At 46.4% G+C, this 116,165-nt stretch overlaps 3 protein-coding genes across 7 annotated transcripts; all 3 read left to right on the top strand.

Moving 5' to 3' along the window:
• The first annotated feature begins 11,635 nt into the window (after nt 1–11,635).
• Nucleotides 11,636–14,211, top strand: Ankrd33 (ankyrin repeat domain 33). The gene is made up of 4 exons (XM_074081744.1): nt 11,636–11,800; nt 12,048–12,177; nt 12,330–12,446; nt 13,440–14,211. Exons 1-4 carry the CDS (start codon nt 11,636–11,638, stop codon nt 14,153–14,155), a joined length of 1,128 nt encoding a protein of 375 aa, XP_073937845.1. The 3' UTR covers nt 14,156–14,211.
• Nucleotides 14,212–24,050: 9,839 nt separating this feature from the next.
• Nucleotides 24,051–40,790, top strand: Acvrl1 (activin A receptor like type 1). 3 transcript variants are annotated; one of them, XM_020185493.2, is made up of 12 exons: nt 24,051–24,065; nt 24,490–24,684; nt 26,920–27,029; nt 30,166–30,234; nt 30,889–31,140; nt 31,338–31,549; nt 31,753–31,852; nt 32,130–32,276; nt 32,580–32,855; nt 33,423–33,620; nt 36,599–36,729; nt 38,573–40,790. In XM_020185493.2, the coding sequence occupies exons 4-12, from the start codon at nt 30,171–30,173 to the stop codon at nt 38,705–38,707; spliced, it is 1,515 nt and encodes a 504-aa protein (XP_020041082.1). In that variant the 5' UTR covers nt 24,051–24,065; nt 24,490–24,684; nt 26,920–27,029; nt 30,166–30,170; the 3' UTR covers nt 38,708–40,790. The 3 variants fall into 3 exon arrangements, with proteins under 3 accessions (XP_020041082.1, XP_020041080.1, XP_073939527.1); XM_020185491.2 differs by lacking the exon at nt 26,920–27,029; XM_074083426.1 differs by lacking the exons at nt 24,051–24,065; nt 24,490–24,684; nt 26,920–27,029 and adding an exon at nt 27,562–27,672.
• A 7,089-nt stretch (nt 40,791–47,879) lies between these two features.
• On the top strand, nt 47,880–107,909 carry Acvr1b (activin A receptor type 1B). Of its 3 annotated transcripts, XM_074083424.1 has the most exons (10): nt 47,917–48,034; nt 58,945–59,029; nt 88,738–88,977; nt 89,708–89,956; nt 92,887–93,117; nt 95,792–95,959; nt 97,295–97,451; nt 98,859–98,983; nt 102,672–102,802; nt 104,871–107,909. In XM_074083424.1, exons 1-10 carry the CDS (start codon nt 47,966–47,968, stop codon nt 104,994–104,996), a joined length of 1,581 nt encoding a protein of 526 aa, XP_073939525.1. In that variant the 5' UTR covers nt 47,917–47,965; the 3' UTR covers nt 104,997–107,909. The 3 variants fall into 3 exon arrangements, with proteins under 3 accessions (XP_073939526.1, XP_073939525.1, XP_020017994.1); XM_074083425.1 differs by lacking the exon at nt 58,945–59,029 and having other exon boundaries at nt 47,880–48,034; XM_020162405.2 differs by lacking the exons at nt 47,917–48,034; nt 58,945–59,029 and adding an exon at nt 68,077–68,231.
• The last annotated feature ends 8,256 nt before the right edge of the window (nt 107,910–116,165 follow it).

The following is a 116,165-nucleotide window of genomic DNA, read 5'->3' on the forward strand; positions in this document are numbered from 1 at the left end:
TTTTTCTTGCAATAGAAAGGTCAGAAAACATTACAGTGCAGCACAAGGTTTTATAAACGTTTGTGTTTAGTTATACGTGTGTCCACGTGTCCTGGATCCCGATGGGAACGTATTTATTGTAGATGCTGGTCAAAAAGTTGGAAGCCCTCAGAGTAGGGAAAGTCTTCAGGGTGTTTCCAGATGAGAATGGTGGGTGGATGGAAGGCAACAGGAGATATGTCAGGGCAAGAATGTGGGGAGCCTAGGTGAGCAGCTTTTTGTAACTGAGGTTGATGGTGATGGGTGGAACGGCTTACTTAGGATTTAACTGACTGTGCTCTTTCTTGGAGGGTAATGAGGCTCTCTTTGCTTTGTAAGATTCCTTAAACTGGAATCCTGAGGACGCTGTCCCTAAACGCCCACTAGGCCCCAGCATGGCCCTCAGCTGAGTAGAGAGAATGGCTAGTTAATAAGAACCTTGAACTTGTGCACCTGGACCTGCAGCCCTAATCCACAAAGAGGGCAGAAGGATTTGCCACAGGTTCAATGTAGTACTAGTCAGGATCCTCTTGCCTGAACTTCATCCATGACCCGTGTCCCAAAACCCCCCCCACCCCACGGACCACCATCCATTGAGGGTAAGCTGGTCAAAGTGGACCCTAAATCAATCCCAGACTTCCCTGGCCAGCTCTGAATTATGAGCTTCTAGTTTTTGTGATGTAGATCAAGGTTGGGGAGTAAGAGACACTGATCTATGGTAGGTCGCACAGGACCCCTAGAAGGGTCTGGAGCAGAGGTCAGAGGCCACCTCCTCCAATCTCTGTCCCATGCTGCTGCCCAGTCCTTAAACTGGGTTGGGTCACTTCTGCACTTACTGAGGGCTCCAGGTGTACCTTCCACCAAGACTGCAAGTTGGGAGTAGAAGAGCTTCTCCTGGGAAGAGATCCTGGAGGAAAAGGATCAGATGACAATATATTTGGTTCCCTAGAGGTGACTGGCCCCTAGCCTGGCATGGCAGTATACACCTTGTCATTCCTGCACCCAGGAGGCTAAAGCAAAAGGACTGAAAGTTTAAGGCCAGCCTGGGCAACAAAGCAAAGACCCTAACTCAAAAAAGAAAAGCAAAAAAACAAAAAACAAAAAAGGTGACCGTTCATGTTCCAAACCAGCCTCAAATGTTTCCTGAGTTCCTTCCCTGTACATTTGCCACTGCCCTCTCCCCTAACCTCCCCTCACCCTTCTGACTGAATTCCATAAGTCAAGACTCTGGGCAGAACCCCAGGCCAGAGGACAAGAGGGCTGGAGGCAGGCCGAGAAGCAAGTTTCACTGCAGAAGTGTTAACAAGGCTTAAGAGAAAGAGCTAGAGAGATAGAGGGATGGAAAGTGGGTGGTGGTGTGGCTCAAGTGGTGAACGCCCACCTAGAGAGCCTCAGGCTCTGAGTTCAAATCCCAGTACCACCAAAAAAAATGGCAAGAGTGAGAAAAGAAAGGTCAGAAGTTGGAGAAGAGATAAAGACAGACAGGTAGAAAGGAGTATCAACAGAAGGTACTGGAGAGAGCCAAGTTGAAGAGAGAGTGGAGTGGCAAAGATGAATTCCATAGAGTCCAGCAGCTAAGAGGCCAAAGGAGGATAACCCACAGCAGTCCTTTACTTTTGATCCTGAAGGCGAATCACATGGAGACTCCAGAAGGCCCTGGCTGAAATGTACCTGTGTCACCTGGAGATGTATTTTATACATTGACCTCCCTTCCCCTACCACCACCATCCTCTCTAACAGCAGAGGCACACACAGGGAGGGCTAGGACCAGCCTGGGAGCTGGGCAGGGTGTGCAAAGGGATCTGCATGGAGTCCTCCTGAGGTGGGAAGCCTGCACAGGGCACCTAGGCACAGGGCATTGGTGCAGGTGACAGAAGGAAAAAAAAGTCCTCATAAACCTGGGTTCCCAGTCAGTTTGGCTAAAACTAATAGACAGAAATAACTCCCCTGCCCTTCGTGCTTTAGGGCAAAAATGGAACACTACCATCCTCCTCCTGTGCACCTGCCCTGCCAAGCCCTGGCCCCTGCATCTGACCCTGGAACCCTGGGCTATAGACTGGTGGGTGCGGTCAGGCTGCGCTCCCAATTCCTGCCCATGGCTGCCACCTGCTGGTGGAGAGCAGCCTTGCAGAAACAACACCTTTGCAGAAACTGGGAGGGGTTTGCACTGGACCAGAAAATAGCTTCCCTAGGCTTAGGGAAAAGAGAGTTTGCAAAGCAAAATGTAGGGCTGGTGGAGTGGCTCAGGTGGTAGAGTTCCTGTCTAGCAAGTATGCAGTATGGGGATTGAACTCCCCAGTACTGCAAAAAAAAGAAAAATGTAAAACCCCTTTTCACCTAGTAGGTGTCACTGAGGTCTTTAGCGTCGCCGTCACTCACACATGCAGTACTATTTTGGGACAGATTCTAAAGGCAGTGTTTTGGGGTCAGTGTGTATGCACATTTGTTATTTTGATAGATACTGTCAAAATGCTATCCCAAAATACTTCACTAATTTATATCCCCCCCCATGGTGTAAGCACTTAATATTAATGCTTAATTTTTACTGAGCTAATGGGACAAAAACAATGTTTCAATATTTTATTTTTCCAGCAGTGCTGGGGTTTGAACTCAGATCTTTGTACTTGAGCTACTCCACCAGCCCTTTTTGTGTTGATTATTTTTGAGATAGGTTCTCACTTTTTGCCTGGGTCGGCTTGGACCACAATGCTCCTATTTTATGCTTCCTACCATTGCTGACATGACAGGCATGTGCCACCATACCCAGATTTTTCTGTTGAGATGTGGTCCTGAGAACTTTTTTTGCTCTGGCTGGCCTGGAACTATGATCTCGGATTACAGGTGTGAATCACCCACCACACCTGACTTCATCATTATTTTAATTTACTCGTGATGCCAAACAACTTTTCATATATATACATACATATGTATATATATATATGCATATATGTGTGTGTGTATGGATAAGGATATATATATTTTGGTGGTACTGGGGTTTGAACTCAGGGCCTCATGCTTGCTAGGCAGGTGTTCTACCACTTCAGCCACTCCACCAGCGTGGAGATGGGTTTTTTGAGCTAGGGTCTCCAGAACTATTTCCCCAGGCTGACTTGGAACCTCGATCCTCCTGATCTCTGCCTCCTGGGTAGCTAGGGTTACAGGTGTAAGCCACTGACACCTGGCTATATTTTTTCACATATTTATTGTATTTCTTCTATGAATTAGTTGCTCTTTTGCCATTTTTATTTAGAATTAAAGGGAATTCTGTTACCAGAAATATGGTTGATTGCACTGATTTTTCTGAGTAAAACAAATAAATATACTGGTTAAGATATAAAAGCAGGTTATTTTAAAAGCATAGACATCCCAGTCAGCTAGCAGGAAAATATGAGGTTAAAATTGGAGGGGAGGCAGGGATGCAGATAGGGAAACAAGAATCTGCTTTAGTTTGAGGTCATTTGTGGAATTAGGCAAACATGAGCTTCAGTTTTCAGAGCTTTTATCTTTGATGGAACCAAGGTAAGGAGTCTGGTAGAGGATGCCTCTAAAAATCTGTTGCTCCAAAGGGTAACAACATTCATACAAGATTGACCTTGAAGCTGGGCCCTGGTGCCTTACACCTGTAATCTTAGCTACTTGTGAGGCAAGAGATCAGGAGGATCATGGTTCAAAGCCATCCCAGGGGAAAGTAGTTCGAGAGACCCTGTCTCAAAAAAACCTATCAGGAAAAAGGATGGATGGAGTGGCTTAAGATGTAGGCCCTGAATTTTGAACCCTAGTACTGAAAAAAAAAGATTGGCCTTGAAAGAAATCTACCATGCGGCTGCCTCCAAAGGTGCCTCTGTGTTAAACCTGGGGGATCCAAAGCTGATCAAGTCAGATTTTTTTTTTAAATGGTTCAGAACTGGTAGTACAGAACCAATTCTCTGTAGGAAGATGCCTTCATCTTCAAGTTAAAAAAATTTCTAACATAGTTTTCATAACCTAGATCTTCAGCCACAAGAAATTTCTAACATAATTGTCCAAGGAAAACAAATAGTTTATAGTAACTGAAAGTCAGTGAACACAAAAGGAAAAAAGACACTATGAGCATAATCCAGCACAAACAATAAATGGCAGAAAAACAATGAACAGCAGAAACAGACTTACAAGGTCCTCAGTCAGAAGGAGCCAATCCAGAGTATAAATAACCAGGTTTCATATACCAAGCTGGTGCTGGTATTGTGGCTCACACATATAATCCCAGCTCTCAGGAAGCTGAGGCAGGAGAAAGAAGAGTTTGAGGCCAGACTGGAGTACATAACAAAGTCTTGTCTGAAACAAATAAAAAAATTCCAAGGACTCAGGGAGTAGCACAAGTGGTAGAGTGCCCTGAACAAGGGCCCAAGCACAAGGCCCTGAACCCCCCATATCACCAAAAAGAAAAAAAGTAAAAGGAAAGAAACGATCTTCAAAGGAGACGTTAAACTCTCAATAGCATGAAGGAAAGCCAGTAGAATGTCTTCAATATACCTCTGCGCCCCACAACTGCGAAGCCTGCATGAGACAGTTACTGAAACTTGACCATATACCAGATCATAAAGCAACTCTCAGTTTGTTTTAAAGTTTGAAATGTATTTCTATGACCACAGTGGTAGAGATCAGTAACAAAAATAGAATCTCCATATGGTTAGGAGTAATTAAGCACACTTCTAAATAATTCATTGCCCAAAGAGGAAGTAATAATGGAATAGCTAAAGCAGTAAATAATAAGAAATTTAAATTCTTAAATACTTATATTTAAAAGGAATAATAGCAGGACTGGTGGCACACCTCTAGCTCTCTAGCACTCACGAGGCTGAGGCAGGAGGAACCTTGCCTCAAAGAGAGAGAGTGGGGGGGGGAGGGACAGGGTGAGGGAGAGGGAGAGAGAATAGTTAAAAGTTGATTAGCTACTCAAATATCTAAAAAAAAAAGGAAAAAATAACAATTCCACTCCTATATATAGACTGGAGGAATATATTTGCATATACAACCATGAAAGAGTGTTCAGAACAGCACAATTTATAGTAGCAGAAACTTAGATACATCCAAAACATCCATTAATAATACAGTGTGTGATAACTTCGGTATAGTGGAGTATTATATAGCCATCAAAATAATGGATCATAGCAATACAAAATGATATGAAATGTGGTATTAAGTGGTAAAAGTAGATAGCAAAAGACTTCATAGCATTATATCCTTCAAAATAAAATAACTAAAATTATATATATATATATGTATATATATATATATATATATAATGTATATATAGGTGCAGTAAGACACCTGTCTATAAAGGAGACATAGGAATGACGGACCTGAGAGTCAGGATTGTGGCTGCCTTGGGGGAGAGAAGCAGGGGCGACACTGGGGAAATCATGCTTAGGTGTAGGGTATTGTCAAGTTCTAGTTTTTGTTGGATGGTTCTTATTGTTTAATTTGAAGTAATTAATCAATAAACTAAACAAAAGCAGACTGTGTGGCGACCAATAAAGAGAGTATGTCATGAGCTAAGGATTGTGCTTAATCTAATTCAGGAAAAGAGAGAGAGAACCCTTTGCATGTATATCAACAATACTTTTTTTTAAAGACACGTGATTCACAATAGCAAGAAAAACCATAAAGATCTAGGCATCAACCCAGCAGTGAATGTGCTAAGACAACTCTGGAGAAGAAATTTAATGCACTGGACCTCCAATTATATCACCCTCAACACTTCCTCCAGGTCATTTCCTTCTCATTTCTGATCTCCACATGGCTCTCTCCTCCTCCCTTCACTAACTGGCACTTATAAATCCTTTAACACTATTGAAGGACACAAAGGAGAACTCAAAAAATGGATAAACGTGCTGTCTTCATTTGTTCAGGTTGCTTTAACAAAATATCATTGACCGAGTAGCTTGGTTCTGAGGCTGGGACGGCCAAGGTCAAGGTGCCAGTAGGCTCAGTGCCTGGTGAAGATCCACTCTTGGTTCATAGAAGGTCATCTCGCTGTGTCCTCATGAGCATGGGAGAAGGGGCAAGGCAGTTCCCTGGAGCCTATTTTCTTTCTTTGTTGATTGATTTATTTGTTTGTTGATTTATTTATTTGGCGGTACTGGGGTTTGAACTCAGGGCCTCATACTTGCTAAGCAGGCGCTCTACCACTTGAGCCACTCCACCAGCTGGAGCCTCTTTTATAGAGCCCATTCCCCAAAGCCCCAGCTCCTGAAACCATCCCCTTGGGAGATAGGATTTCAACACAAATTGTCAAAACATTCAGACCATAGCATGTACCTGGCTCATGGAGAAGATCTGGTAGTATGAGGCAGTCAGTTTTCTTCAAATTCATCTACAAATTCAAAGCAATTCCTGCAAAATTCTAGCACACTTTTTTTATAGGCTTTGGCAATTTTATTTGCAATTTTATATGAAAGAATAAAAATCAATTTTGAAAAAGAAAAGAAAAAATGGAGAACTCACCCTATCAGGTAGTCAGACAGACTATACAGCCACAGCAATAAATCAGTGTGGCATTGTCACAGGGACAGTCTAATAAGATGATACAAGACAGCCCAAGCATAGCATAAAATAAAAAGAGCATTCAAAGTTTACCTGTCAGCCCAGGCAAATAGTTCCCGAGACCCTATCTCAAAAAACAACCCATCACATAAAAGGGCTGGCTCAAGGGCTAGGCCCAGAGTTCAAGCCCCGTACCAAAAAAAAAAGTTTATCTGTGATGAAAATGGTACCACAAATCATAAGAGACAGGCCCATTTAGGAGGTGGACTCACTCTGGAGGGAGGGTAGATCAAGTCTTAGTCAGCTTGGGTTGCCATAATAAAATGTACAGACTGATGGCTTAAGAGACAGAAATCTATCTTCTCTCAGTTGTAGAGGCAGGAAGCCCAAGATCAAGGTATGGCAGCCATGGCTTCTGGTGAGGGCTCTCTCCCTGGTTCGTAAATGGCGGCTGCTCACTGTGTCCTCATATAACTTCTTGTGCGGGTGCAGAGTCAGCTCTAGTTTGGCTTATCTTTTCTTTCTTTTTCTTTTTTTTTGGTGGGACTGGGATTTGAACTCCGGCCTTCACACTTGCAAAGCAGGTGCTCTACCACTTGAGCCATACCTCTAGCTCATTTTTGTTCTGGTTATTTTGCCTTTTTGTTTGTTCGTTTGTTTTGTTTTGGTGGAACTAGGGTTTGAACTCAGGGCTTCATGCTTGTTAGGCAGGTGCTCTTACCACTTGAGCCACTCTTGCTCTGGTTATTTTGGTTGGAAATGTGATCTCTCAGACTATTTGCCTGGGCTGGCCTCAAACCTGATCTCAGTCTCCCAAGCAGCTAGGATTACAGGCGTGAGCCACCTGCACCTGGCTCTTAGACTTCTTCTAAGAACAACAGTCCTATGGGATTAGGGCTCCACCCTGCCTTTATAACCTCACTTAGCCTTCATTATTTATGTCTATTAATTAATTAAAAACATTTTTTTCTGTGCTGAAGATTAAACCCAAGGCCTCGTGCATGCTAGGCAAGCGCTCTACCACTGAGCTATGTTCTCTGCCCTAACCCTCATTATATTCCTTTTTAGTGTGTGTGGGGGGACTGGGGACTGGGGTTTGAATTCAGGGCCTATCCCTTGAGCCTCTCCACCAGCTCTTTTTTTATGGTGGGTTTTTTTGAGATAAGATCTCACCAACTGGGGAGAAATGACCCAACAATGTACGCACATGTGAATAAATGAATAATTAAAAGAAAAAAAAAAGATCTCACCAACTATTTGCCAGGGCAAGCTTCGAACCTCGATTTTCCTGATCTCTCCCTCTTAGTAGCTACAGTTACAGGTGTGAGCCACAGGTGCTCAGCTTCCTCATTACATTCGTGAAGGCCCTATTTCCAAATACAGCCACTCAGGACAATGCTGCACGTGTGAATGGGGGGAGCGCACAATTCAATCTGCATCAAATCCTTTCCTCATTATGTAAACATGAACTCCAAATAGATTAAAAATTACTGGAAAAAAATCACAAAAGAAAAAGGGCTGGCGGAGTGGTTCAAGTGGTACAGTGCCTGCCTAGCAAGAGTGAGTTCAAACAGCAGTACCACCAAAAAAAAATAATTATAAGTTAATAACAGGAATGAAGATCTTCATGACCTTGGAGTGTGAAATTTTTCTTCAGCAAGATCCCAAGCCAGGCATGGTGGCAAATGCCTGCAATCCCAGCTACTTGGGAGGCAGAAGTAGGAGGATCTGGAGTAGAGGCCATTTGGGGAAAAGATATTGAGACCCTGTCTGAAAAACAAAATAAAAGCCAGAAGTCAGTGGCTCATACTTGTAATCCTAGCTACTTAGGAGGCTGAGATGGGGAGGATCACAGTTCAAGGCCAGCCCAGGCAGAAATTTTGTGAGACCCCATCTCAACCCATAACTGGGCACCATAGCAAGAGCCTGTCATCCCAGCTACAGCAGGAAACTTAAAATAGGGAGGATTTCAGTCCAGGCTGATCTGGGCAAAAAGCAAGACCCTAGGGCTGGCGGAGTGGCTCGAGTGGTAGAGTACTTCCCTAGCAACTGTGAGGTCCTGAGTTCAAACCCCAGTGCCACTAAAGAGAGAGAGAGAGATTAATATTGAACCATTCCTGCCAGTTCTTAAACAAACAAACAAAAAACAGAACAGTAAGGGCTGGAGTTGTGGCCTCTAGTTGTAGAGTACCTGCCTTGCAAGCATGAAACCCTGAGTTCAAAACCCAGTACTTCCAAAAAAAAAAAAAAAAAAAAACAGAAATGGAAAAAGGTGTCCCTCCCACATCTTTTATTAAGAGAACAAATATTTACCCAGGAGCCACACCAATCACACCTACTAAAAGGTGACTAGAGATAAGGGGATTATTGGGCTGACAGAATGGCTTAAGTAGTAACAGCACCTGCCTAGCAAGCCTGAGGTCCTGAGTTCAAACCCCACTGCCAGCAAAAAAAAAAAAAAAAACCAAGCAAGAGAGATAAGAGGATTGTGAATAGGGATTGTGTCAGCTAATTAGAGATTGTCTGACATACTCTAGCAGATATCTTCTAAGTTCTGCATAGAATTTCATAGCATTTGTTCACTACATTCTACTGTGATAGCTAGAGTATAGCAGCCATCTTGTGAGTAAGAGGAAAAGTAAGAGCATCCGAGAGCCCTGACATCATCAATTGCTTAACCAACCCAACAGCTTACTATATCTGAAGTTTTTACTTGCGTGAAAAATAAACACCTATTTCTTAAGCTAGATGTCTCAGAGTTCAGTTGCAGACAACAGAAATACACCAGGCTTGTTTAAGTAGAAAGGGTGAGAAAAGCAGGCCATGGGTCAGGACTGACTCCCCGCCTGAGAGTCACATGATCTCTGCCTGAGCTTGAGAAATCAACAGTCACTACCACAGGAAGCTGATGAATCAGGAAGCTGCTCACAGAGCCTGCCTGCTGCAATCACACTCGGTGACAGCCAAACGGATGTCCCATGCTGCGTAGCTCTGCTCTAAATTTGTATCTTGCACAAGAGCAGAACCTAAACTGCAGAGTCCTCGCTCCGGGAAACTGGGAAGTGCTGGTTAGCCCTCTGTGTTCTGCAGTTCAGAAGAAACTATTAAGAGTAGTTTCGATGGGTGCTGAGCAACCAGCCCATGGCAGACAGCATACTCCTGAGGTCACCTTTGGTTGCTCACAGCCCTCCAACACTGCATAGGGGCAGATCTTTAAACACAGAATTGAGGAAAACAGACAGAACTTCATGGCACAATTCACAGCAGGGTGGTTAAACAAACACATCCACTATCTGGGTGTGGTGGTTCATGCCTGTAATCCCATCATTCAGGAGGTGGAGGCAAGAGGATCAGATGGTAGAGGCCAGCCCAAGACCCTGTCTCAAACAACAACATCAAAAACAAAACACATACCCAAATCAACACTATTTTTTTCAATAAAGTATACACTTTTAAGGATTTCTAAGTGCCAGGCCGGGTGCTGGTGGCTTGTCTTTAATCCTAGCCACTCGGGAGGCAGAGATCAGGAGGCTCACAGTTCAAAACCACCCCAGGTAAATAGCTCATGAGCCCCTGTCTCAAAAATACCCAACATAAAAAAGGGCTGGTGGAGTGGCTCAAGGTGTAGTCTCTGAGATCAAACTCCAGTACAGCAAAAAAAAAAGAAAAAAGAAAAAAGAAAAAAAAAAGGCCAGTTGGTAAAGTTGGTGAAAGGAGGAGGAGAAAACAGTGTGGCGATCAGAAATGAAAAGGAAATGACATCGAGCAAGTATTGGGAGTGATATAATTGGAGGCCCAGTTGGATGTCTATTTGAAGTCCAATTCATTAAATTTAATATTAATATAAAGAATAATTCAATACAATCTATTAGTACATTTATAAGTAATTTAATTTAAATGTTTTCTAATTTACCACACCAAAACTAATCCAGCAGGTTTAATATATCATAATTTCTATACTCCTTTTTTTTTTGGTGGAGTTGGGGTTTGTATTCAGGGCCTTGTGCTTGCTAGACAGGTGCTCTGCCTTTTGAGCCACCCTGCCAGCCCTTTTATGTGTTGGGGTTTTTTGCGATAAGGTCACGCTATTTGCCCAGGCTGGCTTTGAGCCACAATCCTCCTGATCTCTGCCTCCTGAGTAGTTAGGATTACAGGCGTGAGCCACTGACACCCAGTTGGATCTGGGGTTTGAACTCAGGATTTGAACCACTTGAGCCATGCCTCCAGTCCTAATTTCTATACTCTTAATTTGACATTCTTTATGCTTTGATTTCCTCCCCCCAGCCTCAAAACTCAGTTCCCCCTCCAGTGACCCTGAGAATCCCAAGCATATTTAAAGAGACACCTGCTCTGGCACCTTCTCCTACCACTGCTCCTCCCCATCCCTGCTCCACCAAAAGAGCGGGGATGTCCACTCTCACAGACTCCAGAGCCCCTCCACTTTTTTGGGGGAGCAGCTGGTCTCCCACCGAGGCTGAGGTAAGTGCTGGGTGGTGATGGACAGGGAGTTGCTGCTGGCTGTGGGCTTTGGGCCTGGCAGGACCTTGCGGGGCAGGGGGCGGGGTCATGGTCTTGGTTGGCTCCAGACTGAGCCTCCACCCTTCCAGGCCCCAAATCCCTTCCTAACCCTGTTGACCCAGCTTAGCCCTGAGGTGTTTGTGGCAGCTCTTTCTGTAGGTCCAACCATCTGTCACCTGCCTTGCTTCTTGAGAAGGGAAGGTCTCTTGGGGGCCACTCAGGAGCAGGGTGAGGGTGCTTCAAAGTGAGACCTTGCCATGACAGCCTCTTGGAGACCCTTGAATCCTAGGTAAGAGGGAGATGACTCCCTGGGGTCCTGTCTTACAGTATTCACCCCGCCCCTGTTTGTTCTGGGTACAGCCCACCACTGTGGTCCACCTGGTGCATGGGGTCACCTGCCAGGATAAAGACTTTCCCGGAGCAAAGGGTTCTGCCGCAGAGACCCCTGCCCTCTACCCAGACAGTCCTCACTATTCTCCATTCTGTCACAGCTGCAGAACTCATGAGGAAAGACTTACCTTCTGGCCCCAGACTGGAAGCAAAGGAGCTGCCATTGAGCTGAGGACAGTGAGCCATGTCTGAAGCACCGTCCTGCCCCAGGGAGGAGACCTCTGTCCCAAGCTGCAGCTTGGGGATCCTGTACAGGGCCTGTGTCCATAACGACCCCAGCCAACTCCAAGCCATGCTGGATGTTGGGGTGTCCCCAGAGGAGGCTGCCTACATGGACCGCAATGGGAGGGTGAGGTACCCCCAGGGACTTCCCAGGGCTGGTGTGTGTGTGTGGGGGGAAGAACATCATCTCTTCATCCCATAGTGCTGGCCTGGCCCTGTTTCAGGTCAATCCCCACTGCTTGGGGCTTGGGTACATGAGGGTGGTCTTCAGAGGAGTTGGGATAGGTTCTGGAACAGATATATGGCTTTAGAGGGCACAGGGGACCTTAATGAGACCCTGGAAGAAAACAGGGGTTCAGCTGTCCCACCCTCAGACAGGCCTCATGGTCGCATGCTACCATGGTTTCGGGAGTATTGTGGCCCTGCTCAGGCGCTGTCCTTTCCTTGACGTGAACCAGCAGGACAAAGAAGGGGACACGGCCCTCATGCTGGCTGCCCAAGCAGGTGCGCGTCTGCGGGACACCCCCCATCCCCCACAGCCGGCCATCAGAGCCACAGCCCTGCACCTTGCACGAGGTTCTCCCTGCCGTGGGGTGGAGGGTGGCTTTGGGGCCTTATCACCCCCTCGCCTGGGGGACCCTGCTCCTCCCCCTCAGGTCACGTGCAGTTGGTGAGTCTTCTGCTCACCTACTATGCGGGCCTGGACCTGGAGCGCCGGGACCAGCGGGGACTCACCGCACTGATGAAGGCCGCTATGCGGGACCGCTCCGAGTGCGTGGCGGCTCTCCTCATGGCAGGTGCGTGGGCCCTGGACTGGGTGTGTGTCCTCCAGTTCCTCCACTGAGCGTCCCTGCCAGACACTAAGTCAGCCATCATTTAGCATGCAGAGCAGAGAGGTGGGGAGAGAACATCAATCCAGGCCAGCTTTCTGCAGGAGGCATTTCTCTGGAGGATTGGGCTTCTCACAATCAACAAAGTCCAGCTATTGATAGCTCTGCTTATGGGGGGGTCCCAGAAAGGAAATTTGGGGAGGGTAAACTAGGTCAGCTATCGAACCATAAACAACCATGGGCTGGTATCTGAACCAGACTCTTTGGGTTCTAGTTTTGGCCCTGACACTGCTGAGTGACCCTGGGCCGATGGCTTCCCTCTCTGAGCCTCTCTGGTCTGACCTATGACAAGCCAGGTCAGGTGTTGAGACCAGAGATATGTGCGGGGTGGAGTTGGGGAGGGGGGTGAGGATCACACTGGCTGTGGCATTGTGAGCCCTTATTATCCCCTCCCCAGGTGGGGCTGCCCTCTGCTGGTCACTCCAGGGAATCCCAGCCTCCAACTTTTCCGTTCCCCACCCGAATGGATTTGGGGTGAGAGGGGAGGGAGCACCACATCTTACTTTTGTCCCAGACTCCTCATCAAGCACCCCAACATTAGAGGGGTGTAGTGATGAGAGAGTCGGCACACAGGGCACAGCTTCCACCTGTCCTGGGCCACGTGTACTCCACTCTTGTGCAGTGTTCCTTGATTCAGGAGCCCCCTCCTCTGCTCTGGCTTGGACACCTCCCACCCCCACCCCCTAGGCTCCCTGGGCTTCTCCCTGCCTGGATTCGGTCTCTTTTCTCTCTGTACAGGAGGCTGCCATTCTAGCCTCCCAGGCTGGGACTTTGTGGTTTTGAATCTGACTCAAATCAGGCCTGCTGCTGCAGAACCTTCCCCTCCACAAATCACTGCTCCTGGTTTCACACCTTGTCACCCTGTGCCCTTTCCAGGTGCAGACCTGACCTCTGTGGATCCTGTCCAGGGTAAGACAGCCCTAGAGTGGGCCGTACTGACCGACAGCTTTGACACGGTGCAAAGAATCCAGCAGCTGCTGCGGCGGCCCAGAGTGGAACAGCTCAGCCAGCACTATCAGCCTGAGTGGCCAGCCTTGCCCAGGCTTGTGGCCCAGGCCCAGGCCCACAAGCCACAGTCCCTCCTAGGAAGACTTCAGGCCACCCTCAGTCTCTCTTTTGCCCAGTCTCCTCAGGAAGGGGGTGTCCTGGACCACCTTGTGACAGTCACCACTAGCCTAGCCAGTCCCTTCCTCACCACTGCCTGCCACACACTGTGCCCTAACCATCCACCTGCACTGGGCATCCGAAGCAAGTCGGTGCCAGAGTTGCAAGGTACTGCTCCGTCCCCTCCTCCAGCCCCTCAGCCTCCTCAGGTAGTCCCTGGACCCCAGGTCTTTGTCCCCTACCAGAGCCCTCAGGGCATTCTCTCTCAGTGGCTACAGCCTAGGGACAGTACCAGTACCAAGACTCAAGTCCCCAAGATCCTCATCTCCAAGGCACCCTCATCCCCTGGCAAGTACAAGTTAATACCTAGCCTTGCAGGCAGTCACAGTCTGGCCCTTCCTCTCTGGCCATACCAGGAACTCAGAATGAAGAGAAACAGTCAAGAGGAAGAGGCCAGGCAGGCACAGAATCAGGGGAAAATGCACTAGGCTAGCTAGGAGCAGGTGATCTGGCCCTTTCCTGGGCAGACTTCCTGTCTGAGTCTCTTCTGACTGCCCGAGTGAATTTGCTTCCAATCCGTGTTGGAGCCTTTTCATCACAACTTTGTGTACAACAGTAAAACAGTGACACCAACCTAGGTGTCCATCAATAGGGAGGTAACCAAATTGGTTATGGGAGTAACTAGTGCATACCCATTTCCTATATTCTGTACAGAGCATTTAAAGCAAGAGAAAGGAAGATCTTTATATTCTGATATAAAGCTGTCTTTAAGACATATTAAGGGGTAGAAAAGCATGTGTAGCATGCTATTATTTGTCAAAGTAAACATTTCATTCAAAAAATTCACAAAAATAAACATGACTAATACAAATATACAGTAAGCACCAAGATTTATTTACTTAAAGAATGAACCTATAGGATGGATCAAAGGGAGAGAAGAAGACTGGTACTGGCAGTCAGTGGAGGTAAGAGTATAAAGTTAGGTAGAAGAAAATTAATTCCCACCTGGCAATAAAACCATAACAGTCTTTAATTTTTCTGCCAACGAAAAATAATTTGCTATTTATCAATCTTCTATAGTTAACCTCTTACTTTGTAGACTCTGGGCCCTAATCAACAGCTGAACATGGTGTGTCACACCTGTAATCCCAGCTATGTGGGAGGCTGAGGTGGGAGGATCTCTTGAGCCAAGTTGGAGGCCAACCTGGGCAACATAGAGGCCCTGCTTAAAAATATAAACAAATAAAAGAAAGGAAGAAAAATAAGGGGAAAAGCCCAATAAATAGTATGTCAAACAAAGTTACCTTCTTCTAGATGACCCATAGATGGGGTTGTTAACTAATGAGCTGAAATGTCTCATTTATTTATTTATTTATTGCAGTATGGGATTTGAACTCAGAGCCTCGGGTTTGCTAGGCAGGTGCTGTGCCTTGGGCCATGCTCCCAGCCTTTTTGCTTTTTAGGTTATTTTTTCAGATAGGGTCTTGTGCTTTTTACCTGGGTTGGTCTAGAGCTGCAATCCTGTTAACTATCCTTCCCGTGTAGCTGGGATTACAGATTCACACTGTCACGCCCAGCTTTATTTTTTAATTTTTCAAAATTTACTAATACATGATTGAAATGTCAAAATGCTCTGTGCAGAATTTGAAATTTATGTTGCTACGCTACCTTCAGGGAGCTGGGCATGACTCCCACTTGCTGAGTGTGGCTTCCTATAGTGACTTCCCTCCAAAGTGCAGAAATGGGTGAAAAGAGTAAGTTCATGGAGTAGCTGACAGTATCCCATCGAGGTGATGGCACCACCAGTGACAGGAATGCAGTGCGTGAGTCTACTATGTTTGTGGGAAGTGCCCTTCATAAGACTTGATGAAAATTTGACCACTGTCTGTGGTCTTCCTCCTGAAAACCCATAATACCAAGCTAATTATAAGAAAAACATCATCTCTGAGCTACATAGCAAGATTCTGCCACAAAAACAAAAACAAACAAAACCCAGACAAGACCCAGTTGAGGACAGTCACAAAATTCCTGACCAGTACTACTCAAAGCTGTTTAGATTATTAACAAGAAGGAAAGCCTGAGAAACTGTCACCGTCAAGAGGAATCTAAGAAGGGACTACTGAATATTCTGAACAGGAGCATGGGATAGAAAAAAGACATTCCTTAGTAAAAACTAAAGAGATGTAAATGAATTATGGACCTCAGTTAGTAATGATAACAATGAGCCAGGCAAGGAGATACATGCCTGTAATCCCAGCACTCAGCAGGCTGAGGCTGCCAGATCACAAGTTTGAGGCCAGCCTGGGCTGCATAGTGAGACCCTAATCTCAAAAATTTTAGGGATGTAACTCAGTGGAAGAGCACTTGCCTAGCACATGCAAGGCCTAGGGTTCAATTCCCAGCATCGCCAAAAGAAAAATGATAGTATTGTAGTAACATTGGCTCATTTGTTGTGGTAAGCATATTATACTCATGTTAGGAGCAGAGACACCCGAGGTGTCAGGCCTGTGGGAACTCTGTGTGCTAGCTTTACAACCTTTCTGTAAACCTAAAAAATTTTAAAGTACAAGTTTTTGTTTTCATTTTTTTGTGGTACCGGGGATTTGAACTCAGGGTCTCAGGCTTGCTAGGCAGGTGCTCTACCACTTGAGCCACTCCACCAGCCGTTTCATGTTGGGTATTTTTGAAATAGGCTCTACTATGACCCTCCTGATCTCTGCCTCCTGAGTAGCTAGGATTAAAGGTGTGAGTCACTGGTGCCGGCTTCCTCTGACTCTTAGAGCCTGTCCCTCCACCTCTTCCCTGCTTAGGGATGACCCTGGCATCTATAGCACCCTCCCCACCCCTGACCTGGCTGGGCTGGATCTGGAGAAGACAGAAGGGACACTGTTTTCCAGCAGAGGGGGCCTCCCCACCCTAGTGAATATCCCCCATCCAATCCCTGGCCATCTCCAGGACAGCTAGACCCCCAGGCCCTCCCTCCAGCAGCCCCTCCTCAGGCCAAGCCTTCTCTCTAATCCCGAACAGCTCCTGACAATGGCCTGCCCGCCTCCTTCCCGTCCCAAAGCCCTTTAGGCTGAGTACTAGGGAAACCTCCAGGTCTAGCCTTGCTCTGCCTGTAGCCTTTAGTCTCCTGAAGTTAACCTGTTCTCTGTCTGACATCTCAGGTCACCCTTCCCCTCCTCCCAGCTCCTGAGGCTTCCCCATCTGGTCCCATCAGCAGAAGCTGAGAAACCCACACAGCCCCTGGCCATGCAGAAGGCAAGCCACAAAGAGTCGCCCTGCCTTTGGGATCCGCAGACCTGGGTTTTGATCCTGGCCCTGTTTCTCCTAGCCTCTTTCTCCTTATTCCTAACATCAGATCACTCATAGCAACTGTTACTTCCCAGGGTTGGCCCTGTTTCTCCTAGCCTCTGTCTCCTTATTCCTAACATCAGATCACTCATAGCAACTGTTACTTCCCAGGGTTGTTTCGAGGCCTAAAGAGTCAGGGGCAGGTGAGACACTGAGAACCACCCGGCACAGGTCTGGCCTGGTAGCTGAGTAGCAGGTCTGTCATCTCCCCAAGTGGCCATGGGTGAGGAACCAGCCCGGGAGCAGCTCTGCTGAGGAGGTAGATGTGCCCTTGGGACCCCATGACCTCCCCTGTGGTTCTAGGATGCTATTTTGGTGGCCACTAAAATGTAAACAGACACCCTAGAACCCTTCTCAGATCAACTCTAGTATATCTTGGCTCCTCCCTCCCAGTTCCCCCCTACTGCCCCCCGAGAGCTTGTGTCCCTTCCACCCAAGCAGACCAGGGCTCTACAGGTGAGACTTCAGGGTTGACTGTCCTAACACACACTGGGATTGTCAGCCAGGCTCAGGAGACCCCTCACTTCTGTGTGGGCAGGGACATATTTGTATTCCTAGCACAAAGTTCAGTAAATGTGCATAGAAAAGAGCTGAGTTCAGGCTCCACCAAGGTCTGGGATGCACAGAGGGCCTTTATCATCTCTACAAGTGCCAGTGTCCTCTGTGATGCCAGACAGGCCCCAGGAAACCCCTGTTGGGTCAAGAGAAGGCAAAGAAGTATATACTGGAGGGAGGACAGGATAGGTAGGGACTTTTCTCCATCCTGGGGAACCAGGACAGGATTTCTTCCTCTCCAATAATCACGCTGTCCAGATAGCTTGAAAGCACCTTCCATACACCAAGCACAGGACTGGCCACCGCGGTGCCCCACACTTTCCCTCCATCCCCCTTGCCCTGACCTCTCAGGACATTTTGCCTGTCAGATTTCAGCTGCTGTCTGAGGAACCTGTCTGGCTAGGGCTTATGCAGAGGTTCAGACCTCCTCACCTCCCCTTGCTCTAAGAGGGCCATGGCTTTTCACTGGTCAGGTCTGAAGGGGAGGGCTTGGGGACAAGGCATGGCTCTCCTTCAAAGGCCCCTGCCCACTCCTACTCCAGATTGTTAGGCTCTGAAACTTGAACCACGGTCACCCAGGCAATACCACACAAGCAGACACACTGACAGCTAAGACCCACAGACACAGAAATACATCCAGCCCCATTGGCTCACAGACTCCCAGGCACACACAGAGGAGCCACACAGGCACACACATATGAACAGTCACACAGGCACACACACAGACATTCTGACCAAGAGAGAATAAAGACAGCAGCTCCCGCTCCCTGGGATTTCTGGCCCATGCTTTCCTCCCATTCCCTGAATCCCCACACTGTCCGGCTCCAAACATTGCATGTGTGACTGTGCTTGGAGTTCCAGAGTCGGTTTAACCAACTGGAGCAGGATTTGGGGGTGCTGAGCGGAACTAAAATCCCTGCCCTCAAATTCTCCCTTCGAACCTGAGAAACTTCCTTGACTGAGAAGAGCTGTGGTCCCTCTGAGGGAAGGAGAGAGGTGAGTAGGTCTAAACCTAACTTTTTCTTACTTTGTGCCTCTTTTTACTCCAGACCAGCCTCTGACACCCTCTTTGTTCACCATTCTCTACATCTGTGCCAGTGCCCTGAACTGGGGGGACAAGGAACAGAGGCCTGTGGATTTTGAGGTCCTGGAGACAAGAGTTTGCCTCAGCCCCAGGCCTCTGGTGTTGGGAAGAGTACTGCCTGGGCATGGATACCGGAGGGGCGGGAACGGGGCACGATTTACGGCATTTCCCCTCCGGCTGGAAACAAAGGCAGATTCCCGTGTCCAGCATGAGCAGCCCGGCCCCACCCACCCGAGTGGCTGGAGCTGAAAAGAAAGCCCGCTGGCCCCTGGCCTTACCCAGCCATTCGGGTCCCCTCTTTCAAACAGTCTTTCTCCCAGCCAGCGCCATTACTTACTCTCAAATCCTGGAGGACCAGGTCCTTCTCCAGCCAGTGAGTCCTTCCCATTGGGGATAGCCACCTTAACCCATCAGTCTCTCTTCCCATACCACAAGGGTCCCCTTGCACCCCCTCCCCAGCTCCTCCTTGACAGTTAACTCTGTCCCCTCACCCAGGCTCAGTCCCAGCTTGTCATTAGAGGGAAGAAAAGTCTAGATGCATGTAAGCAGTCTCCGTGCTATCCAAATGCTGATCCAGTTTCACCTGAATATCTCCTAATAATGAGAGGGTTCACCCCAGTGGATTGACATGTCTGCCCTTCTAGCATCAACTGGCAACTCCATGGAAGGGAGTGGGGGCTGCTGTCCGTAATCAGTGAAACTTCGGCAGATCCTGACTAGTCCTAATAGGAGACTATACTAAACTACAGTTTAGCTTTATTATTTCAATTTGCAAATGTGTCCCTCAATATTTAGAAAGAGAGTGTCTCAATGACCTAAATCCTCTCATTTGAGAGGCAGGTGCTCTGCCACTTAAACCATGCTTCCTAGCCTTTTTTGCACTGGGTATTTTGGGTATAGAGTCTAACTTTTTGCCTTGGCCAGCGTGGACCGTGATCCTCCAATTTTAAGCTTCCCACTATTGTGAGAATGACACATATTTATGCACCACCATGCTCAGCTTTTTTTTTTTTTTTCTGTTGAGATGGGGCCTTCAAAACTTTTTTGAAAAAAAAAAAAGGCTGTCTGGAACCATAAGCCTTTTGATCTCAGTCTCCCAAGTGCCTAGAATTACAGGCACGAGCAACCTGTGCCTGGCTGGCACTGGGATTTTAAACTCAGGGCCTCACACTTAAGCCACATCCCCTGAAGCTTTCAAATTGTAAAATCTAGAGATAGCCATGTAGGAATATTATTGAGTTAGTGAGGCAAGTGTCAGAGAAACAAACAACTGAAACATTGACAAGAAGGGATGTTCCCGTGTTTTATATGGGATTTCTTTAATTTTTTTCAATGGCTGTCTCTCCGGTGACTGTCTACTCATCTGTAAAATAACCCTGTCGTTACTAGGAGAGGCCATGTTTATGACTCATTTTTGAGCAGGTGAGGAAATAGGGATCTTGTCTGTCACAGAGCCACGCCTCAGGTCTACTGAATTCCTGGCTCAGGGCTGTTTCTCCTACCCCACAACTCTGTTCCTTCCCAGCAAACAAACCAAATGTTGGTGTAGGTTTCCCAACAGTAGGGGACTTGCTTGTGTGATTTGCTGTTAGCTTGTTAATGTGATAGAGAAGGGATTATCAACCCCTTCCAGTCCAGGTGTGGAAACAGAGGCTCACACACAGGTGTTCTACCTCCCAGTTTGGGCTCTTTCCACTGACTCTGCTCTTCCAGCCATCAAGCCAGTTTGGTGATGAGAGTTTGGAAGCACGTGGGGTGGGACAATCCAGAGGTGATGCTAGACTGCCTTCACAACTGACTGGGCTTCGTGCCCACCCACCCCTGTGGCATCACGTGAGCACCTTCTAACCCACAGGCTGTCCTGCCCTGACCCTGATGGCCATCCCTTCTCAAGAGGTTTCATCCTGAGACAGTCCCCCTGAGGGCTCAGGGTGCGTAGGGAGAGGACAACCCTCCTTTGGAGAGGGGCAGAGACTAGATGTGGAAGAGTTGGAAGGAAGAGGAAGATGACTTGGCGGCTCCAAGTCTGGGAATCTGGCCTGAGTCTGCCAACCTCTTCCTGAGGGGCTGGGCGGCGCTCTGCTCCCTCCACCCGCCAAACTTAGGCTCTAGCTGTATGCTCTTTTGATCTGAGTGACAGTGACAGAGACTGGGAGCAGGTAGTTTCCTGAATCTTAGAGCCAAAGAACATCATGTAAAGCTGGGGCAAACCTTGGTTCTCTAGTCTTAATCCCTCAGTGTACAGAGAAGGAAACTGAGGCCCAGAGACGTGATCCAGTTCTGGAAGCTAAGCTCCATGACCCAGTTACTGCTCTTTTTTAGGATGCCATGGTACCATCTGCCCTAAGATGAGAACACCTAGTCACTTCTTGTCCCTCCCTCTTTTTCTAGGTAAAACTTGGACTCCAGCCTGCCACACTGAAAATCTGTCCTGTGTAAATAGATAGCTAAAGGGAATTTACAGGTATCTGCCTCACTAGGAGGAGCAGATATCCCTAGGAAGGTATCTGCTTCTTCCTCCAGCACCCTGTTTTTATGTCTCTCAAGTTTGAAAAAAAATCCCTAAATTGCCTAATCTAATTTTCCCACTCTGCATTTGTGTGTGTGTGGTGTGTGTGTGTGTGGTGTGGTGTGTGTGGTGTGGTGTGTGTGGTGTGTGTGTGTGTGTGGTGTGTGTGTGTGGTGTGTGCGGTGTGTGCGAGGTGTGTGCGGTGTGTGCAGTGTGTGTGTGTGGTGTGTGTGTGGTGTGTGGTGTGTGTGGTGTGTGGTGTGTGTGTGTGTGGTGTGTGTGTGGTGTGTGTGTGGTGTGTGTGTGTGTGTGGTGTGTGTGTGGTGTGTGGTGTGTGTGTGTGTGGTGTGTGTGTGGTGTGTGTGTGATGTGTGTGTGCGGTGTGTATGCGGGGTGTGTGCGGTGTGTGTGCGAGGTGTGTGCAGTGTGTGTGTGTGGTGTGTGGTGTGTGTGTGTGGTGTGTGTGTGTGTGGTGTGTGTGTGGTGTGTGTGTGGTGCTATGGTCAAACCCAGGCCTTTGCAGACAATAGGCAAGTTCTCTTCTGAGCCACACTACATCCACAGACCTCTAGTATACAATTTAAGTGGAGAAAAACCCAGCTCACCCCCCTAGTTTCCTTCTTTTGCTTTTCTCCCTACTCTCCCCGGGGCAGACACTGGCTAAGTAGTTTGTGGAGTATATTGCAAAATGAAAATTCTGGACCCTTTGTTCAAATACCATTACGAATAATACAAAGTGTTGGTGGAGTGGCTCAAGTGGTAGAGTGCCTGTCTAGCAAGTGTGAGGCCCTGAGTTCAAACCCCAGTGCTGAAAAAAAAGAAAAAGCAGAAGAAGAAAGAATTATTATTATGAAGAACTTCAGGATGGCAGCAGCAGAGCATTAAGCAGCCCCGGCCCCTGAACATCTGCACAGGTTGCATGTCCATGAGGCCAACCCCACCCTGGTTTCAAGAGTGATGCTTGACCTTCATACATGTAGCTAGACCTGAAAGGTAAAGGCGTGCATTGCACTGCCCTCACAGCCGGCTCCTTGTCACCTGCCACCAGTTGAGGTGGATCTTGAGATTTCACCCGTCATTCCCTAGGACTTCCAGGCCTCTGCTTCAGGCATGCTGGGAAATCCTGCACATGTAAATCTAAATCAGAGTCCTTTGGCCTGTTTCCTCTCATTCTGTCCTCACTGAATATGGAGAACAGCTTGTCCCTCTGAGCATTTTATTCTTGTAGATTTGGACACAATCTGTAATTCCTTTTCTATGTCCTCATTGGTCTGAGGCCCTACTGCTTTCCCCAACTTGTGTCCCTCCTCTGACACCTCCTCCAGGTTCTCTGTATGCCATGGAATGCATGGGATTTGCAAGACTCCCCAAAAGTGCCAGTCAGGGTTCAGGGGTTCCCCGCTCTGGGAAAGTACAAGAGACCCAGCATCAATGAACAGCAGCACCACCACCCCCTTCCTCCTCCCAAAATCTACTCGACTTTGATCTGTTTCACCAACCTGCCCACTTAAAGTCTCTCTCATCAGTGACTCCCAAGGTCTTGGTCAACTCCATGGTCTCCCACACCTGCCTCCCTTAGGGAGCAGGCGTTGGACTCAGGCTGTGGGGATCCCATGGGGTTCTGGCCTAGAGCCCTCACTCCCACTTCCCAGGACAGCAATCCACGGGCTCTGGGAGGGAGAGGTTGGCCAGAAGCCATAGCAGTCAGGGAGAAGAGTGGCTGTGAAAGATGGCCACGCAGCCACACTCCCAGTTATGCAGCTAACAGTGCCAAAGTGGCGGCTATAATCTGAAAGAGTAGATACCGTAATCCCATAGTACTTCCTATTGGCTGCAGGACACCATTCTGTCTTGACACTGAAATTTGGTTGTGCGGGGTTCTGGGAATTCAATTCCTGAGGCTCACAAGTTGTGAAGCAGCTGTGGTTGGGGCTGGGAAGGGTTTCAGCAGAGGAAATGAGGTCAAGTCAACAACTGATGCCTGTCTGAACCTCTGGCCATTGTCTCCCCCAGTCTCCATTCCTATTGTAGAGAGGGGTGAGGCAGTCTTTCAGAATCCCCATGTCAAAGCAAGACACCTGAGAGGTCCATTCCTGCATCTCTCCCTTCGGCACTAAGGCCACTTCCTCCCCAGCCTTTTCATATATTAACTTAATTACCAAGTCCTTCATTGACAGCCGGCTCTATGCTCTGCTCTATGTCCGGCTCAGCCAGTCAGCATCTTTGCTATGAACTGAGATGAGCACCAGGTCACTTCATGGTCAGAGTAGCCCTAGAGGTGGGCACTGTGCATTATACCCATCTAACAGGTGAGGGGAAGGGGCTGGAGTATGGGAAGGTGTCACTTGCCTAAGGTCTCACAGATAGCCTGGGTTCCCAGGAGGTGGTCTGTCTTCGGAATCTGTGTGACTAGAGGAGACTGGAACAGTCCGAGGCAGGAACATCAGAGGTGAAGCCATTCTGCCCCTCTTCCCAGCTGCCTGGTCTCAGCTCTGTGAGTCTCTTGCCTTTAAAGTTCTATCTGGAAGGAAAGTCCAAGGTGGCTCCCAGCATCTCTGTCCTTTCTGGCCGCCCGTGTTGAAGAAAGCGACCTGTCACCTGAATGCGCTGCCTCCCGAGGGTATCAGAGCATCCTCACTCTTGACCCTGAGCCTGCCTATCTGGGCCTCTTTAGTCCTTGGCTGAGCAGCGGTGGGGAAGGCTGAGGAGGCAGGGAGGGGACACTTGTGAAGAGGCCGGAGGGAGGAAAGGAAGGATTTGGACTGAGTGGGGAGTCCCAGAGGGCGGAGCCAAAATTTAGCTGGACCCTGCCAGCCCCAGCCCCTGCCCTCGCTGCTCTGAGCCTCCTAGATCGAGAGCCCCCCCACCCCCCGACTGAGAGCGGGGTTAAGGACAGGTACCTTCTCTGCCCCTGCCACCCTTGCGCTCGTCCTTCCCTCGGTGCCCCCCTTCCCGACTTCAGGCTGCCCCTCAACTGATGAGTTCGGCCCCTACCCCCATCTGGGCTCTGTCCGTCCCCCCCACTCCCACGGCTCAGGCCTCGACCCATCGGACCCCCACGGTTCAAGTCCAAGGCGCGCTCCCTCGGGGAGGCGGATGTGGGAGGCTGGGGCTGGGGCACTGGCGATGACCCCCAAGCTGGGGGCGGCCACCCTTGGGGGTCCGGGAGCCGCGCGGGGGAGGGCCGGGCCCTGAGGCCCAGCGAGGGGCGAGCGGGCGGCCCGTCGGCGAGCTGGGCAATAGGAAACGGTTTATTAGGAGGGAGTGGTGGAGCCGGGCCAGGCAGGAAGACGCTGGAATAAGAAACATTTTTGCTCCAGCCCCTTCCCAGTCCCGGGAGGCCGCCGCGCCAGCAGCGCCGAGCGAGCCTCTCCCCAGCCGTCCCGGGCTGTGCCCGGATCCCGGTCCAGGACCCCAGTCCCGCGCTCGTCGAGCGTCCGCGGTCGCCCCCCGGGAAGGGGAGGGGAGGCGGCCACCGCCCGCTGCACGCTCCCGTCCTGTCCGCGGGCCCAAAGGTGAGTAGACGCAGGCGGGTGGGGCCCGGCGGGCAGACTGACCCCTGCCCCAAAGGGCTCTTCCTTCGGGCGGATCCCAGACACCTTTTAGAGAGGTCGCGGAAGGGTCAGTCCCAGCCCATCAGGAGCTGTCCCCTGACCATTGGTACGCATCTGCCAGTTCTTCGACCAAAGAGGAGGGAGGGAGCTGGACAGAATCCAGACTAGGAATCAAACTTTTGCTCCTGCCAAGTATCTGAGGCCTGTCACTTCACTTCTCTCTTCTTTTCTCATCCATAAAATGGGCAGAAGGAATCCTGCTTCACTGGGTCTCCCATGTCCTGCCGAGCTGCTGGGTTGACATGGGAGTGACTGTCCCCTTCTCATGATGTTCAGCTTTCTCAGATGAGCCTTGCAACTCTTATTTAAGGAACCTGACACCGTAAGGTCATCTCACAATGCTCACCCCAAGTCCTTCATGGTCACATAATCCTCCGCCAAGGACTTCTTCAGGATTCAGATGAAAGGAGATCCCAGTAGCCCCGAGGCTGGGACTCATCTTCCATCTCCGCTGAAGACTGAAACCTCTGAGATCACTGGTCTGGCTGCCAGCTCCCTCTTTTCTTCTCCAAAGGCAGGACAATAATGGGCAGCAACTCCCACCCTCATTTATGGTTTGCTTCTGATTGAGTTAGGTTCTGTCCTCACTGTTCCATTTGTCCTGGTACCTTTCCTCTCACGTGATTGAGTTGTTACAAGCAGCTACTGTTTCTGGAATGCTTACTAGGTAGACACTTGGATAGAGTGTTTCTCATGTAATTCTGCCACAGCCTAGCAGAGGTCATTAAGTACTCTACTAGGTAACTTTATTAATCATACCTATGAAATCAACACTATTATTATTCCCATTGTACGTATGAGGCGAAGCCTAGAAATTTAAGTAACTTGGTCTCAAATCTCACAGCTGTGGCAGAGTCAAGATTTGAACCCAGGTCTACACCATCCAGAGCCCACATCTTGACCTCTGTTATTTTATCTGCAGTTTTGCTTTCTGAGATTTCAGTTACCTGCAGTCAACTGTGGTATAAAAATACTAAATGGAAGCTTCGGGAGTCATTCTTTTGTCCAGTGTATCCATGCTATATAGACTACCTGTCAATTGGTCACACTTTGTAGCTGTCATGTTTGGAAGATTGACTATGGAAATATTATAGTGCTTGTGTTTACTTAATATAGCTCCGAAGTGGCCAGCATGGTGGCTACTCTACTTGGGAGGCAGGAATTCGAAGACTGCATGGGCAATGCTAGTGAGACTTTCTCAAAAATAAATTACAAAAGGGCTAGGGGTGTGACTTAAGTGGTAGAATGCTTGCCTAGTATGTGCAAGATCTTGGGTTCAGTCCCTAGTACTGAAAAAAAAAATGGTCCCAAAGTGCAAGAGTAAAGATATTGGCAATTTAGGTATACCAAAGAGAAGCTGAGCCAGGTTCTGGTGCCTTAATCCTGTAATCCTAGCTACTTGGGAGGCAGAGATAGAGAAGATCTTGGTTGACAGAGGCCAGCCCCAGCAAATAGTTCATAAGACCCCATCTCCAAAATAACCAGAGCAAAATGGGCTGGAAGTGGAGGTGTGACTCATGCAGAAGAGCAACTATCCTGCAAGCACAAGGCCCTGAGTTCAGCCCTCATCCCACCGGGAGAGAGAGAGAGAGAGAGAAAGAGAGAGAGAGAGAGAGAGAGAGAGAGAGAGAGAGAGAGAGAGAGAGAGAGAGACTGTACAATGTCTCCTTTAGTACATTGTTATAATTGCTCTATTTTATTCTTAGTTAATGTTGCTAATCTCTTAGTGGGCCTAATTTAGAAATTAATGTCACAGGTATGTTGTGTGTAGAGAAAAACGTATTGCACATAAGGGTTAGTATTATCCATGGTTCCAGATGTCTGCTGGGGGTCTTGGAATATATCCCTCTCAGGTAAGGGGAGAGTATTGCACTATGCTTCCTCTGCAGATGCCTGAGGCCCCAAAATCCAGGCTTGTTTTGCTATATCACACTGCTCTGAGGGGCCAGTAAAGTGACGTGAATGATTCATAAGAGCAACCAGATACAAGCAGCTGGGCCTGGTCCTCTGCTGTTTGAGTGAGGCCTAACAAAGTGCTGAGTGAGGAAGATTGTTGGGTTTGAACAGTGCTTTTCCTGCCCTGTCACCATCACTGCTGTGCAGAGCCCTGCTGCTGATGGAAGTGGGTTTTCTCAGTCCCCCAGGTACTCTAGGGAGGGAAAAGACTGACCACCATCTTCCAGGCACACCTTTCCTTCTGGTTCCCCACCTGAAGCTCAGACACTGAAGAAGACTGCAGCACACAGGTAATTTCAGGGCAGCAACACTGTCTTTGAAGTGAAACAGAGCAGGGTATCTATTGATGACAACAGCAGTGGACAATTGTAATGTTTTATTGTTGTTGATACTGGGGTTTGAACTCATGGCCTCATGCTTGCTAGGCAGGTGCTCTACCACTTGAGCTGCTCCTCCAGCTCAGGCAGTGGACAATTTCTTAATGTCTGCCACACAATCTGATCTTTTTCCTTCTTTGAGAGGCTCACCTAACTCCAAACAACTGGAGGAATAACTACAACCAAGGAGGGATTTATTAGAAGCAATTCAAGTTGATCAAGGTACATTTGATGATTCTGGGCAAGAAATTTACCATCCTAACCCAGTTTCCACTTGGAATTGAGAGGATTAAATTAGATAAGCCATTCAAATTCAGTACTCAGCAAACAATTAGCACTCAGAGCAGGTTAAGTAGTAGTATTATTTCAGAGTGTTAAGTTAATGTTTGAAGTTAGTTTAACATTTGTGATTTCTGGCCAGAGATAGTCATGCTTCTCCCTGCAGGAGATCTTCATGTAGTTTTGCTAAGAAATCAAAGGATTCCATTTGTCTGCAGCAGTCTGTGAGACAGTCAGATTCAGGATGAATGGTTTGACATCAGCTGACTCTGACTTGGTAAGAACTTGGCCCCACTCCTGTGTTTAACCTTACCTGGGACTCAGTTAGGAACTGGACAGTCCCAATTGTCCTCCACCACATTCCAAGGATTAGACCAGAGATGACTTTGACTTCTGCCAATGTACCATCCCTTCCCTGAACTGCCAATGTCTACATCAAAGCCCTTGTCCCCACCCTCACTCCGAAAGTCCCTGGCCTTGTATTTAGCTTTGTGCCTTTTTTCCCAGAGATGGGAGGGCCCTGGATGGGAGTGAGAGTCCCTTCCCTCTGTATAGCCCTGCACAGCAAATGAAAGTCCAGGAGCCAGGCATAGCTCTGTGTAGGACACATTTCTCAAAGCCTGGTTCCCACACAAACTGATGAGCAGTTTACAAGTGCATGTTTATTTCTGGTCCCAGATAGACTGAATGGGAATCTGGCGTGGGGGTGAGACCACAGGGTGTGTATCTCTAACCTACTGCCGGATGATGCTGATGTGTATTAGAGAAAGAGAGCGGGTAGAAAGGAGAGGGTCAGGAAAATGAAAGCTTGGGTAGAGGGTCCCAGAAGGATACTAGAGGTCATCTTTATTGTTAGCCCGTTCCTGCCTCATACCCTCTCCTTAGCAGCTTTCTGGGCAAGTGAAGGCTACCAAGGATGGCTTCCAGCCCACATTCCAGTAGGCATGCTCAGCTCTTCTGGGACATTTTCTCCATCTGGACCCACTTCAGATGCTTGCCAGAGTCCTTACTGGCTACCGGGAGAGCAAAGAGGCAGGAGATCAGGCAGAGGCTGGGGGACACAGCTGCAGCAACCCAGGGCTCTGTTTCCTCCCCCAGGCTTGGGCCTCTGGGGCAGAGGAAGCCCAGGCAGGAAGGCCAGAGTTGCCACCAGCTTGAGAGGCCCACGATGCCCCCTACTCTGCTCTCAGCCATCCTGCCCTCAGAGCCTCAGCATCTTGGGTCTTCATTTAGTACCATTCTTAGACTATGGGCCCTTTGCTCCTGGTGTAGCCATTTGCCTTGCCCTACCAGCCTCACTAGGACAGGCCAAAGATACTATCTCTCATGGTAGCTGTTCTGGCTGGGAATCCAGTTCCCAGACACATGCCTGCACACCCTGCCATGCAGGTCCTTGTTTCTGTCTGACTACAGTCATCTTTGCTGTAGCCTCATCCTGTATCTTCTTGTTCTAAAGCTTTGAAAAAAGAAGAGTGGAGTGGCTTCTGAAACAATAGTCGACTTGGGTCCTGAGTTGGGGACTGTTATAGACCAGAAATACTACTCTCTTTTTTAAATTTTAATGTTTGGTGGAACTTGGGTTTGATCTTAGGGCTTCAAACTTGCAAAGCAGGCACTTTGTCACTTGAGCCAAATGTCCAGCCCAAGAACTACTCCTCTTAACATTCTCCATCAAACTTCTGGAAAAGTCCAACCCTAGCTAGCCATGCAAGGTCAAGTGTTCAGTGTCCAAGTGTGTTTCACTTCCCTCCCACGTCACTGGCCCTGCCCCTACCCTTTCCCAGAACAACAAGGATGGAGAAGGTGATGGGGGAATGGCTCTGAGAGGGCACCTTTTACTCTAGTGAGGTGTAAAAGTCCATTGCCCAGTGCATTTGAGCTCCAAGCTTCACAGGGTCGCGGCAACCTTGAAGGCTGAGACCTGGGCTGCCACCTCTAGATCAGGAGATGGAGAGGAAGAAGCACTGGATGGGGATACCTGGGTTGAACTCCCATTCCTATGACTCAGTCCTGCCTGAACGTGGACAAGCCTCCTGCTGTCTGAGCCCTAATCTCTTTTTCTATAAAATCAGGCGCTAGATTTTGTGATTTCCAAGGTGTCCTCTCAGGATGTGTCATGTGGTTGTCCCAGCCCCAGGTGGCTCCTCCAGATCCTGTAGCTACTCCAGCCTGCTCTGACAATGTGCCCTGAATTCCCTGCTGTGCGTGACTCCTGCCTGTTCTATCCAGACCCCAATCTAAACAATCTTGATTCCAGTTCCTGGCTTGGCGCGACCCTGAATGGCAGGAAGTGAAGACAGGAGCCTGTTTATGTTTGAGGCCGCCAGAGCTGGGGATGGGTGGGGGGGCCACTGGAAAAGGGTGGGCAGGGGTGGAGGCTAGGAGGGGGTGGGTAAGCGTCAGAGGGCAGCAGTGGGCTGCTGAAGAGATGGTTCTTCTACCCCAGCCCAGGTCCTCTGAGACCTTTCCAGCCTTTTCCAGTATGGACCCTGCAGCAGGGGTGCAGAGCTGGGGTTCCCTCAAGTCCTCAATCACTTAAACATGGCTCTCCACCCTTCACCCCTAACAGGATGGTTTCCATGGGGAAGTGAACCAGGACTTCCCTTGCAGGCCCCGCCCCAAAGCCAGACGTAGGAGTGAGGAGTTGGCCTCCCTGCCTCCCCCCAAAAAACCTCCCAGTGATTTCCTCCTGGTAGGAGGGAGCCACAGTCAGCTCAGCTGTCACATTTTGCAGACCTTACTGCAACTCCTGGCCTCCTCCTCTCTCCAGGGACCATGACCTTGGGCCCCCCCAGGAGGAGCCTTTTGATGCTGCTGATGATCTTAGACCTGACCCAGGGTGAGTATGGGAGGAGCAGCAGCTGGAAACAGGGCCTTGGATGGAGAAGAGCTATCTGAGTTCAGCTTAGATCTTGCTGGAGCTGAAGCTAAGGTGCTGGGGAAAAGGACAGGAGCCTAGCTTTGGAAGGGTGGGAGAGCAGCTCAGTTAGACTATTCTGCTGGCAACTCCAACCCTCCCTTGCTGTCTTCTTCTTCTTCTTCTTTTTTTGGCAGTAATGGGGTTTGAACTCAGGGTCTCATGCTTGCTAGGCAGGTACTCTACTACTTGAGCCACTCCGCCATCCCCCTTTCTGTCTTCTAGATACAAACTGAAGGCTGGAGCTCTGTCACACTCTGGGGCAGGAACCTACATCTGGTGTGGGGGGAGTAGAGGTGTTGTCAGGGAGAGCCCTCCCAGCCAAGGTTGAGCCTGGAGTTGAGAGAGGAGGTCCTAGGACAGCCAGGGGTCAGAAGCTGCCTTTTCATAGTTTCTACTGCCCCCAGTTAGTGTTAGGCTTTAAGGGACAGATAATCAGGGGATGGCAGTTAGAGGACCAAGGCATGGAAGGGTTTGAGGGATAAGAAAGGAGAGGACAGAGGAACAGAAATGGCTGTTGAGCTCCTCTTGGAGGAGCTGTGTCCAGAGTGGCTGAGCTTCCGGTATGTCTCCCAGGTGACCCTGTGAAGCCCTCTCGAGGCCCACTGGTGACCTGCACGTGTGAGAACCCACACTGCAAGGGGCCTACCTGCCAGGGGTCATGGTGCACAGTGGTGCTGGTGCGGGAGCAAGATGGGCACCCCCAGGAATTTCGGGGCTGTGGGAGCCTGAACCAGGAGATTTGCAGGGGGCGCCCCACTGAGTTTGTCAACCATTATTGCTGCTATAGCCCTCTCTGCAACCACAATGTGTCCCTGGTGCTGGAGGGTATGTTCAGTGACCCCATCACCCCTCCCTATCTTCTCAGACCTTCCCTCCCTGCCCTGCTTTCCCCTTGTGCTCTGCCCTATAATTGGAGGGGGTGGGGAGGGAGGGAAGGCTGGGATCTGAGTGGCAAGTAGTCTGGCCCAGGGGTAGGGTAGCTGGCCTGGTGGAAGCTGGGACTCAGTGTCCCCCTCCCCCAGCCACCCAAACTCCTCCGGAGCACCCGAAAGTAGATAGCCAGCTGCCTCTGATCCTGGGCCCTGTGCTGGCCCTGCTGGTCCTGGTAGCCTTGGGTATTTTGGGTCTGTGGCATGTCCGGCGGAGGCAGGAGAAGCAGCGAGGCCTGCACAGCGACCTGGGCGAGTCCAGCCTCATCCTGAAGGCATCTGAGCAGGGAGACAGCATGTTGGGGGTATGGGCCTGGGAAAACCTGGGACTGAGGGCAGAGGGAGGGTAGACAGAATTGGAAGGGGGAGTCACCCAGAAATTAGGGTGGGCAGGGAGGTGGACAAGTGAGGAGCATATGGTGACACAGCAACGGGACGCAGGTTGAGGACAGAGAGGGCCATGGCGGAGGGAGGAGGCAGCCTCTCAGTGGCTTCTTGGTATCCCTAGGACTTCCTGGACAGTGACTGCACCACGGGCAGTGGCTCAGGGCTTCCCTTCCTGGTGCAGAGGACAGTGGCGCGGCAGGTGGCTCTGGTGGAGTGTGTGGGTAAGCTTAGAGGGATGGGGACCAGGGACTTCCATAAGCCTGGAGGGGTGAAGGAGCTCTTGGCTTCTAGAGTCATAAGTAGAGCCAGCCTGAGCAGAGTGGAAATTCTGCTGGGCAGGGAGTAGATTGGAGATGGGTCAAGGAGGTCCTTCTGCAGGAGGGGGACCTGCAGGTGGGCTCATGCCTAGCATCCATATGTGTGTGGGAGGGGGGCCTTTTCCAGGGCTCTGTGTGCCCTGTGTGTGACCCTTGTCCTCCCCTCCGGTCATTGGATTAGGAAAGGGCCGCTATGGTGAGGTGTGGCGGGGCTTGTGGCATGGCGAGAGTGTGGCGGTGAAGATCTTCTCCTCAAGAGATGAACAGTCCTGGTTCCGAGAGACGGAGATCTACAACACGGTGTTGCTCAGACATGACAACGTTCTAGGCAAGGAAGGACGGGAGGGGAGGGTGGTGTGCCAAACCTGGGGATCTCGTTCCCCTGCACTCAAGGCTGGAGCCCACAGACCTCCCAACCTTGATCTGATCCCGAATGACTCCCAGTCCACCTTCAGCCATTACCTCTGACTCCAGCTCCAGGCTCTGACCTGAGCCCATCACTTTCTACCCCAGTCTCAGTTTTGTCCTAACCTGGCCCATCCTTTGTCACCCAGCCCTACCTTGACCCTGACCAGTCCAGCCTCTCTCCTCCATAGCCCCTTGCTGAGCCACCCAACCCTTCCGCACACAGGCTTCATTGCCTCGGACATGACTTCGCGCAACTCGAGCACACAGCTGTGGCTCATCACACACTACCACGAGCACGGCTCCCTGTATGACTTTCTGCAGAGGCAGGCGCTGGAGCCCCACTTGGCCCTGAGGCTAGCTGTGTCTGCGGCCTGCGGCCTGGCGCACCTGCACGTGGAGATCTTTGGCACACAGGGCAAACCTGCCATTGCCCATCGTGACCTCAAGAGCCGTAACGTGTTGGTGAAGAGCAACCTGCAGTGTTGCATCGCGGACCTAGGTGAGCCAGCGAGCAGACAAGCCCGTTATTGGTGGGTAGGATTCATATGCTCTGCTTCTCTTTTGCTTGTTTTTGGTGGATGGCCACAGAGACACTTTAAAACCTTAGAGACATGCATTGTCTCATTTCCTCTCCACGAGAGCCTCACAAGTTGTCATAACACCCTTTTCAAGGTCACATTCCTTCCACCATCTACCCTGGCACCAGGAAGAGAAAAGTGATGGGGACCCAGGAACCTGGCTTCATCTTGCTCTCACTAACTCCATCACACCCCAACACCACCAACCTTGAGATTCTGCTCTGTGAAATGGGCATCACAATGCCAGCCTTGTCTGTTCACATCTCCCTGGGTTCTTGGCTCTACAGAAGCAAAGGGTGGCAAGGATCAGTGTTCTCCCTTTGGCTGCTGTCATCCAACCCATCACAGGGCAGATCTCCTGTTGCCTGCCCCTCTACATCTGTCTCTCTCCATACCTGTCTTGCCAGCCCCCTGGGCCCCAGCCTCCGAGAGCAGTCTTATGTGTGGACCAGGCTGAGTGGTAGGAGTGACAGGCCTTATACCCACAGGCTTGGCTGTGATGCACTGTCAGGGTAGCGATTACCTGGACATCGGCAACAACCCGAGAGTGGGCACCAAGCGGTACATGGCACCTGAAGTGCTGGACGAGCAGATCCGCACTGACTGCTTTGAGTCCTACAAGTGGACAGACATCTGGGCCTTTGGCCTGGTTCTGTGGGAGATCGCCCGGAGGACCATCATCAATGGTGAGGGACCACCATGCACAGGGAGGGAAATGGTAATGAGGTAGGTAGAGATGGGGGCTTCCTGCCATGGCTTGTGCCCATTGGCATGAGGGGCTTGAGGCTACACCTCCTGGCATTCTTCACTGCCACTCACTGGCTGCTTCAGCTGAGTCTTTGAGTCTAAAGCTGGCTGTGTCACTTGGGTTAGTGATAATAACAGAAATATATATATATATATATATATATATATATATTTGGCACTACTGGGGTTTGAACTCAGGGCCTACACCACTCCACCAGCCCCTTTTTTGTGATTTTTTTTTTTGAGATAGGGTCTCATGAACTATTTGCTGGGGCTGACTTTGACCTGCGATCCTCCTGATCTCTGCCTCTTGTGTTGCTAGGATTACAGACATGAGCCACCAGCGCCCAGCTAGCAGAAATATTAATAGTCCCTAACATTAACAGCACCTAGCTAGACTAAAATATGTGATATACCATTTTCTCTGTATGTACTATCTTATCTAAATACGTATTGGCAAGGAGTTGGTATTGCTTAGTGATTAAGGGACAGGCTTGGAGTCAGATTGCCTGCGTTCAGCTCCAAATTTTGCAATGACTATGAGCAGGTTACTTACTCTCTCTGTGCTTCAGTTTCCTCATTTTTAAAATGACAATTAAAAATAACTTCTAGGGCTGGTGGAATGACTCAAGCAAGCATGAGGCTCTGAGTTCTCAGTACTGTGAAAAAAAAAAATAGCTTCTAGCTGAGCATGGTGCTCCCTACCTGTAATCCTACTTACTTGGGAGGTGGGCATTGGGAGGATCACAGGTTCAAGGCTAGCCCAGGGAAAAAAGTGAGTGAGACCCCATCTCAAGAAGTTGGGCAAAGATGGTGCAGTGGCTCAAGTGGTAGAGTGCCTGCCTAGCAAGCATGAAGCCCTAAGTTCAAACCACAGTACCAACAAAAAAAATAAATAAATAAGTTGGGCAAGTTAGTATGTATCTGTTGATCCCAGCTACTCGGGAGGCCATAGGTAGAAGGATGTCAGTCTGAGGCCAGCTCTGAACAAAATGAGAGACTCCCCCTCACCTGAAAAACAGCAGAAGCAAAAGAGGGCTGGGGGTGTGACTCACGTGGAAGAGGCCCTGAGTGTAAACCACAGTACTGCCCCCCCACAAAAAAGCTTCTAATTGTTGAGATAGATAATCCAACTGAAGTTATTTAGAGCAGTATCTGAAGTTAAATACTAGGGACCATTATTGTTGTAATGGAATAAGTGCCTGACACAGTATTATCCCTGTTTTTTAAACAAGTAGACTGAGGCACTGAATTGCAGCTGGCTAGAGGCAGCTTTAGCGTGACACCAGCAATCTGATTCTGGGTCCAATGAATGCTTTTTATCACTGTGGCACTTAAACGTCTAGCCCTGGGTTCCTCATCCACGAAAATGCATAATGCCTACATTGCCTGCCTACCAGAGTCTCGTTATTACTATGGGATGCCAGGGTGACTCCAATTTGGAGGGGCTGGTAGAGGAAAAGGGGCACCTGGATGAGACCAGAGCCTTCTGGGCCAGGCAGCCAGCAGGAGAGGAAGGGCTGGGGGAGCCTGCCTCAGGCTCCTGGGACGGAGGGGAAGCTCTGTCAGCCCCACACAGATTCCCAGCGCATTATAAACACTGTAATCTGGTGTCAGCCCCTGCGCTGATTAAAGGCTCATTAGACACGCTTAGGCCTCTGTGCAGCACTGATTAGGGTGTGAGCGGCACAGGGGCGGCCTGGAAGCCCGCCATAGGGAGAACAGCTGGAGAAAGCTCCACTAAGGTTGTGGCCTGTGTGGCCATGGCCCTGGCCTGGAGCTGGGAAGCAGGATGGAGCTGCCTGTATCCCCATAGACACTGCTTTCAGTCAATGGCTGTACCATCCTGAACACGCCTGATCTCGGAAGTGGGGTCGGGCTTGGATGGGATACACTGCTTCCAGAAGGCTGCTAAGGTTTGTGCACTGGGAATAAGGTGAGGCAGGGTAGGGTGCTGTGGGCTGGAGGGTTAGAGTGGAGGCCTGAGCCATCCCTGACAATGGGCGGCTGTTGCTTAGACCAGGGTAAAAATCCCTTTTTCTTAGGGGAGAAGTTTTCTGTCCCCTTTGTCCTGGTCCAGTGCTCATTCAGCAATCTGGCAGCTACCCTGCCTTCTGGTAGCTGGGTGGTCAGGAGCATGGGCTTTGCTTTTAAACCTTTGGGCTTAAATCCTAGCTCTGTTGCTTTCTACCTGTTGATCTTAATGTCTTGGCCTAGAAAGTGGAGCTAATAGCATTAATACTTCCTAGGGCTGTTGTGAGTATTTAATGCAGACCACTTAGGACAGTGCTTTGCACATAGTTAGTGCTCAGTAAAAATTCGTTGTTATTATTATTAGGTATCGGTGATAGTAGTTCCTGACTGGGTGGAAGGTAGCTGAGAAGAGACTGGAATAAGATCTAATCTAGAAATCCAATAAACCAATAAAATGGACTTGAATTTTTTTTTTTTGGTGTACTAGGATTTGAACTCAGGGCCTCACGATTGCTAGATTGGTGCTCTACCACTTAAGCCACTCCACCAATCTGGGCTTAAAGTTTGACTCTGCCATTACTAGCTATAATCTTGGGCCCAGCTTTTCTGAGCCTCAGTTTCTTTCTTCATTTATAACATGGGGATAATAACCCCATGTTATGACAACCCATCTCACAGGGCTGTCACAAGGGCTAACAGGCTAACACATATAATGTGTTCAACATTACATACATGTTCGGCATGAGAGAAGAATAAAATATAGGCAGCGATTACTATTAGTTATATATTCATTTATCATATCATAGTATCCCTCTTGGGGCAGAATGGCCAGGCAGCTCGTTTCCTAAGCCTTGGGACAGAGGCTGCGCAAAGCTGTCCTCTGGATGCTATTTGGCCTTTTTGGAGTCCCGAGTGACTGTGCCATTCCCCCTTCAATTCCCAGGCATTGTGGAGGACTACAGGCCACCCTTCTATGATGCGGTGCCCAATGACCCCAGCTTTGAGGACATGAAGAAGGTGGTATGTGTCGACCAGCAGACCCCCACCATCCCCAATCGGCTGGCTGCAGACCCGGTGAGGCTTCTGCTGGGGCTGGGGCTGGTATGGAATGGGGTGGGGGTAGGGCTCACTGCTGGTTTCCGGGCCCAAGAACTTGTATCTGAGGCCTCTACTATGTGGATGGATCCTGGGTGTCCTGGGTGCTCCCTCATGCATCCCTGGTCTGTGGACCCCTACCCTTCCAGGACCCTCTGGTCAATCTGAGATTTTCAGCACCCTCTGCCTTACCTATGAAAGTCAGAGGGTCTCGGCTGCATTTCTTGCTAGAGTTTTTGCTGTAATTTGTCACTGTTTTGTTTCAAAACATTCCATGTACTTATACAAAGATACCCACCCATATATATAAATGCACACAGACTTGCATATGCTTCTAAACACACACACACACTCTCTCTTTCTCTCTCTCTCTCTCACACATACACACACACACACACACACACACACACACACACACACACACGTGCCTAACCATTGGCTCTATGAGGACAAAGAGCATGTCTTTTGCTCACTCTTTTTTTTTTTTGCCAGTACTAGGGTTTAAACTCAGGGCCTCCTCTTGACCCACACCCCCAGACCTTTTTGCTTCAGCTGTTTTTTTGTTTATTTTGTGGAGGGTGGCACTGGGGTTTGAACTCAGGTCCTCACGCTTGCCAGGCAGGCACTCTACCACTTGAAGCACTCTACCAGTTTCATTTGTTTTTAAGCAACTGGGCCTGGGGCCATCCTGAACAGCGACCATGATCCTCCTATTTATATTTCCTATGCTTAGCTAAGATGACAGCAACATGCCACCATGCCCAGGTTTATTTTTATTGGTTGAAATTGGGTCTTGCTAAATCCCCCTACCCCTCCACTGGCCTCAAACCTTGATCCTCCTGATCTCCAACTCCTGAGTAGCTGGGATTACAGGTGTGAATCACTGTTCGCAGCCTCTTTTGCTCACTGTTATATCCCTGTTGTCTACCACAGTGACTAGCATGCAAAAATCCTAAATGAATATTCACTTAAAGAAGTAATAAATGTACACATGTATATACATATATGTATACACAGACACACATTTCTGCACCGCCTGCATATCCATAAAAAGCCACATGGACACATTCCTGTGGACACAAGTATACATAAACTCTTAGGATCCAGAGGGGGTAGGCTGGTTCATTATAGGGCCACTGAGCTTCCTGGGGTCTTCCCTTGACAGATGCATTTTTAGAGTGCTGCTTAACAACCTATATTTTCACTGCCTACTGGGCGATGGTGAGTTGAGGGGCTGGGAGTCACTGCCCTGTGCACTGGTGTCGCAGGCTCCAGGTGGGGGATGCAGGAGCCCTGAAGGCTTGCAGAGCTACCTTTCTTTGTGGCTTCTGTTTTATTTATTTATTTTGGCAGCTCTGGGGTTTGAACTCAGGGCCTCATGCTTGCTAGGCAGGTACTCTTACCCTTTGAGCCACTCCACCAGTCCTCCTTGTGGCTTCTGGTGGAGGTGGGGGTAGGGGTAAGTTGTTCCACAGATGGTACTCATTCAGGAGACCTGAATGTTCTCTCTTTCTCTCTCTGTGTTTGTGTGTGTTTGTTTGTTTTTTCTCTCTGTCCTACCTGCCTTCTTTTATCCCCTTTTTATTCCATTTCCTTTCTCTCCCATTTTCCTTTCTCTTCCTATCATTGCCTGATTCTCTGCATTCTCCCACTCTCTGCTTCCTTTACTCTTGCCCTCCTATCCAACATTCCGATCTCCCTCTTTCTGTCCTTTCTCTCCTGCTTGTATCTCCATTACTGGGTCATCTGCTTCACCACTTTCTTTCCATTTCCTTGATCTGTGTCCCTGCTTCCTCTCCTCTGTCTCTCTCCTAACCCCCAGGTCCTCTCTGGCCTGGCACAGATGATGCGGGAGTGCTGGTATCCCAATCCCTCTGCCCGCCTCACTGCGCTGCGCATCAAGAAGACACTACAGAAACTCAGCCTTGGTCCAGAGAAGCCCAAAGTGATTCATTAGCTCAGGGGCGCCAGACTCCCTCTGCCTGCAGTGTGTGCGTGTGTGGGGGGGGAGAGGCAGGAGATGGTGGCTTATCTGGGTAGTGTAAGTGGGCATGCTGGGGAGGGGATACCCCCCTGTAGAGCAGCTGTGTCTGCCCAACTTGGCCCTTAGCCCATCCAGCCAAAAATACAGCTGGGCTGAAATCTGATCTCCCGCCGTCTGGCCTGCTCAAAGTGGCTGTCTCCCTGACGCCTGGCTCTCTCCCCCCACCTCCCCTACCAGCAAGGCACACCCCCTACCACTCCCAGGGCAGGATGCAGCAGAAGCTCCGGAGCCAGTGTGGCCAAGTCAGGGAATCCCAGGCCCTGGGCCCAGAGCCTGGGCCCACACTTTCCCCTGCCCTTGGTCAACCCTGCTGCCCTATCAGAGCTGCCTGGGTGGCATGGGGTCCTATCCAGCCTACAGCATACATTCTACCCTTCCAGGCCTCTGCCTCTGGCCCAAGCTCTAGATACTCAGTTTCTCTCCATGGGTTTATATGTAAGCTCTGTAATGCCATAGTCTTCCATCACCCTAGCAGCTAAACGCCAGCTATCTAGAAGAGCTGGGCCCTGACACTGCCACCCTCTGCCCCTCACCATCCTAGCTGACTTGTTTGGATGTTAAAACCAAAGGTGTCCTGCCAAGGGTGTGACAGGACCATAGGACAGTAGTAGGTCACATGGACAAGGCCCAGGATTTTCAGAATAACTGAGAGGACATCTGGCTAAGCATGGCAGGGTGGGTAGAGGTAAGGCTCAAGTAGGAATCAGGAGATCCAGGTATGGAGCCCCAGGTACTTGCTTCATGGGACAAGAGTGATGCCTTCACTGTCTCCAGACCTTTGTTTTTTTATGGACAGATTTAGGTTCTCCAGTTTTGATCTTCTTTGAACGGCAGCCAGTGGGCCAGCTAAATTCACTAGTCTCACCTACTCCTATGCCCAGGCCTCTGGCAATTTGCCTCGCTATGGGGGTTTGAAAATAACTGTATCGGAGTCCAGGAGGCTCTCCAGTGTCTCCTAGTCTAATTCTGCAAGCTCTAGTTCTTGCCTTACGCCATGCCAGGGGCATGCATCTTTGGGCTCAGACAGCCTGAGGCCTTCTGGCCTCCTCTGTGGCTTGGCCTCTGCCCGAGGGTTGAGGGGCCACTTCCCCTGAGGCCTCCAGTGCTCAAAAGAAATTTGGCTCTGGCCAAGAAGCCTCCAGCACCCAGGTTCCCGCTCCCCCTGGCCTTGGCCCTGACCCTGGTCCACACCCTAGGCCAGGCTCCCGAGAGTACATCTCAGGAGAATTAAATGGGCCCAGAGAAAAACACAGAAAGTCTGGCATTTGGAAATGTCAAGGGTGTATGTCTATGTACTGAGCAGGTAACCCTGGGTGGACTGAAGGGAGGTGGGTTGGAAGAAGAACTTGAGGGGGTGGGTGGGGCCCAGGTTAGGGACAAGAACTTGGGAAGGCCTGTCATAGCAGCCCTCAGTCCTTAGGGGCAGAGAAGAAAGCTCATCCCTGACCCCCCCTCTTTCTCTCTCTCACACACACACACACACACACACACACACACACAGCCTTCCCAGGAGGGCCTCTGGTGTGCGTCTTCCTCCACCCCATCACTGCACTTTCTCAGGCCTGTCTCCTAGCATTGTGCAAGGCCCAAGGAGAACCAGGAAGTGAAACTGACTGAAAACAGAAAGCTGCCTGGACCACTGGGTTCCTAGATTGATGTGGGCAGAGTGTGCAGATTCGCTATCAGGAATCAGTCTCCTGCCTGAAGGATTTGACCTTTACTGGGTTTGGGGACAAACTCCTCCTGGGACTCCACAGCCAGAAACTGAAGGCAGCAGCTCCCCCAGAACCTGCAAAGTCCCTGAGTGGAAGGACTGAGGGAAGAGGTGAAGTAAGGGGGAAGGAAGGGGCCCACTACACAGAACTGTCTGCACATACTTCTGTCTGGGTGCAGGGTGTGTCCCAGGTGGAAACTGCACCCCCTTTACTGTTTGTGGGATTCCTTAGTCAGTGCCCTGCACACAGCAAGTTCTCAATAAACCACGGTTGAATCCAGAGCTCCTGCTGACTCTTCCCAGGCCAGATACCTCTGCAGCGATCCAGTGGCAAAAGAATCCCCCATGCCCCCCCTTCCCCCGGGGGCACTGCTCTTAGACAAGTCATAGCTCCCGAACTCCCCTACCTAGACTCCCCCCCAAGGGGGCTCAAATCTCAGCTCCAACCGTGTTTTGGAAGCAGCCCGATCCTGGTGTCCGCCACGTCGCCCTCTGCTGGCAGAAGAGTTGCCCAGCGGCCACCGCCCTCCGCCATGCAGGGCACCGCCTTGCCTGTCCTGGCAGGCTGGGGACCTCCTCCCTCCCCCGCCCCGCGCGCCAGCGTGCGTGCGTGCGTGCGAGCACTCAGCAGTTCTGCTGTGAGGACTGTCCCTCGAAAACCACACCTAGCGAGGAGCTTCCTGAGTCCTCATTCAGAGGCAGCTTGGACCCGCCCTCCTCAATTCGCTCTTCTCAAGTCCCTCCCCAAGTGGGGTCCCCTCTTGCATGCAGTCAGTCCACACCCGCAGCATGGGAAGTTCCCCATACTTGGGGATCCACCCTAGCACCTTTGACTAAGAAAGCATCTCATCCCTGCTTCCACCCACTCCTCCGGAAATTGCGCGCGCTTGCGCTTGTGTGTGTGTGTGTTGGGGGGGGGGGCGTTAGGGACAGGCAGGAGGTACTGAAAAGCTGAGAGGGACCTTGTCGGGGGACTGCCCAGCCTGGAAATGTAAGCCTTCCCCTCCCCCCATTGGGGTTTGAACTCTGGACTTTGCGCTTGCTAAGCAGGTGCTGTACCGATTGAGCCACGCCTTCAGCTCTAAATATTAGCCTTCGTGTTAGGTGCCTCTTTGGGAAACAGAGAGGGCACCCCAATTCCTTCTGCATGGAAACTTCACCTATTTCCTGTCAAGTTAGCCTTCTGCTCTGGATCATGGAGCTCCCACACAACCAGTGCCTTCCCTGGGGACCTCTTAGGCTGCTCTGGGGATACTCATAGAAGCGTTCCTAGCACCCTTTCCTCCTGGGCCTGCCAGGCACTGGACCATCTATCCACACCCTGATGGCTACCCTGTGGTTGAAGAGCAAGGACGTGGAGGAAAACTGCAGAGCAAGAGTTCTGGATAGGAACTGGGAAAGGAGAACCAGCCCATTGCTTTGCAGGGTTAGAAGAGTCCTTGAGAAGTCACCGTGCTCAAGCCCCTGCCTCTATATAGCCTCCCAACCTACCTGCCTGCCTTTGAAGACAGGAGATCCACTGCCCTCTTTGCTTCTTTGCTGCTTTACCCTGATTTCCTAGGGAAGCCCCAGCTTCCTATGTCCAAAGAGGGAAGGATGGTCTGTGTGGCAAGGGCCCTTCCTGAGGAGTGATGGGTACTACAGCTTGTGGAAGTAGGGTAACGGAGCCCTCTGCAGTGTGAGCCTCGATGCTGACGCCCACCCCTTTCTCTTTCAAGGCCTGGTGGTGCCTAGACCCTCGAGGACAGTTCTCTCTGCCTTCCCAGGCACCCTCTTCCTCAGGCCTGCCTCACTCTAGCTTCCTCCACATCCTCGCTGGCATTAGGATCAACAGCCCAAGAGATGGCAAAGTCCTTGTGCTTAGGAAGCCTGCCCTGGGGTGGAGTGGAGGTGCACATCCCAAGTCCAGTACCTTAGGACTGGGATTGATGCTAGCTGTGCAGTCATCACTCTGGGTGGGCGACTCTTGGAATAAGCTGCTTCCACCAGGGCCACATTCAGTTTGCTAGAAATAGAGACAGAGGGCTTCTTGACTTTGCATATGATTTGCATAATGTCATAGACACGCAGTCTATTTTCAGGCAGTTTTCAGGTTCAAGTGTTGTCACTGCTGCCCTGCGGGGTGTCATGTCTGGATGAGTCTCTTCTCTGTTCTTTCTCACCCACCCACTCTTACTGACCTACATCCCCAACTGTAAGAGCACTTGGCAAGGGGGGGTTAGGGGGGGCACATGGGGCTGTCCAGGGAGCCAGCAGGGTGAAGGACACTGCAATTCCCTTTATCACCACCATCACTAACAGCAGAGTCTGGTTGCTCAAGGGCAACTGATAGGCAGAGGATAAGGCACAGGAAGCCAGGTAGCCCATCTCTTTTCCTGCCTCTCCTACCGAATTGCCAGGTCCTGCATTCTCCATTCAGTCTCTTTGTCAGTTTGAAGAAAGACAGCTTGGTGGATAAACCTGTGCTTCTCAGCCACTGCAGAAGCCTTGCTTGGTCCAGCTATTCCTTTTTGGTTTTTATTTTCAGCATTCAGATTTGATCTTTGCCTCTGGGAAATCTGAAATCTGACTCTGAAATCTGAAGTCTGCCACTCTCCTGGAAGACCCATCTGATCATTCAGAACCCTAGTTTCCTAAAGTTGTGTGTGTGTGTGTGTGTGTGTGTGAGAGAGAGAGAGAGAGAGAGAGAGAGAGAGAGAGAGAGAGAGAGAGAGAGAGAGAGAACGGGGTTTGAACTCAGGGTTTCATGCTGCAAAGCAAGCACTCTACCACTTGAGTCATACTGACAGTGCATTTTGCTCTGTTTATTTTGGAGATGGGGGGTCTCACAAACTATTTGTCTGGGGTGGCCTCAAATCTCGATCTCATCTCAGCCTCCCAAATAGGTAGGATTACAGGTGTGAGCTACTAGTGCCTGCCAATAGCCAATATTTTTAAAGCATCTGGCACCTAGAAAGAGGTCAATCAGTGCTATAGTCCCTCCATTCCTTCAGTTTTCTAGCACACGAAGCACCTGATTGTCCCAGGCACCAGCCTCTGAAAGTCAGAGGCAAACACACCAGATGACTGTCACTTACTGTCTTGGCAGGTACTTGGCCTCTCCTCTCCTAGGAAAGAGGAGGTTTGGTGGCGATCCAGAGCAAAGACAATTCTCCTCACTTTTGTAGCTTGAGCTATCTGATTACGGAGGTCACAGAGGGTCAGTGCTCCTTCCTGCAGATCCTCTGGCCTCTCCACCTGGTGGTGCTCCTGTGTACATTGAAGGATCCACCAGATGCCAAGGCAAGGAGCCTGGGTCCTGGCAATCATGAGGCTGCTCCGCCAAGCTGCCCAGCAGAACACACTACCCAGAATTCCTGTCTGCAGTCCAGTCCCCCTGGACCTGCCTCATCCCCTCAGGCAGGCGTTTCCTGTTGATAAGAAGCTCAGTTACAAACACTGATAAAGAGATGAAAAAAGGAAATTGACAGGCTTGGGTATAATGGGCATTTTGTCTGCCTTTTCTACCCCTCTTCCTTCTCTGCAGCCTCCCCTCCCAAACTGCTTCCCAGAACTGAGCAGAAAACATGTACCCCACCTCCACTCTGGGCTCTATTTTAGAGTTTCCAGGAATTTAGCCTGAAGACTTACATAGCCGTCAAAAGCGAGACCTAGCTTGGCCTGGGCTGGGAAAGGAGCCCAAAGGCAGGAAGCACTGGGTGCTGAGGTCTCCAAGCCAAGGGGAAAGGGCAGAGGTGCAGGAAGGAAGGACAGGCCAGCACAAGGTGGGTTGCATATGTAACCTTCCCTCCTCACTCTCTCTCCCTTCTCCCAGGGTGAGAGGCCAGGATCCAAGTGGTGGTTTAGGTGGCTATAGCCTATAATTAGTGGATTTTCCATCATTTTAGTCTCAGGCTTATTAATGGAAAATCTCACTAATTTTGACTCTACTAATTTGGAATCTATGATCCTTTAGGACAAGAAATGGAACAGATGTTTAGGAAAATAAACAGAGCAAACAAGTTTTCAAGGCATGGCCTACTGCCTGCCTTTCTAGGTTTTGGATTTATAAAGTCAGCTTGACAAAGGCCATTTTTTCTCAAGTGCTTGGCCTGCAGTTAAGGTGACCTGCCACTAGGTGGGTGAGGAGGCTCTGCCTGCCACTGGGCTTCACCTTGACCTCACTCATGGACAGAAGGTGCTAAAAAGAGCTTATATGCAAGAATGTATCTAGAGATACAGTAATAAAACAGGTACACATAAAGAAGTGGAATAAACACTTCTAAATGTCCCATGTTAAAAAAACAAAAACAGCTACATGCAACTTGGAGACTGTTGGAGACAGTCCTGGTAGTCACTTAACATGGGTCTTATCCTGTGGTTCAGGCCCTTGCCACTCTCATTGCTTTTGTTGTTTGTATGTTTTGTATTTGTTTTTTGAGTCAGGGTCTCTCTAAACAGGCTGGCCTCAAACTCACTCTGTAGCTCAGGCTGGTTGTGAACTCACAATCCTCCTATCTCAGCCTCCTGAGGGCTGGGATTGCAGGCTCTCATTGCATTTTTGACACCTGATGGAAGGAGCAGAGGAGTAAAGAGCAAAGGGTTTTTATCCTAGTCAAAATTCCAGCTGAGATTTGCTCGTTTTGGTTTTTAGTTGATTCAACACTCATTGTAAAGTTTATATGGAAGAATATGTTCATGAAGACTTAAGCTGTTGTTTTCTTTTCTTTATTTTTTGGGGAGGGTTTGAAATCAGGGCCTCACACTCTGCCAGTCCTTTTTCAGTTGGGTATTTTTCAAGATTGGGTTTCCCAAACTATTTGCCCCAGCTGGTGATCTCTGCCTCCTGAGTAGCCCTGCAGGTTGTTTCTTTATTTATGGTTTTCTTTTTTTTCAATGCCTAGGATAAAACCCAAGGTCTCACACCTACTAGGGAAGTCCTCTACCACTGAGCTACAACCCTGGTCCCTAGGTCACCTTTTGAATCATTCACATGATTCAGAAAGAAATGAGTCAACGTGCAGATGGTAAAATGTATCCTTACCCCCTTTGTCTTCCATCTGCTCAGATTCCCTGACCCCTAAAGAAACCACAGTCTTAGTTTCTTATGCTTCCATTGTTCTAAAATGTCTTTACACATATTCAAGTGAATTTTTGTTTCCCCTACGTCTTATACAAAAGTGGCATTTTAGGGGATGGCTGGAGTGGCTCAAGTGGTAGAGCAACTGCCTGGCAAGTGTGAGGCCTTGAGTTCAAATCCCAGTACCTCCAAAAAAAAGTGGTATATTGGCTGGAGATGTGGCTCAGTAGTTGAGTGTTTGCTTAGTATGTGCAAGGCCCTGGATTCGATCCCCAATACCACACACACACCACAAAGTGGCATATTATGTACATCATTCTATACTTTAGTTTTTTCATTTTTTATCTTGGAGAACTTTACATATTAGTATAGATAATTTTCACTTTATTTTTTTAAACAATATCATATTCCACTATTTGAGTGTACCATAGTTAAGCCAGTCTTTATTTTTGGAAGTTTTTGTTGTTGCCAGTTCTTGGCCATTACAGACCATGCTGCAGTGAATAAACCTGTACAGTCATCACTTTGCTTCACTCAAGTATAACTAAGATAAACTCTAAAAAGTGAAATTTCTGGTCAAAGAACGTATGAATTTGGTCAAGTCAATTTTGAAAAGGTAAAGGGAATTTTTTCTATAAGATACAAGATAAGTCATGGAATAATAGAATAACAGCAGACAAGTAAACAAATGGAAATAATAAAGAATTCAGAAAGAAATCCACAGATGCCTGGGAGCTGATTCATGATAAGGGTTGCATAAAAAATTAGTCAAGTTCCAGCTCTCAGGAGGCTGGGGAACGAGATTGTAAGCTGAAGGCCAGCCTGGCCTACCTAGCCAGTTCTTGTCTCAAAAAAAAAAAAAAAAAAAAATTGTGAAGATGTTGGCTAAAAGGTATGGGAATTTTGTTTTTTTGGGAGGACTGGAGTTTGAACTCAGGACTTTGCACTTGCAAAGCAGGCACCCTAGCTCTTGAGCCACACCTCCATCCCTGGTATGAGATTTTTTTTTAATCAAGTGATGAAAATGTTCTAGAGTTGACTGTAATAACAGTTGTACAATTCTGTGACTATACTGAAAGTCACTGAATTATCTACTGAGAATGAGTGAATGGGTATGTGAGTTCTGTTTCAATAAAGCTGTTAAAATATTAGGCAAGAAAGGCTAGATTGTTTAGATGGTCCTGGCCACACTGAGTCACTGTTTGGGTAGAAAATGCAGTTGAATCTCTACCTTTTGTCATACACAGAGATGGACTCCAAGTGAACTAAGGACCCAAATGTGAAATGTAGAACTACAAGGTTAATAAAAGAAAATATAAGAGAACATACTTCTGACCTAGGGATAGAGAAAAACTAAAAGAAGATCCTTGAAACACAAACCATAAAGGAACAAATATATGGATATGACTGTGTCAGCACACCATTCACTATGGATAAATTTAACATTCAAAAAAAAAAAAAAAAAAAGATGCTGGGGGCCAGTGGCTCATGTCTGTTATCCTTGCTACTCAGGAGGCAGAGATCAGGAGGCTCATGGTTCAAAGCCAGCCCGGGCAAATAGTTCACAATACCCTATTTCAAAAAAAAAAATCACAAAAAAAAGGTGGTGATGTGGCTCAAGGTGTAGGCCCTGAGTTCAAGCCCTAGTACCGAAAAAAAAAATCATAATAATAAGACTATTAGACAGGTGGTATATTGGAAGGAAATAGGAGATATTTATAATCCCTAAAATTGTCATGGCTTTAATATCTATAATATATAAGAAACTCCTACTAATCAAGACCCAACAGAAATATGGGCAAATGATACAAGGAGTTAATCCAAAAAAGGAAAAAATGGAAGCCCAAATGACTAATAAGTATAAAATGAATGCTCGAAATCACTAGTAAGGCTGGATGTGGTGATTCACGCCTGTAATCACAACATTTGGGAGGCTGAAGAAGGGAGTATAACAAGTTCAAGGCCAGCCTGAGTTACCTAGCAAGATCCTGTCTGAGAAATCAAAACAAACAAACTTCACTAGTAATTAGAGAAATGCACATTTATCTGATAGATGTTTTGTTGGTGGTGGTGTTGTTTTTGCAATGTTGAAGATCAAACCTAGGACCTTCCACATTAGGCATGTGCTCTACCACTAAGCTATACCCCATCCCCCAGGAAATGCACGTTTAGATAATGTACCAACTACCATCCATCCAAATGGAAAAATTTAAAAAGTGCCTAGTGTTGACAAGATGTGGGGAAATGGAAGCTCTTTCGCAATTGTTATAAAAGTTTAAACTAGTAGAGCCTTTTTAGTATTATTTACAGAAAGAATAGACCTTTGCCACATTAGACCTTGCGATATCATTACTGGTGTGTATCTCAGAGAAATTCTCATACCAGTCCACAAAGGAGCATGCGGGAGGAAGTTCACATTGCTGCTTGTGGGACCAGAATTGGAGCCAACCTTGGTGTCCATCCCCATGTGAGTAGATAAGTAAAATGTTACGGATAAATCTTTCAGATTCACTGTTAGCAATGAAGCAGGTGTGTGTGTGTGTGTGTGTGTGTGTGTGTGTGCGCGTGTGTGTGTGTGTGTGTGTGTGTGTGTTGTATACAGCAATATGGATAGATCTTAAAAACACAGAATTGATTGGCAAAAAAGAGAATGAAGTTTACAGCACAATGCCTTTTTATTCAAGTTTAGAATGCATACATATCCAAAATAACATTATATCCTTAATGTGAATATGCATATATTTAAGGACATGGAGCAAGCTCTCTAGCGTGCCTGTGGGTTCAGGGGAGCAAGATAGATGGAGACTGAGACAGGGTTGGAAGCCAGGGAGCTGGTGGCTTATGCTTGTAATCCTAGCTACTCAGAAGGCAGAGATCAGGAGGATCATGGTTCCAAGCCAGCCTGGGTAAATAGTTCGTGAGACCCTATCTCAAAAAAACCCATCACAATAAAAGGCTGGTGGAGTGGTTCAAGGTGTAGGCCCTGAATTCAAACCCCAGTATTGAAGAAAAAAAAAAAGAAAAAAGAAAAAAGAGAGAAGAAGCTACAAAATAACGTCTAAGAGAAGCCTTATACCTTGCATAAGATAAGGATAATAACAGGCTGTTATGTTCTTTATGGTTAACCTGAGGCCCATAGAGGGTGTTAAAAAAAAGAAAAGAATCCTGCCCACAGAGTTGAATCTTGACTCAGTCACTCATGAGCTTGTGATCCTGGGCAGGAAGCAGGACAGGTCCGCCAGGGACTGTGTTCTCGTCTTTCAATAGAGATGATACATACAGTGGTTGTGAGGGCTAGTGATCACGTGGAGCAAAGGGCCTGGACCAGAACTGCTGTCCAATAAATAATAATAATAGTAATACCAATGGTAGAATACTGTCCTTGCCCGTAGTGCTCCTGCCTTCCGTCCTGCAGACCTGCAGACCCGCTTGATGTCAACACTTCTTGCTTTGCTCCCCAGCCCCTGGCTCTCCTGTCTTCCTGACCTCCTCATCTGGGCAGCAGCTAAAAAGAACTTCGCATGGCAAGGGGAGAGCCCAGGATTACATTTATGTAGCTGCCTGTTTCTCTGTATTTATTCATATTTTGATTAGAAAACGGCTCCTCATCCTGTACTCACTAGCTACTCCCTTTGGATCAATACTTCAGTTAGGTCTTCTGAGAAATGAAATTTCTATTCACGCCTCACTGCTCCCTTAGTAACAATCTCCCGCAATCAGATCTGCTCGCTGGTGGAAATGGCCTTTGGAAAGCTTTGTGCAGTGCACAGTTGCACCATCTTACCTTTGCCAGAAACTGTTTTCTGATGTAGCCAGTATCTTTTCCAGAAAAAAAAAATTAACTACATTTAAGCAGACTTAACAAGGTCTTAAAATAGATATAAAGTGGTTTTTACCCCACAAGGGGAATTCTTAAAATACTAAAGTACTGTTTTTAAGCATAGTCAAGTACTTCAGAAACACTCATTTACATTGCAAACAATTTCTATGCTAATTACAAATGATTTTCTCCCAACCACTAGGTAATAACTTTGTGTCACTGTTTGTACCTGAAAGAAATACAATTATTTCTCTTTCTTCTTCTTCTTTTTTTTTTTTATTAACCAGTGATCACTCATTCAAGATGGCTTTTGCACAATGCTTCCAGATTTGCATTTTTATTGCATTTCAGGTGTGAATTTGAGAATTTGAGCCTATTGTATTGAGGTAAAAACAAAAACAGACTTATCAAAGTTTTTTTGATAAGAGGGTTGTGACTCTTGGGTTCTCCAATAAGTTTCTTTCAAGCGTTCTATATTTCAACAACTGAAGTCCCCATAACTGATTTTCTTTCTCATTTCATAGAAAAAAAATGGAAGCTCCAAGTTGCCCTCAAATAAACCTATAAACTCAAGCGTGTCTGTGTCTCTCCCATCTCCTATGTTGTCCAGACTGACCTTGAACCTTGGACTCAGGCAATCCTCCATCTTCTCACTCCTGATAACCCTTCACCCTTCTGATCGAATTCTCAATTTACCTTTCTCCATTGGGTCCTTCCAACTAGACAGAAATCCTGAATCACACACTGTCCCAACCACTCTGATCTCTCTTCCCCTCTCCTGTCCCCTTTATGGTCACATCCATTGGAAGAGTCTGCTTGCTCACCTCCCACTCACTTCTCAGCCCACTGCCTTCTGGCTTTGCCATGGAAACTGATCCCTTGGAGGTTACCACTGGCCTCCTTGTTGCTAAATCCAGTAGACCATTCTCAGTTCTTCCTTATTTAGCTGGCCTCTCATGGAGGTTTGGCAGGACAGACCACTCCCATTTCTAGCTTTCCTGCCACCCACTGCAGGTCTCCTCTACCTGTGGGGACTCCTCTTTTTTTGCTCCTTGGCTCAATGCAGGCATTCCTTGAGCTATGGCCTGATCCCTTTCTCCCTCTGCATACCCCTCCTGGTTGTGCTCATTGCACCTTGGCTTTACTGCTCACAAATAACCTCCAAAACTGTGTTTCCAGCCAGGCTCCCCTCTGAGCTCCAGCCCTACCGACCCCACTCCTTGAATGGCTCTGAAACTCATCATGTTTGACACAGAACTGTGACACCTGCTCCAGCACGGATGTTCAGGGATAGTCTTCCTAGCTCAACATATGACCTTCATTTGTAACCTTCTACTCAGTCAGTTGAACATCTTGCCTCCCAGTCACCTGGAAACAACCCTGCCACCCATCTCCATCCCTCCCTAGGTTGCAGCTCCAGCACTCTCAGCTAGGTCAGTGAGACCACTTCCTGGTCTCCACACCTATCCTGGCCCCACAGGCTCCTCCTCACCCTGGAGCTGGAGAAGAAGCCCTTCTAATTATAAATGGTTATCACACAACACCTTCCCCTGAATGTCACTGTCCTCAGGGAAAATCCAAATTCCTTTTTGGAAGCCCTTATCACTTGATCTGACCTGGCTTGTGTCTGGGACAATAACTTCCTCTACAGCCACCTCCCTCTTCATGGTGCAGCCCCATTGGTCTTCTTTCCAGCTCTTTACACCTGGAGTTCCTTTTTGCCTCAGGTCTTTACACATACTGTCCCTTCTGTCTGGGACATGCTCAGCCTGACTAACTGGTATATTCCTTGGTAAATGCGTGGTTGGTGTGATGAGGTGGACCTTGGAGAGAAGCAGGGTTTGAATTCCAGCTCTGTTGTTTCTAAGCTGTATAACCTTAGTATGCCCATCAACTTCTCTGTGCCTCAAGATCCACATCTGTAGAGAAAGGTGTAATAAGACTTACCATGTCTAACATCTATTGATCTTACTTTTCAAACACGTGACCCACCACCCACTCACACTTACTGGAAACTGCCCCTTCTTCCCTATTTATATAAGCATGGTGGTGGTCCCTGGCTGCCATGATAGTAGTACAGCATGACACAGCCCACTCCCCACAGATAACTGTGCCAGAGACTGGCAACTGACCCAAGTTGGACCATCAGTCTCTACCTCTTAAACTAAGAATTAGAATCCAGAGAGTCACTCCAGCCTCTTTCCCTGTGTGGCTAGACTAACTGCAGACCCAACGGCTGTCAGCAGCCATATGCTCCTGTGAGGTTGGGGAGCAGAAAAAGCTGGTTTGAGTAGAAGTAGATGAAAGCAGATATCCAGACAAAACAAAGGCCCAGAGAGGAAGAGAGGCTGCAAGCAGAGAAAGGGTCTTGTGTAGTTGACATCCTGGTTCCAGTGACTACCTGAGGCCAGCTCCATGGAGCCTGTAAGAAACACCTACAGCCCTAAACTAAAAAAAGTTTTCCCTTAAATACTGGACTAGATTTCAATGACTTGAAACCAATAAAGTCCTAAGTAACTTTCCTATCTTGTGAAAAAGCCATTGTGAAAATTAGAAAATTTAAAAAGTACACATGTAGATGTTTAATAAATAGCAATATTGTTATTAACACATGTTAAATGAATGCATGAGGAAAGGTCTGATGAGGAGAATGAGAACTCTCTGCTCCCATTTCTCCACAATGGTTTCAGAAATAGGACCCAGCCAGGCATGGGGGCTCACATCTGTAATCCTAGCTACTTGGGAGGCTGAGATCTAGAGGATTGCAGTTTGAGATCAGTCCCTCTCATCTCCAAAGTAATCAGAGCAAAATGGACTGAATATATGGCTGAAGTGGTAGATACGAAGCCCTGAGTTCAAGCTCCAATCCCACCAAAAAAAAAAAAAAAAATGGAAAGAAACAGGGCCCTATGCTTAACACTATATCATCCCTGAGTGTGTGTGTGTGTGTGCGTGTGTGTGTGTGTGTGTGTGTGTGTGTGTGTGTGTGTGTGTGTGGATAGAGAGATAGAAAGATAATTTTTTTCTGAGACAGAGTCATTCTATGTTGCCCAGTCTGGTTTCAAATTTCTGGGCTCAAGAAATCTTCTTGCCAAGCCTCCCTAGTGCTGGAACTACATGCACGCACCACTGGGCCGAGCTAAATATTTTTTTTCCCAGCTAAATATTTTTATTTGAAAAGGCAAAGTGTCATATATTGGTTAATTTTGAAACAGAGAGGAAAAGATTGCTCATAACCTCATCCCACCCAACTGAGGCAATTTTTTCATTGCATACATATTTTGCATACTTATAATCATGGTGCATTCCATTTTGTGTCTGGTATTTCTCACTTAGCATATCATAAACCTTTAAATATTTCCACAGAGTTTGAAATCATTTTAATGATTGTATAATATTTAATAGTGTATTATGTTACTTACAAAGCCATTTCCTATATAAATGTGCTTTCTGTTTTTTTCTATCATAAGTCATGCTACAATGTATATCTTTGTGGATAAGGCTATTTTTTAAAATTCCATTTTATCTTATTTTTTTTGTGAGGCAGGATCTTGCTTTGCAGCCAAGGCTAGCCTGGGACTCACCATGTAGCCCAGGCTGACTTGAACTCAAGATCTTCCTGCCTCAGTCTCCTCAGTGCTAGGATTTCTAACATGTGCTGCCATGCCCTGCTGAGAAAGCTATTTTAAATCAGTTATTGTTGATTATTTTAATTACAAAAATAATATACAGTTGTCTTTGAAAATGTTGATGATATAGATAGTCAAGAAGAAAATGTTTATAATTTCACCAGGCAGAGAGAACTCTTGTAAACATTTGGCTATATATCTTTCCTGTTTATGCATAATTTTAGATAATACGATACATATTTTATAACCTGCTTTTCCCTACCCTAATTGTATATCAAAAACACATCTTTTCATGTCATTAAATCTTCCAATCTTCCTCTCTTTGTTGGGGTGGGGATTGAACCCAGGACCTCATGAACATGAAGCACATGTTCTACCACTGAACTGCATCCCAGCCCCATTAAATGCTTTTCTACAACCTTTCGTGTGGATGTAGCTTGTAGAAACAATTCTCTATTTTTGAATGCTGATTTGTTTCCAGTGCTTTAGTGTTTCAGATGAAATTGTGAAGATTTATGCTCATGTCTGCTTATAGTATTTCCTCAGGATGAATTCCTCTAACTGGAATTGTAAGGTCAAGAAGCATATGGAGATCTTTGGGACAATTTCTAGGAGTGGAATTATGAGGTCAAATTTATGAAATTCTTTAAGGCTCTTGCTGTGCTGCTGTTCTTTGTTAAAAAATAACAAAACAAAACCAGGCTGTCTTACTTTTAGGAGTGGAATTTTAGTGGGGGAGAAGAGGGAAGGTAGCTATTTGTCCTCTCAGAATCACCTCCCAAAGGAGAGTTGGATGGCACGCTCTGGGTTCTGGGGACTAGCTCTTGGTCTCCTCCCTCCCTAACATTGCTCTCTGTATTTTCCTGGCACATCAGAGTAATGGCACAGATCAAAAAGCTTGGCTTCCAGTTTCTGTTTCCTCATTTTACTGGCTAAATGACTCAGGAAGTCACTTGGGCATTCTGAGGCCTCAGTTTACCCATTCGTGGTGTGAAACTGAGTGCACCTGTAGACGTGTCATTTGTCTTGAAGATGAAGAGGAGTAACAAGTCAATTACAAAGTCTTATTCTAAGCCATGCATTTGTTCAGCTCCATAAGGAAACAATGGTGTTCAGCACCGGGCCCTGTTTTAAATAGATGATAAGAGAAATGGTGGCAGAGAGGATCGAAGCATGGTATTTCACCACCCAGCCATGGTCTTCACTTGGGGATCTGCTGAGCATTCTGCACAGGTGGTGTGGGAGCGAGGCCACATAGACAGATTCCCTCTGGCTGGCTCTGTTCTGTGGGGTAGAATATGGCTAGCCCACTATTGTAGTGGCTGCAACAGCAGTGGTGGGATTCTTTGGCTTTAATCAACAACCCTTTTCTCCCCCAAAGCGAGGCAGCCTCTGTAGGTTCCCATGACAACAGCACGCCTGGGAAGGACCAGCTTTGGGAAAAACCACATTTTACTGTAAGGGAAAAAACTGGCTTAAAGCCATGGGCAGGGCAAGTTGGGACAGGGCCTCTGCAGAGGGGCTGGTCCTGGGACAAGGACCACAGATGAGTGAACATTAGCTTTGTGCTAAGTGCTGTGCCAGATAGTATAACACCTGCTGAGTATATATTAACCATCTGATCCTCACGACAAACCTATGAAGTAGATACCATTGTTATCCCTGCTTTATGAAGTATGGGCCTGGCACCGGTGGCTCATGCCTGTAATCCTAGCTACTCAGGAGGCAGAGATCAAGAGGATTGAGGTTCAAAGCCAGCCCAGGCAAATAGTTCAAGAGATCCTATCTCAAAAATAATCAACACATACACACACACACTCACACACACAAGGGGCTGGTGGGGTAGCTTAAGTAGTAGGGTACCTCCCTAATAAGAGTAAAACCCTGAGTTCAAATCCTAGTACCGCAAAATAAATACATAAAAGCAAAAGACTGACAGTCTGACTTCAGTGCAAGCATTATTGACCTCTTAGACATCATAACTCTTACCTTTCTGGCCTTTGGAAATTGGGAAAGGATAGTTTCATTCCATCCTCACACACATTTTGCAAAATTAAAAATCATTATTCCTATATTGCAGATCAGGAGCCCAAAGGTCAGAGAGGTTAAGTGATGGACCCCAAATCACACATCTGGCAAGTAATAGAACTGGGATTTGAATTCAGAGCTATCTACATCCAAAGGTCATAGTCTCTCTTTTCCCATGTTACCTGGAAATAGATCTGGCCTTCAAACCTTCCTATGGGTACATGGAGGAGTCATGGTTGGTTAGGATAGCTGAGGAGGTATGAGCAGGGCACATTTCTTTGCTTTTAGTGTTTTGTCAGCCTTTCCCAACATTACACACATATGCATGTACACACATATGGGTTTACACACGCTTGCACGGGCATGGACACAGCCCTGACAGGCCAATACTGGCCCTCTCCCGATCAGGAATGGGCCCGCCTACTCACAGTAGGCTGCAGGAGGTAAGTCTACTCACATCTGCTTGCCTCCCTGGCTGGGAGAGGCTGATAGAAAGTATAATTCCCCACCCCAGCTCATTCTGTGTAACCAGGCTGGGGCTTCCCAAGGGAGGAGTAACTTCCGGAGGTCTCTGAGGCCACTTGAACTTTTTTGGGTTTTTATTTTTTAAACAGAATGGGGATTCTAAACATCAGAGCCAGGCACCTAGGCTCCCAGGGGTTGTGGTGGGGGGAGATAGAAAGTTTTGTCATCTCTAAAAGATACTTTCCTCATCTATGGTTCTTCTACTCATTTTTTCTTCCTTAATATTTATTTAAAAATTTTTTTTTGTGATACTGGGGTTTGAACTCAAAGCCTCATGCTTGCTAGGCAGGCGCTTTACCACTTGAGCCACTCCACTAGTCCTGTGTTGGGTATTTTTGAGATAGGCTATTGCTTTTTGCCTAGGTTGGCTTTGAACTGTGATCTTCCTGATCTCTGCCTCCTCAGTAGCTAGGATTTACAAGCGTGAGCCACTGGCACCTGGCTTAATATTTATTTCTTTACCTGCACCCTGATATGGTTATTATTTTGGATGGTGGTCTTTGATTTTTTTTTTTTTTTGCTGTTGTTGTTGTGGGACTGGGGTTTGAACTCAGAGCTTCACACTTACAAAGCAGGTGCTCTACCGCTTGAGCTATACCTCTAGTCCATTTGGCTCTAGTAATTTTGGAGATAGAGTCTCATGAGTTATTGCCCTGAACTGGCCTCGAACCACAATGCTCCTGATCTCAGCCTCCTAAATAGGTAGGATTACATGCATGAGCCACCAGTGCCCAATGGTAGTCTTGATTTTTAAAAGTCCCCTATTCCCTATGGCAAATGTGGTGTCCCTTGCTCTAAACTGTCTTTACAGCGCATTTCTGGCAGACAATTCCATACTTTCAACTGGGAGCTTACCTCTGAGGTCTTGGAGTAAAATCTTGACACTTATATAAGCTAGTTATTCCATGAGGCTTGATCCTATGGCCTCATCCTCAAAGACAGGAAACTAAAGACACATTTTTTTTTCCTCCCAAGCATGACCAGGGATCAAAACCAGGGCCTCACACATGTTAGGTAAGCACTTCTACTCTCAAACTACATCCTCAGCTCTCTAAAGATCTTTAGAATCATTCCTTCCCACCTCTGCAGAGTGAAGAGAGGCTGCAAGTCCCCCCGAGCCCTGTCTCAGTGACCTGAAGGTCTGTCTGGCAGCAGAAAGCTGCCACTGGAAGCAGAGTCCTCTGGGGACACTGCTCAGCTTTGTCAGGCTGACCATCTCCCACCTCATGTCCTTGGGAAGGATTGAAACATTCTTAGAAGCTTGACACCCAGCTACCTCCAGCCTCTGCCAGCCCCTGCTGTGATAGCTGGACATAAATCCCATCTCTGTCTTGTGTTGCACTGTAAAGATCGAATAGTGCATGGAGCACACAACAGCCTCCCAATTTCTCACTTGGGTAGAAACTAGCCTTGCAGACTTTCTTTGGAGGACCCACCTATTCATCAGCAGGACAGCATGAACTCCAGAGAGAGGAGTCTCTGCAGACTCAGAGAGGAAGGCAGAAATGCAGGGAGGTCGGGGCTGGCAGGAGAGGGAGCAGGAGGTTAGAGTGGGAGACCATGGCCAGAATAAATCCTTAGATCTGTTTTTCCTCCTGCTGTCCTGAATCCTGAGCCACCGAACCTGCCCTCCAGTCTTCCGCCTGCCCGGGACAGGCACGCAGTGACCCTGTAGTAAATGTACGCTACAGTGGTGGTTATGTGGATGAGATGACGGCGCAGCACTCAGTCTGCTAAGTCCAGACTTCTGTCTCTCCCACCCCCCTGGGAATTTCATAAATAAACCCCTGGACCTGTTCCAAGAAGAATTTCAAGGCTTCTCGGCGTGTGGTGTGTTTCCAGAAACACAACAATTTTACATTGATGCCTGGTGTGCAAACTCCTAAGTGACTTGTGAGGGCTGGGCATGGCAAAGCAGAGGTGGACAGACTGGGTTCGACTGGGCCAGAGTGGGCTAAGAAAGCAGCAGTCCAGGGCGGCGGTGGTTTGAGCCCAGGCTCTGCAGCTGGCGGCTGCTAACCTGGCTCCCCAGACACCCAGTCTGTCCCAGGCTCAGATTGCCCAGCCGCCCCTCCCCCACCCTGGGGCTTTGGCAGGATTCTCCACCAGGTTTTTGCAAAGTGCTGGGGTCTTAAAATAGCATGAACACCACACACACACACACACACACACACTCACTCCCTTACCACCCAGTGAGAATCAAAAAGAAGGGAGGGTAAAGAGGAAGGACTTCAGGGCATCTTGTAGAGCAGAGGAAGGGTTTGGAGCAATGAGGAGGAGAAAACAAGATAGAACCTGTGTCTAGGTGTGTGACAAGGTGACAGGGCTAATAGTCATGTCCAGTAAATGTGTGTGTGTGTGTGTGTAGCTGGGATCATGTTGGTGTAACTAGTTTGGCAAGAAGAACCTGGCTTTTCCTCTGGGACTGTGAACTCCTGGAGGGTGAGAGCTAAGAGCTTTTACGTTCTCAGTCCCAGGGCCTAGTCCTGTACCTAGCAATGGACACAATACATTTTCCAAGGATAAATAAATCATGGGTTGATACATGGATTTGCTAGACTATTCCAGCTTCAAATGGCAAAATTAGAAATGAAAGCCCCAATGTTAGAAGATTCCATCAATCAAATATGAGCTGTATGTTGGGAGGGAAAGGGAAGTGACTGCAGCCATGCTTGGTTTAAGAGCTGTCTGGGAAAGATAAGATGAATATACAGAAGAGGGGGGAAGCATTTCTTGAGGGGTAGGGCCCTGAGCTGGGTATGGTGGTGCACACCTATAATCCCAGCACACAGGAGGCTGAGGTAGGAGGATCAAAAGTTAAACAAGGGCTGGGAGTGTAGCTCAAGCGGCAAAGCACCTACCCAGCAAGTGCAAAGCCCTGAGTTCAAACTCCAGTATCACACACACACACACACAAAGTTAAAACAACAACAATAATAAATTATGTGAGTTGGTATTATAGCCAGGCTCATAGTCTACAAGACAAACACACAGTGGAAATGCAAAGATTTCCTGGGAAGACAGATGGGATTCTCAGAGAACCAGTAGTGGAAAATATAGCTGGATCTCATGGATCTGACAGGACAGTGGGCTGGGTATTTGACTATTTACCATGAGGCTGGAGGATATGTGTGCACATGAACACTCCCATAAGCACAATGGGTAATCTCTCTCTGTCTGCCTTTCCCCACCCCGCATCTTTGGGTCTCTAGTCTCTCCTTTGCTAGACTTTGCTCCACTCTCCTCTCCTGACTCACCCTGGCACAGAGTGGCTTCCAGACACTAGTCTCTAGCACCTGCCTTCTTAGTTCAAATATTCACAAGAGAGGACGTGAGTGGCTCAGCAAGTCTAACTACTGCTTTCCCTTGGTCCAGATGTCCAACCTTGGTGCCATCAACTGTGGCCAGAAGGAAGATCATGCTAACTCCCCTGGGAGAGTTACAGATTCTAGCGATCCAGGTAGGAACACTGGATGGGGTGTGAGGGGACAGAAAGAAGCCAGGACAATAGGGGACCTGTCAGAATGGAAGTTTGCTGGGTGACCTTGGGTTGTGCCTCCATACCTCATCTCTACAATGGGATGAGTAATACTTCTTGTCTCATGAGTTGCTGTGAGGATAAATAAATAATGGGGTAAAGTTCTTAATAGAGTCAGTGTTTGGGCTCTGAGCTCCGTATTTATGTGTAGGAGAAGTCAGTCTGGATGAATCGTAAGTTCTCATTGCCTAGAGGTCTTGACTGACACTTTGGACTATGTCCTGGACAAGATGCTTTTCTTCTATGGGCCTCAGTTTCTCCTGCAAAACAATGGGGTTAGACGAATAATTTTGAAACTCTTCTCTAGGTTTAGAGCACCAGGACTCTGTGCAATAGGAAGCCTGTATGTTCTGGAGAAAGCAGCTGACAAAATGCAGGAGGGTTTCTTGAGATATGCGCTGGTGTGCCTGGACTGGAGGGAGGGTGGCCAGGAAGTAGGGAAGCTATAGCACCAGCAGTACCAGAGATGTTTGCTGTGAGGTTCTGGCCTGGAGCATCACCAAGACAAGAGGGCCACCGGTCATCCAGGCAAAAGGTGTGAGATCCACAACAAAAGGAGAATGACTGAGAGAGCAATCTTGTTTGGCCATTGGGCATGCCCAGGTAGAGACTCAGGTATGAATCATCAAAGCTGAAGGTACAGGGCTTATTTACCAAGGAGGTGCTGGGGTGGAGCAAGGTCGGTGTGCGGGTGGGAGAAAAGAAGGCTCACCTCTAGAGTCACATGGTAGGCAGCCTCTGGGACAGAAAGGGAGCAAGGAGAGTCAGGGAGGGTTGTCTTCAGGAAAACCACAGCTCAGCACCGTGCCAGGGGACCACTGTGCATGAACTGCAGGCTGCTGACTGCATCAGGCCCTTACACCTACTGGAGCTCTTGGGCTTCTAAGCCTCACAGTAGCCCTCTAACCAGTTCCCTTGTCCTCAGTTACCAGGCACATCACATTCAAGTTCTCTCTGTTATCTAAGTAGCTCTCTCTCTGATTGCTTCAACAGCCCATCTGTCTTCCTCCAACTCAGATGCCTTCACTCCCCATTCCCAAGGACTCACCTACTACGGAGCATTTCCAATGGAAGCTGTGCCATTATGTTCTGCAACCCTAGCTGGGCCCCAGTCCCACTCTGACAATCTCTAATCTCTTTCTGCTGTTTTATGTCCCTGGATTACATTCTCATATTTGCAGTACTAGGGTTTGAACTGAGGGCCTACACCTTGAGCCACTCCACCAACTCTCTTTTTTGTGATGGGTTTTTTCAAGATAAGGTCTCATGAACTATTTACCCAGGCTGGCTTTGAACCTTGATCCTCCTGATCTCTGCCTCCTGAGTTGCTAGGATTACAGGCATGAGCCACCAGTGCCTGGCCCATTCTCATTCTTCACAGTGACTTTTATAACTTACTACGACTCTCCTCAAACACACCCACCATTAGACGCCACACCCATCCTGTGAACCCATTGTAGCAGAACAGAGAGCATGACTGCACCTTGACTGAGAACATCAGGCTAACCCTCTCACGCCCAAGGAATTTCTCTGTGTTCATCTACTTCCTCCATTCTCTGGGTAGGTAAAATTTTCCTTCAGGGTGGCCCCTATAACTCTGCATCTTGATCCTGTGCTCCTCATCTACCCTGGGTTCTTGCTACATCACTTATACATTCTTCTTCCTATATTGTTCAACAACTCTTGGCTCCTTTATTTCAGTGTAAGCTGCAGTCTCTCTTTTCTTATTAAAGTAACAATATAAAATAAAGTCATTCTTTTGACTTTGTGTATACTTTTTTTCCCCCACACTACTGGGAATTGAACTCAGGCTCAGGGCCTTACACTTGCTAAGCAAGTGGTCTACCACTTGAGCCATGTCTTTAGTCTGACCTTGTGTATATTTTTGCAATCCTTAATTCTCTCTTTCTCTTCCCAGTCTGGAAATTTTTATTTTTAAATTGGATTATTTAGTCAATTTACATTTATTATAATCATGGATGTATTTGAATTTATTTTGGCCATCTTATTTTATCCTTTCTACTTATCCCATGTTACTATTGTCCTTTTTCTTTCCTTTCTTGCTTCCTTAGAAGTTTTCTTATTAGCTCTCCACTTTTGATGGGTCTGGGCTTTGTCTCCTTGTCTCGCTGGCACAGTGGTTCAAGTTCTAGAACATCTGCCTAGCAAGCATGAGGCCTTGAGTTCAAACCCCAGTATCACCAAAAAAAAAAAAAAAGCAAAATAAAACATCAGAAATGGAGTGACAGCCTCAACAAGGGTAAAAATGAGCCTGGAAAAAAAAAAAAAAAAAAAGAGCCTGGTTACCAAGAACTCCACCCCCAGAGAGAAAGTGGATGAGTTTCTCCTCCAGTTTTTGAAGAGTCAACTAGGGATCCAGCTCATCCCATCCCAACCCCAGTATCATGTGATGGTCCCCTCTGCACCCATCCTCTTGAGCCCTCTTGGACTAAGGAAGACTGAAGACCAATCTTTTTGGGGGATTACTTTCCTCCTCCCTGCATTGAACAGGGTGGTTAGGATTACCTACATGGTGTTCCCTCCCTCAAAGTGGGAGAAGTTAACCACCATCCCAGGAATTCACAATACATTTTTATTACTTAAGCCACCAGGCTCTGGGCAGGGGGTGGGGTTGGGGGTGTGGGGGGTGGCCCACACCTATAATCTTAGCTACTGGGGAGGCAGAGACCAGAAGGCTGGTTCGGAGCCAGCCTGGGCAAATAGTTCTCAAGAACCTATCTTGAAAATAACCCATTACAAAAAAGGGCTGGTGGAGTGGCTCAACGTGTAGGCCCTGAGTTCAAGCCCAGTACTGAAAAAAAAAATTATTACTTAAGCTGATCTCAAAAAAAAAAAAAAAGACCATCAGAAATATCTCCTGTGTCCTGAAAAAAAAACAAAGTTCAAGTTTACCTGATATGAAAATGTTCTCAAGATGAAAGATGGCAATCTGTTTTCCTCTCTTTGTTCTTAGTTTGTAGGGGTTTTGTGTGTGTGTGTGTGTGTGTGTGATGCTTGTGTGACAGGCAAGTGCTCTACCACTGAGCCACATCCCAGCCTACTTTTAGTTTTTGATTTGAGTATACTTCACTTTCTTGCTAGTTTATTGAGCATTTGGAATTTTCATGTTTGCTCAAAGTACCTGGTCTGCCATTTTGAAGGAAGTCTCAGTCACCTCTTCTCATCACAGTAAAGTTCTTTTAAAGAATAGATAACACTCAATCTTTTTCTTTTTTTGGCAGCACTGGGTCTTGAACTCAGGGCTTCATGCTTGCTACCACTTGAGACATTCTGTCAGCCCTGACACCCAGTCTTCCTAAGCCTTTGCCTCCCATTCACTTGCAACCCCCTCAAGGCCTGTACTCCTCCTCCATTGAATCTACTCAGGTGGATGTCACTGATGGGCTTAAGTCATCAAACCCAAGAGACTCTTGGTCCTTATCTTACTCAGCTTCTTCTCCACATTGGACTCCAGGGACATCTTGAAAGCCTCTCCTGCCTTTGTTTCCATGATTTTGTTCTCTCCAGGTTCTCTTCCCATTTCTGTAACTGTTCCTTCTCTGTCTCTACCTTTCTGCCACTTTTGCTATGTTCCCAGAATTCCCATGCTCTCTTGAGCTGTTTGAACAGCTATGATAGGCTGCTGGCTTCCAAATCCTTATCTCCATTCATCCAGGTACCTATAGAATGCCTTTCAAACTTGGTATGCCTGATGGGCAATGCATTTTCTCTTCCCCAACATAACCTCCCTTCATATTCTGCTGAATGGAGCCTCTAGGCACCTATTGCCTAAGTCAGGTTCCCTGGGAATCTTACCAGGCTATAGCCTTTCCTCATCTCCCACATCCCATCCAACTTCTTGTTTTTATCTCTTTAAAGTCACCTGAATCTATTTCACTTTCCCACCTCTGTTTTTGCTGCCTGAGTCAGGTCTTCCTCCTGTCTTTTCTGGGCTACTGGAATTACCTCCTTTCTGGTTTTCTTACCATCAATCTTGCTTTCTTACAACCATCCTCTGTACAAAGTTCAAGTTCAGTTGGCTCAACATAATGATCTTCCTAAAACAAATATGGCCGGGCGCTGGAGGCTTACGCCTGTAATCCTAGCTACTTGGGAGGCTAACGTTAGGAGGATCAAGGTTCAAGGCCAGCCGGAGCAAACAGTTCTTGAGACCCTATCTCCAAAATAAGCAAAGCCACACTAGAGGTGTGGCTCAAGTTGTACAGCACTTGCTTTGACCCTGAGTTCATAACCCCAGTCCCACCAAAATAAATAAATGAAAAGAAATACAAACATGATTACTTTGTCCCCTGGTTAGAACTCTTCCAAGTGTACCAGAAAAAAGTCCTCCTCCATTTCTGCCTACCTCTCCAACATTACCTGTTGGCTTCACTACCAGCCCTCTTCTACCTGCACCCTCTAGCTGGTGCTGCCATGTTACTCACAGTTTCTCTAAATGTCAGGCAAAACAGTCTCCTGCCAGTCCCTTCCGTGCTCTACAAAGAACTGCCTATCTGGGGAGCATACTTTGATCATCCTTAAATCGGCTGTGGCATGGCCTCTCCCTGACCTTTCCCAATTCTTCAGCTTTTCCCTGCAGAGTTGAGTCATTCATGCCCTCTGCATGCCCCCACTGACTCTCTGTAGGCTTGCCCCATAACATCTATAACTCATCATTGCCCTTCTCTTTAATGCTTGTCTCATCTATTAGACTGAAAGTTTCATGAGAACCAGGACCAAGTCTTATCCATATGTGTAGGCTGTGCACGGCACACTGTAGGTGCTCAATAAGTGCTTGTGGAATGGATGAATGGTGATGAGTTATTACTACTTGGGATTAGTGACTCCACTGCTCACCAAGGTAAACTGTACTGAGTCCCCTCAATGGTGGTATCTTGGTACCTTGTGACCAAGATGGCAGCTATAACACCAGGTGATCTAGTCATTGGGGAAAAGTGACTCCTGGTAGCTCCAACGATTTGCATGACAAAGGGACAAAGGTGCGGGGGGGGGGGGGGGGCATGCCAAGAAGTTCACAGGCTGTAGCTGGGTGCTGGTGGCACATTCCTGTAATCCTGGCTACTCAGGAGGCAGAAATCAGGAGGATTGTGGTTCAGAGTCAGCCTGGGCAAATAGTTAGGGAGACCCTGTCTTGAAAATATCTGACACAAAATAGGGCTGACAGAGTGGTTCAAGTGGCAAAGTGTCTGCCTAGCAAGCTTGAGGCCACGAGTTCAAATCCCTGTACCACCAAAAAAAAAAAAAAAAAAAAGAAAGGAGTTAATAAATTTCAATATGGACCTGGCCTAAAGATTAAGGAGACTTATGATAATGACTCTTGGAGCCAGGTGCTGCGGGCGCTGGTGGCTCAGGCCTGTAATTCTAGCTACTCAGGAGGCAGAGATCAAGAGGATAAACGTTTGAAGCCAGCCCAGGCAAATAGTTAGAGAGACCCTATCTTGAAACAACTTGTCACAAAAAAAGGGCTGGTAGAGTGACTCAAGGTGTAGGCCCTGAGTTCAAACTGCAGTACAGCAAAAAAAAAAAAAAAGACAAACAACAAAAAAAAACCCCTCTTGGGTAGGAGGAAGGGAGGATGGGGAGGTGTTGAGCAATGGATACTAAGTTACAGTAAGATAAGAGAAGTAAGTTCTGGTGCCCTATTGCACAATAGGAGGACTATAGATAATGAGAATGTTTTGTATATTTAGAAAAAAAAGCTAGGGAAAGGGTTTTGAATGTTTCACTATAAAGCAATGACAAATATTTGACAAGATAGATATGCTTACCCTGATTTGAGCATTACACAATGTATATATGTATGGAAACACATATACCACAAAATATGGACAATTTTTATGTGTCAATTAAGAAAAAGAAAAGACACTTGGCTAAGGGATGGTGAGGATGGCTAGAAGGAGGCATTCTTGGGCCAGGGTATGGGAGGGAGCAAAAGAACACAAGTCTGAATCAGACAGTCTTTCTCCATGCAGCTCCCGACCAAAAAGAGAGGTAGAAGCATCACCTAGGAAAGCTCTCACTTGAGAAACCCCAAACTCTCATGATAGGGTGTGAGTAATGCAATTACCCTCCTCCCCTTTCCCAGCACATCCGATTTCCCACCTTCAGCTGGGTCCTGAAGATGAGTCCCTATAAAAGCATCAGATGCTGTGGTTTTGAAAAAAGTGCAGGACCAGTGGGACAGCCCACTGTGGCTTTAACAACTAATTACCTCCTGCAAGCTTGGACAAGTTGATTACCTTTTCTAAGTCTCAGCCACCTCATCTGTAAATTGGGCACATTCTGACATGCCTCAACCACTTCATAGGATTGTGGCAGGGGCCAAGTTGTACTAATAATAACAGCTATTCTTTTTGTACTGCTTCCTACGTATCAGAGAGCATGCTAAGTGCTTTACATTCCCTAACCAAGTCTCACAGCATCTCTATGAGGTAGAACTATAATAAGCTCTATTTTACAAATGAGTAAATTGAAGTTGAGGGAGGTAAAACATCTGATCTGAAGTTAAATGCTATCAAGCAAGCAGATAGAGAAGGGGTTTGGTCTGTGGACCCTGCATTCTCAGTCCTCTGCTCTGTATATTTAGGTAGGTGGCTGACCTTACTGTCTACAAGTAGAGTAACCACAGGTTCCTTTTAGGGCCCCTGGTCCTACAGACATAGTGGCAGCACTTAGCAAGGCATGAGGAAGGTTAGCTCCTTCCCACTTGGCCTCAGAGATGGGGTTCTGAGGGGTCAGCTTTCCCTTCCCAATAGCAGGGCTTGGTGACTGCACAGGGTTGACTAGTGTCCCCCCAAAATCTGTGAATGTGATCTTACTTGCAAACAGGATCTTTGCAGATATAATCAAGTTAGGGTTATCTGAATTTATCCTGGATCAGGGTGGGCCCTAAACCAATGACTGGTGTCCTTATAAGAAGAGAGAAATTTGGATGCAGAGATACAGACATGGAGGAAAGACTGCCATGCAAAGATGGAGGCAGACATTGGAGTTATGCTCAAAAGAGCGCCAAGGATTCTGAGAACCACCAGAAACTGGAAGAGACAAGGATTCTTCCCTAGAGACCAGAGACAGCATGGCTCTGCCAGTGCCAAGGTTTCAGATTTCCAGTCCTCAGAATGTTGAGAGAATAAATTTCTCCCTCTCTCTGTCTTTTTTTTTTTTTTTCATTTTGGTGGGACTGGGGTTTGAACTCAGGGCTTCCAGCACTCTACTGCTTGAGTCACACCTCCAATTCTTTTTGCTCTGGTTATTTTGGAGATGGGGTCTCATGAATGATTTGCTTCAGCTGGCCTCAAACCTCCACCCTCCCGATCTCAGCCTCCCAAGTAGCTAGGATTATAGCAGTGAGCCATAGGTGCCTGGCTAAATTTCTGTTTTTTAAAGCTAACCAGTTCATGGTACTTTGGCACAGTAGTCCTGGTGTCATGTCCACCACAGTTGGACGACCTAAAGGTAGATAGAAAGTTTGAGAGACCAGTTAGATATATTTGTAGGGAGGGGCTACTTCTTGGGGGCAGGTGAGGGAGAGAAGAATAAAAAAGTGTTTACTCATCCAGGTATACAAACCAACTTGTAGACTATGCCTCAGCATGACTCTGTACATGTGTGTTTTGCGTCTGCAGTCTTGTTTTTTTCTGGAGTTTGTGTTGATGACAACTTATATGGAGAGGGTTTTATTTGAGAAACTTTTTCTTCCCACCCCTTGGCCATCCCTTCTTTTCCCAGAGCTCACATGATGAAACTGTGCCTTAGAGAGGTTCAAACCCTGCCCAAGTTGTTCACAGCCAATTAGGAAGAGAAGCAGAATTCAGATCCAGAGCTCTCTGGCTCCAAAAACCCTGCTTTTTAATAATTTCGAACTAAAGAAAGCGAACTTTTCAAAAAGATATAGGGTGATTCCCTTTACCTTTTATAAGTATTTCTTTTCTAAATTTCAGGGTAATGTTTATCTGAAAAAATATTTAGAAATTATTGAAATGTATAAAGAAAAAGTAAAAAATGATTCCTGGCAATAACTACTGATAATATTGAGTAATATCCTTCCTTTCTCTTTTCCATACTAATATTGAGTAGCGACAAAATTTGAATAATACTGTGAATAGTATTGTATCTTGCTCTTTCACTTAGCGTTATCTCATGAGCTTTTTCTTATGTCACTAGTTTTTGTAAACACGATTTTTAATTACTAATGTTCCCTCCTATGGATAAGCCATAATTTATCTAAGCTTCTATTATTGCCTTCTTAGTTTCCAGCTTTCTCCAATGATAAATAAGCAAGTTAACGTTCTGCGTAAATATTTATCCTCATTGTTTCCTGAAGACAGACAGGGCATAATACCAGGGTAAATGGGATGAATATTTAAAGGCATTTGATACATAATGTCACATTGTTTACCAAAAGGGTTCTACCTGCCCAGAAGCACCCTCACTGAGACCGTCAGCATTAATGAGACCAGCTTTATTTTGAAAAGAAGCATGCCATGATTCGATCACACAGGTTGCTGTGTGTCCAGAGGAACCCACAGGGATAACAGTCAGGAGACTGTGTCGACGATCCCAGTGGGACCTGACGGGGCTTGAGGTTAGGCTGCAGGGATAGAGGACCGCAAGACGCACGGGATTCTTGCAGCTCGGATGGGGCGGGGGCCGGCGCTGATAAGGTTATTCTGCTCGGCGCAGGGAGCTGGAGAGGGAGGGGGCGGCGCGCCCGCTCTAGCCTCCTGCGCGCCTGCCTGGCTCAGCACGGATCCGCGAGGTTGGCAGAGGCCCGAACCCCTCCCACCCCTTTAACAAGGACACTCCCCTTTAAGGCGGGCGCCCGCGCGCACCCGGCCCCGCCCTTCGGGGGCGCGCGCGGCGGCCGCGGCGCCGGCTCCCGGGAGCGCACGTGCCGGCGCCGGGCGGAGGAGCGGGGCGGGAGCGGGCCGCGGGAGGAGGGGAGGCGCCGGGGGCGCGCGCGCGCGCGCTGGGCGCTGCTGGGCTGCGGCGGCGGTGGCGGCGGCGGTTACTATGGCGGAGTCGGCCGGAGCCTCCTCTTTTTTCCCCCTTGTTGTCCTCCTGCTCGCCGGCAGCGGCGGGTCCGGGCCCCGGGGAATCCAGGGTGAGTCCCGGGGCGGGAGGGCGGGAGCCGGGATGGAGAGGGCCGGACGAGGGCGAGGCCGCGAGCCGCGGCCCCTGGGCTACCGCGCGCCCCCTCCCCACGCGCACAATATGGCCGGGCGGGGGTCGCGGAGGAGTCGGGGTGACCCTTACTCAGCTTTCCCGACCTCCGAGGCTGGGCTGCCCAAGCAGCCACCGAGTTCATGCCGAGCCCCTAGGGACCCGAACCCTCTTCCAGGAGGAACTGGATTCGGGGGGCTCCTAGGGTCGCGCCCCCAGCACTCCCATGTTCCATAGAGGGGAATCCGGTATTCCTCCTAAAGATTTGGTGGTCCCTGGTTTGTGCCCTTCAGTAGGTCCAAGGGCCGGGGGCTCTGTTCCCCTCTCACCAGATGCTCCTGGGGGCGCCTTTTCTCCCGCCAAGATTGTGGGGTTCGGCGATGGGGGTCTTGTTTCTCTGAGGTATTCCGATTTTCAGAGCCCTTGTACACCCTAGGCTGTAGGGAAAGGGGTCTCTAACCTTTCCTTCAGCTCCTGCACTTGGGGCGTCTCTGCCCTCCCTGCCCTGCCTCTCTGATGTTCTGGGCACCGGAGTCACATTTCTCTATCACTCAGTCCCTTGCGTTCCGAGGGGCAAACTCCCCACCTCCAGTACACATGCCTGTGGAGGAAGTGGGGAAATAGGCCCCTAAACCTGCTTGGAGCTTGGCTTTGGAATCTCTCTAACCCTAGGAAACCTAGGTCCCCAGCGGTTGATCTGAATCTAGGTGTATTTGCTTTCCTCCTTGCCTAGCCTACCGCACCCCAGGGGGCCCATTCATTTAATCACTTTGTGGATGCCTTTCTGGAGAAATCCTAGAACCTGCCTCCAACCCCCAGGATTATTTAAAGATCCCACCACTGGATCGTCTCCCTGGCTCTTGGTCAGTACTTATTTACCTTCGCACACAATCCCTCTTCCCAGACTTCTTCCAGCCTCACACATCCCTTACCTTCCAGCCCTCACGGCTTTCTGCTCCCCGGAGCCACCCCTCCCCTTCCCACTACAGAGGTGGGGACTTTTCTGTGGGACACTCTGGGTGTGTTGTTTATGAGACTTTGGGGGCTGAGAAGAGCAAATGAAACCCTAAAATATTTCATTTGAGAGTCGTCTCAAATGTGTTTTGGCATTGGAATTGCAGATGAAGGTTATATTTGGCAGTTACATTGAAGTGATTATTGACCCACAGATGGATCTGGGAGAGATGATCTGGATTGTATTTGCTCATGTTGTACAAAGCCTGCTGCTTTGACTTCTCAGCAGCACCTAACCTTCCAGCAATGGGTGATCAATTGTGTGTCTGGGACTTTCTTCTCCACTAAAAATGATTCTCAGGTGGGTCCTGGTTTAATAAGTCAGACCATCAAGAAAAGACACTATACCACTTTGGAGTCTCAAAAATCAAGTTCATTATCTTCTACTTGGATGTTTATTCCCAGTGGTGTTGCCCGTGCAGTGGGGTCTTTGTTCACTGGCTACTGCTTCTGTTAGGCTCCTCATGTGTTCCTTCTGTGGCTGCTCTGTGTCATAGGTAACTGTGCAGTGGGGTCTGATAAACATAATGAAGGTGTATGAACAGAGCCTGACATTTGTGGCACGATAATGATTTTTGTAAGTAAGGGTATTTACTGGGCCTTATTATGGGCTATGTTTTTGGAATGTGTAACAATGTATTTTTCTAGTAGGGTCATTTTATGTGTGTCTGAATAAAATCTTTAAATCCCTCCAATAGGAATTCTTATCCTGTCCTAATGTAGCCAAGGTTTTAAACAATCCTTTCCCTGCTGATTTGGTGTAGTGTCTGTTGGGTTTTTCTTGTGAGCCTACTCATAACTGGTTCTGAATGGGGCAGAGTTCATTTTTTTGTAACCTTCCTAAAATGGATGTTTGTTGGAGTGAGGGTGGGTGGGCAAGATAGGGAGTTGTTTTCTTTTTTTGGTCAATGGGAAATTAGGTTGTGTGTCCAGCAAACATTCTCAAAGGCCTTTAAACTTCTTGGCCAGACACTACAGTTTTTTCCGGGACACATCTAGTTGCCAATAGTGCATGCTGCGGAGACCACTGTTGCAAAAGGCTTAAAGCAAAACATCAGTTCTGGGAAAATAGAGGCTGTGGGATAACAAAAAGTTGATTTTTTTTTTCCCCCTCCCCTGCATTTCCTACATAATGCTCCCCTATGTGAACTGGAGAAGTGACAGTAAGGTAGCTCTGATGTCTAGTAGTTGGACATGATGTGAGGATAGTAAGAGATAGGTGCCTCTATTGATTAATGAATTAGCTGGGACTTAGTAAAAAGCCAGTGAGAAGGAGAGTGAATTTCAGGCTAGAAACAGCATCCATTTGGTAGGTGTGCCATGTTTTAAGACCTAGCTTAAGAATTTTCACATTATTTTTTAAAACTGGAAAATTATTTGAGTTAATAGTAGGAGAACATGACATTCATTTCTTAAAAGACAAAAGCCAACAAGAGGCATTTGAGGTTCTGATAAGAATATTTTGAGTTTCTGCAAACAGACTAAAAATCTCATTTCAAGCCAAGTCCTGCAATTTTGTTGAGTGGACATGGATTCTAAGTACAGTGGAAGTGAACGCCTGTAGAGGAAAAGAGAATCTTTGATTAGTTTTGTTTAAACAGCTTCTGAAACAGATGTGATAAAGCATGTTAAAATGGCTACTCTAGTTAAAGGTTAGAACCAGATGGAGGAGGGAGGCTGGTGTTCAGCCCCAGAACTTTGCTTCCTTATAGGTTGTCCTTGAATAGGCAGCTTAACCTCTCTGTTACTGCTTCAATTTTTCCTCTGAATAGTAAGAAAATATTCTGTGTCATTCTTATTGGGACATTTGTGAGACTGACTTACTGATAGCCAGTTGGCCAGAAGGTATTTTTAGACACTGTTTCTGACTTAAGTGAATAAGCAATGTTGGGTTACTTTTTATCTTATAGGGCAGAATAACATACGCTGTGATTGATAGACGCACCACATGTCAGTGTGGTTACTTTCTTATTTGTGCTTTTTAGTAGGCCCAGTTCATATTTCCTTAAGTTAATGTGTGTCTTTGGCAGGCTTTTTCTTCATAGACCAGGCAGCATACCTGTGCTAATCAAAGACAGTCTGGAGGGAGTGACCTGCTTTAGGCTTTATTGGTTGGCAACGTTACGCAACTCTGGGTATGTTTATGGCACTATGTAAACGTTACATAAGAATGTGGAGGCTGAGAGGTGGCCAGAATGGTGACTGTGAACACAGGAAGGTTAGACTGAGGACTCCATTCGAAAGGACCTTGGGAATCTGCAGTCAGTACAGGAAGAAGCTGCTCTTTATTTTCCTTTAAAAACCTTTTTAGATGATTGTGTCTTTCAGGGGGACTGCTGTGTTATAAATAGTTTATTCTCCACCGGTGAGCTAATTGTAACCTTGCTACCAAAATATGAATCAGTAAAGAGGCAAGGGGGGAGAAGAGGGGCCATGCTGCTTCTTTCAGCTTGTCCTGTTGAAGCTGCTTGTTGCATTTTGGAACATGAGTTGAATTGCGTTGCAGTCTGTTCTCATAATAACTCAGGAGTACAGGGTGTTAAGGTGGAATGGAATTCTCAGTTCACAGCACTTTAGAACCTCTTTATTTTTGAAGGTTAAATTAGAATACTGAAGGGACTGTTTCATTTTATTTTTGTGATCTTTATTGTTTTACTGCTTGTTTTTTTGCTTGGAGTAGCAATGAACATTAATTCTGGACCTCACCTCTCTGTTATTGAGTTCTCGTGTTGTCTGTTACAGTGGGAGTTGATGTAAGAAGGTCTTATCTCACTTTCTGTATTTACAAAAAGAAAATCTGAGAGTCCTCTCTGGTGCATAGCCTGTCAGTCCCAATTGGACTAGGAATGCTACAGCCATCTAAGTAATCAGCTCTCAGACTCCATGGTTTCTGGCAGTCTGAGTTGCATTTTGTTCATTTAGCCTATGCCAGGATTGAATACCTGCGCTTGTTTTTTGCTCTTGTCAGTCTTTCTATCCCATGCGTGGCTTTACCTAAGCTTGAACTTTAGGGGCACCATCTCTGCTCTTGTCTGTTCTGTCTGCCTTCTGGTTTCTCCATCATGGGGAAGTGGGCACCAAGCAAAAGTACTACTTCATGGTACCTTCCTTTCCCTTATTCTAGAACTGCCAGAGTTTGGTTTAGCTGTGAGTTTTCCATTCTAGGCAATCTTATCTCCTCTTTAGATTTCAGAGATAATACCACTTCAGGCAATGCTGGTTAGCTGTTTGATTTTCTTCTCTTACCACCCAGTCTTAAGCCTGCATTTGGCTTGCTAAATATTTTTTAATTTAACATAATGAGAGTAACTTTTAGGTATCAAATTGCTTCTAATATTTACATAGTTACATATAGGGGATTTCTTATTTCATTTGGTTGGGTATGTGCCTGGAATAGCTTTTAGCATGAGGAAATAACAGAATATGATGAACAGAAGTCCCTAAATCTCTACTATGTGGAAGCTGGAATTGCAGTGGCTTAGACTGAAAATAAAAAAGTAGCACAGTTATGTGCCACAGTGCTGTGATGAGAATAAAACAGGATGATGTGCGAGAGTGCACTAGCAGCTACCATTCTACCGCTTCATTGTTTCATCTGTAAAATGGGGCTAATAGCATCAAGTCTAGTTATTTGTGGTGGTTATGTTCTGTAATGTGACTGCTAACACTGAATTAGCCAATACTGAGCCATTGTTCTTAGGGGAAATAGGTAGGTTCTTGAGACCTCCGAGCACAACATTTCCATCAAGTGATCAATATACAATCTTGTTTTAATGTGTTTCTGTACAAAGGTACCCTATTTGATATATATGTTGATGCATTACATTGAACTCAAGAACAGCACTGTAACTCATGCTTGAACCAAGCTTCCTTAACACATACTTTCTCTGTATGACCCATCACTGATTTCTTAGGAAGTGTGCTTAAGAACACTAGACATCACTTCAGCAGTGATATTGTCTTGGGGACCATTTTTTTGGGGGGGGGCATTTTAAATAGCAAAATCATCAACAAAAAGTATGGCACTAAATATACTGCCAAAAGGATATGTGTTTACAGTAGGAGAGCTGAAACAAGAAGGAGAGTGTTGCCTTGTTTGACCTCAACTGGGAGCATGTGTGTTGGGTGGCTCAAATCTTTTACTACTCTGTGTATGTCCTCAAGTGACCAGGAAAGTACCACAGCATTGATTTTTGGGATTACAGATAAAATTTAGCAAGTAGGAACATTCACATCTATAGAGTTTGAATAATGAACATCAATTTTTTTAGAGCTGTACAAACATTGTAGAGATAAAATTGCATCATGTAGAATTCCAAGGACTCCTTAAAGGTTTTGCTGAACCCGAGGTGTTCTTTTTTCTTTTGGTGGTGCTAGGGAGCAAGCTCAGGGTCTCATGTATGGTAGGTAAGCACTGTACCACTGAGCCACATTCCTGGCCTCTAGAATTGAAATACATACGGTTAGAAGATCCATTTCCAGATTATGAATAAACCAGGGAAATATATGCATATTGAGCATCTATTGTGGTGATCCAAAGAGTCCATGAACACAGATTTATTGAGCACCTTCCATATGCCCGAGTAAGGTGCTGGGGACACAGCAGTAAATGAAGGGAGACAGCTACCTTCTCTCATGAAGCTTAACTTCTGCAAGGTGAAATAGGCAGTAAGCAAATACAATATTGTGCCTATCATGGTTCACCCTCTGTTTCCTATTCCTCCAAGATCCCTGGATTTTGGTATATAGATACCTGCTCCCAGTTATTCAGTCTGACACTAGTCTAGGTACTACTGCATGGGGCTTTCACATATGTAATAAAGGTCCCTTTCAGTTGACCATCAGGTAGGGAGACTATTGTGGTGAACCTGATATAATTGAACTAGCCCTTTAAAAGCAAATCTCTCAGCTGATTGCAGAAGAGGAAGTCAGAGATACTCCAGCTGGCTTGGAAGCAAGCAAACACCTGTCCATGTTATAAACTGTCCATCCCATCAGGCATGTGGCATAGAACCATGGGCACTCTAGGAGCTGAGGGTGGTCCCTGGCTGACAGGAGGAAAAGAGGGACCTCAGACCTTCAGTTGCAAGGCAATGAATTTTGCCAACACCAGTAAACTTGGAAGAGGACCTAATCCCAGATAAGAAAGCAGCCTTAGCTGACACCAGTCATGCTGTGCTTGGATTTCTGACCAACAGAAACTGTGATATAGTAAAGAGGTTTTCTTTTAAAAAAATGCAGGAATGCCAGTGAAGTGGCTCAAGTGGTAAGAGGGCCTGTCTAGCAAGCATGAGGTCCTGAGTTCAAACCCCAGTACCACCAAAATAAAAAAGATTTTTTTGTAAATGTTACAGTGTACCCCAACACAACAATAATAATAAAAAATGCAGGGAAAGGGGGGATGAGTCCAGTGGCAGTGGTGAAAAGTAAAGTAGGGGAGAGAAGGATAAGAAATACCCAGGGTGCTCCTGTGGGTACTGGAGATCTGGTACCCAGCTATCCTGTTGCTGGACCTCGAATATGGATAGAAGTTCTTTGGCCACATGTGGCTTTCGTCTGCCTGTAATCTTTGTCTAGATACTTGTGATTGAGTGGAGGGGAGACAGCATAATGAATGCTTTGAACTTCAGCTTAAGATGCTCCATTTGAGAAATCTGGCAACTGAAACATTTTTTAAATTAAATATTTGTAGAGAAGTTCATTTGCCCCAGCTCCTCAGGCATTGTCTTCGTATGTGTTTGTATATTACATATAGTAGATAAGACTAAAAAGGAGTAGGTCAGTTCCAGGGCATGCTAGCTCCAAGCTGAATGTTGACAGGGATGCTGAGGGAAGAACATGTCTTTGCCCTTCAGCGGTTTATACACACCAGTTGACTTCTGCTTGTTGGAGCTACCACAAACTGAAAAGTCCAGACTCTTCTCATTCACTGGGATGATGGTAGTATGAAAAGCATCTGAACATGTACTGTATACTCAAGCATTGTGTTAAGCTCTTGTGTTGTACCATTTACAAAGTACAGCTGGTCTCTGAGGCACTGTTGTCCCTACTTTACAGATGAGGCATGGGACAGAGAGAGGTTAAGCAGTGGCCTCAGGTCATGCTTCAGATTCTGTGTTCTATAGTCTGTCGTTACTTATTTAGGCAGTATCGGGGCTTGAACTCAGGGTCTCATGCATGGTAGGCAGATGCTGTACTAGTTGAACCGTGTCCCTAGTCCTTTTTTGTCTTAGTTAAGTAACTAAGGTATGCTTCACATTTTTCCCCAGGCCTATCCTCAGAGATGGGATCTCAGTAGCTTTTTGCCTGGGCTGGCCTGAAACCGTGATCCTCCAGAGCTCTGCCTCCCAAGATGCTAGGATTCCATGTGTGAGCCATCATGCCTGGGGACAATGGTTAATATTATAGTGGTCTATCCAGATAGATGGCCTTCATTTTTCCCTTTGACCACTACCTGCTGGATTTAACCTTGGAAAATGCACCCTCTCTGTCTGATGGTTCCACTGCTTTTATGTGGCTTCTAGGATCAATTCCACACCCCTTAGTTTGGTATCACAGTTAGTCTGATTTGGCCTTCGGCTTCCTGCTGCCCTTGTCTCTGGCTGCATCCTTGGCATTGTTGGTCTGTCAGTTTACTATGGACTATATGGCTCATGTTATTCTTGGCTCCTTGCCTTTCCTGTTCCTTTTCTCTGGAATGCTTTTTCTCTCCTTCTCTTCCTGCTAAATCCAATATCCTCCAGTGTGGGACTTTTGCCTCCTGTGTTCACCCAATCAGTGACACTCCCCCCTTTCACATTGGATGTGTTGGAGGTCCTCATGGTTTATAATTCTCCCACTCTCTGCCCCCAAAAAGTTGATACTAGGAATTTCCTTATTCTTTATATGACTTTAGGTGGTCACAGAACCTTGCATATTCTAAGTACTTAATAAGTTTATTTAATTGAATTCATTTCTTTTCAGTCCTCTCAGTAACATCCTAATAGTGTCAATTCTGTCCTGCTCTAATTTATTATTTCCATTTTATATATATACACGTATATATGAATATATATGGTTTTTTAATTCCAGTCAAAATGCTTTGAACATCTGTGAGTTACTTGGAACATGATAATCTCGTCTTACCTCATGTCTTTCCTCTCTATTTATACCACCTATCCATTTTATTCCAGCCAAATGAACTTGATCTCAACCTCATTAGTTTCTGAGTCTTTGTTGATTTTTTTTTTCCTTCCTTCATTGTCCCAGTTGCTTGAAACAGTCATTGCTATCTTTTTCATTCAAAACTGTGACATACAATGTCTGCTCTCCACTAGTCCATAGTATAGTAAGTAGGTCAGGAGGAAATACTAGTGATAAATATCTTCCCTTGCCCTACTCGGAGAGAAGTATGTCTACTTGGGTGCAGAAAAGAAAAAACAGTAGTTTTATGTTTATTATAAACTGTAAAGGAGAAATAAACCAAGTTACAAGTAGATAGACTAAATATGACAGCAGATTCTGTACATTGAAGTCCTGGGAACATTGGACCCACTTCATAACAATGCCATTGCCTTGACTTTGTCGTGCGCAGCAGGTGGGCCCATGCTCGAAGTTCAGGTATTTACAGTCAGTCGTAAATTACATTGCAATGACAGGTCTCCTTAGCATAAACATCAAACGTCTCTTTTGAGTGAGAACAAAGCTTTCATTCTCTAGACCTGAGGCTTAAGGTTGAACTTGTTTAAACAGTTCTCTCGGGTTGGGTTTGTCTCCAAGTAGAATGTCAAAAAGGTAGTTTGTAGAATGAGTGTAGTATAGAACTGGCTTTTCAGACACCTTTCTCTTATGGAAACCCTATTCCAAGATCTTTGCCCAGATTGGAATTAAATACCAAGCTTATCAAGTGTCTTATTGTTAAATTAGGGGGTTCCTCCCCCCCAAATAGCTTCCTTTATTAAGTCAGTTACATTTTTTTATTAGTGTTTTTTGCCAGCACTTGTGTGTGTGTGTGTGTGTGTGTGTGTGTGTGGTTCTGGGGTTTGAATTCAGGGCCTCACACTTGCTAGGCAGTCGCTCTCACCACTTGAGCCACTCCGCCAGCCCTTGCTTTTTTCTAGATACCACCAACTACACATATGAAATTTGACTTTGACTTTATTATAGCACTTGAGTACCTGAGAGCTTTTTGTTTTGATTTAAAAAATTTTTACTTTTAGCTTTAATTTTTGGTGGTACTGGGGTTTGAACTCAAGCTTGTTAGGCTTCTCCCACTTGAGCCATGCCCCCAGCTCTTTTTGCTTTAGTTATTTTTCACATTAGGTCTCCTGTTTTTGCCTGAGCTGGCCTGGACTTCCATCCTCCTATTTATGCTGCTCAGGGAGCTAGGCTGACAGACATAACACCATGTCCAGCTTTGTTGGTTGAGATGGTGTCTCCCTAATTTTTTGTCTGACTAATCTCAAACTCGATCCTCCTGATTTCTGCCTCCCGGGTGTTGTCTACCAAACCTGGCTGTGTTTTACTTAATTTTTAAAGCCTAATTTTAATGATTGTGAAAGATGAAAATGGGAACTTGAGTGGGGAGAGTTGCCGTACTGGGGCTTGAACTCAGAGCCTACACCTTGAGCCACTCCACTAGCCCTTTTTTTGTGTGATGGGTTTTTTTGAGATGGTGTCTCAAGAATTATTTGCCCAGACTGACTTTGAACCGCAGTTCTCCTGATCTCTGCCTCCTGAGTAGCTAGGATTACAGGCGTGAGCCAACAGCGCCTGGCAGGGATTTGAATTTGCTAGGTAAGCGCTCTGTCACTTGAGCCATGGTCCCAGCCCTGTTTGCTATAGTTATTTTTCAAGTAGGGTCTCCTGTGTTTGCCCAGGCCAGTCTAGGCCAGTCCCCTGTTTATACCGCACATGTGGGATGATGGGTGCAGGCCACCACGCCCAGCTTCATCAGTGAGGAGTCTCACTGACTTTTGCCCAGGCCGCCTCTAAGCACTATGTTCCCAGTCTCCACCTCCCACATAACTGGGATCACAGGGGCTAGCTACTCGCATCTAGCTGTCGTCCAGCTTTTAATCGGGTGGTTGTTGAGTTGTAAGAGTTCTTTATATGTTCTGGAAACTAAACCACTATCAGATATGTAATTTTCAAGTATTTTTTCCTTTCTAGGTTGTCTTTTTACTCTCTTGATATTGTCCTTTGATGCACAAAAGTTTTCAATTTTGAAATCATCCAATTTGCCTTTTTTTGTTGTTGTTGATTGTGCTTTAAGTCATTACTAAGTCTAAGAACGTGAAGATTTACACAGGTTTTCTTCTAAGAGATTTTGTGTGTGTGTGTTTATTTTTTTAGACAGGGGCTTGGTATGTAGCCCAGACTAGCCTCAAACTTATGATTTTTTTTTTGCCTCAGCCTTCCCAGAACTGAGATTACAGGCATGTACCACCATACCCAATTCTTCTAAGGGTTTTAGAAGTTTTAGACTATAAATTTAGTTCATATATTTAGGTTTTTATCTATTTTGAGAGGTTTTTGTATTGTTTTGATCAGGGTCTTGCTACTGGTCTTGAATTTTTCATCCTCCTGTCTTAGCCTACCAAATAATGTGACAGGTGGATTTCGTGGGTTTCTTTTTTTTTTTTTTTTTGGTGGGATTAAGGTTTGAACTCAGGACTTCGTGCTTACAGAACAGGCCCTCCACCACTTGAACCACACCTCTAGGCCATTTTGCTCCGGTTACTTTGGAGATGGGGGTCCTGCAAATTATTTGCTTGGGGTGGTCTTGAACTGTGATCATTTCAATCTCAGCCTCTCAAGTAACTAGAATTACAGATGTGAGCCACTGGTGCCAGTGGATTTTATTTTAAGTTTTTTAGTTCACCCTTACCCATGAGTTAATTTTTGTTGATGGTGTAAGATAAGGGTCTGACTTCTTTGTTTTACATGAGTATACCCAGTTATTCATGACCATTTGTTGAAGAGACTTTTATTTCGCCCTGAATATTCTAGTCACTCTTGTTGAAAATCAGTTTGATAATAGATACATTGTTTTATTTCTGGACTCTCAGTTCCATTCCATCAATCTATATGTCTGCACTTATGCTAGTGGTTGATTAGCATAGCTTTATAGTATAGCTTTGAAACTGGAAATCGTGACCTCCCATTTTGCCCTCCTACCCCCTACGGTTGTTTTGACTATTCAGGATTATTAATGAATTTTAGTATCAGCTTTTCCATTTCTGCAAAAAAGAAAAAGAAAGAAAAAGCCATTGAGATTTTGATAGTAATTGCATTGAGTCATTTTATATATAATATATAATCATATTTAATATATATTATGTAAAACTTAATATATGTTGGCGAACAAGTTGGGTTTTCAAGTTTTCAGTATTGCTCAAGTAACAGCAACAATAAGAAACACCAATCCTCTTATACATTAGTGCACCTAAGAAACCCTGGAGGAGTATACATCAAACATGTAATAGCAAATATCTCTGGGGCAAGAATTAAGGGAGCTTTCAACTTATGCATTGTGTATCCTGTGATTTGAATTTTGTTTTTCCTCCACTGCTGATATACTTCTAATGTGGTTCTTGTTCCAGGAGCCACAGCCTCTACCATTACCATTTATCCCACACCTTGAGAATTTTTTAGCAAGGAAATATCAGTTTTGTAAGCTAAAAGATTAAAAAAAAAAAAAAAAACCTAGTTGAAAAGTCCTCATACCTAGCATGTAATATTCATAACAGCATTAGGATGTTAGTAATGGTACAGTGACGGGACATCCTTGTTGAGTAGAACTCCTCAAATGGAATGCTGTAGTTGGAAAGCTTAGTAGCAAGTGAAGGCCTTGCTGCTCAGACTTGGTTTTGATTCAGTGACTGAGGGGGAGGACAGCTAGGAGGTTGGAGATGTTAGACTGCTGACCTGTGTGTGTGGGGGGGGGGGATGCATTAAAAGACAACAGGAGGTGAAACAGCACTGCCTGAAGTCTCAGCAGGATCTTGGCCTTATGTGGTATGGTTGGGCTATGATGCCGACCTCCTGACCTGGATAATGAGCCTGGACAAGCCACAGAATTAGGTCAGACGTTAATGATTGCAGGCTTTAATTACCCAAATACGAGCAAGAGGGAAACAGTTTGAAGAGCAGTTTTAGGAAGCCATTCCTAGGATAGATGGCCTTAGAATTACTAAGAAAATATACTGGAGCTGATCTTGAGTATTTAGTAGAGAAGTGATTGCAGTATTCTAGGGGAGAGAGTGTTTCATTTTCTCCAAAGAGTGAGTTTGTGCCAAAGACAGTGCTGTTGGGGTGGAGGAAGGGAGTTTTGAGCTCATAGAATGCTTACACAGGCCTGGAAAAGTATAAGAGGAAAAACTCCCTCCCCCTAGTCCAAAAAAAGGTGAGAATTGACATCACAAAAGGAGACAGCTAGAAATTGTGTTCCTCTTGAGTATTCTCATTAAAAATGAGAAACTCCAGGACAAAAGCACGGTTTCTCAATAAATAATTGTCTAACAGCAAGGGGTCTTAAGAGATCTTTTGGCCAAGTGTATTATAGGATGTCTTAAGTCCCAGAAACAAACTCCTGTGTTTCATAGGTCAGGTCCAGCCACTAACCCCAACATACCAAATACAAAAGTCAGGTAATGGTGAAAGGCAGGGAAAGGAAGTTTATTACATGGCACGGGCAGCTGTGGGAAGAGGAAAGGTAGCATTTCAACCAGTGTTCAGCCATCTTCCCCAGCGGACATTTGCCTTAGTTTAAATAGGAGAAAGAATTGGGAGAGGGGTCAGAGGTATGCATAGCTGAACAGACCCTTGTCTTTGGTGTGTTTCTGTGGTCACACGTGGTCTGGTAGCTCATTGTCTCAGGGTTGGTCAAGTGGGGTCTTATTAAGTAATAAGAGTCATTGATGCCTGGCAGGTGGTCCAGTCCTTCCTGGATTCCAGTGTGACTGCAAAGTAACTGCAGGAGGGAATGCATCAGATCAAAGGACACAGATACATATTGGAGGCTGGGGTGCTTAGCTTTTATCCTGCCTTCAGTTAATTTGTGGGCCTATGTAAGGAGTCAATGTTTCTTTGTAAAAGGAACTTTTAAGCATCTGTTACAAGTGCAGTGAAGTACTTTATTTGGATCCAGATTTGAACTGTTAAAAACATCTTAGGAGACAATAGAAGACTTTTGAGCATTGACTGATATTTGATAACATTAAGGCTACTGTCAATTATTTAAGCTGTGATAATGACGTTGCGGGAAACTAGGCAATTTAAAATGTAACTTGCAAGGCCAGGTGCACTGGTTCAATCCTGTAATCCTAGCTACTCAGGAGGTAGAGATCAGGAAGATTGCAGTTCAAGGCCAGCCCAAGCAAAAAATTTGAAATACTTCATCTCACCCAATAAAGCTGGGCATGGTGGCCTGTCATCCCAGGTACATAAATAGAATTGAAGTCCATATTGGCTCAGGCATAAATGTGAGACCCTATCTCAAACATAACCTAATCAAATGGGTCGGGGCTGTGGTTCAAATGGTATAGTACCTGCCAAGCGAGCGTGAGTTCAAACTCCAGTACTGCCCCCACCCCCAAACAATGTAATTCAATAACAAAATTAAGGATATTTTAAAACATGAAAAGTTAGGGGACACTATCTTAACATTTAATGCACACTTAACCATAGGCACTTTGCTAAGCTTTATATACTAATTATTTCTCAGAGCTATGCTGTGAAGTAGATTCTATTATCCTCATTTTTAATGAGGCCAGAGAGCCTAAGAAACTTGCCCAGTGTTTCTCGGCTAACAAGCAATGAGACCAGGATTCAAACTGAGGCTGTCTGATCAGAGAGCCCAGGCTGTTCATCACTATGCAACTACATCTCTGTAAGGTGCTGTCAGTGATGGAGTAGATAACCCAGAAACCAAAGAATTACTTCACTGTTTTTATTGAGAAACATACTACTGAAGTGTACCTCTCCAGATTCCTTCGAAGTAGACAAGTTCTAGATGTTAGATACATAGTTTCAGGTAGTCAAGGGATTAAAACTAATATTTTGTTCCTTTTTGGCTTGCAGTATGTGTTGCTTTATTCTGAATTTAAGTAGTCATACAGGATGTTTTTGACCACATTTAGTTATAAAGAAGTAGATCTTTGTGGCAAATTGTATTTTCTGAGTGACTGCAACTGTCTCCCATCCCACATGCTCTTACAGTGTGACTTTGACATTCTTCTCATCTACAGATGGAATCTGTCCCTTTCCCTCTTAATTTGGGTGTGAGTTTGACCACTTCAACCCGTAGTAGACATGAAGCTTTGTGACTTTTTTTGCAGAACTAAGGATCAAATTCAGGGCCTTGGGCATGATAGGCAAGTGCTCTAGCCCTGTTCTGTGGCTTCTAAGACTAGACCAGGTACCGCTTCTCCCTGTTTCATGCCTTTGGAACCTTGTGCTGTGAGGAACCTAAGGTAGCCCATGCAGACAGACCACTTGGAAAGGATGACATTATGAGGAGCCAAGGCCCTCGCCAGCAGCTGACATCAACTACCAGATGTGAAAGGGGTAAGCCTTCAGATGGTTCCCAGCCTTCAGCCTTGGAGTCATCCATCTGAAACCCTGAACACTGTGCAGATAGACAAGCTGTCCCTGCTTTACCCTGCCCACAACCTTGGCTGTTAAAGAATTCATGTTTAGAATACATGGTTGGTTTTGCCACAAAGTTTTGGGGTAATTTATTGATGTCTTTTGTAACTGGAACAATATTCTTTTTCCTTCTGTTCTAAAGGACGTAGGGACATTTTTTTGAGCAGATATTTAGTGTGGACCTACTTGAATTCAATCGTGGAGATGAGAGTGAGTGGAACATAGTCTTGTTTCATTAAATGGTTCTTCAGCCGTTAGCGTAACCTGTTCCTCCTGCTGTAAAGATATTTCCAGGGAGACCCTGGTTGCTGTGCTGTAGAAGGGCCACTGGACCCAAGAAAATCTTATTCATTGTGGGGGAGGTGGTGGTGTGGTTTCTTTAAGACCCAGGCAGCCTAATATTTGGAGCTTTTTTAGGAGGTAGATGTGTGTGAATAATGAGAATTTGAGGGACTTTATAAGGTATGTCCAAGGTGGTTATTTTGAAATCACAAAGGGATTGAAAGTGCTGAGCATGGTGCATATGCCTGAGATCACAACATTCTGGAGACTGAGGCAGGAGGATCTGAGTTTGAAGCTAGTCTTGGCTACATAGCTAGTTCCAGGCTGTCCTAGGCTACATAAACCCTGTCTCAAAATAAACAGAAAAAAAAAAAAAGGTCGGGGGGAAGAAAGAGGAAAAGGAATGAAGGGAACTTACACTGTACATAAAGAACTGTCTTTAAAAAACAGGGATGACCTGTAGTCCCAGCTAGTTGGGAGGCAGAAGCAGGAGGATCGGTTGAGCCCAGGAGTTCACAGTTAGCCAGAGCAACATCACAAGACCCTGTCTCTAGGAAAAACAGAAACAAAAACAAAAAAACACCACTTCTGGAATATTGGTAAAGTCACCAATGAGAAGAAAGGAATTCATGGTGAAATAAGAATTTCAGTGGCCCTGTTATCTCAGGCTGCAACACACCAAATCCCTGGACACAAACTGGAGGACAATTTGGTGAGGCCCTTTGGTCATAAAACCAAGAGTAGATTTGACGTGGTGAGGGTAAGGATGCATTTAGGATGATGTCAATAATATTTGCAGGATGATCAGTGCATTCTTGAAGATGTTCCTAGTGCTGTGGTGGCCCTAAAAGTTAGGAGTGCTGGACGTTGTCAGAAGGGACGTCATAGAATGCTGTGTGGTGTTGTGGAATATAGTGGTTGAGTGTCTAGACACCTGAGTTGGAATCTGGCTCCATCATTTACTTGTTTACCATTTGTGAGCCCCTACCTTCTCCACGGCTTTACTACCAGTATAGTGAGACAGCTGCCCCTGCTACAAAACTGGTGTCTCTGGTTCTGAAGTCAGAGTTGGGTAGAATTGCAGTGGTAGAGCACTTGCTTAGAATTTATGAGGCCCCAGGTTCCATCCCCAGCATGGCAAAAAAACCAAACTAAAACAAACCTGAAAACAAACTGTGGAGGTTTGGATAAAGTTCAAGGAAGAGTAATTAAAGTAATCCTCAGTGTGGCCTGTCTGATGGGCGCTTTCATCTGGGAGGATGAGAGCAGAAAGGCAGTGTGTGATTGAGTTATAAACTCACACAGCACAAGCTAATGGATATGCTAGAACTAGAAGGTTGCCCCATGAGATTTGAAAGATGCAGATTTAGTGTACCTACACCGGACACTGGTCCGCAACCTGCATCAGTTTATGAAATTTATTATCTCTAAGGAGTGATTAGTAAGTTAAAAATCATAAGCACTGTAGCTCTTAAATAGTTTTAGATATATTCATGGACTGATTACTGGATGCACTTGGCTGCTTCGTGGTGTGCTTCTTACCTTTTGAGGCTGCTACCATCATGCTGCCCTCCCAATGCCTGTCCCTTGGTGATGTCCTTTGAGTAGAACACTGGCCTGAGTGGCTATGAGTCTAACCCCCCATGGAAGCTGGTATAATGAGGTTGATAAGGTGGTTCCTGGGACCTCCCTGCTGAGCCCTAAGACTCATGAGTGCCCTTTCCTTTCTGAGCCCCTGCTGTGTACAGTGCCTTCTTAATTCTCAGCAGCCACAGTCTACCCAAGTTGGGACTTGTTGGTCTTTCTCAAAACACAGCTTCGCTCTCATGAATCAAATTTGCATTTACATCCTACCACAAACCACCTTCCAATCATACTTTGAACCAAGTTCAAACTCTGCAAAGACAGCTTTGTCTTTAGTTCAAGTTTGACTATCAAACTTTTTATTAACAGAAGTCTGCTGTGCTAGTGGGGCTCTTCTTGTTCTGACCACTTTCTCACTTGTTTATGTGTAGAGTGATTTGGTTTTCCAAGTTGTGTCATTTCTAGTATATAATGGTTTGGTTGTGGAACAGGGGAGTTTTAGGTACGTATTGTTTATATACACATGTGCAGGCTTTAACCTGGTGAGTCACCATGAAACATTACAAGGGGCTGTTGTCATTAGTCCAGATTTAGCTTTTCAAAGAGAATTAAATTTAGGTTTGTGATTTAGTGTGCTAAATTTACAGTAACTTCAGGTCTGTTCATAATTTTATTCACTTATTTTGTTTCAGTGGCAAATCAATATAGCAGAAGACTAGCCAAAATGTCTGTCTTTGAGAGACATTTAGGAAAAGCAAAGCAGACTTGTCCAGTGTTGCATCAATGATCCACACAGTGTCAATTGAAAAACAAAACTAGATTCAAACTTACAGCTGGAAAGGATTCTAGAGGTCATCCAGTTCAGTCCCCTTTTTCTGGTTAATCATGAGGAAAATGAGGTTCAGAGAGGTTAAATGACTTGCTCAAAGCCATGCGACTACTTACTGGCAGAGCTGAGACTGGAATGGCAGATTCTTGTTAAGACCTTGCTGTAACTTGCCACTTCCTAATTAGTGGTTCAAGACAGACATTTTTACTTGTGTGGTTTAAATTTTTTTTTTATTTTTTAGGTTTTACATTAAAAGGAGTGTTCATATTTATTGAGCACCTACAATTTGTTAGGTACTTTTAAAATATGTTTTTCATATAATTCTTTCTATAGTCTTGTGAACCAGTTATTAACAGCCCCACTTTACAGATTGAGCACAGTGGAAACGTATAATGAGGTTGATAACTTGCTCAAGGTGATGTGATTAATAGTAGAGCTAGCATTTGAGCTTTAGGTCTTTCTGACCTTTTGCTTCATGATACCCACTGTGGCTCCTAGTGACGTAATTCAGACCTTTTCGGGGGCGTGGGCAGTAGTGATGGCTATCTTAAAAATGTGCCTGTTTAGACTTCTTGCTCACTCTTTGAAATGTATAGATATACACAGATGAGGTTGCAGTGAGCCTTTTCCCGGGTAGCCACAGCACTTAGCAGACGTTTTTGGCTGATCTCCCAACATCTCTGTATGATACGTGGTGTTTTCTGGGTGGGTAGTTGAGGCCCAGATAGACTCAGGGACTCTCCCAGTTTCTTATCAGAAACCCACATGGCCCAGCTCCCAGCTTGTTTTTTGTCCCTTCTAGCATGGATTTCACCACTTTTGCTCTTTCCTGTCTTACGCCAAGATTGTTTAAGTACTTCCCAAAAATAATGAGCCACGTGTGGGTGTGTTCATTCTCTCGGATGAATCACTGTGAAGGAGGCCATGCACCAACGAAAGAAGAATAAATATCTGGAGTCAAAGAGACTCCTGACTGCTCTGCCCCACCAATTGATGGACTCTGAAGTGAGTGCTTTTAAAAAAGGCCACTGTGGGTTTGGCCTTGTGTGTCTCACCATGCTCAGAATAGTCCTCTCGAAGTTGTTAATTTTCCCTTTCTTGCTTCCCAAAATAGACTCAGTGCTGTTCTCTGCTGCACGTCACAACACATGTACTGAGAGGTGTGTTCTCCACAGGGAACCCCTTCATGCCTAAGGGACACAAAAGGGAATGAGCTTTTTTGGATTAACAGAATTCTAGTGGGACTAAAAGAGGGTCAGACCAAGTATTCTGAGACTTGCATAAGATTAAGTTTGCAAGAAGGATAGGGAGAAAGCAAATCCAGGTATTTGGGAGGAAAAGTGAGACGGCTCCTTAGTCTTTCTTGAGATTACAAGTTAGAATTAAAGCTCAAGTGAAACTTGCTTTTAAAATTCCTGTTATGATTTGACTCCCGCTCTCACGAAGACCTACTTTAAACTGTATGCCTTTAAGAAATAACTACCCAGACTCCTCAACAGGTAGCTACATGTTTTGGAATTTCTTTCAGAAGATAGGGATCTGATCAAATGCTGTGAAAAACACATGACAGGCTTCATAGTGAAGGTCTGCCATGAAGGTCTACACTGTCTGGCTGCCAGTTCTTTTCTTGGGTGAGAAGAGCAAGGAATTCTCTCATTTATAGATAGCCTGGGGCAGGAAGGGTTGGATTCTGAATATTTAGAATCGGTGGATTTGAAAAACCAAGAGGTCTTGCAGAGTAGTGGGAGATAAGAAGATAAACTTCGTTTCTGTTTTCTGGTGTACTGGGGATTGAACCCAGAGCCTCATGTTTGCTAAATAAGTGCTCTACCATTTTAATTATGTCCCCAGCTAAAGAGGGGAGTTAGGACAGGGTGGCTTTTCATGGGACTGGTCACAGGGGTCTGCTGTGGAGCCTTAGTGTGCGTGTCTTTCTCCTGGGTCCCAGACAGCCCTGAGAGTGGCACATGGGATTTGCATCCATCCTCTCTGTCTCCCGACGGCTTGAGTGCCTTCTTCAGTGCTGCAGTCTCAGCCTCAGTGTTCTCGTGGCCAAAGCGACATTTCTGCCCATCCCAAGAGGTCAGGGCTAGGTTAGGCTCGTGGGAGACAGTGTTGGAGAGAACCAACTGCTGCTGTCTGTGCTATTCTTGTTAGTCAGATAAATAAAGGATTGCAGATTCCAGGGCTGCTGAATAGCTTTCAGAGGCGCCAAATTCATTTACAGTAATTTCCTGTCAGTGGCATACACTTATGTATGATACATACCCAGCAAAACTCATGAGTCCCAGAGGGTATTTATTGTATATACTGCCTATTAGAAAAACTTCTGTGTGTATGTATGTGTATGAGTTGAAGTGTTATCTGGGGGCCTTTCAGAATGGGTTAAATTTATGGAGCTTTTTTTTTTGTGGCAGTACTGGGGTTTAAACTCAGGGCTTCACACTTGCTTCACAGGTGCTCTACTGCTTGAGCCACTCCTCCAGACCTACTGAGCACTTTTTATCTATTATCTCATTTAACCAACTTTATGCGGTAGACACTAAAATTCTCTTTGGATGACAATCTTTTTGACCCTTGTAAGAAGGTCACCTAATATGACTAAAGCAAGAAGATAATAATGGAGTGGGCAGGGGAAACTTTTCAGAGAAAGGGATGTTTGAGCAGAAATTTGAAGCATTTATAAAAATTAGGAAAAACACATTGCAGCAAAAGAATATATGAGAGCTTATATGTCATATTTGGGAAACCGGGCATGCCTTGTGCTGGAGAGAGAGGGTGGGGCGATGCATGGAATGTATGTGGGAGGGTGCCCTCTATTCTCCAAAGGGAAGAGGCCATCTTCCCAGCAAGTATCTCAGGTAGAAGGGAAAGGTGGTTCCCCCATCTCTCACAGGCATGGAACAACACTGAGAGGAGCTGTAGGGCCTATAAAGCTGTTTTGTGACCTGCATGAGCAAGTGAAAGGGTTGTGCTCAGTTGAGGATAGCTTTCTAGCCCATCTCTATAAAAGCTCCTTAGTTTGGACCATGAAATATGCGAAGGGATTATATGCTAAATCTGGAAAAGGACCCGGAAAAGATTTACCATTCTCCTAAATTTCCTGCAGCTCTGCTGTGTGCATGCACCAGCTGCCTGCAGGCCAACTACACATGTGAGACAGATGGGGCCTGCATGGTTTCCATCTTCAACCTAGATGGGATGGAGCATCATGTGCGCACCTGCATCCCCAAAGTGGAGCTGGTCCCTGCCGGGAAGCCCTTCTACTGTCTGAGCTCAGAGGATCTTCGCAACACCCACTGCTGCTATTCTGACTTCTGCAACAAGATTGACCTCAGGGTGCCCAGTGGTGAGTAGACACCCTTGTTGGACTATTGGCTCACTTTGCAAGTAGGGTACTCCATCCTTTTGTCCTTCCCTGTCTTCTCCAACCCCTTGGCTCAATGATAGGTGAAGGTACCTTTTGGGTGCCCCCAAGTCAGGTTTGTAGATTAGAAGATGAGAGAGGCAGGTGTTCAAGTTAGTCCCAGAGGTGCTAGCTGTGTTTTGAGTAGTGGGCATGTAGCCATTGGTGGCATAGCTAGGCAGGGATCCACGTGGAGGGTGGGGAACCGATCTAGAAGGATATGGTGCCATAGCCACATGAGGAGGCTGCTCTGAGGAGGGAGTGGTCAGGTGTGAAGAAGGCCTGAAGTTAGAAAGGGGTGGTTATCACAGTGGAGAAGTACTAGATACCATCCTGTGCAGGTCTGCCACTTGGAAAGTGCTGGAGGCAATCTAGAGCAGAGCATAGAGAAGAATAGAAGCTGGCATCTATCTGTGGGCTGAGACAGGACCCTGACATGCTGTGAATTTCCAAAGTGGGTTTGGTGACTGTTGGAGGGCTGCTTCAACTAAGGAGGTGTTTGAGAGCATCTAGGCAGATAGGCCAGCCCTGTAAGACCAGAGAGATCAGAGAATTTGAAACTGAGGGGGAAGGGGTGTTTTTCATGTGGAGGTAGTGTTGGGGATGAGTAAGTCCATAATGTTCCCTTGTTTTTACTCTTGTGTTCCTTATTCTCCTCTCCCATTTGACCCAGGTCACCTCAAGGAGCCTGAGCACCCTTCCATGTGGGGCCCTGTGGAGCTGGTAGGCATCATTGCCGGCCCAGTCTTCCTCCTGTTCCTCATCATCATCATTGTCTTCCTTGTCATTAACTATCATCAGCGTGTCTATCACAACCGCCAGAGACTGGACATGGAAGATCCTTCCTGTGAGATGTGTCTCTCCAAAGACAAGACGCTCCAGGATCTTGTCTACGATCTCTCCACGTCAGGGTCTGGCTCAGGTACTGAGTTCTCCAGGCGTTGTGTCTGTTGGCCCTCCTGACTGTTTCCCAGCAGGAGAGAGTGTTTATGAGGAAGACAGGGGGGCCTGCATTTGTTTCTACCAGCATTGAGTCATTTGGTTTCATAATTTCCCTTCTTTTTGGAGCCTGACGTGTAATAAGATATGATAATGGCTTCACAGAAAATCTTTCATTCCTTGGGATTCCAAAGGTCAACTGCAAAACTCTCCATTGCAGAAACCCTGGTTCTCTGCAACTCTCGTAGCTGTATGTCTATGAAAATTTAGCTGGTTCCACCTGAGCAGTGGAGTGCTCAATTTAAGGGCCCCTTTTGAGAAACAGGAGTGTGCCAGATTCCTGTGAGGTGCTGACAGCTAATCATTGATCTCTGGGCAGCCACAAGGGGAGTTTAAGGACATTGAGTAAAGCTTAGAGTTAGGATTTGGTGAATCATTGACTTGTACCATTGCCCAGGGGCTTTTTTGGTGGGGGTTCTCGTAAAGGCAGTGGGAGCTTCCAGCTTAGCATGGGCTCCATTTCCTGCAGTGCCTGTTGTCCAAGTCTTTCTTAGATGAGGGCATTGAACCCAACACCGGGCCTTGGCATGATTGTTTGGGTTGCTCAGGTCTCAGGGACCTAGCTATTAGACATGAACATGATTGCAAAAGAGTTTTTTGGGTTTTGTTTTTAATGAAGATAATTATTTTAGTAACAGTGGCATTCCATTATTATAAAAGAAGAAATCCACAGAGATCAGTGATCAGTGAGTTGCCCTTCTGATCACACAGGTCTTACTTGGAGACTCTTGTGTGTTTCCTTACCCTGGGACAGACTGTTGTTCTGGAGGGCAGTTGTGTCATCAGTCAGGGCCAGACAGTCTTCCTTGAACACAGGGAATACTGTGAAGTGTGACATCTCCTGAATGTCAGTGGTTTTGCCTTTATTAAGCTCGGCAGTAGAGAGCACCAAAATGATGAATATATTTAAGAGCTGCATATTTTTAGAAACAGAAAATATATGGCTTGTTCTTTGTCGACATAGATAGGGCAGTGGTTAGAAGTGCCTGGCTGATTCTGTCTTGATTGGTTGCAGGAAGAGAGGACTTGAATGTCCAGAGGCTTTTCATGGCCAGGACCAGCTGAGGCTGGGAAGGCATAGTGGTTAGCTAGTTGTCCGGAGTAAAATGATTAATGACTATTTCTCTCAGTGCAGAATGTACAGAGCCTCCAAGGTGCAGAGCTTTTAATAATGTGGTTTTTAAAGTAATAAGTCCATGGTGCTTAGGTGACTTCCAATTCATTTTAACAAGTATATGCTGAATACCCTCAGGGAACAAAGATTGAAAAGAGGTCCACCCAGGATTGAATTGAAGAGACTGGGATTTGTTGAATAAAGTTTTACAGAAGAGGATGATTTTGAGGGAGTGTTGAAGAATGAGTTAGATTTTCTAAGAGGTCTGAGAGAACATTCTGGGCCACTGAAAACACTTTTTCAAACATTGATGTTTGAACTCAGGGCTTTGCACTTGTTGGGCAGGTACTCTATCACTTTGAGACACACCTCCAGCCCAGAAAACACCTTGAATGAAAGGAAAAAAAAGGGATGAAGGTCATGGTATGCTTAAGGATTTAATGATAAGGGAAACAGGTGGTGTGCCTGTGCTAGGGGGTGGGGAAAGATAGATTGGCCCAGGTGGAAAAGGCCTTGTGGTATGTACTTTGTTTTATAGGTAAGAGGCTTTCACGTGGGAACATGCATGCTCATTTTTTCCTTTGGAAGGAATTCTGGCAGTGCTGCGAAGGCTGAATTCATTCATTTACCAGCCTCCTGTTAGGAACAGTGGGGTGAGGCAGGGCTGTGAGTGGGTGTGTAGGGCAAGAACAGGGTGAAGTGAGGCAGAGTAGGTCAGGGGCATAGGGATGGAGAGGAAGGAGGGGTCTAATTTGAGAAACATCTTGGTGATTCTGTACTGTGTAGTTAAAAGCATGGACTATGGAGTCCTAGATTTTAATCACTGCCTTCTTTAATGCTTGTGTGAGTTTGAGTGAGTTATATAATGTTCCTTTTTGTGCCTTACTATTTTTTTCTTGTGTAAACTAGGAATACTTACCTTACAGGTAGGTAGCTGTGAGGAAATGAGAAAATGTATGTAAAGCCCATAGCATAGAGCTTATGCATTGCACACAGTAAGTAGTAGCTCACATCCACCAAACCTAGGAATTTATAGCAGTTGTTATTTGGCTTGGGAATGGAGTGGAAGAGGTTAAGAATCAGTCATGATGGTAAGGGTGACTGGATCGATGGGGGATACTGAATGAGTCAAACAAATCAGTAATGAGCCTACATATACAGTAAAATGAATCTTAGAATTAGTATGGATAGTCCTTACTCTGCACCTGGAGGTCTGCTTATGAGCAGAGCTTTGATTTCTGGAGAGAACTGGAATCCTGCGTGCCCTGACCATGGGTCAGCTTTCATGGGCCTCACGGCACTGCCCTCTAGTGGCTAATGAGAAGAGCAGCCAGAAGGTGGCTCCCAGTACTAAAGCCCCCATTTCCTCTTGTCTGCCCTCTTTCTTTTTCTATCAAAATAAAGCAGATGTTGGTGGGTTGGTCCACAAGTGACTGGTTGCAGAGTTGGTAAATCTGGTCAAACATTTACATCCAAATCTGTCATCCCTATTAACTGGAGGAGAAACTGCTTGGCTAAGAAGCAGCTAATCCTATGCATTTTTCTTCTGTGTTTATTTCCTCCCAATCACCACCTGGCTTAGTCTGCTGATAGACCCCCTAGAAGTGGTACAGCTCTCCATGGTTAATGTAGAATGAAGACATTGTGTTGAGGGCTTTTCCAGTGTGGCAGTGAGTGTGGGAGTTCTAAGATTTAGTACATTCGTAATGCCAGATTTCTTTCCATTCTTTGGCCCACAGGGTTACCCCTTTTTGTCCAGCGCACAGTGGCCCGAACTATCGTTTTACAGGAGATTATTGGCAAGGGCCGGTTTGGGGAAGTGTGGCGTGGCCGCTGGAGGGGAGGTGATGTGGCTGTGAAAATTTTCTCTTCTCGTGAGGAACGATCCTGGTTTCGGGAAGCAGAGATATATCAGACAGTTATGCTACGCCATGAAAACATCCTTGGATTTATTGCTGCCGATAATAAAGGTAAAGGACCGAGTTGGGATATGGGGTGTCCCAAGGCCATTGGCATTCTCAGATAGAGGGGTGACTGGAGAAATTAAAATGCGATAGGACGTACAGCTCTGGTTCCATAGAAAGTAAACTCTGAATGAGCTCATAGTTTTTAAATGCTTCTTAAGATGTGAAACCTTTTGTGCCAGAAGAGCTTACACAGAAACCAAGGTTATTAAGCAGATAAGCTTAAGCGAGATGTCCTTGCCCCACTCACTTGGTTTGAGTCTGTCAAATCCACCCCAGTGTAGTTCCTTTAGGGGCTCCAGCAAGTTGATTTTGAAAATGGCTAGAATGAAGAATTGTGGCTCTCACCCTTGCCTGGAAAGTTTAACCACAGAAAAGCATACAGTCCATGTACTGTGACATGACCAGCTTTAAATGCATGTGAAGTGTAGCAGCCACAGAAGATCAAAGACCTGCCTGTCCCCAGAGTGTCACCTTGTAGCCAGCCATGAGACTCAGTTTTTGGTCTTGTCTGTACCTGTGGTTCTTTATGTCTCCCTCCTCTCCCTTCTTTCTTAGTTTTCTTGCTTTAGCTTTTAGTTTTGCATCTCTTGCTTGTTGCTAGGCATGTCCTTATTTTTGAGGACCTCACTGATGGTAAACTTTACAATTGATTATAGGAGGCAAGCATAGCTATTCTAGTGAGTGCAAATTGGAGGTGAATCACACCTGAGCTTTGTTGGTTTTTTGTTTTGTTTTGTTTTGTTTGCTTATTTTCCCCTGGATTGAGACAAAGGTGACAAGAATTGTTTTGGAAGAAAAACTAGTGGGGTGATGGTGGAGTGGCTCAAGTGGGAGTGTGCCTTCTTCACAAGCATGAAGCTCTGAGTTCAAACCCCAGTACTGTCTCCTCCCTCCAAAAATAAATAAATAAATAAAAATAAACAGTGGACAGGGCCCTTCAGACATGTGTAAAAGTAGAGTGTGTTTGGGTCCCTCAGGTCCCAAAGTCCTGCAGGTAATTTGGAATTGCTGTGTTGCTGCATAAAAACAAGTGGAGTGGTTTTCAAAAGGATTGTATTTTACTCTGAAGATGGGTACTAAGTAGAATTTCATTCATTAAAGTAATAGCATTTATTGGCCACTTTGAGTCAGGACCTCTGCCAGCTGTTTGGATTATTACACATAAAAATAAGACATAGTTCTTTTTCTTATAGAGCTGCCAGGAGGAAGGAGGAGTAATACCTGGCAGGTAGTACACTTGTAGTGCAAAGAGGACCCTGAGAGAATTGGGGTCACATTCTAGAACGTTCTGTGGTAGTTGTGACCCAGCTTGGTCCGTGGCACAGTGGTTTAGAAGTTAGTGTCTGTAAAGCCTGCAGAAGATGCTAAGTATATCTCACATTGCTCATTCTTCATATTGTGGGAGCTGGTGATGGCCCCTAAGCTGAAGAGTCTTGGACTTGCATAACAGGGAAGAAAGTGGAAGAGAGAGTGCTTCACACCCTCTGAGTAAACTCTTCTTTAAAACAGTATCACCTTTTTATAAAATTTGCATCATACATACATGTCAAAGATGAAAATATGCCTGCCTTTAACTTATTAGCAGGGTCTTTGGGACCTGGTATCTGGTGAGTGTGCAAGATGCTGTGTGTTGGATAGGCCTCTTGTTTGTGATCAGAGAAGCCAAGGCTTGGGCTTTTCCAACAGCCACTCCCTTTATTGGTTCTGGCAGCTTGTGTGAGTAGGGATCTGGCTGTTGAAACCCACATGGGGGCCAGGGAAGGAGAAAAATTGGACTCCTTTGTTCTTGCCTAACCATGATATATTTAGTGTGGTGCCCTGGAACTAGTGCCAGCCTGAAATTTGGGAGTTCTTAATCCAATTTCCAGGCTTCCTTGTGACAGCAGCATAGCTTAATTACATTACTGACTTTGGGTGTTTCTTTTTTCTGCATGTCACCATCCCTTTCTCTCCCCTCTACCTTCCCACTGCCCCACATATGAGAGAGAGAAAATGTGCCTCTACCCTCCTTCCATTGCTCTTCCAAAGAGCAAGATGGCCTCTGTGGGAACACTTGGAAGTGAACTATTCATGAATTGAAGAGCATTTTTTGGTCAGGAACACAATAATGCATAAAGGAGATCTTTCCTGCTCTCACACAGTACTCTTGGCCTTATGAGAACAATTGAGTGAAAAGAAGCATTACAAGGGAGATAGGTGTTGTGGTTGGGTTGTGTTCAGAGGGTCACAAGATCACAGAGAAGGACCTTCAAGGCTTGCCTCTTTGCCCATGGTGGGTGCTGCCCACTGTGATTCCAACACAGATGAGTGAGTATCCTCAGGATCAAAAGTGGCATTGCAAGAAAACTGATGAGTGGAGAGTGTAGTGCTTTTCCTAAGCAAACGCCTTCTCTTTCCTGGATACCTCATGTTTCACTTTTGGCAGAAAAATGGACTGCTGTTCAGAATCCTACAGCCCACCCAAAAGGAATAAGGGGCCTATGAACGAAGTGCTGTGCCTCTGTCCTCACAGGAGCCAGGACTGTAAGCCACTGTGGATGAGCAGGGCTGAGGGGGCACCAATGAGTATGGAGGCAGGAAATGTAAATTCAGGGTCCAGCTGGATCTCAGGTTGTACACATTCTTCCTTGTTGCTGATAGTTCCGTTTGTTCCAGAATGCATCTGTGTTCTCTACAGATAATGGCACCTGGACACAGCTATGGCTTGTCTCTGACTATCATGAGCATGGCTCCCTGTTTGATTATCTGAACCGCTACACAGTAACCATTGAGGGTATGATTAAGCTGGCCCTGTCTGCAGCCAGTGGGCTGGCACACTTGCACATGGAGATCGTGGGCACTCAAGGTGAGTGGACCAGCCAAAGAATGGGGAGATTGGGTGGACGTAAAACCTGTCAATCCTGATTTGATTGCTAGAGCTTCCTTTTACTGAGAAACTTGGGGCTGGGTCTCTGGGGCTGTAATTTCGGGGACAGACTTTGACTTTCATTTGAGTGGGAACAAAAGCTGAACAGAGTGCTTTCCTGACCACTGTCTTTAGAACTCTATGAAGGAAGTCTGTAGCAGCAGTGTTCAATAAGTCAGTGGTGTGGCATGGTTATTTTCTATACACTAATCACCTCAGATGCCCAGTGTGCATGGAAGAGAATGAAACTAAAAAGAGAAAAACAGTATACTAGGAGTGTCACCTCAGTAATTTCTTTCTTTCTCTGTCTCTTCCTCTCTCTCCTTCTCTCTCCCCCTCTTTCCTTCTTTGTGTCTCTTCCTTTCCCTCTCTCTCTCTTTTCAGTACTGGGGATTGGACTCAGGATCTTGCACTTGCCTGGCAGGTGCTCTGCCATGTCACTTCAGCTATGCCCCCAGACCTTTTGCTTTTAGGTTATTTTTCAGATAGGGTCTCCAGTTTTTGACATGGTCTATCCTTGAACCTCTATCCTCCCACCTCTGCCTTCCATGTAGCTGGGATTACAGAAGTGTACTGCTCCTCCCAGCTGGGTTTTGAGATTGGGCCTCACTAAACTTTACTTTTTGCCCAGCCATCTCTACCTCTTGTGTAGCTGACATTGCAGGTAGGCACCACCATCCCTGGCTCTACTTTAGTAATTTTACATCTTGGGTGTTGGGGATGCTCGCTTGCAGACTATGTGCTCGTGAGACACTGGGACTAGTTTTCCCTAAAGGGAAAAGATCTGGAGCCTTGCTGCTTGCTTGTTGACTATAATGTCAGCTCTGGAAGATCCTGGTCTTGCCCCAGTGGCAGGTGTGATCCCTGATGCCTGAGTGGCCTGGGCAGAAGCTCTTGTTGGGCATGGTAGGAAACCACTGTGACAGCTGGGTCCTGTTCTTGGCCTCTGTGCTGGTCTCAGCAGTCCCATCTTCAGGCCTGTTTGATTTTGAGCTTCTCTGAGGTCCTCAGCAGTTCTCCACCTCAGCTGTTCAGGGTTGTAGTGTTAATCACTGTGTTAGCTAATAGACACCTCCTCTATAGGCCTTTCCTTTTACTCAGCACATTCTGGGGAAGGAAGTACTCTCGCTCTGATGGTGTGGACGAGAAGACTGAGCTACCCATGGGATCAATGGGTTGTGGGAGGCAACACCGGGACTCAAGTCCACAGCCTGGCTGCAGAATCTGCATTTAACACATACCATCCTTAAAAATCCCTGATTTTGTTTCTACCAGGGAAGCCTGGAATTGCTCATCGAGACTTAAAGTCAAAGAACATCCTAGTGAAGAAAAATGGCATGTGTGCCATCGCAGACCTGGGCCTGGCGGTCCGTCATGATGCAGTCACTGACACCATTGACATTGCCCCAAATCAGAGGGTGGGAACAAAAAGGTAAGAAGCCACTGGATTTCTGCCCTCACAGCTTACCCTGACTGTCCAATGTGTGCCCTTTCCATGCACACAGGAGGAAATGCAGAAGAAGGAGGGGTGACCCTTGCTTTCAAGTAGCTGAATATTGAATCAAACATCTACCCCACACACTGGAAAGCCATACAGTTGCATGTAACAGAACAGGTGACAGGAGCACAGCTTCATAGAACTGTATATACCAGGGTTGGTGGTATTGGGGGTGTAGGCAGTGGAGGAAGAATACAAAGCAGGATTTGGGAGATGGGTAGGCATGGCTATTGGGAGAGGGGAAATATTGCAGTCTAAAGGTAGCTTGTGCAGAGACCCAAGAGGAGGCAGGGAGTGCTTTCTGCGTGAGGCTTAGAGAGCAGGTTTGCCAAGCTGGAGCAGAGGTAATCTAAGATGGAGAGTAGGGAGCCCTTAGGAATTATGGGCCTGCTTCCCATTATTGAAAAGTGAAGGCCTCAAGGCTAGCTTCCTGAGGTGGGAGTAGGGCTGCCTTGTATGGGTGGGAGAATGTGGTCTATGTGTTGAGTCAAAGTGTATATCATTAAGTGTGCTGCTCGTTTTTGTCCTTTGGCCTGAATGATGCAGCTACTTAGGCCCCAAAGTATGGGGCCTGAATTTATTGTGAGAGGTAGGGTGGCTTGAGTTGCAGAAATTACTCATAATTACTACTCAAACTCACAACTTTGATCACCTCTAGAATTAATTTTCTCTTATTTACAATCAGATAAAATAACAAAAGAAGTCTAGAATAAAATTTAAACTCAGTCCATCCCTGTGGCTATCTTTAATAAAGTGAAACTGGTAGTAACCAGCCACTATGCTCTTTAACACCCACATGGTCTGCCATGGAGTCAAACCAAACTTCAGTAAACAAATTATTTATTTGTTTTTGGCAGTACTGGGGTTTGAACTCAAGGTGCAAGTGTGAGGCCCTGAGTTCAGACCCCAGCACCACAAAACAAAACAAAACAAAACAAAAAACAAATCTTGATGGTTAAAAATGGAGAGTTGTGCTTAGTGATACACACCTATAATCTCAGCACCTGGGAGGCTGAGGCAGGAGAATCACAAGTTACATAGCAAGATCTTATCTCCAAAAAAAAATAAATTTAAAAAGAAATAGACTAAAAAAAAAAAATTTAAAAAGAAGTACACCTAAGAGTAGCCTAGTATTGCCAAATCTGTACTGAAATGTTGAGATTTGAATCTAAAACATGGGATGCGCAAAGAAGACAAGTGCTCACTTCTCCCTGAGAGATACTAGGTTTTGAAATCAGGGCCTCAGGCTTGCCACCACGCGAGTCACTCTGGCAGCCAGTGCTTTGTTTAAGAGAGCAGCCGTCATGTTCTGTGCATAATGTGCTTCTCCTGCTGTTGCAGGTACATGGCTCCTGAAGTGCTCGATGAAACCATTAACATGAAGCACTTCGACTCCTTTAAATGCGCTGACATCTACGCCCTTGGCCTGGTGTACTGGGAGATCGCAAGAAGATGCAATTCTGGAGGTACCTTTCTTTTTCTGCCCCTTTCTCTACAAGCATTGAAGTGTCTAGTGCTAGGACCTGAGCCACACCTGTCTCGTCAAGGATCATCACACCTGTAGGCAGCTGGGCTAAGGGTGTGATGACTCTTTTTTTATCATAATTTTTTATTAGGAAATACTCATTACACAGGGGGATTCGTAGTGACAGTTCCAATTAGACTTCTATTGTACATTAGTTACATTGCCCCTTCGTCTGTCCCCCTCAGCCCCTCCCCACCCCACTTAAAGCAATTGCAAGAGGTTATTTAGTTCTGTTTCATATAGGTATTTGAAGTCCATCAACCATATACCATCACCTTAATCTCCTTCCTTCACCTTCCCCCTCCCACTAGTAACTCCCCCAACCCTCCACACACACTATGTCTACTTTTCAGTCTTGATTTTTGTTATTAATATTTAAAAGTTGATATTCAAAGGGGTGTCTCAGTTTATGCCCTCTGTGGGTGTGCTTTACTTTGGTTTGTTCAGTCCCTTCAATTGCTCTCTCTTACCCCTTTACCTCCCGACCCCCGACCCCGTCTTTCAATAGCTTTCAATACACATCCTTGTATCCTCTACCTTCACATCTTATGGTATGCAATATTACTGATGCTCTATTATTCTTTTCCTTTCCCTCTTTCCACGAGTTCCATAGAGTAGATCCACTGTTACAAACTGTTCTACATCTGAGTTTGTATATGATCATGCTTGGTTTTATATATATGTTTATCTTTGGATCTATCCCCCTGAATGAGGGAAAACATGTGTCTTTTGTGTTTCTGATCCTGGCTAGCTTCACTTAGCATGATGTCCTCCAATTGCATCCATTTACCTTTAAGTCCCATGTCATTATTCCTTGTGGCTGAGTAATACTCCATTGTGTATATGTAAGGGTGTGGTGACTCTTGAGTTTTACTTTGTGATCTTCATTCTGGAGGCTTATTTGGTTATTTGTAAAAACACAATGTCTTAGCCAGATGCTGGTGGCTCATGTCTGTAATCCTAGCAATGTGGGAGGCTGAGATCAGGAGGATTATAGTTTGAGGCCAGCCCAGGCAAATAGGTCATGAGGTCCCCATCTCCAAAATATCCAAAGTAAAGTGGACTGGAGGTGTGGCTCAAGTGGTAGAACACCTGCTTTGCAAGTATGAAGCCCTAAGTTCAGATCCCAGTACCACCAAAATCACAACACAGAAAACCATATAGTCTTATTACTAGCCCATAGAGATGGGGACCTTCCTGGGTATGGATAGCTCAGGGTTAACTCAGGGATGTCTTGTATCAGAGGTGGCATGTCCTGATACTATGACTCTCGGGCTATGTTTCTGGAGGAACCCTCGTGTCATCACTGCACTAATAGTGGTAATTTCTAAATGTGTAGGAGCACATAGAATTTTCTCAAAATGAGTTTTTTTCTCCCATTATTAAAAAGAAAGATGTAGTGGTACACGCCTGTAATCCCAGCACTCTCATGGCTAAGGCAGGAGGATTGTGAATTCAAGGCCAGTCTGGGCCCTTGAATAAGACCCTATCTTAAAAGGAAGCTTTTTTTTTTTTTTCTTTTTGCAGTTTTGAACTCAGGGCCTCATACTTGCTCGGCAGGTACTCCACTACTTGAGCCACTCCCCTAGCCCCAAAACAAGAAATCTTTGGTATTTGTGGTTGCGTATTCTTACCCGAATCCAGTGAAAGATAGCATCTGATATAGTGGAAAACACTTATTATCATTAGTTTATCAGCTTAAATTGAGCCAGATGCTGGTGGCTTACCTGTAATCCTAGCTACTCCGGAGGCAGAGATCAGGAGGATTCTGTTTAAAGCCAGCCCCAGGCAAATAGTTCATGAGACCCTATCTCAAAAATACCCAATACAAAATGGGGCTGGCAGAGTGGCTCATGTGGTAGAGCATGTACTTAACAAAAGTGCTTGTGAAGACCTCCAAATCACGATCAAATTCAAAAATTTGTAGAACTCTACCTTTAGCCTTTTTGGGAGGGGTCTTTATTAGGATTTGAACTCAGGGCTTAGAGATTGTTAGTCACCATACTGCTTGAGCCATGCCTCTAGCCAATTTTGCTCTGGTTCTTTTCAAGATAGGGTCCTGTTTTTTTTTTTTTTTTGTCCAGAACAGCCTGGACCATGATCCTTCTATTTGAAGGCACAAGCCACCACACCCAGCTTTTTTTGTTGAGATGGGGTCTTGCAAACTTTTTTTAACCTACCTGGCCTGGAGCAGCAGTTCTGTTTCCTGTGTAAATTGTGATGACAGTGGCCCCTAGTGGTTACTGCACTTTTCCATCTGTGATGAGTGATAGGATTCGAATAATGGAGGAGGAGGTGGCTAGGTATCATTCATGGAATTGCAATTCTTAATTTTTTTTTTTTTTCCTTAAGATAGGGTCTCGTGAACTGTTTTCCTGGCTGGCTTCAAACCTCAATCCTCCTGATCTCTGCCTAGGATTTCAGTAACTAGGCAGAGATTAACTAGGATTGCAGGTGTGAGTCACTGGCAATCCTCTTAAATTTTGACCAGTATATACAGATAAAATAAAACAGATTAAGAAAAATCTGGACACAAAAGATCTTAACTGTGTTCTTAAGTTCTTCTTTCTCATGACATTCAGAAATTGGAGTTAAGTATGTGGTAATACTAACATTTATTTACCACTGGCTATGTATAAACTCATTTAATCTGGAGTACAAATTTATAAAGGTTGGTATTATTGCCATCATTTTACAGATGAAGAAATTAAGACAGAGAGAGATTAGGTAATTTGTGCAAGGTTACACAGCGGCTGGTAAACTAGAATTCAAATTTCAGCAAACTGAGGCCAGAAATTAAGCTCTAAACTACCCATACTAAGTCAAACTCTCTGTTTAAAAATGTTTCCTATTGGCTCAATAGGTTGGGGTTTTTTGTTTCATTTTGTTTTTAGGAAAAAGCATGAGAAAGTGAGGGTTTTTTTTCTTTTTCTTTTTCTATTTTTGGTGGGACTAGGGTTTAAACTCAGGGCTTTTATGCCTGCAAAGCAGGCACTCACAAAGCAGGTGCTTACTGCTTGAACTACATCTCTAGTCCGTTTTGCTCTGGTTGTTTTGAAGATGGGGTGTTAAGAGCTTTTTGTCTGGGCTGGGCTCAAACCACAAACCTCCCAAGTAGCTCGGATTACAGGTATGAACCACCAGTGCCCAACCTGTGTGTACTGGATTTTTAGAGCTAACTTTTTAAGGTTGGTGGAGTGACTCAAGTGACGTCTGAGGGGGAGGCTCTGAGTTCAAGCCCCAGCATCACCAAAAAAAAAAAAAAAAAGTATTATGAACTGATAGATTTAAAAATATTCACTTCCCTCAAATTTATTGTCATTTTATTATTTAAATGTTCTTATCTTTGGCCACTTGGGAATTTTTCAAGTGGTCCCAATAGTCTTCAATAGTTTCAATGTCTTTTTGTTATGAAAAAGATACTTCTGGGTACTCTTGTGGGTTTTGCTTTGTTTTGTTGGGTATTTCTGGTTCCATGCCTAGAATCAACAACCTTCTCCAAGGAACCTTAGTTCATCTTAGTGGGAAGTAGCATTTACGGATCAAAGTGTAGGTGTTGTCATTAGTTTTGGAGTAATCTCTCACTTTCTTCTGTTAATAACTCAGGTAGATATTTTGTTTTCTCCCAGGAGTCCATGAAGACTATCAGCTGCCATATTACGACTTAGTGCCCTCTGACCCTTCCATTGAGGAAATGCGAAAGGTCGTCTGTGACCAGAAGCTCCGCCCCAACATCCCCAACTGGTGGCAGAGTTATGAGGTAAGAAATTTCCTCACCTTCTGTGACTTTCCCCATCTTCTATTTCTGTACCATAGTAAGGACTTGCATTCCTTATCTGAAAATCCAAAATCTGAAACTTTTTTTTGTGTGTGGTACTGGGCTTGAAGTGAGGGCCTTCAGCTTGAGCCCTATTTTGTGTAGGGTTTTTTTTGAGATAGGATCTCGAGAACTATTTGCCCAGGACTGACTATGAACCTTGATCCTCCTGATCTCTGCTAGGATTACAGGTATGAGCCACCGGCACCTGGCTAAAACTTTTTGATCACCAGCGTGGTGCTACAAATGGAAAACTTTTTACCTGATCTAATGTGACTGGTCACCCTGACCTTATATGATGGGTTGAAATCAAATGTAGGCATACTAAAAATAGTGTATAAAGTTACCTTCAGGCCATAATAAGATAAATGTGAAACATAAATGAATTTCATGTTTAGATTGGTTCTCATTGTCAAGAAATCTCTCATATATATGTGAGTATTCTCAAATCTGAACAAATCCAAAATCTACACTTCTGGTTCCAGTCATTTCAGATAAGGTATACTCAACTTGTACTATTATATGCTACTATGTGCTGATCCCTCTGCTACAGTCATTTCTCCTGGTCACTATAGGGTACCCTTCAGAGGTGACAGTCTAGAAGAAAAATAGTTCCTCCCCATGCCCAGGTAATGGAGGTGGTCAACAGGAGACAGAAACCCAAAGTGAGCTGGAGCTGTTAGACATATCAAATGAGCTGCAGGTAGAGTTCAGTGGTAGTGCACTTGCCCAGCATATATAAGGCTCTGAATTTAATCCCTAGTATGGCAGATTAATTAATTAATTATTTTTTAAATTAAAAAAATTGGTTTCTTGTAGATCTACCAAACTAGAACAATGGCTCTGGAGCCATAGTTAGCAAACCATCATACAAGAAGCTTGTAGATGGGTGTAGCAGAAGGAAGGTATGTATCTGAGGAGGTGGCCTTGCTAAAAACTGAGAAGGAAGGTGACTTGTGAAGGGGTTAGGGTCAAAAAGGAAAATTTGAATTTATTATATATAGCAGATGGAATGGGTAGAGACAGTATTTGGTGGAAATTGTTGGAGTGAGGAAAATTTTAAGACATAGATTGCTAACAAACATGGGGCTCTGGGGTCTTAGAAGCTTCAAAGGAATAGATATGCTTAGTTGAGCCTACGAGGCTGCACTTTCACGTGTGGCTCTGCTTTCTTTCTCCTTATTCATGTTATGTATCCAGCTTTATTTGAGGTAGAATTTACAAATGAAACTATAGTTAACGTATACACATGCTAATTTGATACTCTTATATAATGTGAAAGAATTACTGTAGTGAAGTTAGTTATATCTATCACCCCACCTAAGTTGCCTTTTTGCATGTGTGGTGAGAACATTTAAAATCTACTCTCTCCACTCTGATGATGGTGCATGCCTGTAATCCCAGCACTTGGGAGACTAAGACAGAAGATAGTGAGTTTGAGGCAGCTTGGCTACATAGCCAGAGCCTATCTCAAAAACAAAATCAAAACAAAACAAAATGGTCTATTCTTTTTAGCAAATTTCAGGTGCATGATACAGTATTGTTAACCCTGGTCACCATGCAGTGCATTGGATCACCCCGACATACCATCTACAATGGAACCCCTAGAGGTCTGCTCAGCCTTTAAAGAGTATAGCCACTAGAGGGTGTCTCTGCACCTAAAAACAAAATTACTGGGCTCCTATTTCTGCTGGTGCTTCTTGTTGCATAATAGGGCAGCATTTCCCAAAATGTTACTCTTTGGGTACATCCCAGTTAGGTTTACTTGAGAGGAAGGCAGAAAGAGCTGGCCTTTTACTGCGGCTTTTTCCTTCCCCTGCACAACCTGTCCCTTAAGGAAAGAAGAGCTGGAGAGAGAAAAGCTTGCAAAGAATTTCTATGGTGAGATTACAGGGGAAGACTGGCAAACTTGACACTGATGGGAGGCAGCAGGGAAATTAGCCAGGTCCTAAGGGCCTGAAAGTTCTCTGGGTCAAGGTCAAGTTGACAGCTCTGGGTCTCTTCTTAACAGGCTTTACGGGTGATGGGGAAGATGATGCGAGAGTGCTGGTATGCCAATGGCGCAGCCCGCCTGACTGCGTTGCGCATCAAGAAGACCCTCTCACAGCTCAGCGTGCAGGAAGATGTGAAGATCTAACCTGCTTCTGACCGCTACACGCAACCTGGGCAGCGAGGACAACACACAGCTGCTGTGTTGAACGTACGGTGGAGGTCTACCTCTCGTTTCTGCCCAGCCCTCTGTGACCAGAGCCCTGGTCTGCAAGAGGGACAGAGCCCGGGAGACTCGCTCACTCCCATGTTGGGTTTGAGACACAGACACCTTTTATACTTACCTCCTGATGGCATGGAGACTCTGAGAGCAAATTGTGTGAACTCAATGCCACAACTTGAACTGATTGCAGTGGGAAGTCCACAAAACCCGGTGCATCTGACACATAGCCAGGAGTGGTGAAAGGATGGCCTGGGAGGGGCCAGAAGGAGCCACATGTGGCAAGTGCTAAGCAGCACTGTGGGTTTTCCTCCAGGGACCAGCCGGCAGTGTGCCAAAGTGTCCAGGGGAACCGGAAGTACAGCCCCTCTCACAGGCAGCTCTGAGCCACGCACTCCCCTCCTCACACAGATGTCTGGAGGGACTGCCAGTGGAGACACCTGCTGCCTGTTTGTCCAGCCGTGTGTGCATGTGCCGAGGTGCGTCCCCGTTGTGCCTGGTCTGTGCCACGCCCTTACACGTGTGTGTATGTGTGTGTCTGTAAGTGCGCACTTACCTGCTTGAGCTTTCTGTGCATGTGCAGGCCAGGGGTGTGGTTGTGATGCCGTCTCTGCGTGCTGGTGCCTCTGTTCATAGTGAGCAACATCTAGTTTCCCTGGTGCCCTTCCTGGAGGTCCCCTTCCCCCAATCCCCTGCCACGGTTGTCCTCCCTTTCCAGCAGGCTGCTCTGCCCGTCCCATGTTAGCATGGCTCTCCTCCTTTATTTCAGACTGGAACCAAAGCTGGCCCAGCTGTCCATGACAGGACAGGCTTTTGGGTCAAAATGTGAGGGGGAGAGGGATGGGCAGGAAAAATCTTGGCGGAAGTCTTGGGTGTTGTGGTCAGCATCAAGGAAGGGCCAAGGAATCTGAAGCCAGATCTTGGGACTGAGATAGGAATGTCACATCTGTCTGTCCTATCCCAGATCCTGCAGACTGCAGTGTATATTTTTGGTGGTGGCGGGTTTGGGGTGGGGAAGGAAAGGGTGGGGCAAGGAGTGGTGAGGGAGTGTCGGGTGGGAGGGAGGCATCTGCTTGGGCCTTCTTTTACTGGATTATCTGATCAGGGTGGAGGGAAGAGAGATTTTCGTCCACTTCAGGGGCCCTACTAAAGGGAACAGCCTGAGCTGAACATGTTATTTAACCTAAGTATAGTATTTAATGAAGTCTAGAAGAACGGTTGTGGGTGGTGATTTGGTCAGCATATCTTAGGTATATAATAACTTTGAAGCCATAACTTTTAACTGGAGTGGTTTGATTTATTTTATTTTATTTTATTTTATTGGGAGGGTCTGGATTTTAACTTTTTTTTTAATAATGTTAAGTTTTCATAGAAGGAAAACCATCTCTATGTGATGATTACCTCTCAATCTATTTGTTTTTAAAGAAATCCCTTTTTTAAAAATCCCACAAAAAAAAAGCTCCAATCAAACGCACATAGCTCAATCACACTGGAAATGTTTGTCTTTGTACCTGAGCCTGTTCCCACTCAGCAGTGAGATTTCTTTCCTCTTTGCCCTGGGGGCTTGGTCTCTCTTGGATTCTGTCCCTACCCCCATCCCAGGAGCACTCTACTCTTTTGTCCATTGACCAGCTGGTTGCACCCTCTCCAGGCGTTTGTTCAGCAAATGTGGGTCAAGTGCCTGCTGGGTGCCCTGCTGGGCTGGGCTGGGCCGGGCCAGGCCTGGGAATACCTCGGTGAACTAGACAGGCTTGGGTGCTGCTCTTGGAGTACAGAAGAGGGAGCTCAGTCGAGTGCCTGCTTTGAGACCAGATGTTTTCATGGTTGGTTCTAAGAGCTTTTTGAGCCTGGTATTACTGTTCTTAAATAAGACCACTGAGGAAAGAGGATTCCTGTATTCCCCCTTGCAAAGAGACCACTGGTGGTCAGTGAGGTTTAGAACCTCAGGTGAGACCCCCAAAGCACTGCATTCATTCTGGGCCTCCTTTCTGCCTGGGGAGGTATGTTAAGCATACAGCGTCCCTGCTTCCAGCCCAGCAGTTCCCTGCCAAAGCCTGGGGAGGAGGGAGAGCCCTCCCCTGCCCTCGGTCTCCCCATGCCCCTGGCCTTTCTATTTATTTTCCTGTTGTATTTTTTCTCTTCTTGCATTAAAGGAGATCTTCTTCTAATCCTTTGGGCCAATTTACTGGCCGCCAATTAATTTCCCTTGAGTACCAATTGTGTCATTAGGGGGACCTTCTTTACCCACCCCTGCTGACCTCCCACTGATGTGCAAGCCCTGCGACAGAACCTTGGCAGTTATGGGTGATGATGGAACTGACTCCTCTGCCCTGGTCAAAACTAGCCTCTGGGATCTGCCAACATGTGTCCACCCAGTGATTCCCAAGCCAATGGCCCACTTTTAGTGGGGGGCCTTTTGTCCTCACCACACATAAAGTCCAGCGCCTCCACCTCTGGGGAAGACAGCAGTCTTTGGGAAACTCCCATGCCTACCCCCACCACTCTTAATACCAAGCAAGAGTTGGGAGGAACTGAAGCTGTGTTTTTGGCTTCCTGAGGCTTCTCTGATCCATAGGGCTACCTGCTCCTCTGGATTCTGGATTCACAGACCAAGTCCAAGCCCGTTCTGATGTTGCCATTAAGGCTTCTGAACGGCATTCTCGGTACTTCTGTTTGTTTTTGTACATTTTATTAGAAAGGACTGTAAAATAGTCACTTAGACACTTTACCTCTTCAGTATGCAAATGTAAATAAATTGTAATATAGAAAATCTTTTGTTTTAATATAAGAATGAGCCTGTCCGATTTCTGCTGTACATTATTAAAAGTTTTATTCACAGAGTTTTCTGGTGCCATCTGTCTTCCATATGGTGAATGACCACCTAGTTCTTGTCAGGGGAGTTGGAAGGAGGGGCGGGGCGGGGGGGGGAGGGGGGAGGCACAGATGGCTCTGCAGTGGTGTCTCCATCCTGCCCTGGACGGGGTCTGATGTGCTCACTAGTTGCAGTGGATCATGTTCAGAAGAGGCTCCAATCTGGAAATCTTGGGTCTTGCTGAGATTTGCCTTGTTTCATAGAAGGAGCAGAAGACACTGGGTACCTTTGTATTTGTCTTTGTTTGTTTACAAAAATCTGACTAGTCACACACCATAGTTCAAGGCAATCAGCATTGCTTCCCTGCCTACATTGGAGTGTAATCGTGAATTCTGGGAGGGGCTTGGGGCTGGTGAGAGTCTTCAGTGGTTTTGCTGGCAGTTTCAGAGTGTGGTGGGTATGACTATCTTGTACCGCTAGACTGGGGGGGATCTAAAACAGCAAGTACTAGAAGGATAGATTCTAAAGTTTAGACTGAGTCCTAAAAGTTACTTCCCCCCTCAGGCACCTGACTCACCTTCAGTGTCCCTGCCAGGTGACTATACATAGGACCACAACTTCCACCTACAGACTGCAGAGAAGACTGGGCAGCCTCCATGTGCCTTTTGCAGATTTTTCACAGCAATTACTGTTCCATGTAAGGTCCCTTAAAATATGTGAAGGCAACTGTCATATCATTCAGTTAATATTAGCAAATATCTGTTGAAAACTTACTGTGTACTAACTCATGTGCCAAAATTTGTTCTATGTATATTAACTGCTTTGATCCTCAAAACAACCACGTGAAGTGAGCATTATTCTCATTATGGGTTAGAAAACAGAGGGTAGAGAAGTCAAAGGTCCCAGAGTTAATGGGTAGACAAGACCTCAGGCTAGGATGCTGCCCATAGACCACAGCCCCTTAGCCATTCCCATTTTGTTCTTTTCTTAGGCAGCTGTTCTCTTCCAATATGAACCAGAGCCCGGGGCTAGGCAGAGTACAGAGCACTCCATCCAGGTATTCACTGACTGCATGGACAAGAACTAGAGTTCACACAGATTGTGCTTGATACCCAAAGGTCATGCCAGGACTGCAGCTCATTGTCAAGTCTAAATCTAGCCACCTTTTCCCTTCATCCTGCATATGGGCAGTTAGTATTTTGCTCTCAAGTGCAGATCTTGTGTTTTTGCCTTGTTAAATGTCACTGTAGAACCTGCCATTTGCTCCAGCTTGTCATGGTTTTTTTAGATCATTATTACCAAACATTTTAATTGTTTTTCCACCTGAGATCATGTTGGGCTGGAGAAAATCAATGGACTTTACCTCTAGAAGTTTCCTTTAAGTTTGGCACATACCCAATAATCCAGTGAGTTTCTAATTAAATTGTCCTTGTGTTAGGCTAAATTTTTCTCTTTCTTTTAGGGGGTGGGGCGGAGGGTGCTGTACTGAAATTTGAGTTCCAGGCCTCACATTTGCTAGGCAGGCAATCTACCACTTGAGCTACTCCACCAGCCCTGAATTTTCTCACAGATAACAGCAGAATTCCAAGGCCCTTGCCAAAAATGTCATTGTGGCTGCTGCCTTCTTGTTCAGAAAGAAAGGCAAAAGTGGTTTGTAGTGAATTTCAACCCAATTCTAATGAAGGCCCCTTGGGGCTGGTGGAGTAGCTCAAGCAGTAGAGGCCCTGAGTTCAAGCTCCAGTATGGCCAAAAACCCCTTACAGGCCATCCTGTAAATGGTCACCTTGCACAGTTCAGTAGGCAGTTTGCAGGTTCAACTTCACCAATTTAAAAATGAGGATGATAACCATTCTGGTACTTTCCTGTGTCCTTGGAAGTCACTGTGTCTCCCCTTCGCAAGGCCCATGACACAGGAGACCTGAATTCATTTGAATGGTGCATCACTTAGGTTTTTGTTTCACACATCTTAGATTTCTCACCCCCAGGCCATACATGTTCTACTTTTGACAGTCCTGAGATTACGCTTGCTAAACACAATCAAAACAAAATTATGAGTAGTGGAAAGTTCAGAGATTGACCAGGGAACATAAGAGGTGCATCACAAGGGTGAGGGAGGATCTGAAAGCTTCAGATCAAGCATAAGTCAGGGTTCTCCAGAGAAACAACCAATAGGATGTATATAGAAACATCTATCTATGGAGATTTATCTTAGAGAATTGACTCATGGTTTGGGAGGCTGGCAGGTTAGAGACCCAGGGACGAGTTGAGGTTGTAGTCATGAGTATGAGGGCAATCCTTCCTGTCTTTCAAGGCCTTCAATTGATTTGATGCAACCCACCCACATTAGGGAGCATGCTATGATTTGGATAAGTGTCTCCCAAAGATCTGTGTGTTGAAGGCTTGGTGCTCAGCCCCTGGTGGTACTGGGAAGGGGTGGAACTTAGGGAGTAGGTCCTGAGGGAGGTCTTTCATTCTCAGGTTCTACCCCTAAAGATGGTTATGGGACTTTGTCTTTTTAATTATTGTAACCCTCCTGGAGCTTCTCAGGCAAAGCCAAGAGAAATAAAGTGGCACCATGGGAAATTAAGAACTTGATGGAAATTAGAATGGGAATAGCCAATCCTCTATTTTGCTTCCTAGATAGGTGATAATTTCACTCTACCACACATGCCTTTATCAATCATGGACTGAAACCTCCAAAACTGTGAACCAAAATAAACCTTTTCCCTTTAGGAGTTAATTACATCAGGCATTTGTTACAGTGATGGAAAGCTCACAAAGAGAATTCTGCTCTGCTTTAATTAAAAAATTTAAAAATTAGGTGAAACCCACACATCCAAAACATACCTTTATAGCAACAGGCATGCTGGTGTTTGACCAGACAACTGAGCACTATAGCTTGTAAGTTGCTGGGTGTCCCTTGGTCAAAAAGGGTAGGTTTTAAGGCATATGGAAAAAACGTTGGCTCCTTTTGAGAATACTCCTAGAAAGCCAAGATGGGGACTAACGGGGGCAGGAACAATTGGATAGGCTCCATTTTAAGTTTTTGTTGAGCAACCTTTGTATGTTAAGTAGTAGGTAAAACACAAAACATACACCATCTGTGATCCCTGCCCTTCAAGGTTTTTTTTGTTTTGTTTTTTTTATGTAGAGAGCTTAGAATTGTACAGAGATAATAACAATAAGGCAAGGCCCATTGTCTAGTGATGCTGCAGGTATCAACAAACATGGCATGTCTAGAGAAAGAAGGGTCTTGATGCTGACCTCTGAGCTCTTTTCCAGATAACTACAATGATAACTACGATGGGGAGAGGTAAGTACTATGACAGAGACGGACAACACTGTGGGGAAACACAGTCTAGACAGGAGGTTGTGATCAAGAGAGGGGCATTATTTTGAAATAGTCATTACCCTGCTGACTGAGCACAGTAGGGGGCTGAGTCAAGAACCACAGATGTGCTAGGTAGGTGGTGCACACCTGCAATCCCAGCACTTAGGAGGCTGAGGCACAAATTTATTTTCTGGCAGTACTGGGGGTTGAACACAGGGCTTCATGCTTCCTAAGCAGATGCTCTACCATTTGAGCCATGTCCTTAGCAGGATCACAAATTTGAGGCCAGCCTGGATCACGTAGTAAGGTCCAGGCCAACTTAGGGCACTTAGTGACACCCTGTCTCAAAAAACAACAACAAAAAACAGGTGCTTGATGTGTTCACAGCAAGTAAGCCAGGGCTGTAGGAAAAAGTCCATTGGAGCTGTTCATATGTTGAAAACTCAGAACTTCATCTGGGAACCAGAAACCGCAAGTATACATTATCAATGCCATCACTTTGGAGGGATGCTTCTCCAGGCAGCTATCTTGGACTGTGCTAATTTATTAGTAAATTTTCCTCTTGTGTTGGTCTCTAATAACTTCTCAATAATTAACGTTTACTGTCCCATAAGTTAAAACTATTTGTCATTCTTGTGGGAAGAATGCTATTGAAGGATGTCTTAGTACTTTTGTGCTGCTATTTAAAAAAGAACAAAAAAAAAAAAACCAAAAAGTATCTTAGGTCTGGGGAAGTAAGCTCAGTGATAGAGCACTTGCCTAGCATGTGTGAGGCCCTGAGTTCAATCCTGGGTGTGTGTGTGGCAGGGGGACACATTAGAGTGGAGGTTGAGAAGTCCAAGTTCAAGGCACCAGCAGATTCAGCATCTTGTGAAGGTCATTTCCTCATAGATGGTGCCTTATAAGTCCTCATGAAACAGTAGGAGGAAACAGGCTCCCTTAAGCTTCTTTTAAATGGTCACTAATCCCATTCATGAGGTCAGAGCCTTCCTGGCCTCACCTTTTAATATGATCGAATTGGGAATTAGGTTCCAACATATGAATTTTGGGGGACACTAACATTCAGACCATAGCAGAGGAGTTTAAACTGGGGAGTGAGAGGGTTGTGTTTGTCTTCTGGGAAGATCAAGGTACTGCTTGTGGGAGGTGCTTGGGTGGCATAACAGGAAAAGCTGGGAGGAAAGGCAGAGTCCTTGGGTGGGTAACACAAGTTGGACATGGTCAGATGCCAACAGTGGCAGGAAGGGGGAGCTGACTTCAGTCTGGCGTCACTGGGACAGTCTGAGCCTTGTAGTCTTGTGTTTGGGGGTTGGGAGAGGCTAGTGCACAATGCTGGCCCCTGGGAAGGAAACCAGGGATTAAACAACTGAGCAGGTGTGTTTGCCAAAAGGAAAGAGCTCTGGGATATGAGAGACCTCAGAGCTGTCATTTTCTGTCTTCACCATGAGTACCTGTGCTGAAATGAGGGAGTAAGATCACACTCCATGTCTTAGGAGTGGTGTGTCAATGCTCAGATGGGAGCAGAGTTTGCCTCCCTTCTGCCACTCCAACTTGTTCTAGCTAGAGACACCCTTCACCCCCATCCAAGAGGCAAGATGGTCCCTGGCTTCTGGGTGGGATAGACCAAACTGCCACATCTACCTGGCTCCTGCTTGCAGACACTAGCACAGTTCAATCCTGCTGGTGGACATCCTCCCCTACCAGGAGGTAGGGTACCAACAGACTGTCCCATGGAAATTGTAGGGCAACAGCAGCCATTAAGAAAAACAACTGCTCCCTGCCTAGCCAGCTGCCCACCGGCTGTCCAAGCCTTCCACAAGAGGCAATGTCATGCAAGTGGAGGCCCAGCCCCTCATTCCTGATGAGCCAGAGAGCCGGCTGAGCCCCAGGTCCTCTCCTGCCTGTCTCCTGGACTCAGAAGCAGTGTCAGCATCCAAAGAAGAACCCCAGCAAGCTACTTGTCCCTACCAGTTCTGGCCCCTGAAATGACTATGCTAGAGCCTAAGATTGGGTGAGACTCCAGAGGGCCTGAACTTCTAAAGCGGTAGCTCATGTGATCTGACTTCCTGATGGTACCCCAGAGCTTGAACTGGTCCACAGGGGCAAGGTTCAGCTCTCCCCATTTCCTCCAGGGGGGTTGTTGACCAGTGGGTGTCTGGGAAAGAGCTTGTCCAGAAGAGGAGTGTAACCTAGCTTTGTCCATTAGACATGTCCCCAGTGTCTTAGCCAAACCCCATTCTAAGTGCTGGGAGTCGTGACAGCTGGTGCCAAGGGAATGAAACCTTGGGAGCTCACTCCAAAAGAGAGAAATCTACATAAGAATAAAGTACAGGTATCTCAGGATCTTGGGCCCTGGGGGATTTGCAAGGAAGTGTAGAGTGGGGTATGGTATATGAAGTTACAGGCAACTGACAGAAAGTCCCACCCCAGGCTTGAAAGGGCTACAGCAGATTGGATGAGAACAGATGCTGGGCAAAGAGACTGGGGTTCAGGAGAAGGTGGAGGAGAGCTGGGGAAGGCAGGGCTTTGGGGCACGTGAAGGTTGCTGCCTGAGAAGACCAGCAGCTGCTTCGCTTGTCTCTGGATTTCACCTGCAGTAGAGCAGCAGCTGCTTCCTCCACACAGACAACTTCCCCTTCGTGACAAGTGTGAGGTTCCAGAATTCACTGGCCAGCTGAACACAGATCCTCTTCCTCATATGGTCTATGTGGGATCCTGAAATGAGTTTGGAGTCCAGGTGATACCTTTCGGTCTAGTTTGAACATCTTCCACCATGAGACTCACAGCCAGAAGAGGGCATCACCACTCTGTAGTGTAGCATCCTGGGTACCCCATCCCTCTGTGGAGGAACTGGGGAGATGAAGGATGAAGCAGGACAGATTTCAGCTTTCAGGGAGCTGCCAGTCACTCAGTTCGCTGTCTGAGTCAGGAGTCCTAGGTTCCCCAGCCGTTTGTCCAAAGTCTTTCCTACCCTGGCCTCTGTTACATGAGGGCTTGGACCACAATCATCCTTCTCTTTCCCTACCATAAATCCCCTTCTGGCTCTGAATTCCCAGGATTTGAGGAAATCACACAAAGGACAAGAGAAATTGCCTTTCCTAGGTTCATCTTTACCCTGAGGTTCTCTAGTACCTTCCTTCTGCCCTATGGGAGGAGGAAACTGAGGTGTGAACTTTAATCCTCTGGTGGTGGTATCCTTGCACTTTGAAGCAGGAAGGCAGCCAAATTGCAGAAACTGGGGCATCCCTGCCTCCACCTCAGCCTCAAGGAGGTCTGTCAACAGGGCCATTAGACCCAGGTGCAGTCACTTCACCAGGCTAAGCGACCCTCTGCGATAGGGGGTTCTTTCATCCAAAAGGTTGCATAGGGACTTTCCAGGAGGGTCCCTTCAGGGATAAGCACAGGAATGATTACATAGAAAATATTGCGCCTCCGGCCCCTGCCTTTGCCTCCCCACCCCTCCCCCATCACAGATGGCGTCTGTCAGGAGCAGGCAACAGACGGTCCAGGGGTCCATCTGTGCTAATGCTCACAATAAAGTCCCATGTTTCCCCACCGACACCCCCTCGGCCCCTTAGCTGATGGCCACTTGGTGGTCCAAGAAGGAGGTGGGAGAGGAAGGCCCTGAGGGAGCTAGCTCTTAGCTCCTACAGTCCCCAAGCCACCCTTGCCTCCCACCCCACAAGCATCCTGCCATCTGGACTTGTGCAATTCACTGAGGGCTGGAGGAACGCTCACGCCCACCCATACCTCTGTGGGGCTGGGGGCCCAGGAGTATGGGGGTGGGCAGAAGACAAACAGGGAGACTGAGCCAGACTGGCGAACTGAGACAGGCAGCAGACAGCCTTTCTTGGCCTTCCAAGGTGGGCATGGCCCCTTACCCCCTCTGCACCCCTCATTGTACGCAGCATATGTACAATATGCTTTTCCCTACCAGACCAAAGGCTTCTGGAACCCCAGCACATAGCCAGTCCCAGCTGGCACAGAGTAGTATGAAGAACTGAGGACAGCATCACAGGTAGAACTGCACTCTGGAAGCAGGCTGCCACTGACTGTCCTACTGCAAGTTACTTACCCCTGGGCCACAGTCATCTGCTCTGTCAGGGATGATAATGGAACCTATTTTATAGGATTGTTCTGAGGACTGGTGAGTTAATACACGTATGCAAAAGCACACACAGTGCACATAGCACATGGCAAGTGTTCAATAAGTGTTAGCTATAAAGATGTAACAGATCTGGAAAGACTGGAGAAAGGGGACAGTGACAGTGCAGGCCTGGCCTCATGTTGGGATGAGGAGTCCCAGACTTCTGCTGACGCCTTTTGTGGCTAGACAGCACATATGGCCTTCCACTTCCCTCTCTCGCTTCTTAGTTGGGCACCACTGATGACAGACTTGGGCTGGACCATCCCTGTCTCTCCTATGGCCTCACAAGCCAAGGTAACAGAGAATCTGGGGAATAGTCTCTAAGACAAAGTCTGAGAATGGCTCAGCATGGTCCCCTACCCCCAAACCTAAGCACCCACGCTACTTGGGCACATCCCCAACCCCATGAGTCAATTCCACAGTAAGAATTTGCTGGGAAAGGGAGACCTGAGCTCCGCTGGGAGGCTGAGGAAAGTTTATTCAACAGGGATGACTATGACTCCAAACCCTGGAGAGGACACACCACAATTAAGCCTCCTGCTTTCAGGGTTTCCGCGTTCTTCCTTTCCCCTAGACGTCGGAAACTAAGGCAGTCTCTTTCAGCATTTCTGGGACACCAGTACAACTGGGGAAAATTCTAGGTCTTTTCACTCCCTGGGGGCTTCTGCCCAGCCACTTCAGAGGCTTCTCCTCCCTTTCTTCCGGGACCAAACCCCTCCCCCTGCACGCCCCTCTACCTCTCTCCACTGGCCTAAAGTCTCCTGCAGCTTCCCCCACCCCGCCCCATCTCCTCGAATCCTCCCCTAG

Source organism: Castor canadensis, chromosome 8, assembly GCF_047511655.1.
Source record: "Castor canadensis chromosome 8, mCasCan1.hap1v2, whole genome shotgun sequence".
In the NCBI taxonomy this organism is placed as follows: domain Eukaryota; kingdom Metazoa; phylum Chordata; class Mammalia; order Rodentia; family Castoridae; genus Castor; species Castor canadensis.

Excerpts from the sequence above, each read along its gene's own strand:
- Ankrd33 (XM_074081744.1), top strand. The coding sequence starts at position 11,636 with ATGTCTGAAGCACCGTCCTGCCCCAGGGAGGAGACCTCTGTCCCAAGC. Across the intron at positions 11,801-12,047 it reads ACATGGACCGCAATGGGAGG|ACAGGCCTCATGGTCGCATG; the intron begins GTGAGGTACCCC and ends TCCCACCCTCAG. Across the intron at positions 12,447-13,439 it reads TATGCGGGACCGCTCCGAGT|GTGCAGACCTGACCTCTGTG; the intron begins GCGTGGCGGCTC and ends TGCCCTTTCCAG.
- Acvrl1 (XM_020185493.2), top strand. The coding sequence starts at position 30,171 with ATGACCTTGGGCCCCCCCAGGAGGAGCCTTTTGATGCTGCTGATGATC. Across the intron at positions 30,235-30,888 it reads GATCTTAGACCTGACCCAGG|GTGACCCTGTGAAGCCCTCT; the intron begins GTGAGTATGGGA and ends TATGTCTCCCAG. Across the intron at positions 31,141-31,337 it reads TGTGTCCCTGGTGCTGGAGG|CCACCCAAACTCCTCCGGAG; the intron begins GTATGTTCAGTG and ends CCCCTCCCCCAG.
- Acvr1b (XM_074083424.1), top strand. The coding sequence starts at position 47,966 with ATGCGGGAGGAAGTTCACATTGCTGCTTGTGGGACCAGAATTGGAGCC. Across the intron at positions 48,035-58,944 it reads ACCTTGGTGTCCATCCCCAT|ATGTCCAACCTTGGTGCCAT; the intron begins GTGAGTAGATAA and ends CCCTTGGTCCAG. Across the intron at positions 88,978-89,707 it reads TGACCTCAGGGTGCCCAGTG|GTCACCTCAAGGAGCCTGAG; the intron begins GTGAGTAGACAC and ends CATTTGACCCAG.